Here is a 142708-nt window from a genome sequence, read left to right as displayed (position 1 = left end):
GGGTGAGATTGTTCTCATCTGATAGGGAACAGACTGGTAATGTTGGAAGGTGGGTGAGATTGTTCTCATCTGATAGGGAACAGACTAGTAGTGTTGGAAGGTGGGTGAGATTGTTCTCATCTGATAGGGAACAGACTAGTAGTGTGGGAAGGTGGGTGAGATTGTTCTCATCTGATAGGGAACAGACTAGTAGTGTGGGAAGGTGGGTGAGATTGTTCTCATCTGATAGGGAACAGACTAGTAGTGTGGGAAGGTGGGTGAGATTGTTCTCATCTGATAGGGAACAGACTAGTAGTGTTGGAAGGTGGGTGAGACTAGTAGCGTGGGAAGGTGGGTGAGATTGTTCTCATCTGATAGGGAACAGACTAGTAGCGTGGGAAGGTGGGTGAGATTGTTCTCATCTGATAGGGAACAGACTAGTAGTGTTGGAAGGAAGGTGGGTGAGATTGTTCTCATCTGATAGGGAACAGACTGGTAATGTTGGAAGGTGGGTGAGATTGTTCTCATCTGATAGGGAACAGACTAGTAGTGTTGGAAGGTGGGTGAGATTGTTCTCATCTGATAGGGAACAGACTAGTAGTGTGGGAAGGGGGTGAGATTGTTCTCATCTGATAGGGAACAGACTAGTAGTGTGGGAAGGTGGGTGAGATTGTTCTCATCTGATAGGGAACAGACTAGTAGTGTGGGAAGGTGGGTGAGATTGTTCTCATCTGATAGGGAACAGACTAGTAGTGTTGGAAGGTGGGTGAGACTAGTAGCGTGGGAAGGTGGGTGAGATTGTTCTCATCTGATAGGGAACAGACTAGTAGCGTGGGAAGGTGGGTGAGATTGTTCTCTTCTGATAGGGAACAGACTAGTAGTGTTGGAAGGAAGGTGGGTGAGATTGTTCTCATCTGATAGGGAACAGACTGGTAATGTTGGAAGGTGGGTGAGATTGTTCTCATCTGATAGGGAACAGACTAGTAGTGTTGGAAGGTGGGTGAGATTGTTCTCATCTGATAGGGAACAGACTAGTAGTGTTGGAAGATGGGTGAGATTGTTCTCATCTGATAGGGAACAGACTAGTAGTGTAGGAAGGTGGGTGAGATTGTTCTCATCTGATAGGGAACAGACTAGTAGTGTGGGAAGGTGGGTGAGGTTGTTCTCATCTGATAGGGAACAGACTAGTAGTGTGGGAAGGTGGGTGAGATTGTTCTCATCTGATAGGGAACAGACTAGTAGTGTGGGAAGGTGGGTGAGATTGTTCTCATCTGATAGGGAACAGACTAGTAGGGTGGGAAGGTGGGTGAGATTGTTCTCATCTGATAGGGAACAGACTAGTAGTGTTGGAAGGTGGGTGAGATTGTTCTCATCTGATAGGGAACAGACTAGTAGTGTAGGAAGGTGGGTGAGATTGTTCTCATCTGATAGGGAACAGACTAGTAGTGTAGGAAGGTGGGTGAGATTGTTCTCATCTGATAGGGAACAGACTAGTAGTGTTGGAAGGTGGGTGAGACTAGTAGCGTGGGAAGGTGGGTGAGATTGTTCTCATCTGATAGGGAACAGACTAGTAGTGTAGGAAGGTGGGTGAGATTGTTCTCATCTGATAGGGAACAGATTAGTAGTGTGGGAAGGTGGGTGACATTGTTCTCATCTGATACGGAACAGACTAGTAGTGTGGGAAGGTGGGTGAGATTGTTCTCATCTGATAGGGAACAGGCTAGTAGTGTGGGAAGGTGGGTGAGATTGTTCTCATCTGATAGGGAACAGACTAGTAGTGTAGGAAGGTGGGTGAGATTGTTCTCATCTGATAGGGAACAGACTAGTAGTGTGGGAAGGTGGGTGAGATTGTTCTCATCTGATAGGGTACAGACTAGTAGTGTGGGAAGGTGGGTGAGATTGTTCTCATCTGATAGGGAACTGACTAGTAGTGTGGGAAGGTGGGTGAGATTGTTCTCATCTGATAGGGAACAGACTAGTAGCGTGGGAAGGTGGGTGAGATTGTTCTCATCTGATAGGGAACAGACTAGTAGTGTTGGAAGGAAGGTGGGTGAGATTGTTCTCATCTGATAGGGAACAGACTGGTAATGTTGGAAGGTGGGTGAGATTGTTCTCATCTGATAGGGAACAGACTAGTAGTGTTGGAAGGTGGGTGAGATTGTTCTCATCTGATAGGGAACAGACTAGTAGTGTTGGAAGATGGGTGAGATTGTTCTCATCTGATAGGGAACAGACTAGTAGTGTGGGAAGGTGGGTGAGATTGTTCTCATCTGATAGGGAACAGACTAGTAGTGTTGGAAGGTGGGTGAGACTAGTAGCGTGGGAAGGTGGGTGAGATTGTTCTCATCTGATAGGGAACAGACTAGTAGTGTGGGAAGGTGGTTGAGATTGTTCTCATCTGATAGGGAACAGACTAGTAGTGTAGGAAGGTGGGTGAGATTGTTCTCATCTGATAGGGAACAGACTAGTAGTGTGGGAAGGTGGGTGAGATTGTTCTCATCTGATAGGGAACAGACTAGTAGTGTGGGAAGGTGGGTGAGATTGTTCTCATCTGATAGGGAACAGACTAGTAGTGTGGGAAGGTGGGTGAGATTGTTCTCATCTGATAGGGAACAGACTAGTAGGGTGGGAAGGTGGGTGAGATTGTTCTCATCTGATAGGGAACAGACTAGTAGTGTTGGAAGGTGGGTGAGATTGTTCTCATCTGATAGGGAACAGACTAGTAGTGTAGGAAGGTGGGTGAGATTGTTCTCATCTGATAGGGAACAGACTAGTAGTGTAGGAAGGTGGGTGAGATTGTTCTCATCTGATAGGGAACAGACTAGTAGTGTTGGAAGGTGGGTGAGACTAGTAGCGTGGGAAGGTGGGTGAGATTGTTCTCATCTGATAGGGAACAGACTAGTAGAGTAGGAAGGTGGGTGAGATTGTTCTCATCTGATAGGGAACAGATTAGTAGTGTGGGAAGGTGGGTGACATTGTTCTCATCTGATACGGAACAGACTAGTAGTGTGGGAAGGTGGGTGAGATTGTTCTCATCTGACAGGGAACAGACTAGTAGTGTTGGAAGGTGGGTGAGATTGTTCTCATCTGATAGGGAACAGGCTAGTAGTGTGGGAAGGTGGGTGAGATTGTTCTCATCTGATAGGGAACAGACTAGTAGTGTAGGAAGGTGGGTGAGATTGTTCTCATCTGATAGGGAACAGACTAGTAGTGTGGGAAGGTGGGTGAGATTGTTCTCATCTGATAGGGAACAGACTAGTAGTGTGGGAAGGTGGGTGAGATTGTTCTCATCTGATAGGGAACAGACTAGTAGTGTGGGAAGGTGGGTGAGATTGTTCTCATCTGATAGGGAACAGACTAGTAAGGTGGGAAGGTGGGTGAGATTGTTCTCATCTGATAGGGAACAGACTAGTAGGGTGGGAAGGTGGGTGAGATTGTTCTCATCTGATAGGGAACAGACTAGTAGTGTTGGAAGGTGGGTGAGATTGTTCTCATCTGATAGGGAACAGACTAGTAGTGTAGGAAGGTGGGTGAGATTGTTCTCATCTGATAGGGAACAGACTAGTAGTGTAGGAAGGTGGGTGAGATTGTTCTCATCTGATAGGGAACAGACTAGTAGTGTTGGAAGGTGGGTGAGACTAGTAGCGTGGGAAGGTGGGTGAGATTGTTCTCATCTGATAGGGAACAGACTAGTAGTGTAGGAAGGTGGGTGAGATTGTTCTCATCTGATAGGGAACAGACTAGTAGTGTTGGAAGGTGGGTGAGACTAGTAGCGTGGGAAGGTGGGTGAGATTGTTCTCATCTGATAGGGAACAGACTAGTAGTGTGGGAAGGTGGGTGAGATTGTTCTCATCTGATAGGGAACAGACTAGTAGTGTAGGAAGGTGGGTGAGATTGTTCTCATCTGATAGGGAACAGACTAGTAGTGTGGGAAGGTGGGTGAGATTGTTCTCATCTGATAGGGAACAGACTAGTAGTGTGGGAAGGTGGGTGAGATTGTTCTCATCTGATAGGGAACAGACTAGTAGTGTGGGAAGGTGGCTGAGATTGTTCTCATCTGATAGGGAACAGACTAGTAGGGTGGGAAGGTGGGTGAGATTGTTCTCATCTGATAGGGAACATACTAGTAGTGTTGGAAGGTGGGTGAGATTGTTCTCATCTGATAGGGAACAGACTAGTAGTGTAGGAAGGTGGGTGAGATTGTTCTCATCTGATAGGGAACAGACTAGTAGTGTAGGAAGGTGGGTGAGATTGTTCTCATCTGATAGGGAACAGACTAGTAGTGTTGGAAGGTGGGTGAGACTAGTAGCGTGGGAAGGTGGGTGAGATTGTTCTCATCTGATAGGGAACAGACTAGTAGTGTAGGAAGGTGGGTGAGATTGTTCTCATCTGATAGGGAACAGACTAGTAGTGTGGGAAGGTGGGTGAGATTGTTCTCATCTGATAGGGAACAGACTAGTAGTGTGGGAAGGTGGGTGAGATTGTTCTCATCTGATAGGGAACAGACTAGTAGGGTGGGAAGGTGGGTGAGATTGTTCTCATCTGATAGGGAACAGACTAGTAGTGTTGGAAGGTGGGTGAGATTGTTCTCATCTGATAGGGAACAGACTAGTAGTGTAGGAAGGTGGGTGAGATTGTTCTCATCTGATAGGGAACAGACTAGTAGTGTAGGAAGGTGGGTGAGATTGTTCTCATCTGATAGGGAACAGACTAGTAGTGTTGGAAGGTGGGTGAGACTAGTAGCGTGGGAAGGTGGGTGAGATTGTTCTCATCTGATAGGGAACAGACTAGTAGCGTGGGAAGGTGGGTGAGATTGTTCTCTTCTGATAGGGAACAGACTAGTAGTGTTGGAAGGAAGGTGGGTGAGATTGTTCTCATCTGATAGGGAACAGACTGGTAATGTTGGAAGGTGGGTGAGATTGTTCTCATCTGATAGGGAACAGACTAGTAGTGTTGGAAGGTGGGTGAGATTGTTCTCATCTGATAGGGAACAGACTAGTAGTGTTGGAAGATGGGTGAGATTGTTCTCATCTGATAGGGAACAGACTAGTAGTGTGGGAAGGTGGGTGAGATTGTTCTTATCTGATAGGGAACAGACTAGTTGTGTTGGAAGGTGGGTGAGACTAGTAGCGTGGGAAGGTGGGTGAGATTGTTCTCATCTGATAGGGAACAGACTAGTAGTGTGGGAAGGTGGGTGAGATTGTTCTCATCTGATAGGGAACAGACTAGTAGTGTAGGAAGGTGGGTGAGATTGTTCTCATCTGATAGGGAACAGACTAGTAGTGTGGGAAGGTGGGTGAGATTGTTCTCATCTGATAGGGAACAGACTAGTAGTGTGGGAAGGTGGGTGAGATTGTTCTCATCTGATAGGGAACAGACTAGTAGTGTGGGAAGGTGGGTGAGATTGTTCTCATCTGATAGGGAACAGACTAGTAGGGTGGGAAGGTGGGTGAGATTGTTCTCATCTGATAGGGAACAGACTAGTAGTGTTGGAAGGTGGGTGAGATTGTTCTCATCTGATAGGGAACAGACTAGTAGTGTAGGAAGGTGGGTGAGATTGTTCTCATCTGATAGGGAACAGACTAGTAGTGTAGGAAGGTGGGTGAGATTGTTCTCATCTGATAGGGAACAGACTAGTAGTGTTGGAAGGTGGGTGAGACTAGTAGCGTGGGAAGGTGGGTGAGATTGTTCTCATCTGATAGGGAACAGACTAGTAGTGTAGGAAGGTGGGTGAGATTGTTCTCATCTGATAGGGAACAGATTAGTAGTGTGGGAAGGTGGGTGACATTGTTCTCATCTGATACGGAACAGACTAGTAGTGTGGGAAGGTGGGTGAGATTGTTCTCATCTGATAGGGAACAGGCTAGTAGTGTGGGAAGGTGGGTGAGATTGTTCTCATCTGATAGGGAACAGACTAGTAGTGTAGGAAGGTGGGTGAGATTGTTCTCATCTGATAGGGAACAGACTAGTAGTGTGGGAAGGTGGGTGAGATTGTTCTCATCTGATAGGGTACAGACTAGTAGTGTGGGAAGGTGGGTGAGATTGTTCTCATCTGATAGGGAACTGACTAGTAGTGTGGGAAGGTGGGTGAGATTGTTCTCATCTGATAGGGAACAGACTAGTAGCGTGGGAAGGTGGGTGAGACTAGTAGCGTGGGAAGGTGGGTGAGATTGTTCTCATCTGATAGGGAACAGACTAGTAGCGTGGGAAGGTGGGTGAGATTGTTCTCATCTGATAGGGAACAGACTAGTAGTGTTGGAAGGAAGGTGGGTGAGATTGTTCTCATCTGATAGGGAACAGACTGGTAATGTTGGAAGGTGGGTGAGATTGTTCTCATCTGATAGGGAACAGACTAGTAGTGTTGGAAGGTGGGTGAGATTGTTCTCATCTGATAGGGAACAGACTAGTAGTGTTGGAAGATGGGTGAGATTGTTCTCATCTGATAGGGAACAGACTAGTAGTGTGGGAAGGTGGGTGAGATTGTTCTCATCTGATAGGGAACAGACTAGTAGTGTTGGAAGGTGGGTGAGACTAGTAGCGTGGGAAGGTGGGTGAGATTGTTCTCATCTGATAGGGAACAGACTAGTAGTGTGGGAAGGTGGTTGAGATTGTTCTCATCTGATAGGGAACAGACTAGTAGTGTAGGAAGGTGGGTGAGATTGTTCTCATCTGATAGGGAACAGACTAGTAGTGTGGGAAGGTGGGTGAGATTGTTCTCATCTGATAGGGAACAGACTAGTAGTGTGGGAAGGTGGGTGAGATTGTTCTCATCTGATAGGGAACAGACTAGTAGTGTGGGAAGGTGGGTGAGATTGTTCTCATCTGATAGGGAACAGACTAGTAGTGTTGGAAGGTGGGTGAGATTGTTCTCATCTGATAGGGAACAGACTAGTAGTGTAGGAAGGTGGGTGAGATTGTTCTCATCTGATAGGGAACAGACTAGTAGTGTAGGAAGGTGGGTGAGATTGTTCTCATCTGATAGGGAACAGACTAGTAGTGTTGGAAGGTGGGTGAGACTAGTAGCGTGGGAAGGTGGGTGAGATTGTTCTCATCTGATAGGGAACAGACTAGTAGAGTAGGAAGGTGGGTGAGATTGTTCTCATCCGATAGGGAACAGATTAGTAGTGTGGGAAGGTGGGTGACATTGTTCTCATCTGATACGGAACAGACTAGTAGTGTGGGAAGGTGGGTGAGATTGTTCTCATCTGACAGGGAACAGACTAGTAGTGTTGGAAGGTGGGTGAGATTGTTCTCATCTGATAGGGAACAGGCTAGTAGTGTGGGAAGGTGGGTGAGATTGTTCTCATCTGATAGGGAACAGACTAGTAGTGTAGGAAGGTGGGTGAGATTGTTCTCATCTGATAGGGAACAGACTAGTAGTGTGGGAAGGTGGGTGAGATTGTTCTCATCTGATAGGGAACAGACTAGTAGTGTGGGAAGGTGGGTGAGATTGTTCTCATCTGATAGGGAACAGACTAGTAGTGTGGGAAGGTGGGTGAGATTGTTCTCATCTGATAGGGAACAGACTAGTAGGGTGGGAAGGTGGGTGAGATTGTTCTCATCTGATAGGGAACAGACTAGTAGGGTGGGAAGGTGGGTGAGATTGTTCTCATCTGATAGGGAACAGACTAGTAGTGTTGGAAGGTGGGTGAGATTGTTCTCATCTGATAGGGAACAGACTAGTAGTGTAGGAAGGTGGGTGAGATTGTTCTCATCTGATAGGGAACAGACTAGTAGTGTAGGAAGGTGGGTGAGATTGTTCTCATCTGATAGGGAACAGACTAGTAGTGTTGGAAGGTGGGTGAGACTAGTAGCGTGGGAAGGTGGGTGAGATTGTTCTCATCTGATAGGGAACAGACTAGTAGTGTAGGAAGGTGGGTGAGATTGTTCTCATCTGATAGGGAACAGACTAGTAGTGTTGGAAGGTGGGTGAGACTAGTAGCGTGGGAAGGTGGGTGAGATTGTTCTCATCTGATAGGGAACAGACTAGTAGTGTGGGAAGGTGGGTGAGATTGTTCTCATCTGATAGGGAACAGACTAGTAGTGTAGGAAGGTGGGTGAGATTGTTCTCATCTGATAGGGAACAGACTAGTAGTGTGGGAAGGTGGGTGAGATTGTTCTCATCTGATAGGGAACAGACTAGTAGTGTGGGAAGGTGGGTGAGATTGTTCTCATCTGATAGGGAACAGACTAGTAGTGTGGGAAGGTGGCTGAGATTGTTCTCATCTGATAGGGAACAGACTAGTAGGGTGGGAAGGTAGGTGAGATTGTTCTCATCTGATAGGGAACATACTAGTAGTGTTGGAAGGTGGGTGAGATTGTTCTCATCTGATAGGGAACAGACTAGTAGTGTAGGAAGGTGGGTGAGATTGTTCTCATCTGATAGGGAACAGACTAGTAGTGTAGGAAGGTGGGTGAGATTGTTCTCATCTGATAGGGAACAGACTAGTAGTGTTGGAAGGTGGGTGAGACTAGTAGCGTGGGAAGGTGGGTGAGATTGTTCTCATCTGATAGGGAACAGACTAGTAGTGTAGGAAGGTGGGTGAGATTGTTCTCATCTGATAGGGAACAGACTAGTAGTGTGGGAAGGTGGGTGAGATTGTTCTCATCTGATAGGGAACAGACTAGTAGTGTGGGAAGGTGGGTGAGATTGTTCTCATCTGATAGGGAACAGACTAGTAGGGTGGGAAGGTGGGTGAGATTGTTCTCATCTGATAGGGAACAGACTAGTAGTGTTGGAAGGTGGGTGAGATTGTTCTCATCTGATAGGGAACAGACTAGTAGTGTAGGAAGGTGGGTGAGATTGTTCTCATCTGATAGGGAACAGACTAGTAGTGTAGGAAGGTGGGTGAGATTGTTCTCATCTGATAGGGAACAGACTAGTAGTGTTGGAAGGTGGGTGAGACTAGTAGCGTGGGAAGGTGGGTGAGATTGTTCTCATCTGATAGGGAACAGACTAGTAGTGTAGGAAGGTGGGTGAGATTGTTCTCATCTGATAGGGAACAGATTAGTAGTGTGGGAAGGTGGGTGACATTGTTCTCATCTGATACGGAACAGACTAGTAGTGTGGGAAGGTGGGTGAGATTGTTCTCATCTGACAGGGAACAGACTAGTAGTGTTGGAAGGTGGGTGAGATTGTTCTCATCTGATAGGGAACAGGCTATTAGTGTGGGAAGGTGGGTGAGATTGTTCTCATCTGATAGGGAACAGACTAGTAGTGTAGGAAGGTGGGTGAGATTGTTCTCATCTGATAGGGAACAGACTAGTAGTGTGGGAAGGTGGGTGAGATTGTTCTCATCTGATAGGGAACAGACTAGTAGTGTGGGAAGGTGGGTGAGATTGTTCTCATCTTATAGGGAACAGACTAGTAGTGTGGGAAGGTGGGTGAGATTGTTCTCATCTGATAGGGAACAGACTAGTAGGGTGGGAAGGTGGGTGAGATTGTTCTCATCTGATAGGGAACAGACTAGTAGGGTGGGAAGGTGGGTGAGATTGTTCTCATCTGATAGGGAACAGACTAGTAGTGTTGGAAGGTGGGTGAGATTGTTCTCATCTGATAGGGAACAGACTAGTAGTGTAGGAAGGTGGGTGAGATTGTTCTCATCTGATAGGGAACAGACTAGTAGTGTAGGAAGGTGGGTGAGATTGTTCTCATCTGATAGGGAACAGACTAGTAGTGTTGGAAGGTGGGTGAGACTAGTAGCGTGGGAAGGTGGGTGAGATTGTTCTCATCTGATAGGGAACAGACTAGTAGTGTAGGAAGGTGGGTGAGATTGTTCTCATCTGATAGGGAACAGACTAGTAGTGTTGGAAGGTGGGTGAGACTAGTAGCGTGGGAAGGTGGGTGAGATTGTTCTCATCTGATAGGGAACAGACTAGTAGTGTGGGAAGGTGGGTGAGATTGTTCTCATCTGATAGGGAACAGACTAGTAGTGTAGGAAGGTGGGTGAGATTGTTCTCATCTGATAGGGAACAGACTAGTAGTGTGGGAAGGTGGGTGAGATTGTTCTCATCTGATAGGGAACAGACTAGTAGTGTGGGAAGGTGGGTGAGATTGTTCTCATCTGATAGGGAACAGACTAGTAGTGTTGGAAGGTGGGTGAGATTGTTCTCATCTGATAGGGAACAGACTAGTAGTGTAGGAAGGTGGGTGAGATTGTTCTCATCTGATAGGGAACAGACTAGTAGTGTAGGAAGGTGGGTGAGATTGTTCTCATCTGATAGGGAACAGACTAGTAGTGTTGGAAGGTGGGTGAGACTAGTAGCGTGGGAAGGTGGGTGAGATTGTTCTCATCTGATAGGGAACAGACTAGTAGTGTAGGAAGGTGGGTGAGATTGTTCTCATCTGATAGGGAACAGACTAGTAGTGTTGGAAGAGTGGGTGAGATTGTTCTCATCTGATAGGGAACAGACTAGTAGTGTAGGAAGGTGGGTGAGATTGTTCTCATCTGATAGGGAACAGATTAGTAGTGTGGGAAGGTGGGTGAGATTGTTCTCATCTGATAGGGAACAGACTAGTAGTGTGGGAAGGTGGGTGAGATTGTTCTCATCTGATAGGGAACAGACTAGTAGTGTGGGAAGGTGGGTGAGATTGTTCTCATCTGATAGGGAACAGACTAGTAGTGTTGGAAGGTGGGTGAGACTAGTAGCGTGGGAAGGTGGGTGAGATTGTTCTCATCTGATAGGGAACAGACTAGTAGTGTGGGAAGGTGGGTGAGATTGTTCTCATCTGATAGGGAACAGACTAGTAGTGTTGGAAGGTGGGTGAGACTATTAGCGTGGGAAGGTGGGTGAGATTGTTCTCATCTGATAGGGAACAGACTAGTAGTGTGGGAAGGTGGGTGAGATTGTTCTCATCTGATAGGGAACAGACTAGTAGTGTAGGAAGGTGGGTGAGATTGTTCTCATCTGATAGGGAACAGACTAGTAGGGTGGGAAGGTGGGTGAGATTGTTCTCATCTGATAGGGAACAGACTAGTAGTGTTGGAAGGTGGGTGAGATTGTTCTCATCTGATAGGGAACAGACTAGTAGTGTAGGAAGGTGGGTGAGATTGTTCTCATCTGATAGGGAACAGACTAGTAGTGTAGGAAGGTGGGTGAGATTGTTCTCATCTGATAGGGAACAGACTAGTAGTGTTGGAAGGTGGGTGAGACTAGTAGCGTGGGAAGGTGGGTGAGATTGTTCTCATCTGATAGGGAACAGACTAGTAGTGTAGGAAGGTGGGTGAGATTGTTCTCATCTGATAGGGAACAGACTAGTAGTGTTGGAAGATGGGTGAGATTGTTCTCATCTGATAGGGAACAGACTAGTAGTGTGGGAAGGTGGGTGAGATTGTTCTCATCTGATAGGGAACAGACTAGTAGTGTTGGAAGGTGGGTGAGACTAGTAGCGTGGGAAGGTGGGTGAGATTGTTCTCATCTGATAGGGAACAGACTAGTAGTGTGGGAAGGTGGGTGAGATTGTTCTCATCTGATAGGGAACAGACTAGTAGTGTAGGAAGGTGGGTGAGATTGTTCTCATCTGATAGGGAACAGACTAGTAGTGTGGGAAGGTGGGTGAGATTGTTCTCATCTGATAGGGAACAGACTAGTAGTGTGGGAAGGTGGGTGAGATTGTTCTCATCTGATAGGGAACAGACTAGTAGTGTGGGAAGGTGGGTGAGATTGTTCTCATCTGATAGGGAACAGACTAGTAGGGTGGGAAGGTGGGTGAGATTGTTCTCACCTGATAGGGAACAGACTAGTAGTGTTGGAAGGTGGGTGAGATTGTTCTCATCTGATAGGGAACAGACTAGTAGTGTAGGAAGGTGGGTGAGATTGTTCTCATCTGATAGGGAACAGACTAGTAGTGTAGGAAGGTGGGTGAGATTGTTCTCATCTGATAGGGAACAGACTAGTAGTGTTGGAAGGTGGGTGAGACTAGTAGCGTGGGAAGGTGGGTGAGATTGTTCTCATCTGATAGGGAACAGACTAGTAGTGTAGGAAGGTGGGTGAGATTGTTCTCATCTGATAGGGAACAGATTAGTAGTGTGGGAAGGTGGGTGAGATTGTTCTCATCTGATAGGGAACAGACTAGTAGTGTGGGAAGGTGGGTGAGATTGTTCTCATCTGATAGGGAACAGACTAGTAGTGTGGGAAGGTGGGTGAGATTGTTCTCATCTGATAGGGAACAGACTAGTAGTGTTGGAAGGTGGGTGAGACTAGTAGCGTGGGAAGGTGGGTGAGATTGTTCTCATCTGATAGGGAACAGATTAGTAGTGTAGGAAGGTGGGTGAGATTGTTCTCATCTGATAGGGAACAGACTAGTAGTGTTGGAAGATGGGTGAGATTGTTCTCATCTGATAGGGAACAGACTAGTAGTGTGGGAAGGTGGGTGAGATTGTTCTCATCTGATAGGGAACAGACTAGTAGTGTTGGAAGGTGGGTGAGACTAGTAGCGTGGGAAGGTGGGTGAGATTGTTCTCATCTGATAGGGAACAGACTAGTAGTGTGGGAAGGTGGGTGAGATTGTTCTCATCTGATAGGGAACAGACTAGTAGTGTAGGAAGGTGGGTGAGATTGTTCTCATCTGATAGGGAACAGACTAGTAGTGTGGGAAGGTGGGTGAGATTGTTCTCATCTGATAGGGAACAGACTAGTAGTGTGGGAAGGTGGGTGAGATTGTTCTCATCTGATAGGGAACAGACTAGTAGTGTGGGAAGGTGGGTGAGATTGTTCTCATCTGATAGGGAACAGACTAGTAGGGTGGGAAGGTGGGTGAGATTGTTCTCATCTGATAGGGAACAGACTAGTACTGTTGGAAGGTGGGTGAGATTGTTCTCATCTGATAGGGAACAGACTAGTAGTGTAGGAAGGTGGGTGAGATTGTTCTCATCTGATAGGGAACAGACTAGTAGTGTAGGAAGGTGGGTGAGATTGTTCTCATCTGATAGGGAACAGACTAGTAGTGTTGGAAGGTGGGTGAGACTAGTAGCGTGGGAAGGTGGGTGAGATTGTTCTAATCTGATAGGGAACAGACTAGTAGTGTAGGAAGGTGGGTGAGATTGTTCTCATCTGATAGGGAACAGATTAGTAGTGTGGGAAGGTGGGTGAGATTGTTCTCATCTGATAGGGAACAGACTAGTAGTGTGGGAAGGTGGGTGAGATTGTTCTCATCTGATAGGGAACAGACTAGTAGTGTGGGAAGGTGGGTGAGATTGTTCTCATCTGATAGGGAACAGACTAGTAGTGTTGGAAGGTGGGTGAGACTAGTAGCGTGGGAAGGTGGGTGAGATTGTTCTCATCTGATAGGGAACAGATTAGTAGTGTAGGAAGGTGGGTGAGATTGTTCTCATCTGATAGGGAACAGACTAGTAGTGTTGGAAGATGGGTGAGATTGTTCTCATCTGATAGGGAACAGACTAGTAGTGTGGGAAGGTGGGTGAGATTGTTCTCATCTGATAGGGAACAGACTAGTAGTGTTGGAAGGTGGGTGAGACTAGTAGCGTGGGAAGGTGGGTGAGATTGTTCTCATCTGATAGGGAACAGACTAGTAGTGTGGGAAGGTGGGTGAGATTGTTCTCATCTGATAGGGAACAGACTAGTAGTGTAGGAAGGTGGGTGAGATTGTTCTCATCTGATAGGGAACAGACTAGTAGTGTGGGAAGGTGGGTGAGATTGTTCTCATCTGATAGGGAACAGACTAGTAGTGTGGGAAGGTGGGTGAGATTGTTCTCATCTGATAGGGAACAGACTAGTAGTGTGGGAAGGTGGGTGAGATTGTTCTCATCTGATAGGGAACAGACTAGTAGGGTGGGAAGGTGGGTGAGATTGTTCTCATCTGATAGGGAACAGACTAGTAGTGTTGGAAGGTGGGTGAGATTGTTCTCATCTGATAGGGAACAGACTAGTAGTGTAGGAAGGTGGGTGAGATTGTTCTCATCTGATAGGGAACAGACTAGTAGTGTAGGAAGGTGGGTGAGATTGTTCTCATCTGATAGGGAACAGACTAGTAGTGTTGGAAGGTGGGTGAGACTAGTAGCGTGGGAAGGTGGGTGAGATTGTTCTCATCTGATAGGGAACAGACTAGTAGCGTGGGAAGGTGGGTGAGATTGTTCTCATTTGATAGGGAACAGACTAGTAGTGTTTGAAGGAAGGTGGGTGAGATTGTTCTCATCTGATAGGGAACAGACTGGTAATGTTGGAAGGTGGGTGAGATTGTTCTCATCTGATAGGGAACAGACTAGTAGTGTTGGAAGGTGGGTGAGATTGTTCTTATCTGATAGGGAACAGACTAGTAGTGTGGGAAGGGGGTGAGATTGTTCTAATCTGATAGGGAACAGACTAGTAGTGTGGGAAGGTGGGTGAGATTGTTCTCATCTGATAGGGAACAGACTAGTAGTGTGGGAAGGTGGGTGAGATTGTTCTCATCTGATAGGGAACAGACTAGTAGTGTTGGAAGGTGGGTGAGATTGTTCTCATCTGATAGGGAACAGACTAGTAGTGTAGGAAGGTGGGTGAGATTGTTCTCTTCTGATAGGGAACAGACTAGTAGTGTAGGAAGGTGGGTGAGATTGTTCTCATCTGATAGGGAACAGACTAGTAGTGTTGGAAGGTGGGTGAGATTGTTCTCATCTGATAGGGAACAGACTAGTAGTGTTGGAAGGTGGGTGAGACTAGTAGCGTGGGAAGGTGGGTGAGATTGTTCTCATCTGATAGGGAACAGACTAGTAGTGTAGGAAGGTGGGTGAGATTGTTCTCATCTGATAGGGAACAGACTAGTAGTGTTGGAAGATGGGTGAGATTGTTCTCATCTGATAGGCAACAGACTAGTAGTGTGGGAAGGTGGGTGAGATTGTTCTCATCTGATAGGGAACAGACTAGTAGTGTTGGAAGGTGGGTGAGACTAGTAGCGTGGGAAGGTGGGTGAGATTGTTCTCATCTGATAGGGAACAGACTAGTAGTGTGGGAAGTTGGGTGAGATTGTTCTCATCTGATAGGGAACAGACTAGTAGTGTAGGAAGGTGGGTGAGATTGTTCTCATCTGATAGGGAACAGACTAGTAGTGTGGGAAGGTGGGTGAGATTGTTCTCATCTGATAGGGAACAGACTAGTAGTGTGGGAAGGTGGGTGAGATTGTTCTCATCTGATAGGGAACAGACTAGTAGTGTAGGAAGGTGGGTGAGATTGTTCTCATCTGATAGGGAACAGACTAGTAGTGTAGGAAGGTGGGTGAGATTGTTCTCATCTGATAGGGAACAGACTAGTAGTGTTGGAAGGTGGGTGAGATTGTTCTCATCTGATAGGGAACAGACTAGTAGTGTAGGAAGGTGGGTGAGATTGTTCTCTTCTGATAGGGAACAGACTAGTAGTGTAGGAAGGTGGGTGAGATTGTTCTCATCTGATAGGGAACAGACTAGTAGTGTTGGAAGGTGGGTGAGATTGTTCTCATCTGATAGGGAACAGACTAGTAGTGTTGGAAGGTGGGTGAGACTAGTAGCGTGGGAAGGTGGGTGAGATTGTTCTCATCTGATAGGGAACAGACTAGTAGTGTAGGAAGGTGGGTGAGATTGTTCTCATCTGATAGGGAACAGACTAGTAGTGTTGGAAGATGGGTGAGATTGTTCTCATCTGATAGGCAACAGACTAGTAGTGTGGGAAGGTGGGTGAGATTGTTCTCATCTGATAGGGAACAGACTAGTAGTGTTGGAAGGTGGGTGAGACTAGTAGCGTGGGAAGGTGGGTGAGATTGTTCTCATCTGATAGGGAACAGACTAGTAGTGTGGGAAGTTGGGTGAGATTGTTCTCATCTGATAGGGAACAGACTAGTAGTGTAGGAAGGTGGGTGAGATTGTTCTCATCTGATAGGGAACAGACTAGTAGTGTGGGAAGGTGGGTGAGATTGTTCTCATCTGATAGGGAACAGACTAGTAGTGTGGGAAGGTGGGTGAGATTGTTCTCATCTGATAGGGAACAGACTAGTAGTGTAGGAAGGTGGGTGAGATTGTTCTCATCTGATAGGGAACAGACTAGTAGTGTAGGAAGGTGGGTGAGATTGTTCTCATCTGATAGGGAACAGACTAGTAGTGTTGGAAGGTGGGTGAGACTAGTAGCGTGGGAAGGTGGGTGAGATTGTTCTCATCTGATAGGGAACAGACTAGTAGCGTGGGAAGGTGGGTGAGATTGTTCTCATTTGATAGGGAACAGACTAGTAGTGTTTGAAGGAAGGTGGGTGAGATTGTTCTCATCTGATAGGGAACAGACTGGTAATGTTGGAAGGTGGGTGAGATTGTTCTCATCTGATAGGGAACAGACTAGTAGTGTTGGAAGGTGGGTGAGATTGTTCTTATCTGATAGGGAACAGACTAGTAGTGTGGGAAGGGGGTGAGATTGTTCTAATCTGATAGGGAACAGACTAGTAGTGTGGGAAGGTGGGTGAGATTGTTCTCATCTGATAGGGAACAGACTAGTAGTGTGGGAAGGTGGGTGAGATTGTTCTCATCTGATAGGGAACAGACTAGTAGTGTTGGAAGGTGGGTGAGATTGTTCTCATCTGATAGGGAACAGACTAGTAGTGTAGGAAGGTGGGTGAGATTGTTCTCTTCTGATAGGGAACAGACTAGTAGTGTAGGAAGGTGGGTGAGATTGTTCTCATCTGATAGGGAACAGACTAGTAGTGTTGGAAGGTGGGTGAGATTGTTCTCATCTGATAGGGAACAGACTAGTAGTGTTGGAAGGTGGGTGAGACTAGTAGCGTGGGAAGGTGGGTGAGATTGTTCTCATCTGATAGGGAACAGACTAGTAGTGTAGGAAGGTGGGTGAGATTGTTCTCATCTGATAGGGAACAGACTAGTAGTGTTGGAAGATGGGTGAGATTGTTCTCATCTGATAGGCAACAGACTAGTAGTGTGGGAAGGTGGGTGAGATTGTTCTCATCTGATAGGGAACAGACTAGTAGTGTTGGAAGGTGGGTGAGACTAGTAGCGTGGGAAGGTGGGTGAGATTGTTCTCATCTGATAGGGAACAGACTAGTAGTGTGGGAAGTTGGGTGAGATTGTTCTCATCTGATAGGGAACAGACTAGTAGTGTAGGAAGGTGGGTGAGATTGTTCTCATCTGATAGGGAACAGACTAGTAGTGTGGGAAGGTGGGTGAGATTGTTCTCATCTGATAGGGAACAGACTAGTAGTGTGGGAAGGTGGGTGAGATTGTTCTCATCTGATAGGGAACAGACTAGTAGTGTGGGAAGGTGGGTGAGATTGTTCTCATCTGATAGGGAACAGACTAGTAGGGTGGGAAGGTGGGTGAGATTGTTCTCATCTGATAGGGAACAGACTAGTAGTGTTGGAAGGTGGGTGAGATTGTTCTCATCTGATAGGGAACAGACTAGTGGTGTAGGAAGGTGGGTGAGATTGTTCTCATCTGATAGGGAACAGACTAGTAGTGTAGGAAGGTGGGTGAGATTGTTCTCATCTGATAGGGAACAGACTAGTAGTGTTGGAAGGTGGGTGAGACTAGTAGCGTGGGAAGGTGGGTGAGATTGTTCTCATCTGATAGGGAACAGACTAGTAGTGTAGGAAGGTGGGTGAGATTGTTCTCATCTGATAGGGAACAGATTAGTAGTGTGGGAAGGTGGGTGAGATTGTTCTCATCTGATAGGCAACAGACTAGTAGTGTGGGAAGGTGGGTGAGATTGTTCTCATCTGATAGGGAACAGACTAGTTGTGTTGGAAGGTGGGTGAGACTAGTAGCGTGGGAAGGTGGGTGAGATTGTTCTCATCTGATAGGGAACAGACTAGTAGTGTGGGAAGTTGGGTGAGATTGTTCTCATCTGATAGGGAACAGACTAGTAGTGTAGGAAGGTGGGTGAGATTGTTCTCATCTGATAGGGAACAGACTAGTAGTGTGGGAAGGTGGGTGAGATTGTTCTCATCTGATAGGGAACAGACTAGTAGTGTGGGAAGGTGGGTGAGATTGTTCTCATCTGATAGGGAACAGACTAGTAGTGTGGGAAGGTGGGTGAGATTGTTCTCATCTGATAGGGAACAGACTAGTAGGGTGGGAAGGTGGGTGAGATTGTTCTCATCTGATAGGGAACAGACTAGTAGTGTTGGAAGGTGGGTGAGATTGTTCTCATCTGATAGGGAACAGACTAGTGGTGTAGGAAGGTGGGTGAGATTGTTCTCATCTGATAGGGAACAGACTAGTAGTGTAGGAAGGTGGGTGAGATTGTTCTCATCTGATAGGGAACAGACTAGTAGTGTTGGAAGGTGGGTGAGACTAGTAGCGTGGGAAGGTGGGTGAGATTGTTCTCATCTGATAGGGAACAGACTAGTAGTGTAGGAAGGTGGGTGAGATTGTTCTCATCTGATAGGGAACAGATTAGTAGTGTGGGAAGGTGGGTGAGATTGTTCTCATCTGATAGGGAACAGACTAGTAGTGTGGGAAGGTAGTGAGATTGTTCTCATCTGATAGGGAACAGACTAGTAGTGTGGGAAGGTGGGTGAGATTGTTCTCATCTGATAGGGAACAGACTAGTAGTGTTGGAAGGTGGGTGAGACTAGTAGCGTGTGAAGGTGGGTGAGATTGTTCTCATCTGATAGGGAACAGACTAGTAGTGTAGGAAGGTGGGTGAGATTGTTCTCATCTGATAGGGAACAGACTAGTAGTGTTGGAAGATGGGTGAGATTGTTCTCATCTGATAGGGAACAGACTAGTAGTGTGGGAAGGTGGGTGAGATTGTTCTCATCTGATAGGGAACAGACTAGTAGTGTTGGAAGGTGGGTGAGACTAGTAGCGTGGGAAGGTGGGTGAGATTGTTCTCATCTGATAGGGAACAGACTAGTAGTGTGGGAAGGTGGGTGAGATTGTTCTCATCTGATAGGGAACAGACTAGTAGTGTAGGAAGGTGGGTGAGATTGTTCTCATCTGATAGGGAACAGACTAGTAGTGTGGGAAGGTGGGTGAGATTGTTCTCATCTTATAGGGAACAGACTAGTAGTGTGGGAAGGTGGGTGAGATTGTTCTCATCTGATAGGGAACAGACTAGTAGTGTGGGAAGGTGGGTGAGATTGTTCTCATCTGATAGGGAACAGACTAGTAGGGTGGGAAGGTGGGTGAGATTGTTCTCATCTGATAGGGAACAGACTAGTAGTGTTGGAAGGTGGGTGAGATTGTTCTCATCTGATAGGGAACAGACTAGTAGTGTAGGAAGGTGGGTGAGATTGTTCTCATCTGATAGGGAACAGACTAGTAGTGTAGGAAGGTGGGTGAGATTGTTCTCATCTGATAGGGAACAGACTAGTAGTGTTGGAAGGTGGGTGAGACTAGTAGCGTGGGAAGGTGGGTGAGATTGTTCTCATCTGATAGGGAACAGACTAGTAGTGTTGGAAGGTGGGTGAGATTGTTCTCATTTGATAGGGAACAGACTAGTAGTGTTGGAAGGTGGGTGAGACTAGTAGCGTGGGAAGGTGGGTGAGATTGTTCTCATCTGATAGGGAACAGACTAGTAGTGTGGGAAGGTGGGTGAGATTGTTCTCATCTGATAGGGAATTGACTAGTAGTGTAGGAAGGTGGGTGAGATTGTTCTCATCTGATAGGGAACAGATTAGTAGTGTGGGAAGGTGGGTGAGATTGTTCTCATCTGATAGGGAACAGACTAGTAGTGTGGGAAGGTGGGTGAGATTGTTCTCATCTGATAGGGAACAGACTAGTAGTGTGGGAAGGTGGGTGAGATTGTTCTCATCTGATAGGGAACAGACTAGTAGTGTTGGAAGGTGGGTGAGACTAGTAGCGTGGGAAGGTGGGTGAGATTGTTCTCATCTGATAGGGAACAGACTAGTAGTGTGGGAAGGTGGGTGAGATTGTTCTCATCTGATAGGGAACAGACTAGTAGTGTAGGAAGGTGGGTGAGATTGTTCTCATCTGATAGGGAACAGACTAGTAGTGTGGGAAGGTGGGTGAGATTGTTCTCATCTGATAGGGAACAGACTAGTAGTGTGGGAAGGTGGGTGAGATTGTTCTCATCTGATAGGGAACAGACTAGTAGTGTGGGAAGGTGGCTGAGATTGTTCTCATCTGATAGGGAACAGACTAGTAGGGTGGGAAGGTGGGTGAGATTGTTCTCATCTGATAGGGAACAGACTAGTAGCGTGGGAAGGTGGGTGAGACTAGTAGCGTGGGAAGGTGGGTGAGATTGTTCTCATCTGATAGGGAACAGACTAGTAGCGTGGGAAGGTGGGTGAGATTGTTCTCATCTGATAGGGAACAGACTAGTAGTGTTGGAAGGAAGGTGGGTGAGTTATTTCTCATCTGATAGGGAACAGACTAGTAGTTTAGGAAGGTGGGTGAGATTGTTCTCATCTGATAGGGAACAGACTAGTAGTGTTGGAAGGTGGGTGAGATTGTTCTCATCTGATAGGGAACAGACTAGTAGTGTGGGAAGGTGGGTGAGATTGTTCTCATCTGATAGGGAACAGACTAGTAGGGTGGGAAGGTGGGTGAGATTGTTCTCATCTGATAGGGAACAGACTAGTAGTGTTGGAAGGTGGGTGAGATTGTTCTCATCTGATAGGGAACAGACTAGTAGTGTAGGAAGGTGGGTGAGATTGTTCTCATCTGATAGGGAACAGACTAGTAGTGTAGGAAGGTGGGTGAGATTGTTCTCATCTGATAGGGAACAGACTAGTAGTGTTGGAAGGTGGGTGAGACTAGTAGCGTGGGAAAGTGGGTGAGATTGTTCTCATCTGATAGGGAACAGACTAGTAGCGTGGGAAGGTGGGTGAGATTGTTCTCATTTGATAGGGAACAGACTAGTAGTGTTTGAAGGAAGGTGGGTGAGATTGTTCTCATCTGATAGGGAACAGACTGGTAATGTTGGAAGGTGGGTGAGATTGTTCTCATCTGATAGGGAACAGACTAGTAGTGTGGGAAGGTGGGTGAGATTGTTCTCATCTTATAGGGAACAGACTAGTAGTGTGGGAAGGTGGGTGAGATTGTTCTCATCTGATAGGGAACAGACTAGTAGTGTGGGAAGGTGGGTGAGATTGTTCTCATCTGATAGGGAACAGACTAGTAGGGTGGGAAGGTGGGTGAGATTGTTCTCATCTGATAGGGAACAGACTAGTAGTGTTGGAAGGTGGGTGAGATTGTTCTCATCTGATAGGGAACAGACTAGTAGTGTAGGAAGGTGGGTGAGATTGTTCTCATCTGATAGGGAACAGACTAGTAGTGTAGGAAGGTGGGTGAGATTGTTCTCATCTGATAGGGAACAGACTAGTAGTGTTGGAAGGTGGGTGAGACTAGTAGCGTGGGAAGGTGGGTGAGATTGTTCTCATCTGATAGGGAACAGACTAGTAGTGTTGGAAGGTGGGTGAGATTGTTCTCATTTGATAGGGAACAGACTAGTAGTGTTGGAAGGTGGGTGAGACTAGTAGCGTGGGAAGGTGGGTGAGATTGTTCTCATCTGATAGGGAACAGACTAGTAGTGTGGGAAGGTGGGTGAGATTGTTCTCATCTGATAGGGAATTGACTAGTAGTGTAGGAAGGTGGGTGAGATTGTTCTCATCTGATAGGGAACAGATTAGTAGTGTGGGAAGGTGGGTGAGATTGTTCTCATCTGATAGGGAACAGACTAGTAGTGTGGGAAGGTGGGTGAGATTGTTCTCATCTGATAGGGAACAGACTAGTAGTGTGGGAAGGTGGGTGAGATTGTTCTCATCTGATAGGGAACAGACTAGTAGTGTTGGAAGGTGGGTGAGACTAGTAGTGTGGGAAGGTGGGTGAGATTGTTCTCATCTGATAGGGAACAGACTAGTAGTGTGGGAAGGTGGGTGAGATTGTTCTCATCTGATAGGGAACAGACTAGTAGTGTAGGAAGGTGGGTGAGATTGTTCTCATCTGATAGGGAACAGACTAGTAGTGTGGGAAGGTGGGTGAGATTGTTCTCATCTGATAGGGAACAGACTAGTAGTGTGGGAAGGTGGGTGAGATTGTTCTCATCTGATAGGGAACAGACTAGTAGTGTGGGAAGGTGGCTGAGATTGTTCTCATCTGATAGGGAACAGACTAGTAGGGTGGGAAGGTGGGTGAGATTGTTCTCATCTGATAGGGAACAGACTAGTAGCGTGGGAAGGTGGGTGAGACTAGTAGCGTGGGAAGGTGGGTGAGATTGTTCTCATCTGATAGGGAACAGACTAGTAGCGTGGGAAGGTGGGTGAGATTGTTCTCATCTGATAGGGAACAGACTAGTAGTGTTGGAAGGAAGGTGGGTGAGATTGTTCTCATCTGATAGGGAACAGACTAGTAGTGTAGGAAGGTGGGTGAGATTGTTCTCATCTGATAGGGAACAGACTAGTAGTGTTGGAAGGTGGGTGAGATTGTTCTCATCTGATAGGGAACAGACTAGTAGTGTGGGAAGGTGGGTGAGATTGTTCTCATCTGATAGGGAACAGACTAGTAGGGTGGGAAGGTGGGTGAGATTGTTCTCATCTGATAGGGAACAGACTAGTAGTGTTGGAAGGTGGGTGAGATTGTTCTCATCTGATAGGGAACAGACTAGTAGTGTAGGAAGGTGGGTGAGATTGTTCTCATCTGATAGGGAACAGACTAGTAGTGTAGGAAGGTGGGTGAGATTGTTCTCATCTGATAGGGAACAGACTAGTAGTGTTGGAAGGTGGGTGAGACTAGTAGCGTGGGAAGGTGGGTGAGATTGTTCTCATCTGATAGGGAACAGACTAGTAGCGTGGGAAGGTGGGTGAGATTGTTCTCATTTGATAGGGAACAGACTAGTAGTGTTTGAAGGAAGGTGGGTGAGATTGTTCTCATCTGATAGGGAACAGACTGGTAATGTTGGAAGGTGGGTGAGATTGTTCTCATCTGATAGGGAACAGACTAGTAGTGTTGGAAGGTGGGTGAGATTGTTCTTATCTGATAGGGAACAGACTAGTAGTGTGGGAAGGGGGTGAGATTGTTCTAATCTGATAGGGAACAGACTAGTAGTGTGGGAAGGTGGGTGAGATTGTTCTCATCTGATAGGGAACAGACTAGTAGTGTGGGAAGGTGGGTGAGATTGTTCTCATCTGATAGGGAACAGACTAGTAGTGTTGGAAGGTGGGTGAGATTGTTCTCATCTGATAGGGAACAGACTAGTAGTGTAGGAAGGTGGGTGAGATTGTTCTCTTCTGATAGGGAACAGACTAGTAGTGTAGGAAGGTGGGTGAGATTGTTCTCATCTGATAGGGAACAGACTAGTAGTGTTGGAAGGTGGGTGAGATTGTTCTCATCTGATAGGGAACAGACTAGTAGTGTTGGAAGGTGGGTGAGACTAGTAGCGTGGGAAGGTGGGTGAGATTGTTCTCATCTGATAGGGAACAGACTAGTAGTGTAGGAAGGTGGGTGAGATTGTTCTCATCTGATAGGGAACAGACTAGTAGTGTTGGAAGATGGGTGAGATTGTTCTCATCTGATAGGGAACAGACTAGTAGTGTGGGAAGGTGGGTGAGATTGTTCTCATCTGATAGGGAACAGACTAGTAGTGTTGGAAGGTGGGTGAGACTAGTAGCGTGGGAAGGTGGGTGAGATTGTTCTCATCTGATAGGGAACAGACTAGTAGTGTGGGAAGGTGGGTGAGATTGTTCTCATCTGATAGGGAACAGACTAGTAGTGTAGGAAGGTGGGTGAGATTGTTCTCATCTGATAGGGAACAGACTAGTAGTGTGGGAAGGTGGGTGAGATTGTTCTCATCTGATAGGGAACAGACTAGTAGTGTGGGAAGGTGGGTGAGATTGTTCTCATCTGATAGGGAACAGACTAGTAGTGTGGGAAGGTGGGTGAGATTGTTCTCATCTGATAGGGAACAGACTAGTAGTGTTGGAAGGAAGGTGGGTGAGATTGTTCTCATCTGATAGGGAACAGACTAGTAGTGTAGGAAGGTGGGTGAGATTGTTCTCATCTGATAGGGAACAGACTAGTAGTGTTGGAAGGTGGGTGAGATTGTTCTCATCTGATAGGGAACAGACTAGTAGTGTGGGAAGGTGGGTGAGATTGTTCTCATCTGATAGGGAACAGACTAGTAGGGTGGGAAGGTGGGTGAGATTGTTCTCATCTGATAGGGAACAGACTAGTAGTGTTGGAAGGTGGGTGAGATTGTTCTCATCTGATAGGGAACAGACTAGTAGTGTAGGAAGGTGGGTGAGATTGTTCTCATCTGATAGGGAACAGACTAGTAGTGTAGGAAGGTGGGTGAGATTGTTCTCATCTGATAGGGAACAGACTAGTAGTGTTGGAAGGTGGGTGAGACTAGTAGCGTGGGAAGGTGGGTGAGATTGTTCTCATCTGATAGGGAACAGACTAGTAGCGTGGGAAGGTGGGTGAGATTGTTCTCATTTGATAGGGAACAGACTAGTAGTGTTTGAAGGAAGGTGGGTGAGATTGTTCTCATCTGATAGGGAACAGACTGGTAATGTTGGAAGGTGGGTGAGATTGTTCTCATCTGATAGGGAACAGACTAGTAGTGTTGGAAGGTGGGTGAGATTGTTCTTATCTGATAGGGAACAGACTAGTAGTGTGGGAAGGGGGTGAGATTGTTCTAATCTGATAGGGAACAGACTAGTAGTGTGGGAAGGTGGGTGAGATTGTTCTCATCTGATAGGGAACAGACTAGTAGTGTGGGAAGGTGGGTGAGATTGTTCTCATCTGATAGGGAACAGACTAGTAGTGTTGGAAGGTGGGTGAGATTGTTCTCATCTGATAGGGAACAGACTAGTAGTGTAGGAAGGTGGGTGAGATTGTTCTCTTCTGATAGGGAACAGACTAGTAGTGTAGGAAGGTGGGTGAGATTGTTCTCATCTGATAGGGAACAGACTAGTAGTGTTGGAAGGTGGGTGAGATTGTTCTCATCTGATAGGGAACAGACTAGTAGTGTTGGAAGGTGGGTGAGACTAGTAGCGTGGGAAGGTGGGTGAGATTGTTCTCATCTGATAGGGAACAGACTAGTAGTGTAGGAAGGTGGGTGAGATTGTTCTCATCTGATAGGGAACAGACTAGTAGTGTTGGAAGATGGGTGAGATTGTTCTCATCTGATAGGGAACAGACTAGTAGTGTGGGAAGGTGGGTGAGATTGTTCTCATCTGATAGGGAACAGACTAGTAGTGTTGGAAGGTGGGTGAGACTAGTAGCGTGGGAAGGTGGGTGAGATTGTTCTCATCTGATAGGGAACAGACTAGTAGTGTGGGAAGGTGGGTGAGATTGTTCTCATCTGATAGGGAACAGACTAGTAGTGTAGGAAGGTGGGTGAGATTGTTCTCATCTGATAGGGAACAGACTAGTAGTGTGGGAAGGTGGGTGAGATTGTTCTCATCTGATAGGGAACAGACTAGTAGTGTGGGAAGGTGGGTGAGATTGTTCTCATCTGATAGGGAACAGACTAGTAGTGTGGGAAGGTGGGTGAGATTGTTCTCATCTGATAGGGAACAGACTAGTAGGGTGGGAAGGTGGGTGAGATTGTTCTCATCTGATAGGGAACAGACTAGTAGTGTTGGAAGGTGGGTGAGATTGTTCTCATCTGATAGGGAACAGACTAGTGGTGTAGGAAGGTGGGTGAGATTGTTCTCATCTGATAGGGAACAGACTAGTAGTGTAGGAAGGTGGGTGAGATTCTTCTCATCTGATAGGGAACAGACTAGTAGTGTTGGAAGGTGGGTGAGACTAGTAGCGTGGGAAGGTGGGTGAGATTGTTCTCATCTGATAGGGAACAGACTAGTAGTGTAGGAAGGTGGGTGAGATTGTTCTCATCTGATAGGGAACAGATTAGTAGTGTGGGAAGGTGGGTGAGATTGTTCTCATCTGATAGGGAACAGACTAGTAGTGTGGGAAGGTAGTGAGATTGTTCTCATCTGATAGGGAACAGACTAGTAGTGTGGGAAGGTGGGTGAGATTGTTCTCATCTGATAGGGAACAGACTAGTAGTGTTGGAAGGTGGGTGAGACTAGTAGCGTGTGAAGGTGGGTGAGATTGTTCTCATCTGATAGGGAACAGACTAGTAGTGTAGGAAGGTAGTGAGATTGTTCTCATCTGATAGGGAACAGACTAGTAGTGTGGGAAGGTGGGTGAGATTGTTCTCATCTGATAGGGAACAGACTAGTAGTGTGGGAAGGTGGGTGAGATTGTTCTCATCTGATAGGGAACAGACTAGTAGTGTTGGAAGGTGGGTGAGACTAGTAGCGTGGGAAGGTGGGTGAGATTGTTCTCATCTGATAGGGAACAGACTAGTAGTGTGGGAAGGTGGGTGAGATTGTTCTCATCTGATAGGGAACAGACTAGTAGTGTAGGAAGGTGGGTGAGATTGTTCTCATCTGATAGGGAACAGACTAGTAGTGTGGGAAGGTGGGTGAGATTGTTCTCATCTGATAGGGAACAGACTAGTAGTGTTGGAAGATGGGTGAGATTGTTCTCATCTGATAGGGAACAGACTAGTAGTGTGGGAAGGTGGGTGAGATTGTTCTCATCTGATAGGGAACAGACTAGTAGTGTTGGAAGGTGGGTGAGACTAGTAGCGTGGGAAGGTGGGTGAGATTGTTCTCATCTGATAGGGAACAGACTAGTAGTGTGGGAAGGTGGGTGAGATTGTTCTCATCTGATAGGGAACAGACTAGTAGTGTAGGAAGGTGGTTGAGATTGTTCTCATCTGATAGGGAACAGACTAGTAGTGTGGGAAGGTGGGTGAGATTGTTCTCATCTGATAGGGAACAGACTAGTAGTGTGGGAAGGTGGGTGAGATTGTTCTCATCTGATAGGGAACAGACTAGTAGTGTGGGAAGGTGGGTGAGATTGTTCTCATCTGATAGGGAACAGACTAGTAGGGTGGGAAGGTGGGTGAGATTGTTCTCATCTGATAGGGAACAGACTAGTAGTGTTGGAAGGTGGGTGAGATTGTTCTCATCTGATAGGGAACAGACTAGTGGTGTAGGAAGGTGGGTGAGATTGTTCTCATCTGATAGGGAACAGACTAGTAGTGTAGGAAGGTGGGTGAGATTCTTCTCATCTGATAGGGAACAGACTAGTAGTGTTGGAAGGTGGGTGAGACTAGTAGCGTGTGAAGGTGGGTGAGATTGTTCTCATCTGATAGGGAACAGACTAGTAGTGTAGGAAGGTAGTGAGATTGTTCTCATCTGATAGGGAACAGACTAGTAGTGTGGGATGGTGGGTGAGATTGTTCTCATCTGATAGGGAACAGACTAGTAGTGTGGGAAGGTGGGTGAGATTGTTCTCATCTGATAGGGAACAGACTAGTAGTGTTGGAAGGTGGGTGAGACTAGTAGCGTGGGAAGGTGGGTGAGATTGTTCTCATCTGATAGGGAACAGACTAGTAGTGTGGGAAGGTGGGTGAGATTGTTCTCATCTGATAGGGAACAGACTAGTAGTGTAGGAAGGTGGGTGAGATTGTTCTCATCTGATAGGGAACAGACTAGTAGTGTGGGAAGGTGGGTGAGATTGTTCTCATCTGATAGGGAACAGACTAGTAGTGTTGGAAGGTGGGTGAGACTAGTAGCGTGGGAAGGTGGGTGAGATTGTTCTCATCTGATAGGGAACAGACTAGTAGTGTGGGAAGGTGGGTGAGATTGTTCTCATCTGATAGGGAACAGACTAGTAGTGTAGGAAGGTGGGTGAGATTGTTCTCATCTGATAGGGAACAGACTAGTAGTGTGGGAAGGTGGGTGAGATTGTTCTCATCTGATAGGGAACAGACTAGTAGTGTTGGAAGATGGGTGAGATTGTTCTCATCTGATAGGGAACAGACTAGTAGTGTGGGAAGGTGGGTGAGATTGTTCTCATCTGATAGGGAACAGACTAGTAGTGTTGGAAGGTGGGTGAGACTAGTAGCGTGGGAAGGTGGGTGAGATTGTTCTCATCTGATAGGGAACAGACTAGTAGTGTGGGAAGGTGGGTGAGATTGTTCTCATCTGATAGGGAACAGACTAGTAGTGTAGGAAGGTGGTTGAGATTGTTCTCATCTGATAGGGAACAGACTAGTAGTGTGGGAAGGTGGGTGAGATTGTTCTCATCTGATAGGGAACAGACTAGTAGTGTGGGAAGGTGGGTGAGATTGTTCTCATCTGATAGGGAACAGACTAGTAGTGTGGGAAGGTGGGTGAGATTGTTCTCATCTGATAGGGAACAGACTAGTAGGGTGGGAAGGTGGGTGAGATTGTTCTCATCTGATAGGGAACAGACTAGTAGTGTTGGAAGGTGGGTGAGATTGTTCTCATCTGATAGGGAACAGACTAGTGGTGTAGGAAGGTGGGTGAGATTGTTCTCATCTGATAGGGAACAGACTAGTAGTGTTGGAAGGTGGGTGAGATTGTTCTCATCTGATAGGGAACAGACTAGTGGTGTAGGAAGGTGGGTGAGATTGTTCTCATCTGATAGGGAACAGACTAGTAGTGTAGGAAGGTGGGTGAGATTCTTCTCATCTGATAGGGAACAGACTAGTAGTGTTGGAAGGTGGGTGAGACTAGTAGCGTGGGAAGGTGGGTGAGATTGTTCTCATCTGATAGGGAACAGACTAGTAGTGTAGGAAGGTGGGTGAGATTGTTCTCATCTGATAGGGAACAGATTAGTAGTGTGGGAAGGTGGGTGAGATTGTTCTCATCTGATAGGGAACAGACTAGTAGTGTGGGAAGGTAGGTGAGATTGTTCTCATCTGATAGGGAACAGACTAGTAGTGTGGGAAGGTGGGTGAGATTGTTCTCATCTGATAGGGAACAGACTAGTAGTGTTGGAAGGTGGGTGAGACTAGTAGCGTGTGAAGGTGGGTGAGATTGTTCTCATCTGATAGGGAACAGACTAGTAGTGTAGGAAGGTAGTGAGATTGTTCTCATCTGATAGGGAACAGACTAGTAGTGTGGGAAGGTGGGTGAGATTGTTCTCATCTGATAGGGAACAGACTAGTAGTGTGGGAAGGTGGGTGAGATTGTTCTCATCTGATAGGGAACAGACTAGTAGTGTTGGAAGGTGGGTGAGACTAGTAGCGTGGGAAGGTGGGTGAGATTGTTCTCATCTGATAGGGAACAGACTAGTAGTGTGGGAAGGTGGGTGAGATTGTTCTCATCTGATAGGGAACAGACTAGTAGTGTAGGAAGGTGGGTGAGATTGTTCTCATCTGATAGGGAACAGACTAGTAGTGTGGGAAGGTGGGTGAGATTGTTCTCATCTGATAGGGAACAGACTAGTAGTGTTGGAAGATGGGTGAGATTGTTCTCATCTGATAGGGAACAGACTAGTAGTGTGGGAAGGTGGGTGAGATTGTTCTCATCTGATAGGGAACAGACTAGTAGTGTTGGAAGGTGGGTGAGACTAGTAGCGTGGGAAGGTGGGTGAGATTGTTCTCATCTGATAGGGAACAGACTAGTAGTGTGGGAAGGTGGGTGAGATTGTTCTCATCTGATAGGGAACAGACTAGTAGTGTAGGAAGGTGGTTGAGATTGTTCTCATCTGATAGGGAACAGACTAGTAGTGTGGGAAGGTGGGTGAGATTGTTCTCATCTGATAGGGAACAGACTAGTAGTGTGGGAAGGTGGGTGAGATTGTTCTCATCTGATAGGGAACAGACTAGTAGTGTGGGAAGGTGGGTGAGATTGTTCTCATCTGATAGGGAACAGACTAGTAGGGTGGGAAGGTGGGTGAGATTGTTCTCATCTGATAGGGAACAGACTAGTAGTGTTGGAAGGTGGGTGAGATTGTTCTCATCTGATAGGGAACAGACTAGTGGTGTAGGAAGGTGGGTGAGATTGTTCTCATCTGATAGGGAACAGACTAGTAGTGTAGGAAGGTGGGTGAGATTCTTCTCATCTGATAGGGAACAGACTAGTAGTGTTGGAAGGTGGGTGAGACTAGTAGCGTGTGAAGGTGGGTGAGATTGTTCTCATCTGATAGGGAACAGACTAGTAGTGTAGGAAGGTAGTGAGATTGTTCTCATCTGATAGGGAACAGACTAGTAGTGTGGGATGGTGGGTGAGATTGTTCTCATCTGATAGGGAACAGACTAGTAGTGTGGGAAGGTGGGTGAGATTGTTCTCATCTGATAGGGAACAGACTAGTAGTGTTGGAAGGTGGGTGAGACTAGTAGCGTGGGAAGGTGGGTGAGATTGTTCTCATCTGATAGGGAACAGACTAGTAGTGTGGGAAGGTGGGTGAGATTGTTCTCATCTGATAGGGAACAGACTAGTAGTGTAGGAAGGTGGGTGAGATTGTTCTCATCTGATAGGGAACAGACTAGTAGTGTGGGAAGGTGGGTGAGATTGTTCTCATCTGATAGGGAACAGACTAGTAGTGTTGGAAGGTGGGTGAGACTAGTAGCGTGGGAAGGTGGGTGAGATTGTTCTCATCTGATAGGGAACAGACTAGTAGTGTGGGAAGGTGGGTGAGATTGTTCTCATCTGATAGGGAACAGACTAGTAGTGTAGGAAGGTGGGTGAGATTGTTCTCATCTGATAGGGAACAGACTAGTAGTGTGGGAAGGTGGGTGAGATTGTTCTCATCTGATAGGGAACAGACTAGTAGTGTTGGAAGATGGGTGAGATTGTTCTCATCTGATAGGGAACAGACTAGTAGTGTGGGAAGGTGGGTGAGATTGTTCTCATCTGATAGGGAACAGACTAGTAGTGTTGGAAGGTGGGTGAGACTAGTAGCGTGGGAAGGTGGGTGAGATTGTTCTCATCTGATAGGGAACAGACTAGTAGTGTGGGAAGGTGGGTGAGATTGTTCTCATCTGATAGGGAACAGACTAGTAGTGTAGGAAGGTGGTTGAGATTGTTCTCATCTGATAGGGAACAGACTAGTAGTGTGGGAAGGTGGGTGAGATTGTTCTCATCTGATAGGGAACAGACTAGTAGTGTGGGAAGGTGGGTGAGATTGTTCTCATCTGATAGGGAACAGACTAGTAGTGTGGGAAGGTGGGTGAGATTGTTCTCATCTGATAGGGAACAGACTAGTAGGGTGGGAAGGTGGGTGAGATTGTTCTCATCTGATAGGGAACAGACTAGTAGTGTTGGAAGGTGGGTGAGATTGTTCTCATCTGATAGGGAACAGACTAGTGGTGTAGGAAGGTGGGTGAGATTGTTCTCATCTGATAGGGAACAGACTAGTAGTGTAGGAAGGTGGGTGAGATTCTTCTCATCTGATAAGGAACAGACTAGTAGTGTTGGAAGGTGGGTGAGACTAGTAGCGTGTGAAGGTGGGTGAGATTGTTCTCATCTGATAGGGAACAGACTAGTAGTGTAGGAAGGTAGTGAGATTGTTCTCATCTGATAGGGAACAGACTAGTAGTGTGGGATGGTGGGTGAGATTGTTCTCATCTGATAGGGAACAGACTAGTAGTGTGGGAAGGTGGGTGAGATTGTTCTCATCTGATAGGGAACAGACTAGTAGTGTTGGAAGGTGGGTGAGACTAGTAGCGTGGGAAGGTGGGTGAGATTGTTCTCATCTGATAGGGAACAGACTAGTAGTGTGGGAAGGTGGGTGAGATTGTTCTCATCTGATAGGGAACAGACTAGTAGTGTAGGAAGGTGGGTGAGATTGTTCTCATCTGATAGGGAACAGACTAGTAGTGTGGGAAGGTGGGTGAGATTGTTCTCATCTGATAGGGAACAGACTAGTAGTGTTGGAAGGTGGGTGAGACTAGTAGCGTGGGAAGGTGGGTGAGATTGTTCTCATCTGATAGGGAACAGACTAGTAGTGTGGGAAGGTGGGTGAGATTGTTCTCATCTGATAGGGAACAGACTAGTAGTGTAGGAAGGTGGGTGAGATTGTTCTCATCTGATAGGGAACAGACTAGTAGTGTGGGAAGGTGGGTGAGATTGTTCTCATCTGATAGGGAACAGACTAGTAGTGTGGGAAGGTGGGTGAGATTGTTCTCATCTGATAGGGAACAGACTAGTAGTGTGGGAAGGTGGGTGAGATTGTTCTCATCTGATAGGGAACAGACTAGTAGGGTGGGAAGGTGGGTGAGATTGTTCTCATCTGATAGGGAACAGACTAGTAGTGTTGGAAGGTGGGTGAGATTGTTCTCATCTGATAGGGAACAGACTAGTGGTGTAGGAAGGTGGGTGAGATTGTTCTCATCTGATAGGGAACAGACTAGTAGTGTAGGAAGGTGGGTGAGATTCTTCTCATCTGATAGGGAACAGACTAGTAGTGTTGGAAGGTGGGTGAGACTAGTAGCGTGGGAAGGTGGGTGAGATTGTTCTCATCTGATAGGGAACAGACTAGTAGTGTAGGAAGGTGGGTGAGATTGTTCTCATCTGATAGGGAACAGATTAGTAGTGTGGGAAGGTGGGTGAGATTGTTCTCATCTGATAGGGAACAGACTAGTAGTGTGGGAAGGTAGTGAGATTGTTCTCATCTGATAGGGAACAGACTAGTAGTGTGGGAAGGTGGGTGAGATTGTTCTCATCTGATAGGGAACAGACTAGTAGTGTTGGAAGGTGGGTGAGACTAGTAGCGTGTGAAGGTGGGTGAGATTGTTCTCATCTGATAGGGAACAGACTAGTAGTGTAGGAAGGTAGTGAGATTGTTCTCATCTGATAGGGAACAGACTAGTAGTGTGGGAAGGTGGGTGAGATTGTTCTCATCTGATAGGGAACAGACTAGTAGTGTGGGAAGGTGGGTGAGATTGTTCTCATCTGATAGGGAACAGACTAGTAGTGTTGGAAGGTGGGTGAGACTAGTAGCGTGGGAAGGTGGGTGAGATTGTTCTCATCTGATAGGGAACAGACTAGTAGTGTGGGAAGGTGGGTGAGATTGTTCTCATCTGATAGGGAACAGACTAGTAGTGTAGGAAGGTGGGTGAGATTGTTCTCATCTGATAGGGAACAGACTAGTAGTGTGGGAAGGTGGGTGAGATTGTTCTCATCTGATAGGGAACAGACTAGTAGTGTTGGAAGATGGGTGAGATTGTTCTCATCTGATAGGGAACAGACTAGTAGTGTGGGAAGGTGGGTGAGATTGTTCTCATCTGATAGGGAACAGACTAGTAGTGTTGGAAGGTGGGTGAGACTAGTAGCGTGGGAAGGTGGGTGAGATTGTTCTCATCTGATAGGGAACAGACTAGTAGTGTGGGAAGGTGGGTGAGATTGTTCTCATCTGATAGGGAACAGACTAGTAGTGTAGGAAGGTGGTTGAGATTGTTCTCATCTGATAGGGAACAGACTAGTAGTGTGGGAAGGTGGGTGAGATTGTTCTCATCTGATAGGGAACAGACTAGTAGTGTGGGAAGGTGGGTGAGATTGTTCTCATCTGATAGGGAACAGACTAGTAGTGTGGGAAGGTGGGTGAGATTGTTCTCATCTGATAGGGAACAGACTAGTAGGGTGGGAAGGTGGGTGAGATTGTTCTCATCTGATAGGGAACAGACTAGTAGTGTTGGAAGGTGGGTGAGATTGTTCTCATCTGATAGGGAACAGACTAGTGGTGTAGGAAGGTGGGTGAGATTGTTCTCATCTGATAGGGAACAGACTAGTAGTGTAGGAAGGTGGGTGAGATTCTTCTCATCTGATAGGGAACAGACTAGTAGTGTTGGAAGGTGGGTGAGACTAGTAGCGTGTGAAGGTGGGTGAGATTGTTCTCATCTGATAGGGAACAGACTAGTAGTGTAGGAAGGTAGTGAGATTGTTCTCATCTGATAGGGAACAGACTAGTAGTGTGGGATGGTGGGTGAGATTGTTCTCATCTGATAGGGAACAGACTAGTAGTGTGGGAAGGTGGGTGAGATTGTTCTCATCTGATAGGGAACAGACTAGTAGTGTTGGAAGGTGGGTGAGACTAGTAGCGTGGGAAGGTGGGTGAGATTGTTCTCATCTGATAGGGAACAGACTAGTAGTGTGGGAAGGTGGGTGAGATTGTTCTCATCTGATAGGGAACAGACTAGTAGTGTAGGAAGGTGGGTGAGATTGTTCTCATCTGATAGGGAACAGACTAGTAGTGTGGGAAGGTGGGTGAGATTGTTCTCATCTGATAGGGAACAGACTAGTAGTGTTGGAAGATGGGTGAGATTGTTCTCATCTGATAGGGAACAGACTAGTAGTGTGGGAAGGTGGGTGAGATTGTTCTCATCTGATAGGGAACAGACTAGTAGTGTTGGAAGGTGGGTGAGACTAGTAGCGTGGGAAGGTGGGTGAGATTGTTCTCATCTGATAGGGAACAGACTAGTAGTGTGGGAAGGTGGGTGAGATTGTTCTCATCTGATAGGGAACAGACTAGTAGTGTAGGAAGGTGGTTGAGATTGTTCTCATCTGATAGGGAACAGACTAGTAGTGTGGGAAGGTGGGTGAGATTGTTCTCATCTGATAGGGAACAGACTAGTAGTGTGGGAAGGTGGGTGAGATTGTTCTCATCTGATAGGGAACAGACTAGTAGTGTGGGAAGGTGGGTGAGATTGTTCTCATCTGATAGGGAACAGACTAGTAGGGTGGGAAGGTGGGTGAGATTGTTCTCATCTGATAGGGAACAGACTAGTAGTGTTGGAAGGTGGGTGAGATTGTTCTCATCTGATAGGGAACAGACTAGTGGTGTAGGAAGGTGGGTGAGATTGTTCTCATCTGATAGGGAACAGACTAGTAGTGTAGGAAGGTGGGTGAGATTCTTCTCATCTGATAGGGAACAGACTAGTAGTGTTGGAAGGTGGGTGAGACTAGTAGCGTGGGAAGGTGGGTGAGATTGTTCTCATCTGATAGGGAACAGACTAGTAGTGTAGGAAGGTGGGTGAGATTGTTCTCATCTGATAGGGAACAGATTAGTAGTGTGGGAAGGTGGGTGAGATTGTTCTCATCTGATAGGGAACAGACTAGTAGTGTGGGAAGGTAGTGAGATTGTTCTCATCTGATAGGGAACAGACTAGTAGTGTGGGAAGGTGGGTGAGATTGTTCTCATCTGATAGGGAACAGACTAGTAGTGTTGGAAGGTGGGTGAGACTAGTAGCGTGTGAAGGTGGGTGAGATTGTTCTCATCTGATAGGGAACAGACTAGTAGTGTAGGAAGGTAGTGAGATTGTTCTCATCTGATAGGGAACAGACTAGTAGTGTGGGAAGGTGGGTGAGATTGTTCTCATCTGATAGGGAACAGACTAGTAGTGTGGGAAGGTGGGTGAGATTGTTCTCATCTGATAGGGAACAGACTAGTAGTGTTGGAAGGTGGGTGAGACTAGTAGCGTGGGAAGGTGGGTGAGATTGTTCTCATCTGATAGGGAACAGACTAGTAGTGTGGGAAGGTGGGTGAGATTGTTCTCATCTGATAGGGAACAGACTAGTAGTGTAGGAAGGTGGGTGAGATTGTTCTCATCTGATAGGGAACAGACTAGTAGTGTGGGAAGGTGGGTGAGATTGTTCTCATCTGATAGGGAACAGACTAGTAGTGTGGGAAGGTGGGTGAGATTGTTCTCATCTGATAGGGAACAGACTAGTAGTGTGGGAAGGTGGCTGAGATTGTTCTCATCTGATAGGGAACAGACTAGTAGGGTGGGAAGGTGGGTGAGATTGTTCTCATCTGATAGGGAACAGACTAGTAGCGTGGGAAGGTGGGTGAGACTAGTAGCGTGGGAAGGTGGGTGAGATTGTTCTCATCTGATAGGGAACAGACTAGTAGCGTGGGAAGGTGGGTGAGATTGTTCTCATCTGATAGGGAACAGACTAGTAGTGTTGGAAGGAAGGTGGGTGAGATTGTTCTCATCTGATAGGGAACAGACTAGTAGTGTAGGAAGGTGGGTGAGATTGTTCTCATCTGATAGGGAACAGACTAGTAGTGTTGGAAGGTGGGTGAGATTGTTCTCATCTGATAGGGAACAGACTAGTAGTGTTGGAAGATGGGTGAGATTGTTCTCATCTGATAGGGAACAGACTAGTAGTGTGGGAAGGTGGGTGAGATTGTTCTCATCTGATAGGGAACAGACTAGTAGTGTGGGAAGGTGGGTGAGATTGTTCTCATCTGATAGGGAACAGACTAGTAGTGTGGGAAGGTGGGTGAGATTGTTCTCATCTGATAGGGAACAGACTAGTAGTGTGGGAAGGTGGGTGAGATTGTTCTCATCTGATAGGGAACAGACTAGTAGGGTGGGAAGGTGGGTGAGATTGTTCTCATCTGATAGGGAACAGACTAGTAGTGTTGGAAGGTGGGTGAGATTGTTCTCATCTGATAGGGAACAGACTAGTGGTGTAGGAAGGTGGGTGAGATTGTTCTCATCTGATAGGGAACAGACTAGTAGTGTAGGAAGGTGGGTGAGATTCTTCTCATCTGATAGGGAACAGACTAGTAGTGTTGGAAGGTGGGTGAGACTAGTAGCGTGTGAAGGTGGGTGAGATTGTTCTCATCTGATAGGGAACAGACTAGTAGTGTAGGAAGGTAGTGAGATTGTTCTCATCTGATAGGGAACAGACTAGTAGTGTGGGATGGTGGGTGAGATTGTTCTCATCTGATAGGGAACAGACTAGTAGTGTGGGAAGGTGGGTGAGATTGTTCTCATCTGATAGGGAACAGACTAGTAGTGTTGGAAGGTGGGTGAGACTAGTAGCGTGGGAAGGTGGGTGAGATTGTTCTCATCTGATAGGGAACAGACTAGTAGTGTGGGAAGGTGGGTGAGATTGTTCTCATCTGATAGGGAACAGACTAGTAGTGTAGGAAGGTGGGTGAGATTGTTCTCATCTGATAGGGAACAGACTAGTAGTGTGGGAAGGTGGGTGAGATTGTTCTCATCTGATAGGGAACAGACTAGTAGTGTTGGAAGATGGGTGAGATTGTTCTCATCTGATAGGGAACAGACTAGTAGTGTGGGAAGGTGGGTGAGATTGTTCTCATCTGATAGGGAACAGACTAGTAGTGTTGGAAGGTGGGTGAGACTAGTAGCGTGGGAAGGTGGGTGAGATTGTTCTCATCTGATAGGGAACAGACTAGTAGTGTGGGAAGGTGGGTGAGATTGTTCTCATCTGATAGGGAACAGACTAGTAGTGTAGGAAGGTGGTTGAGATTGTTCTCATCTGATAGGGAACAGACTAGTAGTGTGGGAAGGTGGGTGAGATTGTTCTCATCTGATAGGGAACAGACTAGTAGTGTGGGAAGGTGGGTGAGATTGTTCTCATCTGATAGGGAACAGACTAGTAGTGTGGGAAGGTGGGTGAGATTGTTCTCATCTGATAGGGAACAGACTAGTAGGGTGGGAAGGTGGGTGAGATTGTTCTCATCTGATAGGGAACAGACTAGTAGTGTTGGAAGGTGGGTGAGATTGTTCTCATCTGATAGGGAACAGACTAGTGGTGTAGGAAGGTGGGTGAGATTGTTCTCATCTGATAGGGAACAGACTAGTAGTGTAGGAAGGTGGGTGAGATTCTTCTCATCTGATAGGGAACAGACTAGTAGTGTTGGAAGGTGGGTGAGACTAGTAGCGTGGGAAGGTGGGTGAGATTGTTCTCATCTGATAGGGAACAGACTAGTAGTGTAGGAAGGTGGGTGAGATTGTTCTCATCTGATAGGGAACAGATTAGTAGTGTGGGAAGGTGGGTGAGATTGTTCTCATCTGATAGGGAACAGACTAGTAGTGTGGGAAGGTAGTGAGATTGTTCTCATCTGATAGGGAACAGACTAGTAGTGTGGGAAGGTGGGTGAGATTGTTCTCATCTGATAGGGAACAGACTAGTAGTGTTGGAAGGTGGGTGAGACTAGTAGCGTGTGAAGGTGGGTGAGATTGTTCTCATCTGATAGGGAACAGACTAGTAGTGTAGGAAGGTAGTGAGATTGTTCTCATCTGATAGGGAACAGACTAGTAGTGTGGGAAGGTGGGTGAGATTGTTCTCATCTGATAGGGAACAGACTAGTAGTGTGGGAAGGTGGGTGAGATTGTTCTCATCTGATAGGGAACAGACTAGTAGTGTTGGAAGGTGGGTGAGACTAGTAGCGTGGGAAGGTGGGTGAGATTGTTCTCATCTGATAGGGAACAGACTAGTAGTGTGGGAAGGTGGGTGAGATTGTTCTCATCTGATAGGGAACAGACTAGTAGTGTAGGAAGGTGGGTGAGATTGTTCTCATCTGATAGGGAACAGACTAGTAGTGTGGGAAGGTGGGTGAGATTGTTCTCATCTGATAGGGAACAGACTAGTAGTGTGGGAAGGTGGGTGAGATTGTTCTCATCTGATAGGGAACAGACTAGTAGTGTGGGAAGGTGGCTGAGATTGTTCTCATCTGATAGGGAACAGACTAGTAGGGTGGGAAGGTGGGTGAGATTGTTCTCATCTGATAGGGAACAGACTAGTAGCGTGGGAAGGTGGGTGAGACTAGTAGCGTGGGAAGGTGGGTGAGATTGTTCTCATCTGATAGGGAACAGACTAGTAGCGTGGGAAGGTGGGTGAGATTGTTCTCATCTGATAGGGAACAGACTAGTAGTGTTGGAAGGAAGGTGGGTGAGATTGTTCTCATCTGATAGGGAACAGACTAGTAGTGTAGGAAGGTGGGTGAGATTGTTCTCATCTGATAGGGAACAGACTAGTAGTGTTGGAAGGTGGGTGAGATTGTTCTCATCTGATAGGGAACAGACTAGTAGTGTTGGAAGATGGGTGAGATTGTTCTCATCTGATAGGGAACAGACTAGTAGTGTGGGAAGGTGGGTGAGATTGTTCTCATCTGATAGGGAACAGACTAGTAGTGTTGGAAGGTGGGTGAGACTAGTAGCGTGGGAAGGTGGGTGAGATTGTTCTCATCTGATAGGGAACAGACTAGTAGTGTGGGAAGGTGGGTGAGATTGTTCTCATCTGATAGGGAACAGACTAGTAGTGTATGAAGGTGGTTGAGATTGTTCTCATCTGATAGGGAACAGACTAGTAGTGTGGGAAGGTGGGTGAGATTGTTCTCATCTGATAGGGAACAGACTAGTAGTGTGGGAAGGTGGGTGAGATTGTTCTCATCTGATAGGGAACAGACTAGTAGTGTGGGAAGGTGGGTGAGATTGTTCTCATCTGATAGGGAACAGACTAGTAGGGTGGGAAGGTGGGTGAGATTGTTCTCATCTGATAGGGAACAGACTAGTAGTGTTGGAAGGTGGGTGAGATTGTTCTCATCTGATAGGGAACAGACTAGTGGTGTAGGAAGGTGGGTGAGATTGTTCTCATCTGATAGGGAACAGACTAGTAGTGTAGGAAGGTGGGTGAGATTCTTCTCATCTGATAGGGAACAGACTAGTAGTGTTGGAAGGTGGGTGAGACTAGTAGCGTGGGAAGGTGGGTGAGATTGTTCTCATCTGATAGGGAACAGACTAGTAGTGTAGGAAGGTGGGTGAGATTGTTCTCATCTGATAGGGAACAGATTAGTAGTGTGGGAAGGTGGGTGAGATTGTTCTCATCTGATAGGGAACAGACTAGTAGTGTGGGAAGGTAGTGAGATTGTTCTCATCTGATAGGGAACAGACTAGTAGTGTGGGAAGGTGGGTGAGATTGTTCTCATCTGATAGGGAACAGACTAGTAGTGTTGGAAGGTGGGTGAGACTAGTAGCGTGTGAAGGTGGGTGAGATTGTTCTCATCTGATAGGGAACAGACTAGTAGTGTAGGAAGGTAGTGAGATTGTTCTCATCTGATAGGGAACAGACTAGTAGTGTGGGAAGGTGGGTGAGATTGTTCTCATCTGATAGGGAACAGACTAGTAGTGTGGGAAGGTGGGTGAGATTGTTCTCATCTGATAGGGAACAGACTAGTAGTGTTGGAAGGTGGGTGAGACTAGTAGCGTGGGAAGGTGGGTGAGATTGTTCTCATCTGATAGGGAACAGACTAGTAGTGTGGGAAGGTGGGTGAGATTGTTCTCATCTGATAGGGAACAGACTAGTAGTGTAGGAAGGTGGGTGAGATTGTTCTCATCTGATAGGGAACAGACTAGTAGTGTGGGAAGGTGGGTGAGATTGTTCTCATCTGATAGGGAACAGACTAGTAGTGTGGGAAGGTGGGTGAGATTGTTCTCATCTGATAGGGAACAGACTAGTAGTGTGGGAAGGTGGCTGAGATTGTTCTCATCTGATAGGGAACAGACTAGTAGGGTGGGAAGGTGGGTGAGATTGTTCTCATCTGATAGGGAACAGACTAGTAGCGTGGGAAGGTGGGTGAGACTAGTAGCGTGGGAAGGTGGGTGAGATTGTTCTCATCTGATAGGGAACAGACTAGTAGCGTGGGAAGGTGGGTGAGATTGTTCTCATCTGATAGGGAACAGACTAGTAGTGTTGGAAGGAAGGTGGGTGAGATTGTTCTCATCTGATAGGGAACAGACTAGTAGTGTAGGAAGGTGGGTGAGATTGTTCTCATCTGATAGGGAACAGACTAGTAGTGTTGGAAGGTGGGTGAGATTGTTCTCATCTGATAGGGAACAGACTAGTAGTGTTGGAAGATGGGTGAGATTGTTCTCATCTGATAGGGAACAGACTAGTAGTGTGGGAAGGTGGGTGAGATTGTTCTCATCTGATAGGGAACAGACTAGTAGTGTTGGAAGGTGGGTGAGACTAGTAGCGTGGGAAGGTGGGTGAGATTGTTCTCATCTGATAGGGAACAGACTAGTAGTGTGGGAAGGTGGGTGAGATTGTTCTCATCTGATAGGGAACAGACTAGTAGTGTAGGAAGGTGGGTGAGATTGTTCTCATCTGATAGGGAACAGACTTGTAGTGTGGGAAGGTGGGTGAGATTGTTCTCATCTGATAGGGAACAGACTAGTAGTGTGGGAAGGTGGGTGAGATTGTTCTCATCTGATAGGGAACAGACTAGTAGGGTGGGAAGGTGGGTGAGATTGTTCTCATCTGATAGGGAACAGACTAGTAGTGTTGGAAGGTGGGTGAGATTGTTCTCATCTGATAGGGAACAGACTAGTAGTGTAGGAAGGTGGGTGAGATTGTTCTCATCTGATAGGGAACAGACTAGTAGTGTAGGAAGGTGGGTGAGATTGTTCTCATCTGATAGGGAACAGACTAGTAGTGTTGGAAGGTGGGTGAGACTAGTAGCGTGGGAAGGTGGGTGAGATTGTTCTCATCTGATAGGGAACAGACTAGTAGTGTAGGAAGGTGGGTGAGATTGTTCTCATCTGATAGGGAACAGATTAGTAGTGTGGGAAGGTGGGTGACATTATTCTCATCTGATACGGAACAGAATAGTAGTGTGGGAAGGTGGGTGAGATTGTTCTCATCTGACAGGGAACAGACTAGTAGTGTAGGAAGGTGGGTGAGATTGTTCTCATCTGATAGGGAACAGACTAGTAGTGTTGGAAGGTGGGTGAGACTAGTAGCGTGGGAAGGTGGGTGAGATTGTTCTCATCTGATAGGGAACAGACTAGTAGTGTGGGAAGGTGGGTGAGATTGTTCTCATCTGATAGGGAACAGACTAGTAGTGTGGGAAGGTGGGTGAGATTGTTCTCATCTGATAGGGAACAGACTAGTAGTGTTGGAAGGTGGGTGAGACTAGTAGCGTGGGAAGGTGGGTGAGATTGTTCTCATCTGATAGGGAACAGACTAGTAGTGTGGGAAGGTGGGTGAGATTGTTCTCATCTGATAGGGAACAGACTAGTAGTGTAGGAAGGTGGGTGAGATTGTTCTCATCTGATAGGGAACAGACTAGTAGTGTGGGAAGGTGGGTGAGATTGTTCTCATCTGATAGGGAACAGACTAGTAGTGTGGGAAGGTGGGTGAGATTGTTCTCATCTGATAGGGAACAGACTAGTAGTGTGGGAAGGTGGGTGAGATTGTTCTCATCTGATAGGGAACAGACTAGTAGGGTGGGAAGGTGGGTGAGATTGTTCTCATCTGATAGGGAACAGACTAGTAGTGTTGGAAGGTGGGTGAGATTGTTCTCATCTGATAGGGAACAGACTAGTGGTGTAGGAAGGTGGGTGAGATTGTTCTCATCTGATAGGGAACAGACTAGTAGTGTAGGAAGGTGGGTGAGATTCTTCTCATCTGATAGGGAACAGACTAGTAGTGTTGGAAGGTGGGTGAGACTAGTAGCGTGGGAAGGTGGGTGAGATTGTTCTCATCTGATAGGGAACAGACTAGTAGTGTAGGAAGGTGGGTGAGATTGTTCTCATCTGATAGGGAACAGATTAGTAGTGTGGGAAGGTGGGTGAGATTGTTCTCATCTGATAGGGAACAGACTAGTAGTGTGGGAAGGTAGTGAGATTGTTCTCATCTGATAGGGAACAGACTAGTAGTGTGGGAAGGTGGGTGAGATTGTTCTCATCTGATAGGGAACAGACTAGTAGTGTTGGAAGGTGGGTGAGACTAGTAGCGTGTGAAGGTGGGTGAGATTGTTCTCATCTGATAGGGAACAGACTAGTAGTGTAGGAAGGTAGTGAGATTGTTCTCATCTGATAGGGAACAGACTAGTAGTGTGGGAAGGTGGGTGAGATTGTTCTCATCTGATAGGGAACAGACTAGTAGTGTGGGAAGGTGGGTGAGATTGTTCTCATCTGATAGGGAACAGACTAGTAGTGTTGGAAGGTGGGTGAGACTAGTAGCGTGGGAAGGTGGGTGAGATTGTTCTCATCTGATAGGGAACAGACTAGTAGTGTGGGAAGGTGGGTGAGATTGTTCTCATCTGATAGGGAACAGACTAGTAGTGTAGGAAGGTGGGTGAGATTGTTCTCATCTGATAGGGAACAGACTAGTAGTGTGGGAAGGTGGGTGAGATTGTTCTCATCTGATAGGGAACAGACTAGTAGTGTTGGAAGATGGGTGAGATTGTTCTCATCTGATAGGGAACAGACTAGTAGTGTGGGAAGGTGGGTGAGATTGTTCTCATCTGATAGGGAACAGACTAGTAGTGTTGGAAGGTGGGTGAGACTAGTAGCGTGGGAAGGTGGGTGAGATTGTTCTCATCTGATAGGGAACAGACTAGTAGTGTGGGAAGGTGGGTGAGATTGTTCTCATCTGATAGGGAACAGACTAGTAGTGTAGGAAGGTGGTTGAGATTGTTCTCATCTGATAGGGAACAGACTAGTAGTGTGGGAAGGTGGGTGAGATTGTTCTCATCTGATAGGGAACAGACTAGTAGTGTGGGAAGGTGGGTGAGATTGTTCTCATCTGATAGGGAACAGACTAGTAGTGTGGGAAGGTGGGTGAGATTGTTCTCATCTGATAGGGAACAGACTAGTAGGGTGGGAAGGTGGGTGAGATTGTTCTCATCTGATAGGGAACAGACTAGTAGTGTTGGAAGGTGGGTGAGATTGTTCTCATCTGATAGGGAACAGACTAGTGGTGTAGGAAGGTGGGTGAGATTGTTCTCATCTGATAGGGAACAGACTAGTAGTGTAGGAAGGTGGGTGAGATTCTTCTCATCTGATAGGGAACAGACTAGTAGTGTTGGAAGGTGGGTGAGACTAGTAGCGTGTGAAGGTGGGTGAGATTGTTCTCATCTGATAGGGAACAGACTAGTAGTGTAGGAAGGTAGTGAGATTGTTCTCATCTGATAGGGAACAGACTAGTAGTGTGGGATGGTGGGTGAGATTGTTCTCATCTGATAGGGAACAGACTAGTAGTGTGGGAAGGTGGGTGAGATTGTTCTCATCTGATAGGGAACAGACTAGTAGTGTTGGAAGGTGGGTGAGACTAGTAGCGTGGGAAGGTGGGTGAGATTGTTCTCATCTGATAGGGAACAGACTAGTAGTGTGGGAAGGTGGGTGAGATTGTTCTCATCTGATAGGGAACAGACTAGTAGTGTAGGAAGGTGGGTGAGATTGTTCTCATCTGATAGGGAACAGACTAGTAGTGTGGGAAGGTGGGTGAGATTGTTCTCATCTGATAGGGAACAGACTAGTAGTGTTGGAAGATGGGTGAGATTGTTCTCATCTGATAGGGAACAGACTAGTAGTGTGGGAAGGTGGGTGAGATTGTTCTCATCTGATAGGGAACAGACTAGTAGTGTTGGAAGGTGGGTGAGACTAGTAGCGTGGGAAGGTGGGTGAGATTGTTCTCATCTGATAGGGAACAGACTAGTAGTGTGGGAAGGTGGGTGAGATTGTTCTCATCTGATAGGGAACAGACTAGTAGTGTAGGAAGGTGGTTGAGATTGTTCTCATCTGATAGGGAACAGACTAGTAGTGTGGGAAGGTGGGTGAGATTGTTCTCATCTGATAGGGAACAGACTAGTAGTGTGGGAAGGTGGGTGAGATTGTTCTCATCTGATAGGGAACAGACTAGTAGTGTGGGAAGGTGGGTGAGATTGTTCTCATCTGATAGGGAACAGACTAGTAGGGTGGGAAGGTGGGTGAGATTGTTCTCATCTGATAGGGAACAGACTAGTAGTGTTGGAAGGTGGGTGAGATTGTTCTCATCTGATAGGGAACAGACTAGTGGTGTAGGAAGGTGGGTGAGATTGTTCTCATCTGATAGGGAACAGACTAGTAGTGTAGGAAGGTGGGTGAGATTCTTCTCATCTGATAGGGAACAGACTAGTAGTGTTGGAAGGTGGGTGAGACTAGTAGCGTGGGAAGGTGGGTGAGATTGTTCTCATCTGATAGGGAACAGACTAGTAGTGTAGGAAGGTGGGTGAGATTGTTCTCATCTGATAGGGAACAGATTAGTAGTGTGGGAAGGTGGGTGAGATTGTTCTCATCTGATAGGGAACAGACTAGTAGTGTGGGAAGGTAGTGAGATTGTTCTCATCTGATAGGGAACAGACTAGTAGTGTGGGAAGGTGGGTGAGATTGTTCTCATCTGATAGGGAACAGACTAGTAGTGTTGGAAGGTGGGTGAGACTAGTAGCGTGTGAAGGTGGGTGAGATTGTTCTCATCTGATAGGGAACAGACTAGTAGTGTAGGAAGGTAGTGAGATTGTTCTCATCTGATAGGGAACAGACTAGTAGTGTGGGAAGGTGGGTGAGATTGTTCTCATCTGATAGGGAACAGACTAGTAGTGTGGGAAGGTGGGTGAGATTGTTCTCATCTGATAGGGAACAGACTAGTAGTGTTGGAAGGTGGGTGAGACTAGTAGCGTGGGAAGGTGGGTGAGATTGTTCTCATCTGATAGGGAACAGACTAGTAGTGTGGGAAGGTGGGTGAGATTGTTCTCATCTGATAGGGAACAGACTAGTAGTGTAGGAAGGTGGGTGAGATTGTTCTCATCTGATAGGGAACAGACTAGTAGTGTGGGAAGGTGGGTGAGATTGTTCTCATCTGATAGGGAACAGACTAGTAGTGTGGGAAGGTGGGTGAGATTGTTCTCATCTGATAGGGAACAGACTAGTAGTGTGGGAAGGTGGCTGAGATTGTTCTCATCTGATAGGGAACAGACTAGTAGGGTGGGAAGGTGGGTGAGATTGTTCTCATCTGATAGGGAACAGACTAGTAGCGTGGGAAGGTGGGTGAGACTAGTAGCGTGGGAAGGTGGGTGAGATTGTTCTCATCTTATAGGGAACAGACTAGTAGCGTGGGAAGGTGGGTGAGATTGTTCTCATCTGATAGGGAACAGACTAGTAGTGTTGGAAGGAAGGTGGGTGAGATTGTTCTCATCTGATAGGGAACAGACTAGTAGTGTAGGAAGGTGGGTGAGATTGTTCTCATCTGATAGGGAACAGACTAGTAGTGTTGGAAGGTGGGTGAGATTGTTCTCATCTGATAGGGAACAGACTAGTAGTGTTGGAAGATGGGTGAGATTGTTCTCATCTGATAGGGAACAGACTAGTAGTGTGGGAAGGTGGGTGAGATTGTTCTCATCTGATAGGGAACAGACTAGTAGTGTTGGAAGGTGGGTGAGACTAGTAGCGTGGGAAGGTGGGTGAGATTGTTCTCATCTGATAGGGAACAGACTAGTAGTGTGGGAAGGTGGGTGAGATTGTTCTCATCTGATAGGGAACAGACTAGTAGTGTATGAAGGTGGTTGAGATTGTTCTCATCTGATAGGGAACAGACTAGTAGTGTGGGAAGGTGGGTGAGATTGTTCTCATCTGATAGGGAACAGACTAGTAGTGTGGGAAGGTGGGTGAGATTGTTCTCATCTGATAGGGAACAGACTAGTAGTGTGGGAAGGTGGGTGAGATTGTTCTCATCTGATAGGGAACAGACTAGTAGGGTGGGAAGGTGGGTGAGATTGTTCTCATCTGATAGGGAACAGACTAGTAGTGTTGGAAGGTGGGTGAGATTGTTCTCATCTGATAGGGAACAGACTAGTGGTGTAGGAAGGTGGGTGAGATTGTTCTCATCTGATAGGGAACAGACTAGTAGTGTAGGAAGGTGGGTGAGATTCTTCTCATCTGATAGGGAACAGACTAGTAGTGTTGGAAGGTGGGTGAGACTAGTAGCGTGGGAAGGTGGGTGAGATTGTTCTCATCTGATAGGGAACAGACTAGTAGTGTAGGAAGGTGGGTGAGATTGTTCTCATCTGATAGGGAACAGATTAGTAGTGTGGGAAGGTGGGTGAGATTGTTCTCATCTGATAGGGAACAGACTAGTAGTGTGGGAAGGTAGTGAGATTGTTCTCATCTGATAGGGAACAGACTAGTAGTGTGGGAAGGTGGGTGAGATTGTTCTCATCTGATAGGGAACAGACTAGTAGTGTTGGAAGGTGGGTGAGACTAGTAGCGTGTGAAGGTGGGTGAGATTGTTCTCATCTGATAGGGAACAGACTAGTAGTGTAGGAAGGTAGTGAGATTGTTCTCATCTGATAGGGAACAGACTAGTAGTGTGGGAAGGTGGGTGAGATTGTTCTCATCTGATAGGGAACAGACTAGTAGTGTGGGAAGGTGGGTGAGATTGTTCTCATCTGATAGGGAACAGACTAGTAGTGTTGGAAGGTGGGTGAGACTAGTAGCGTGGGAAGGTGGGTGAGATTGTTCTCATCTGATAGGGAACAGACTAGTAGTGTGGGAAGGTGGGTGAGATTGTTCTCATCTGATAGGGAACAGACTAGTAGTGTAGGAAGGTGGGTGAGATTGTTCTCATCTGATAGGGAACAGACTAGTAGTGTGGGAAGGTGGGTGAGATTGTTCTCATCTGATAGGGAACAGACTAGTAGTGTGGGAAGGTGGGTGAGATTGTTCTCATCTGATAGGGAACAGACTAGTAGTGTGGGAAGGTGGCTGAGATTGTTCTCATCTGATAGGGAACAGACTAGTAGGGTGGGAAGGTGGGTGAGATTGTTCTCATCTGATAGGGAACAGACTAGTAGCGTGGGAAGGTGGGTGAGACTAGTAGCGTGGGAAGGTGGGTGAGATTGTTCTCATCTGATAGGGAACAGACTAGTAGCGTGGGAAGGTGGGTGAGATTGTTCTCATCTGATAGGGAACAGACTAGTAGTGTTGGAAGGAAGGTGGGTGAGATTGTTCTCATCTGATAGGGAACAGACTAGTAGTGTAGGAAGGTGGGTGAGATTGTTCTCATCTGATAGGGAACAGACTAGTAGTGTTGGAAGGTGGGTGAGATTGTTCTCATCTGATAGGGAACAGACTAGTAGTGTTGGAAGATGGGTGAGATTGTTCTCATCTGATAGGGAACAGACTAGTAGTGTGGGAAGGTGGGTGAGATTGTTCTCATCTGATAGGGAACAGACTAGTAGTGTTGGAAGGTGGGTGAGACTAGTAGCGTGGGAAGGTGGGTGAGATTGTTCTCATCTGATAGGGAACAGACTAGTAGTGTGGGAAGGTGGGTGAGATTGTTCTCATCTGATAGGGAACAGACTAGTAGTGTAGGAAGGTGGGTGAGATTGTTCTCATCTGATAGGGAACAGACTTGTAGTGTGGGAAGGTGGGTGAGATTGTTCTCATCTGATAGGGAACAGACTAGTAGTGTGGGAAGGTGGGTGAGATTGTTCTCATCTGATAGGGAACAGACTAGTAGGGTGGGAAGGTGGGTGAGATTGTTCTCATCTGATAGGGAACAGACTAGTAGTGTTGGAAGGTGGGTGAGATTGTTCTCATCTGATAGGGAACAGACTAGTAGTGTAGGAAGGTGGGTGAGATTGTTCTCATCTGATAGGGAACAGACTAGTAGTGTAGGAAGGTGGGTGAGATTGTTCTCATCTGATAGGGAACAGACTAGTAGTGTTGGAAGGTGGGTGAGACTAGTAGCGTGGGAAGGTGGGTGAGATTGTTCTCATCTGATAGGGAACAGACTAGTAGTGTAGGAAGGTGGGTGAGATTGTTCTCATCTGATAGGGAACAGATTAGTAGTGTGGGAAGGTGGGTGACATTATTCTCATCTGATACGGAACAGAATAGTAGTGTGGGAAGGTGGGTGAGATTGTTCTCATCTGACAGGGAACAGACTAGTAGTGTTGGAAGGTGGGTGAGATTGTTCTCATCTGATAGGGAACAGGCTAGTAGTGTGGGAAGGTGGGTGAGATTGTTCTCATCTGATAGGGAACAGACTAGTAGTGTAGGAAGGTGGGTGAGATTGTTCTCATCTGATAGGGAACAGACTAGTAGTGTGGGAAGGTGGGTGAGATTGTTCTCATCTGATAGGGAACAGACTAGTAGTGTGGGAAGGTGGGTGAGATTGTTCTCATCTGATAGGGAACAGACTAGTAGTGTGGGAAGGTGGGTGAGATTGTTCTCATCTGATAGGGAACAGACTAGTAGGGTGGGAAGGTGGGTGAGATTGTTCTCATCTGATAGGGAACAGACTAGTAGGGTGGGAAGGTGGGTGAGATTGTTCTCATCTGATAGGGAACAGACTAGTAGTGTTGGAAGGTGGGTGAGATTGTTCTCATCTGATAGGGAACAGACTAGTAGTGTAGGAAGGTGGGTGAGATTGTTCTCATCTGATAGGGAACAGACTAGTAGTGTAGGAAGGTGGGTGAGATTGTTCTCATCTGATAGGGAACAGACTAGTAGTGTTGGAAGGTGGGTGAGACTAGTAGCGTGGGAAGGTGGGTGAGATTGTTCTCATCTGATAGGGAACAGACTAGTAGTGTAGGAAGGTGGGTGAGATTGTTCTCATCTGATAGGGAACAGACTAGTAGTGTTGGAAGGTGGGTGAGACTAGTAGCGTGGGAAGGTGGGTGAGATTGTTCTCATCTGATAGGGAACAGACTAGTAGTGTGGGAAGGTGGGTGAGATTGTTCTCATCTGATAGGGAAGAGACTAGTAGTGTAGGAAGGTGGGTGAGATTGTTCTCATCTGATAGGGAACAGACTAGTAGTGTGGGAAGGTGGGTGAGATTGTTCTCATCTGATAGGGAACAGACTAGTAGTGTGGGAAGGTGGGTGAGATTGTTCTCATCTGATAGGGAACAGACTAGTAGTGTGGGAAGGTGGCTGAGATTGTTCTCATCTGATAGGGAACAGACTAGTAGGGTGGGAAGGTGGGTGAGATTGTTCTCATCTGATAGGGAACAGACTAGTAGTGTTGGAAGGTGGCTGAGATTGTTCTCATCTGATAGGGAACAGACTAGTAGTGTAGGAAGGTGGGTGAGATTGTTCTCATCTGATAGGGAACAGACTAGTAGTGTAGGAAGGTGGGTGAGATTGTTCTCATCTGATAGGGAACAGACTAGTAGTGTTGGAAGATGGGTGAGATTGTTCTCATCTGATAGGGAACAGACTAGTAGTGTGGGAAGGTGGGTGAGATTGTTCTCATCTGATAGGGAACAGACTAGTAGTGTTGGAAGGTGGGTGAGACTAGTAGCGTCGGAAGGTGGGTGAGATTGTTCTCATCTGATAGGGAACAGACTAGTAGTGTGGGAAGGTGGGTGAGATTGTTCTCATCTGATAGGGAACAGACTAGTAGTGTAGGAAGGTGGGTGAGATTGTTCTCATCTGATAGGGAACAGACTAGTAGTGTGGGAAGGTGGGTGAGATTGTTCTCATCTGATAGGGAACAGACTAGTAGTGTGGGAAGGTGGGTGAGATTGTTCTCATCTGATAGGGAACAGACTAGTAGTGTGGGAAGGTGGGTGAGATTGTTCTCATCTGATAGGGAACAGACTAGTAGGGTGGGAAGGTGGGTGAGATTGTTCTCATCTGATAGGGAACAGACTAGTAGTGTTGGAAGGTGGGTGAGATTGTTCTCATCTGATAGGGAACAGACTAGTAGTGTAGGAAGGTGGGTGAGATTGTTCTCATCTGATAGGGAACAGACTAGTAGTGTAGGAAGGTGGGTGAGATTGTTCTCATCTGATAGGGAACAGACTAGTAGTGTTGGAAGGTGGGTGAGACTAGTAGCGTGGGAAGGTGGGTGAGATTGTTCTCATCTGATAGGGAACAGACTAGTAGTGTAGGAAGGTGGGTGAGATTGTTCTCATCTGATAGGGAACAGATTAGTAGTGTGGGAAGGTGGGTGAGATTGTTCTCATCTGATAGGGAACAGACTAGTAGTGTGGGAAGGTGGGTGAGATTGTTCTCATCTGATAGGGAACAGACTAGTAGTGTGGGAAGGTGGGTGAGATTGTTCTCATCTGATAGGGAACAGACTAGTAGTGTTGGAAGGTGGGTGAGACTAGTAGCGTGGGAAGGTGGGTGAGATTGTTCTCATCTGATAGGGAACAGATTAGTAGTGTAGGAAGGTGGGTGAGATTGTTCTCATCTGATAGGGAACAGACTAGTAGTGTTGGAAGATGGGTGAGATTGTTCTCATCTGATAGGGAACAGACTAGTAGTGTGGGAAGGTGGGTGAGATTGTTCTCATCTGATAGGGAACAGACTAGTAGTGTTGGAAGGTGGGTGAGACTAGTAGCGTGGGAAGGTGGGTGAGATTGTTCTCATCTGATAGGGAACAGACTAGTAGTGTGGGAAGGTGGGTGAGATTGTTCTCATCTGATAGGGAACAGACTAGTAGTGTAGGAAGGTGGGTGAGATTGTTCTCATCTGATAGGGAACAGACTAGTAGTGTGGGAAGGTGGGTGAGATTGTTCTCATCTGATAGGGAAAAGACTAGTAGTGTGGGAAGGTGGGTGAGATTGTTCTCATCTGATAGGGAACAGACTAGTAGTGTGGGAAGGTGGGTGAGATTGTTCTCATCTGATAGGGAACAGACTAGTAGGGTGGGAAGGTGGGTGAGATTGTTCTAATCTGATAGGGAACAGACTAGTAGTGTTGGAAGGTGGGTGAGATTGTTCTCATCTGATAGGGAACAGACTAGTAGTGTAGGAAGGTGGGTGAGATTGTTCTCATCTGATAGGGAATAGACTAGTAGTGCAGGAAGGTGGGTGAGATTGTTCTCATCTGATAGGGAACAGACTAGTAGTGTTGGAAGGTGGGTGAGACTAGTAGCGTGGGAAGGTGGGTGAGATTGTTCTCATCTGATAGGGAACAGACTAGTAGCATGGGAAGGTGGGTGAGATTGTTCTCATCTGATAGGGAACAGACTAGTAGTGTTTGAAGGAAGGTGGCTGAGATTGTACTCATCTGATAGGGAACAGACTGGTAATGTTGGAAGGTGGGTGAGATTGTTCTCATCTGATAGGGAACAGACTAGTAGTGTTGGAAGGTGGGTGAGATTGTTCTTATCTGATAGGGAACAGACTAGTAGTGTGGGAAGGGGGTGAGATTGTTCTAATCTGATAGGGAACAGACTAGTAGTGTGGGAAGGTGGGTGAGATTGTTCTCATCTGATAGGGAACAGACTAGTAGTGTGGGAAGGTGGGTGAGATTGTTCTCATCTGATAGGGAACAGACTAGTAGTGTTGGAAGGTGGGTGAGACTAGTAGCGTGGGAAGGTGGGTGAGATTGTTCTCATCTGATAGGGAACAGACTAGTAGTGTAGGAAGGTGGGTGAGATTGTTCTCATCTGATAGGGAACAGATTAGTAGTGTGGGAAGGTGGGTGAGATTGTTCTCATCTGATAGGGAACAGACTAGTAGTGTGGGAAGGTGGGTGAGATTGTTCTCATCTGATAGGGAACAGACTAGTAGTGTGGGAAGGTGGGTGAGATTGTTCTCATCTGATAGGGAACAGACTAGTAGTGTTGGAAGGTGGGTGAGACTAGTAGCGTGGGAAGGTGGGTGAGATTGTTCTCATCTGATAGGGAACAGACTAGTAGTGTAGGAAGGTGGGTGAGATTGTTCTCATCTGATAGGGAACAGACTAGTAGTGTTGGAAGATGGGTGAGATTGTTCTCATCTGATAGGGAACAGACTAGTAGTGTGGGAAGGTGGGTGAGATTGTTCTCATCTGATAGGGAACAGACTAGTAGTGTTGGAAGGTGGGTGAGACTAGTAGCGTGGGAAGGTGGGTGAGATTGTTCTCATCTGATAGGGAACAGACTAGTAGTGTTGGAAGGTGGGTGAGACTAGTAGCGTGGGAAGGTGGGTGAGATTGTTCTCATCTGATAGGGAACAGACTAGTAGTGTGGGAAGGTGGGTGAGATTGTTCTCATCTGATAGGGAACAGACTAGTAGTGTAGGAAGGTGGGTGAGATTGTTCTCATCTGATAGGGAACAGACTAGTAGTGTTGGAAGGTGGGTGAGACTAGTAGCGTGGGAAGGTGGGTGAGATTGTTCTCATCTGATAGGGAACAGACTAGTAGTGTGGGAAGGTGGGTGAGATTGTTCTCATCTGATAGGGAACAGACTAGTAGTGTAGGAAGGTGGGTGAGATTGTTCTCATCTGATAGGGAACAGACTAGTAGTGTGGGAAGGTGGGTGAGATTGTTCTCATCTGATAGGGAACAGACTAGTAGTGTGGGAAGGTGGGTGAGATTGTTCTCATCTGATAGGGAACAGACTAGTAGTGTGGGAAGGTGGGTGAGATTGTTCTCATCTGATAGGGAACAGACTAGTAGGGTGGGAAGGTGGGTGAGATTGTTCTCATCTGATAGGGAACAGACTAGTAGTGTTGGAAGGTGGGTGAGATTGTTCTCATCTGATAGGGAACAGACTAGTAGTGTAGGAAGGTGGGTGAGATTGTTCTCATCTGATAGGGAACAGACTAGTAGTGTAGGAAGGTGGGTGAGATTGTTCTCATCTGATAGGGAACAGACTAGTAGTGTTGGAAGGTGGGTGAGACTAGTAGCGTGGGAAGGTGGGTGAGATTGTTCTCATCTGATAGGGAACAGACTAGTAGTGTAGGAAGGTGGGTGAGATTGTTCTCATCTGATAGGGAACAGATTAGTAGTGTGGGAAGGTGGGTGAGATTGTTCTCATCTGATAGGGAACAGACTAGTAGTGTGGGAAGGTGGGTGAGATTGTTCTCATCTGATAGGGAACAGACTAGTAGTGTGGGAAGGTGGGTGAGATTGTTCTCATCTGATAGGGAACAGACTAGTAGTGTTGGAAGGTGGGTGAGACTAGTAGCGTGGGAAGGTGGGTGAGATTGTTCTCATCTGATAGGGAACAGATTAGTAGTGTAGGAAGGTGGGTGAGATTGTTCTCATCTGATAGGGAACAGACTAGTAGTGTGGGAAGGTGGCTGAGATTGTTCTCATCTGATAGGGAACAGACTAGTAGGGTGGGAAGGTGGGTGAGATTGTTCTCATCTGATAGGGAACAGACTAGTAGCGTGGGAAGGTGGGTGAGACTAGTAGCGTGGGAAGGTGGGTGAGATTGTTCTCATCTGATAGGGAACAGACTAGTAGCGTGGGAAGGTGGGTGAGATTGTTCTCATCTGATAGGGAACAGACTAGTAGTGTTGGAAGGAAGGTGGGTGAGATTGTTCTCATCTGATAGGGAACAGACTAGTAGTGTAGGAAGGTGGGTGAGATTGTTCTCATCTGATAGGGAACAGACTAGTAGTGTTGGAAGGTGGGTGAGATTGTTCTCATCTGATAGGGAACAGACTAGTAGTGTTGGAAGATGGGTGAGATTGTTCTCATCTGATAGGGAACAGACTAGTAGTGTGGGAAGGTGGGTGAGATTGTTCTCATCTGATAGGGAACAGACTAGTAGTGTGGGAAGGTGGGTGAGATTGTTCTCATCTGATAGGGAACAGACTAGTAGTGTTGGAAGGTGGGTGAGACTAGTAGCGTGGGAAGGTGGGTGAGATTGTTCTCATCTGATAGGGAACAGACTAGTAGTGTGGGAAGGTGGGTGAGATTGTTCTCATCTGATAGGGAACAGACTAGTAGTGTAGGAAGGTGGGTGAGATTGTTCTCATCTGATAGGGAACAGACTTGTAGTGTGGGAAGGTGGGTGAGATTGTTCTCATCTGATAGGGAACAGACTAGTAGTGTGGGAAGGTGGGTGAGATTGTTCTCATCTGATAGGGAACAGACTAGTAGGGTGGGAAGGTGGGTGAGATTGTTCTCATCTGATAGGGAACAGACTAGTAGTGTTGGAAGGTGGGTGAGATTGTTCTCATCTGATAGGGAACAGACTAGTAGTGTAGGAAGGTGGGTGAGATTGTTCTCATCTGATAGGGAACAGACTAGTAGTGTAGGAAGGTGGGTGAGATTGTTCTCATCTGATAGGGAACAGACTAGTAGTGTTGGAAGGTGGGTGAGACTAGTAGCGTGGGAAGGTGGGTGAGATTGTTCTCATCTGATAGGGAACAGACTAGTAGTGTAGGAAGGTGGGTGAGATTGTTCTCATCTGATAGGGAACAGATTAGTAGTGTGGGAAGGTGGGTGACATTGTTCTCATCTGATACGGAACAGACTAGTAGTGTGGGAAGGTGGGTGAGATTGTTCTCATCTGACAGGGAACAGACTAGTAGTGTTGGAAGGTGGGTGAGATTGTTCTCATCTGATAGGGAACAGGCTAGTAGTGTGGGAAGGTGGGTGAGATTGTTCTCATCTGATAGGGAACAGACTAGTAGTGTAGGAAGGTGGGTGAGATTGTTCTCATCTGATAGGGAACAGACTAGTAGTGTAGGAAGGTGGGTGAGATTGTTCTCATCTGATAGGGAACAGACTTGTAGTGTGGGAAGGTGGGTGAGATTGTTCTCATCTGATAGGGAACAGACTAGTAGTGTGGGAAGGTGGGTGAGATTGTTCTCATCTGATAGGGAACAGACTAGTAGGGTGGGAAGGTGGGTGAGATTGTTCTCATCTGATAGGGAACAGACTAGTAGTGTTGGAAGGTGGGTGAGATTGTTCTCATCTGATAGGGAACAGACTAGTAGTGTAGGAAGGTGGGTGAGATTGTTCTCATCTGATAGGGAACAGACTAGTAGTGTAGGAAGGTGGGTGAGATTGTTCTCATCTGATAGGGAACAGACTAGTAGTGTTGGAAGGTGGGTGAGACTAGTAGCGTGGGAAGGTGGGTGAGATTGTTCTCATCTGATAGGGAACAGACTAGTAGTGTAGGAAGGTGGGTGAGATTGTTCTCATCTGATAGGGAACAGATTAGTAGTGTGGGAAGGTGGGTGACATTGTTCTCATCTGATACGGAACAGACTAGTAGTGTGGGAAGGTGGGTGAGATTGTTCTCATCTGACAGGGAACAGACTAGTAGTGTTGGAAGGTGGGTGAGATTGTTCTCATCTGATAGGGAACAGGCTAGTAGTGTGGGAAGGTGGGTGAGATTGTTCTCATCTGATAGGGAACAGACTAGTAGTGTAGGAAGGTGGGTGAGATTGTTCTCATCTGATAGGGAACAGACTAGTAGTGTGGGAAGGTGGGTGAGATTGTTCTCATCTGATAGGGAACAGACTAGTAGTGTGGGAAGGTGGGTGAGATTGTTCTCATCTGATAGGGAACAGACTAGTAGTGTGGGAAGGTGGGTGAGATTGTTCTCATCTGATAGGGAACAGACTAGTAGGGTGGGAAGGTGGGTGAGATTGTTCTCATCTGATAGGGAACAGACTAGTAGGGTGGGAAGGTGGGTGAGATTGTTCTCATCTGATAGGGAACAGACTAGTAGTGTTGGAAGGTGGGTGAGATTGTTCTCATCTGATAGGGAACAGACTAGTAGTGTAGGAAGGTGGGTGAGATTGTTCTCATCTGATAGGGAACAGACTAGTAGTGTAGGAAGGTGGGTGAGATTGTTCTCATCTGATAGGGAACAGACTAGTAGTGTTGGAAGGTGGGTGAGACTAGTAGCGTGGGAAGGTGGGTGAGATTGTTCTCATCTGATAGGGAACAGACTAGTAGTGTAGGAAGGTGGGTGAGATTGTTCTCATCTGATAGGGAACAGACTAGTAGTGTTGGAAGGTGGGTGAGACTAGTAGCGTGGGAAGGTGGGTGAGATTGTTCTCATCTGATAGGGAACAGACTAGTAGTGTGGGAAGGTGGGTGAGATTGTTCTCATCTGATAGGGAACAGACTAGTAGTGTGGGAAGGTGGGTGAGATTGTTCTCATCTGATAGGGAACAGCCTAGTAGTGTGGGAAGGTGGCTGAGATTGTTCTCATCTGATAGGGAACAGACTAGTAGGGTGGGAAGGTGGGTGAGATTGTTCTCATCTGATAGGGAACAGACTAGTAGTGTTGGAAGGTGGCTGAGATTGTTCTCATCTGATAGGGAACAGACTAGTAGTGTAGGAAGGTGGGTGAGATTGTTCTCATCTGATAGGGAACAGACTAGTAGTGTAGGAAGGTGGGTGAGATTGTTCTCATCTGATAGGGAACAGACTAGTAGTGTTGGAAGATGGGTGAGCTTGTTCTCATCTGATAGGGAACAGACTAGTAGTGTGGGAAGGTGGGTGAGATTGTTCTCATCTGATAGGGAACAGACTAGTAGTGTTGGAAGGTGGGTGAGACTAGTAGCGTGGGAAGGTGGGTGAGATTGTTCTCATCTGATAGGGAACAGACTAGTAGTGTGGGAAGGTGGGTGAGATTGTTCTCATCTGATAGGGAACAGACTAGTAGTGTAGGAAGGTGGGTGAGATTGTTCTCATCTGATAGGGAACAGACTAGTAGTGTGGGAAGGTGGGTGAGATTGTTCTCATCTGATAGGGAACAGACTAGTAGTGTGGGAAGGTGGGTGAGATTGTTCTCATCTGATAGGGAACAGACTAGTAGTGTGGGAAGGTGGGTGAGATTGTTCTCATCTGATAGGGAACAGACTAGTAGGGTGGGAAGGTGGGTGAGATTGTTCTCATCTGATAGGGAACAGACTAGTAGTGTTGGAAGGTGGGTGAGATTGTTCTCATCTGATAGGGAACAGACTAGTAGTGTAGGAAGGTGGGTGAGATTGTTCTCATCTGATAGGGAACAGACTAGTAGTGTAGGAAGGTGGGTGAGATTGTTCTCATCTGATAGGGAACAGACTAGTAGTGTTGGAAGGTGGGTGAGACTAGTAGCGTGGGAAGGTGGGTGAGATTGTTCTCATCTGATAGGGAACAGACTAGTAGTGTAGGAAGGTGGGTGAGATTGTTCTCATCTGATAGGGAACAGATTAGTAGTGTGGGAAGGTGGGTGAGATTGTTCTCATCTGATAGGGAACAGACTAGTAGTGTGGGAAGGTGGGTGAGATTGTTCTCATCTGATAGGGAACAGACTAGTAGTGTGGGAAGGTGGGTGAGATTGTTCTCATCTGATAGGGAACAGACTAGTAGTGTTGGAAGGTGGGTGAGACTAGTAGCGTGGGAAGGTGGGTGAGATTGTTCTCATCTGATAGGGAACAGATTAGTAGTGTAGGAAGGTGGGTGAGATTGTTCTCATCTGATAGGGAACAGACTAGTAGTGTTGGAAGATGGGTGAGATTGTTCTCATCTGATAGGGAACAGACTAGTAGTGTGGGAAGGTGGGTGAGATTGTTCTCATCTGATAGGGAACAGACTAGTAGTGTTGGAAGGTGGGTGAGACTAGTAGCGTGGGAAGGTGGGTGAGATTGTTCTCATCTGATAGGGAACAGACTAGTAGTGTGGGAAGGTGGGTGAGATTGTTCTCATCTGATAGGGAACAGACTAGTACTGTAGGAAGGTGGGTGAGATTGTTCTCATCTGATAGGGAACAGACTAGTAGTGTGGGAAGGTGGGTGAGATTGTTCTCATCTGATAGGGAAAAGACTAGTAGTGTGGGAAGGTGGGTGAGATTGTTCTCATCTGATAGGGAACAGACTAGTAGTGTGGGAAGGTGGGTGAGATTGTTCTCATCTGATAGGGAACAGACTAGTAGGGTGGGAAGGTGGGTGAGATTGTTCTAATCTGATAGGGAACAGACTAGTAGTGTTGGAAGGTGGGTGAGATTGTTCTCATCTGATAGGGAACAGACTAGTAGCGTGGGAAGGTGGGTGAGATTGTTCTCATCTGATAGGGAACAGACTAGTAGTGTTTGAAGGAAGGTGGGTGAGATTGTACTCATCTGATAGGGAACAGACTGGTAATGTTGGAAGGTGGGTGAGATTGTTCTCATCTGATAGGGAACAGACTAGTAGTGTTGGAAGGTGGGTGAGATTGTTCTTATCTGATAGGGAACAGACTAGTAGTGTGGGAAGGGGGTGAGATTGTTCTAATCTGATAGGGAACAGACTAGTAGTGTGGGAAGGTGGGTGAGATTGTTCTCATCTGATAGGGAACAGACTAGTAGTGTGGGAAGGTGGGTGAGATTGTTCTCATCTGATAGGGAACAGACTAGTAGTGTTGGAAGGTGGGTGAGACTAGTAGCGTGGGAAGGTGGGTGAGATTGTTCTCATCTGATAGGGAACAGACTAGTAGTGTGGGAAGGTGGGTGAGATTGTTCTCATCTGATAGGGAACAGACTAGTAGTGTTGGAAGGTGGGTGAGACTAGTAGCGTGGGAAGGTGGGTGAGATTGTTCTCATCTGATAGGGAACAGACTAGTAGTGTAGGAAGGTGGGTGAGATTGTTCTCATCTGATAGGGAACAGACTAGTAGTGTTGGAAGGTGGGTGAGATTGTTCTCATCTGATAGGGAACAGACTAGTAGTGTTGGAAGATGGGTGAGATTGTTCTCATCTGATAGGGAACAGACTAGTAGTGTGGGAAGGTGGGTGAGATTGTTCTCATCTGATAGGGAACAGACTAGTAGTGTTGGAAGGTGGGTGAGACTAGTAGCGTGGGAAGGTGGGTGAGATTGTTCTCATCTGATAGGGAACAGACTAGTAGTGTGGGAAGGTGGGTGAGATTGTTCTCATCTGATAGGGAACAGACTAGTAGTGTAGGAAGGTGGGTGAGATTGTTCTCATCTGATAGGGAACAGACTTGTAGTGTGGGAAGGTGGGTGAGATTGTTCTCATCTGATAGGGAACAGACTAGTAGTGTGGGAAGGTGGGTGAGATTGTTCTCATCTGATAGGGAACAGACTAGTAGGGTGGGAAGGTGGGTGAGATTGTTCTCATCTGATAGGGAACAGACTAGTAGTGTTGGAAGGTGGGTGAGATTGTTCTCATCTGATAGGGAACAGACTAGTAGTGTAGGAAGGTGGGTGAGATTGTTCTCATCTGATAGGGAACAGACTAGTAGTGTAGGAAGGTGGGTGAGATTGTTCTCATCTGATAGGGAACAGACTAGTAGTGTTGGAAGGTGGGTGAGACTAGTAGCGTGGGAAGGTGGGTGAGATTGTTCTCATCTGATAGGGAACAGACTAGTAGTGTAGGAAGGTGGGTGAGATTGTTCTCATCTGATAGGGAACAGATTAGTAGTGTGGGAAGGTGGGTGACATTGTTCTCATCTGATACGGAACAGACTAGTAGTGTGGGAAGGTGGGTGAGATTGTTCTCATCTGACAGGGAACAGACTAGTAGTGTTGGAAGGTGGGTGAGATTGTTCTCATCTGATAGGGAACAGGCTAGTAGTGTGGGAAGGTGGGTGAGATTGTTCTCATCTGATAGGGAACAGACTAGTAGTGTAGGAAGGTGGGTGAGATTGTTCTCATCTGATAGGGAACAGACTAGTAGTGTGGGAAGGTGGGTGAGATTGTTCTCATCTGATAGGGAACAGACTAGTAGTGTGGGAAGGTGGGTGAGATTGTTCTCATCTGATAGGGAACAGACTAGTAGTGTGGGAAGGTGGGTGAGATTGTTCTCATCTGATAGGGAACAGACTAGTAGGGTGGGAAGGTGGGTGAGATTGTTCTCATCTGATAGGGAACAGACTAGTAGGGTGGGAAGGTGGGTGAGATTGTTCTCATCTGATAGGGAACAGACTAGTAGTGTTGGAAGGTGGGTGAGATTGTTCTCATCTGATAGGGAACAGACTAGTAGTGTAGGAAGGTGGGTGAGATTGTTCTCATCTGATAGGGAACAGACTAGTAGTGTAGGAAGGTGGGTGAGATTGTTCTCATCTGATAGGGAACAGACTAGTAGTGTTGGAAGGTGGGTGAGACTAGTAGCGTGGGAAGGTGGGTGAGATTGTTCTCATCTGATAGGGAACAGACTAGTAGTGTAGGAAGGTGGGTGAGATTGTTCTCATCTGATAGGGAACAGACTAGTAGTGTTGGAAGGTGGGTGAGACTAGTAGCGTGGGAAGGTGGGTGAGATTGTTCTCATCTGATAGGGAACAGACTAGTAGTGTAGGAAGGTGGGTGAGATTGTTCTCATCTGATAGGGAACAGATTAGTAGTGTGGGAAGGTGGGTGACATTGTTCTCATCTGATACGGAACAGACTAGTAGTGTGGGAAGGTGGGTGAGATTGTTCTCATCTGACAGGGAACAGACTAGTAGTGTTGGAAGGTGGGTGAGATTGTTCTCATCTGATAGGGAACAGGCTAGTAGTGTGGGAAGGTGGGTGAGATTGTTCTCATCTGATAGGGAACAGACTAGTAGTGTAGGAAGGTGGGTGAGATTGTTCTCATCTGATAGGGAACAGACTAGTAGTGTGGGAAGGTGGGTGAGATTGTTCTCATCTGATAGGGAACAGACTAGTAGTGTGGGAAGGTGGGTGAGATTGTTCTCATCTGATAGGGAACAGACTAGTAGTGTGGGAAGGTGGGTGAGATTGTTCTCATCTGATAGGGAACAGACTAGTAGGGTGGGAAGGTGGGTGAGATTGTTCTCATCTGATAGGGAACAGACTAGTAGGGTGGGAAGGTGGGTGAGATTGTTCTCATCTGATAGGGAACAGACTAGTAGTGTTGGAAGGTGGGTGAGATTGTTCTCATCTGATAGGGAACAGACTAGTAGTGTAGGAAGGTGGGTGAGATTGTTCTCATCTGATAGGGAACAGACTAGTAGTGTAGGAAGGTGGGTGAGATTGTTCTCATCTGATAGGGAACAGACTAGTAGTGTTGGAAGGTGGGTGAGACTAGTAGCGTGGGAAGGTGGGTGAGATTGTTCTCATCTGATAGGGAACAGACTAGTAGTGTAGGAAGGTGGGTGAGATTGTTCTCATCTGATAGGGAACAGACTAGTAGTGTTGGAAGGTGGGTGAGACTAGTAGCGTGGGAAGGTGGGTGAGATTGTTCTCATCTGATAGGGAACAGACTAGTAGTGTGGGAAGGTGGGTGAGATTGTTCTCATCTGATAGGGAACAGACTAGTAGTGTGGGAAGGTGGGTGAGATTGTTCTCATCTGATAGGGAACAGACTAGTAGTGTGGGAAGGTGGCTGAGATTGTTCTCATCTGATAGGGAACAGACTAGTAGGGTGGGAAGGTGGGTGAGATTGTTCTCATCTGATAGGGAACAGACTAGTAGTGTTGGAAGGTGGCTGAGATTGTTCTCATCTGATAGGGAACAGACTAGTAGTGTAGGAAGGTGGGTGAGATTGTTCTCATCTGATAGGGAACAGACTAGTAGTGTAGGAAGGTGGGTGAGATTGTTCTCATCTGATAGGGAACAGACTAGTAGTGTTGGAAGATGGGTGAGATTGTTCTCATCTGATAGGGAACAGACTAGTAGTGTGGGAAGGTGGGTGAGATTGTTCTCATCTGATAGGGAACAGACTAGTAGTGTTGGAAGGTGGGTGAGACTAGTAGCGTGGGAAGGTGGGTGAGATTGTTCTCATCTGATAGGGAACAGACTAGTAGTGTGGGAAGGTGGGTGAGATTGTTCTCATCTGATAGGGAACAGACTAGTAGTGTAGGAAGGTGGGTGAGATTGTTCTCATCTGATAGGGAACAGACTAGTAGTGTGGGAAGGTGGGTGAGATTGTTCTCATCTGATAGGGAACAGACTAGTAGTGTGGGAAGGTGGGTGAGATTGTTCTCATCTGATAGGGAACAGACTAGTAGTGTGGGAAGGTGGGTGAGATTGTTCTCATCTGATAGGGAACAGACTAGTAGGGTGGGAAGGTGGGTGAGATTGTTCTCATCTGATAGGGAACAGACTAGTAGTGTTGGAAGGTGGGTGAGATTGTTCTCATCTGATAGGGAACAGACTAGTAGTGTAGGAAGGTGGGTGAGATTGTTCTCATCTGATAGGGAACAGACTAGTAGTGTAGGAAGGTGGGTGAGATTGTTCTCATCTGATAGGGAACAGACTAGTAGTGTTGGAAGGTGGGTGAGACTAGTAGCGTGGGAAGGTGGGTGAGATTGTTCTCATCTGATAGGGAACAGACTAGTAGTGTAGGAAGGTGGGTGAGATTGTTCTCATCTGATAGGGAACAGATTAGTAGTGTGGGAAGGTGGGTGAGATTGTTCTCATCTGATAGGGAACAGACTAGTAGTGTGGGAAGGTGGGTGAGATTGTTCTCATCTGATAGGGAACAGACTAGTAGTGTGGGAAGGTGGGTGAGATTGTTCTCATCTGATAGGGAACAGACTAGTAGTGTTGGAAGGTGGGTGAGACTAGTAGCGTGGGAAGGTGGGTGAGATTGTTCTCATCTGATAGGGAACAGATTAGTAGTGTAGGAAGGTGGGTGAGATTGTTCTCATCTGATAGGGAACAGACTAGTAGTGTTGGAAGATGGGTGAGATTGTTCTCATCTGATAGGGAACAGACTAGTAGTGTGGGAAGGTGGGTGAGATTGTTCTCATCTGATAGGGAACAGACTAGTAGTGTTGGAAGGTGGGTGAGACTAGTAGCGTGGGAAGGTGGGTGAGATTGTTCTCATCTGATAGGGAACAGACTAGTAGTGTGGGAAGGTGGGTGAGATTGTTCTCATCTGATAGGGAACAGACTAGTACTGTAGGAAGGTGGGTGAGATTGTTCTCATCTGATAGGGAACAGACTAGTAGTGTGGGAAGGTGGGTGAGATTGTTCTCATCTGATAGGGAAAAGACTAGTAGTGTGGGAAGGTGGGTGAGATTGTTCTCATCTGATAGGGAACAGACTAGTAGTGTGGGAAGGTGGGTGAGATTGTTCTCATCTGATAGGGAACAGACTAGTAGGGTGGGAAGGTGGGTGAGATTGTTCTAATCTGATAGGGAACAGACTAGTAGTGTTGGAAGGTGGGTGAGATTGTTCTCATCTGATAGGGAACAGACTAGTAGTGTAGGAAGGTGGGTGAGATTGTTCTCATCTGATAGGGAACAGACTAGTAGTGTAGGAAGGTGGGTGAGATTGTTCTCATCTGATAGGGAACAGACTAGTAGTGTTGGAAGGTGGGTGAGACTAGTAGCGTGGGAAGGTGGGTGAGATTGTTCTCATCTGATAGGGAACAGACTAGTAGCGTGGGAAGGTGGGTGAGATTGTTCTCATCTGATAGGGAACAGACTAGTAGTGTTTGAAGGAAGGTGGGTGAGATTGTACTCATCTGATAGGGAACAGACTGGTAATGTTGGAAGGTGGGTGAGATTGTTCTCATCTGATAGGGAACATACTAGTAGTGTTGGAAGGTGGGTGAGATTGTTCTTATCTGATAGGGAACAGACTAGTAGTGTGGGAAGGGGGTGAGATTGTTCTAATCTGATAGGGAACAGACTAGTAGTGTGGGAAGGTGGGTGAGATTGTTCTCATCTGATAGGGAACAGACTAGTAGTGTGGGAAGGTGGGTGAGATTGTTCTCATCTGATAGGGAACAGACTAGTAGTGTTGGAAGGTGGGTGAGACTAGTAGCGTGGGAAGGTGGGTGAGATTGTTCTCATCTGATAGGGAACAGACTAGTAGTGTAGGAAGGTGGGTGAGATTGTTCTCATCTGATAGGGAACAGATTAGTAGTGTGGGAAGGTGGGTGAGATTGTTCTCATCTGATAGGGAACAGACTAGTAGTGTGGGAAGGTGGGTGAGATTGTTCTCATCTGATAGGGAACAGACTAGTAGTGTGGGAAGGTGGGTGAGATTGTTCTCATCTGATAGGGAACAGACTAGTAGTGTTGGAAGGTGGGTGAGACTAGTAGCGTGGGAAGGTGGGTGAGATTGTTCTCATCTGATAGGGAACAGACTAGTAGTGTTGGAAGGTGGGTGAGACTAGTAGCGTGGGAAGGTGGGTGAGATTGTTCTCATCTGATAGGGAACAGACTAGTAGTGTGGGAAGGTGGGTGAGATTGTTCTCATCTGATAGGGAACAGACTAGTAGTGTAGGAAGGTGGGTGAGATTGTTCTCATCTGATAGGGAACAGACTAGTAGTGTTGGAAGGTGGGTGAGACTAGTAGCGTGGGAAGGTGGGTGAGATTGTTCTCATCTGATAGGGAACAGACTAGTAGTGTGGGAAGGTGGGTGAGATTGTTCTCATCTGATAGGGAACAGACTAGTAGTGTAGGAAGGTGTGTGAGATTGTTCTCATCTGATAGGGAACAGACTAGTAGTGTGGGAAGGTGGGTGAGATTGTTCTCATCTGATAGGGAACAGACTAGTAGTGTGGGAAGGTGGGTGAGATTGTTCTCATCTGATAGGGAACAGACTAGTAGTGTGGGAAGGTGGGTGAGATTGTTCTCATCTGATAGGGAACAGACTAGTAGGGTGGGAAGGTGGGTGAGATTGTTCTCATCTGATAGGGAACAGACTAGTAGTGTTGGAAGGTGGGTGAGATTGTTCTCATCTGATAGGGAACAGACTAGTAGTGTAGGAAGGTGGGTGAGATTGTTCTCATCTGATAGGGAACAGACTAGTAGTGTAGGAAGGTGGGTGAGATTGTTCTCATCTGATAGGGAACAGACTAGTAGTGTTGGAAGGTGGGTGAGACTAGTAGCGTGGGAAGGTGGGTGAGATTGTTCTCATCTGATAGGGAACAGACTAGTAGTGTAGGAAGGTGGGTGAGATTGTTCTCATCTGATAGGGAACAGATTAGTAGTGTGGGAAGGTGGGTGAGATTGTTCTCATCTGATAGGGAACAGACTAGTAGTGTGGGAAGGTGGGTGAGATTGTTCTCATCTGATAGGGAACAGACTAGTAGTGTGGGAAGGTGGGTGAGATTGTTCTCATCTGATAGGGAACAGACTAGTAGTGTTGGAAGGTGGGTGAGACTAGTAGCGTGGGAAGGTGGGTGAGATTGTTCTCATCTGATAGGGAACAGATTAGTAGTGTAGGAAGGTGGGTGAGATTGTTCTCATCTGATAGGGAACAGACTAGTAGCGTGGGAAGGTGGGTGAGATTGTTCTCATCTGATAGGGAACAGACTAGTAGTGTAGGAAGGTGGGTGAGATTGTTCTCATCTGATAGGGAACAGATTAGTAGTGTGGGAAGGTGGGTGAGATTGTTCTCATCTGATAGGGAACAGACTAGTAGTGTGGGAAGGTGGGTGAGATTGTTCTCATCTGATAGGGAACAGACTAGTAGTGTGGGAAGGTGGGTGAGATTGTTCTCATCTGATAGGGAACAGACTAGTAGTGTTGGAAGGTGGGTGAGACTAGTAGCGTGGGAAGGTGGGTGAGATTGTTCTCATCTGATAGGGAACAGACTAGTAGTGTAGGAAGGTGGGTGAGATTGTTCTCATCTGATAGGGAACAGACTAGTAGTGTTGGAAGATGGGTGAGATTGTTCTCATCTGATAGGGAACAGACTAGTAGTGTGGGAAGGTGGGTGAGATTGTTCTCATCTGATAGGGAACAGACTAGTAGTGTTGGAAGGTGGGTGAGACTAGTAGCGTGGGAAGGTGGGTGAGATTGTTCTCATCTGATAGGGAACAGACTAGTAGTGTTGGAAGGTGGGTGAGACTAGTAGCGTGGGAAGGTGGGTGAGATTGTTCTCATCTGATAGGGAACAGACTAGTAGTGTGGGAAGGTGGGTGAGATTGTTCTCATCTGATAGGGAACAGACTAGTAGTGTAGGAAGGTGGGTGAGATTGTTCTCATCTGATAGGGAACAGACTAGTAGTGTTGGAAGGTGGGTGAGACTAGTAGCGTGGGAAGGTGGGTGAGATTGTTCTCATCTGATAGGGAACAGACTAGTAGTGTAGGAAGGTGGGTGAGATTGTTCTCATCTGATAGGGAACAGACTAGTAGTGTTGGAAGGTGGGTGAGACTAGTAGCGTGGGAAGGTGGGTGAGATTGTTCTCATCTGATAGGGAACAGACTAGTAGTGTGGGAAGGTGGGTGAGATTGTTCTCATCTGATAGGGAATTGACTAGTAGTGTAGGAAGGTGGGTGAGATTGTTCTCATCTGATAGGGAACAGATTAGTAGTGTGGGAAGGTGGGTGAGATTGTTCTCATCTGATAGGGAACAGACTAGTAGTGTGGGAAGGTGGGTGAGATTGTTCTCATCTGATAGGGAACAGACTAGTAGTGTGGGAAGGTGGGTGAGATTGTTCTCATCTGATAGGGAACAGACTAGTAGTGTTGGAAGGTGGGTGAGACTAGTAGCGTGGGAAGGTGGGTGAGATTGTTCTCATCTGATAGGGAACAGACTAGTAGTGTAGGAAGGTGGGTGAGATTGTTCTCATCTGATAGGGAACAGACTAGTAGTGTTGGAAGATGGGTGGGATTGTTCTCATCTTATAGGGAACAGACTAGTAGTGTGGGAAGGTGGGTGAGACTAGTAGCGTGGGAAGGTGGTTGAGATTGTTCTCATCTGATAGGGAACAGACTAGTAGTGTGGGAAGGTGGGTGAGACTAGTAGCGTGGGAAGGTGGTTGAGATTGTTCTCATCTGATAGGGAACAGACTAGTAGTGTGGGAAGGTGGGTGAGATTGTTCTCATCTGATAGGGAACAGACTAGTAGTGTAGGAAGGTGGGTGAGATTGTTCTCATCTGATAGGGAACAGACTAGTAGTGTGGGAAGGTGGGTGAGATTGTTCTCATCTGATAGGGAACAGACTAGTAGTGTGGGAAGGTGGGTGAGATTGTTCTCATCTGATAGGGAACAGACTAGTAGTGTGGGAAGGTGGGTGAGATTGTTCTCATCTGATAGGGAACAGACTAGTAGGGTGGGAAGGTGGGTGAGATTGTTCTCATCTGATAGGGAACAGACTAGTAGTGTTGGAAGGTGGGTGAGACTAGTAGCGTGGGAAGGTGGGTGAGATTGTTCTCATCTGATAGGGAACAGACTAGTAGTGTGGGAAGGTGGGTGAGATTGTTCTCATCTGATAGGGAACAGACTAGTAGTGTAGGAAGGTGGGTGAGATTGTTCTCATCTGATAGGGAAAAGACTAGTAGTGTGGGAAGGTGGGTGAGATTGTTCTCATCTGATAGGGAACAGACTAGTAGTGTGGGAAGGTGGGTGAGATTGTTCTCATCTGATAGGGAACAGACTAGTAGGGTGGGAAGGTGGGTGAGATTGTTCTAATCTGATAGGGAACAGACTAGTAGTGTTGGAAGGTGGGTGAGATTGTTCTCATCTGATAGGGAACAGACTAGTAGTGTAGGAAGGTGGGTGAGATTGTTCTCATCTGATAGGGAACAGACTAGTAGTGTAGGAAGGTGGGTGAGATTGTTCTCATCTGATAGGGAACAGACTAGTAGTGTTGGAAGGTGGGTGAGACTAGTAGCGTGGGAAGGTGGGTGAGATTGTTCTCATCTGATAGGGAACAGACTAGTAGCGTGGGAAGGTGGGTGAGATTGTTCTCATCTGATAGGGAACAGACTAGTAGTGTTTGAAGGAAGGTGGGTGAGATTGTACTCATCTGATAGGGAACAGACTGGTAATGTTGGAAGGTGGGTGAGATTGTTCTCATCTGATAGGGAACAGACTAGTAGTGTTGGAAGGTGGGTGAGATTGTTCTTATCTGATAGGGAACAGACTAGTAGTGTGGGAAGGGGGTGAGATTGTTCTAATCTGATAGGGAACAGACTAGTAGTGTGGGAAGGTGGGTGAGATTGTTCTCATCTGATAGGGAACAGACTAGTAGTGTGGGAAGGTGGGTGAGATTGTTCTCATCTGATAGGGAACAGACTAGTAGTGTTGGAAGGTGGGTGAGACTAGTAGCGTGGGAAGGTGGGTGAGATTGTTCTCATCTGATAGGGAACAGACTAGTAGTGTAGGAAGGTGGGTGAGATTGTTCTCATCTGATAGGGAACAGATTAGTAGTGTGGGAAGGTGGGTGAGATTGTTCTCATCTGATAGGGAACAGACTAGTAGTGTGGGAAGGTGGGTGAGATTGTTCTCATCTGATAGGGAACAGACTAGTAGTGTGGGAAGGTGGGTGAGATTGTTCTCATCTGATAGGGAACAGACTAGTAGTGTTGGAAGGTGGGTGAGACTAGTAGCGTGGGAAGGTGGGTGAGATTGTTCTCATCTGATAGGGAACAGACTAGTAGTGTAGGAAGGTGGGTGAGATTGTTCTCATCTGATAGGGAACAGACTAGTAGTGTTGGAAGATGGGTGAGATTGTTCTCATCTGATAGGGAACAGACTAGTAGTGTGGGAAGGTGGGTGAGATTGTTCTCATCTGATAGGGAACAGACTAGTAGTGTTGGAAGGTGGGTGAGACTAGTAGCGTGGGAAGGTGGGTGAGATTGTTCTCATCTGATAGGGAACAGACTAGTAGTGTTGGAAGGTGGGTGAGACTAGTAGCGTGGGAAGGTGGGTGAGATTGTTCTCATCTGATAGGGAACAGACTAGTAGTGTGGGAAGGTGGGTGAGATTGTTCTCATCTGATAGGGAACAGACTAGTAGTGTAGGAAGGTGGGTGAGATTGTTCTCATCTGATAGGGAACAGACTAGTAGTGTTGGAAGGTGGGTGAGACTAGTAGCGTGGGAAGGTGGGTGAGATTGTTCTCATCTGATAGGGAACAGACTAGTAGTGTAGGAAGGTGGGTGAGATTGTTCTCATCTGATAGGGAACAGACTAGTAGTGTTGGAAGGTGGGTGAGACTAGTAGCGTGGGAAGGTGGGTGAGATTGTTCTCATCTGATAGGGAACAGACTAGTAGTGTGGGAAGGTGGGTGAGATTGTTCTCATCTGATAGGGAATTGACTAGTAGTGTAGGAAGGTGGGTGAGATTGTTCTCATCTGATAGGGAACAGATTAGTAGTGTGGGAAGGTGGGTGAGATTGTTCTCATCTGATAGGGAACAGACTAGTAGTGTGGGAAGGTGGGTGAGATTGTTCTCATCTGATAGGGAACAGACTAGTAGTGTGGGAAGGTGGGTGAGATTGTTCTCATCTGATAGGGAACAGACTAGTAGTGTTGGAAGGTGGGTGAGACTAGTAGCGTGGGAAGGTGGGTGAGATTGTTCTCATCTGATAGGGAACAGACTAGTAGTGTAGGAAGGTGGGTGAGATTGTTCTCATCTGATAGGGAACAGACTAGTAGTGTTGGAAGATGGGTGGGATTGTTCTCATCTTATAGGGAACAGACTAGTAGTGTGGGAAGGTGGGTGAGACTAGTAGCGTGGGAAGGTGGTTGAGATTGTTCTCATCTGATAGGGAACAGACTAGTAGTGTGGGAAGGTGGGTGAGACTAGTAGCGTGGGAAGGTGGTTGAGATTGTTCTCATCTGATAGGGAACAGACTAGTAGTGTTGGAAGGTGGGTGAGATTGTTCTCATCTGATAGGGAACAGACTAGTAGTGTAGGAAGGTGGGTGAGATTGTTCTCATCTGATAGGGAACAGACTAGTAGTGTAGGAAGGTGGGTGAGATTGTTCTCATCTGATAGGGAACAGACTAGTAGTGTAGGAAGGTGGGTGAGATTGTTCTCATCTGATAGGGAACAGACTAGTAGTGTTGGAAGGTGGGTGAGACTAGTAGCGTGGGAAGGTGGGTGAGATTGTTCTCATCTGATAGGGAACAGACTAGTAGTGTAGGAAGGTGGGTGAGATTGTTCTCATCTGATAGGGAACAGATTAGTAGTGTGGGAAGGTGGGTGAGATTGTTCTCATCTGATAGGGAACAGACTAGTAGTGTGGGAAGGTGGGTGAGATTGTTCTCATCTGATAGGGAACAGACTAGTAGTGTGGGAAGGTGGGTGAGATTGTTCTCATCTGATAGGGAACAGACTAGTAGTGTTGGAAGGTGGGTGAGACTAGTAGCGTGGGAAGGTGGGTGAGATTGTTCTCATCTGATAGGGAACAGATTAGTAGTGTAGGAAGGTGGGTGAGATTGTTCTCATCTGATAGGGAACAGACTAGTAGTGTTGGAAGATGGGTGAGATTGTTCTCATCTGATAGGGAACAGACTAGTAGTGTGGGAAGGTGGGTGAGATTGTTCTCATCTGATAGGGAACAGACTAGTAGTGTTGGAAGGTGGGTGAGACTAGTAGCGTGGGAAGGTGGGTGAGATTGTTCTCATCTGATAGGGAACAGACTAGTAGTGTGGGAAGGTGGGTGAGATTGTTCTCATCTGATAGGGAACAGACTAGTAGTGTAGGAAGGTGGGTGAGATTGTTCTCATCTGATAGGGAACAGACTAGTAGTGTGGGAAGGTGGGTGAGATTGTTCTCATCTGATAGGGAAAAGACTAGTAGTGTGGGAAGGTGGGTGAGATTGTTCTCATCTGATAGGGAACAGACTAGTAGTGTGGGAAGGTGGGTGAGATTGTTCTCATCTGATAGGGAACAGACTAGTAGGGTGGGAAGGTGGGTGAGATTGTTCTAATCTGATAGGGAACAGACTAGTAGTGTTGGAAGGTGGGTGAGATTGTTCTCATCTGATAGGGAACAGACTAGTAGTGTAGGAAGGTGGGTGAGATTGTTCTCATCTGATAGGGAACAGACTAGTAGTGTAGGAAGGTGGGTGAGATTGTTCTCATCTGATAGGGAACAGACTAGTAGTGTTGGAAGGTGGGTGAGATTGTTCTCATCTGATAGGGAACAGACTAGTAGTGTAGGAAGGTGGGTGAGATTGTTCTCATCTGATAGGGAACAGACTAGTAGTGTAGGAAGGTGGGTGAGATTGTTCTCATCTGATAGGGAACAGACTAGTAGTGTTGGAAGGTGGGTGAGACTAGTAGCGTGGGAAGGTGGGTGAGATTGTTCTCATCTGATAGGGAACAGACTAGTAGTGTAGGAAGGTGGGTGAGATTGTTCTCATCTGATAGGGAACAGATTAGTAGTGTGGGAAGGTGGGTGAGATTGTTCTCATCTGATAGGGAACAGACTAGTAGTGTGGGAAGGTGGGTGAGATTGTTCTCATCTGATAGGGAACAGACTAGTAGTGTGGGAAGGTGGGTGAGATTGTTCTCATCTGATAGGGAACAGACTAGTAGTGTTGGAAGGTGGGTGAGACTAGTAGCGTGGGAAGGTGGGTGAGATTGTTCTCATCTGATAGGGAACAGACTAGTAGTGTAGGAAGGTGGGTGAGATTGTTCTCATCTGATAGGGAACAGACTAGTAGTGTTGGAAGATGGGTGAGATTGTTCTCATCTGATAGGGAACAGACTAGTAGTGTGGGAAGGTGGGTGAGATTGTTCTCATCTGATAGGGAACAGACTAGTAGTGTTGGAAGGTGGGTGAGACTAGTAGCGTGGGAAGGTGGGTGAGATTGTTCTCATCTGATAGGGAACAGACTAGTAGTGTTGGAAGGTGGGTGAGACTAGTAGCGTGGGAAGGTGGGTGAGATTGTTCTCATCTGATAGGGAACAGACTAGTAGTGTGGGAAGGTGGGTGAGATTGTTCTCATCTGATAGGGAACAGACTAGTAGTGTAGGAAGGTGGGTGAGATTGTTCTCATCTGATAGGGAACAGACTAGTAGTGTTGGAAGGTGGGTGAGACTAGTAGCGTGGGAAGGTGGGTGAGATTGTTCTCATCTGATAGGGAACAGACTAGTAGTGTAGGAAGGTGGGTGAGATTGTTCTCATCTGATAGGGAACAGACTAGTAGTGTTGGAAGGTGGGTGAGACTAGTAGCGTGGGAAGGTGGGTGAGATTGTTCTCATCTGATAGGGAACAGACTAGTAGTGTGGGAAGGTGGGTGAGATTGTTCTCATCTGATAGGGAATTGACTAGTAGTGTAGGAAGGTGGGTGAGATTGTTCTCATCTGATAGGGAACAGATTAGTAGTGTGGGAAGGTGGGTGAGATTGTTCTCATCTGATAGGGAACAGACTAGTAGTGTGGGAAGGTGGGTGAGATTGTTCTCATCTGATAGGGAACAGACTAGTAGTGTGGGAAGGTGGGTGAGATTGTTCTCATCTGATAGGGAACAGACTAGTAGTGTTGGAAGGTGGGTGAGACTAGTAGCGTGGGAAGGTGGGTGAGATTGTTCTCATCTGATAGGGAACAGACTAGTAGTGTAGGAAGGTGGGTGAGATTGTTCTCATCTGATAGGGAACAGACTAGTAGTGTTGGAAGATGGGTGGGATTGTTCTCATCTTATAGGGAACAGACTAGTAGTGTGGGAAGGTGGGTGAGACTAGTAGCGTGGGAAGGTGGTTGAGATTGTTCTCATCTGATAGGGAACAGACTAGTAGTGTGGGAAGGTGGTTGAGACTAGTAGCGTGGGAAGGTGGTTGAGATTGTTCTCATCTGATAGGGAACAGACTAGTAGTGTGGGAAGGTGGGTGAGATTGTTCTCATCTGATAGGGAACAGACTAGTAGTGTAGGAAGGTGGGTGAGATTGTTCTCATCTGATAGGGAACAGACTAGTAGTGTGGGAAGGTGGGTGAGATTGTTCTCATCTGATAGGGAACAGACTAGTAGTGTGGGAAGGTGGGTGAGATTGTTCTCATCTGATAGGGAACAGACTAGTAGTGTGGGAAGGTGGGTGAGATTGTTCTCATCTGATAGGGAACAGACTAGTAGGGTGGGAAGGTGGGTGAGATTGTTCTCATCTGATAGGGAACAGACTAGTAGTGTTGGAAGGTGGGTGAGACTAGTAGCGTGGGAAGGTGGGTGAGATTGTTCTCATCTGATAGGGAACAGACTAGTAGTGTGGGAAGGTGGGTGAGATTGTTCTCATCTGATAGGGAACAGACTAGTAGTGTAGGAAGGTGGGTGAGATTGTTCTCATCTGATAGGGAAAAGACTAGTAGTGTGGGAAGGTGGGTGAGATTGTTCTCATCTGATAGGGAACAGACTAGTAGTGTGGGAAGGTGGGTGAGATTGTTCTCATCTGATAGGGAACAGACTAGTAGGGTGGGAAGGTGGGTGAGATTGTTCTAATCTGATAGGGAACAGACTAGTAGTGTTGGAAGGTGGGTGAGATTGTTCTCATCTGATAGGGAACAGACTAGTAGTGTAGGAAGGTGGGTGAGATTGTTCTCATCTGATAGGGAACAGACTAGTAGTGTAGGAAGGTGGGTGAGATTGTTCTCATCTGATAGGGAACAGACTAGTAGTGTTGGAAGGTGGGTGAGACTAGTAGCGTGGGAAGGTGGGTGAGATTGTTCTCATCTGATAGGGAACAGACTAGTAGCGTGGGAAGGTGGGTGAGATTGTTCTCATCTGATAGGGAACAGACTAGTAGTGTTTGAAGGAAGGTGGGTGAGATTGTACTCATCTGATAGGGAACAGACTGGTAATGTTGGAAGGTGGGTGAGATTGTTCTCATCTGATAGGGAACAGACTAGTAGTGTTGGAAGGTGGGTGAGATTGTTCTTATCTGATAGGGAACAGACTAGTAGTGTGGGAAGGGGGTGAGATTGTTCTAATCTGATAGGGAACAGACTAGTAGTGTGGGAAGGTGGGTGAGATTGTTCTCATCTGATAGGGAACAGACTAGTAGTGTGGGAAGGTGGGTGAGATTGTTCTCATCTGATAGGGAACAGACTAGTAGTGTTGGAAGGTGGGTGAGACTAGTAGCGTGGGAAGGTGGGTGAGATTGTTCTCATCTGATAGGGAACAGACTAGTAGTGTAGGAAGGTGGGTGAGATTGTTCTCATCTGATAGGGAACAGACTAGTAGTGTTGGAAGATGGGTGAGATTGTTCTCATCTGATAGGGAACAGACTAGTAGTGTGGGAAGGTGGGTGAGATTGTTCTCATCTGATAGGGAACAGACTAGTAGTGTTGGAAGGTGGGTGAGACTAGTAGCGTGGGAAGGTGGGTGAGATTGTTCTCATCTGATAGGGAACAGACTAGTAGTGTTGGAAGGTGGGTGAGACTAGTAGCGTGGGAAGGTGGGTGAGATTGTTCTCATCTGATAGGGAACAGACTAGTAGTGTGGGAAGGTGGGTGAGATTGTTCTCATCTGATAGGGAACAGACTAGTAGTGTAGGAAGGTGGGTGAGATTGTTCTCATCTGATAGGGAACAGACTAGTAGTGTTGGAAGGTGGGTGAGACTAGTAGCGTGGGAAGGTGGGTGAGATTGTTCTCATCTGATAGGGAACAGACTAGTAGTGTAGGAAGGTGGGTGAGATTGTTCTCATCTGATAGGGAACAGACTAGTAGTGTTGGAAGGTGGGTGAGACTAGTAGCGTGGGAAGGTGGGTGAGATTGTTCTCATCTGATAGGGAACAGACTAGTAGTGTGGGAAGGTGGGTGAGATTGTTCTCATCTGATAGGGAATTGACTAGTAGTGTAGGAAGGTGGGTGAGATTGTTCTCATCTGATAGGGAACAGATTAGTAGTGTGGGAAGGTGGGTGAGATTGTTCTCATCTGATAGGGAACAGACTAGTAGTGTGGGAAGGTGGGTGAGATTGTTCTCATCTGATAGGGAACAGACTAGTAGTGTGGGAAGGTGGGTGAGATTGTTCTCATCTGATAGGGAACAGACTAGTAGTGTTGGAAGGTGGGTGAGACTAGTAGCGTGGGAAGGTGGGTGAGATTGTTCTCATCTGATAGGGAACAGACTAGTAGTGTAGGAAGGTGGGTGAGATTGTTCTCATCTGATAGGGAACAGACTAGTAGTGTTGGAAGATGGGTGGGATTGTTCTCATCTTATAGGGAACAGACTAGTAGTGTGGGAAGGTGGGTGAGACTAGTAGCGTGGGAAGGTGGTTGAGATTGTTCTCATCTGATAGGGAACAGACTAGTAGTGTGGGAAGGTGGGTGAGACTAGTAGCGTGGGAAGGTGGTTGAGATTGTTCTCATCTGATAGGGAACAGACTAGTAGTGTGGGAAGGTGGGTGAGATTGTTCTCATCTGATAGGGAACAGACTAGTAGTGTAGGAAGGTGGGTGAGATTGTTCTCATCTGATAGGGAACAGACTAGTAGTGTGGGAAGGTGGGTGAGATTGTTCTCATCTGATAGGGAACAGACTAGTAGTGTGGGAAGGTGGGTGAGATTGTTCTCATCTGATAGGGAACAGACTAGTAGTGTGGGAAGGTGGGTGAGATTGTTCTCATCTGATAGGGAACAGACTAGTAGGGTGGGAAGGTGGGTGAGATTGTTCTCATCTGATAGGGAACAGACTAGTAGTGTTGGAAGGTGGGTGAGATTGTTCTCATCTGATAGGGAACAGACTAGTAGTGTAGGAAGGTGGGTGAGATTGTTCTCATCTGATAGGGAACAGACTAGTAGTGTAGGAAGGTGGGTGAGATTGTTCTCATCTGATAGGGAACAGACTAGTAGTGTAGGAAGGTGGGTGAGATTGTTCTCATCTGATAGGGAACAGACTAGTAGTGTTGGAAGGTGGGTGAGACTAGTAGCGTGGGAAGGTGGGTGAGATTGTTCTCATCTGATAGGGAACAGACTAGTAGTGTAGGAAGGTGGGTGAGATTGTTCTCATCTGATAGGGAACAGATTAGTAGTGTGGGAAGGTGGGTGAGATTGTTCTCATCTGATAGGGAACAGACTAGTAGTGTGGGAAGGTGGGTGAGATTGTTCTCATCTGATAGGGAACAGACTAGTAGTGTGGGAAGGTGGGTGAGATTGTTCTCATCTGATAGGGAACAGACTAGTAGTGTTGGAAGGTGGGTGAGACTAGTAGCGTGGGAAGGTGGGTGAGATTGTTCTCATCTGATAGGGAACAGATTAGTAGTGTAGGAAGGTGGGTGAGATTGTTCTCATCTGATAGGGAACAGACTAGTAGTGTTGGAAGATGGGTGAGATTGTTCTCATCTGATAGGGAACAGACTAGTAGTGTGGGAAGGTGGGTGAGATTGTTCTCATCTGATAGGGAACAGACTAGTAGTGTTGGAAGGTGGGTGAGACTAGTAGCGTGGGAAGGTGGGTGAGATTGTTCTCATCTGATAGGGAACAGACTAGTAGTGTGGGAAGGTGGGTGAGATTGTTCTCATCTGATAGGGAACAGACTAGTAGTGTAGGAAGGTGGGTGAGATTGTTCTCATCTGATAGGGAACAGACTAGTAGTGTGGGAAGGTGGGTGAGATTGTTCTCATCTGATAGGGAAAAGACTAGTAGTGTGGGAAGGTGGGTGAGATTGTTCTCATCTGATAGGGAACAGACTAGTAGTGTGGGAAGGTGGGTGAGATTGTTCTCATCTGATAGGGAACAGACTAGTAGGGTGGGAAGGTGGGTGAGATTGTTCTAATCTGATAGGGAACAGACTAGTAGTGTTGGAAGGTGGGTGAGATTGTTCTCATCTGATAGGGAACAGACTAGTAGTGTAGGAAGGTGGGTGAGATTGTTCTCATCTGATAGGGAACAGACTAGTAGTGTAGGAAGGTGGGTGAGATTGTTCTCATCTGATAGGGAACAGACTAGTAGTGTTGGAAGGTGGGTGAGATTGTTCTCATCTGATAGGGAACAGACTAGTAGTGTAGGAAGGTGGGTGAGATTGTTCTCATCTGATAGGGAACAGACTAGTAGTGTAGGAAGGTGGGTGAGATTGTTCTCATCTGATAGGGAACAGACTAGTAGTGTTGGAAGGTGGGTGAGACTAGTAGCGTGGGAAGGTGGGTGAGATTGTTCTCATCTGATAGGGAACAGACTAGTAGTGTAGGAAGGTGGGTGAGATTGTTCTCATCTGATAGGGAACAGATTAGTAGTGTGGGAAGGTGGGTGAGATTGTTCTCATCTGATAGGGAACAGACTAGTAGTGTGGGAAGGTGGGTGAGATTGTTCTCATCTGATAGGGAACAGACTAGTAGTGTGGGAAGGTGGGTGAGATTGTTCTCATCTGATAGGGAACAGACTAGTAGTGTTGGAAGGTGGGTGAGACTAGTAGCGTGGGAAGGTGGGTGAGATTGTTCTCATCTGATAGGGAACAGATTAGTAGTGTAGGAAGGTGGGTGAGATTGTTCTCATCTGATAGGGAACAGACTAGTAGTGTTGGAAGATGGGTGAGATTGTTCTCATCTGATAGGGAACAGACTAGTAGTGTGGGAAGGTGGGTGAGATTGTTCTCATCTGATAGGGAACAGACTAGTAGTGTTGGAAGGTGGGTGAGACTAGTAGCGTGGGAAGGTGGGTGAGATTGTTCTCATCTGATAGGGAACAGACTAGTAGTGTGGGAAGGTGGGTGAGATTGTTCTCATCTGATAGGGAACAGACTAGTAGTGTAGGAAGGTGGGTGAGATTGTTCTCATCTGATAGGGAACAGACTTGTAGTGTGGGAAGGTGGGTGAGATTGTTCTCATCTGATAGGGAAAAGACTAGTAGTGTGGGAAGGTGGGTGAGATTGTTCTCATCTGATAGGGAACAGACTAGTAGTGTGGGAAGGTGGGTGAGATTGTTCTCATCTGATAGGGAACAGACTAGTAGGGTGGGAAGGTGGGTGAGATTGTTCTAATCTGATAGGGAACAGACTAGTAGTGTTGGAAGGTGGGTGAGATTGTTCTCATCTGATAGGGAACAGACTAGTAGTGTAGGAAGGTGGGTGAGATTGTTCTCATCTGATAGGGAACAGACTAGTAGTGTTGGAAGGTGGGTGAGACTAGTAGCGTGGGAAGGTGGGTGAGATTGTTCTCATCTGATAGGGAACAGACTAGTAGCGTGGGATGGTGGGTGAGATTGTTCTCATCTGATAGGGAACAGACTAGTAGTGTTTGAAGGAAGGTGGGTGAGATTGTACTCATCTGATAGGGAACAGACTGGTAATGTTGGAAGGTGGGTGAGATTGTTCTCATCTGATAGGGAACAGACTAGTAGTGTTGGAAGGTGGGTGAGATTGTTCTTATCTGATAGGGAACAGACTAGTAGTGTGGGAAGGGGGTGAGATTGTTCTAATCTGATAGGGAACAGACTAGTAGTGTGGGAAGGTGGGTGAGATTGTTCTCATCTGATAGGGAACAGACTAGTAGTGTGGGAAGGTGGGTGAGATTGTTCTCATCTGATAGGGAACAGACTAGTAGTGTTGGAAGGTGGGTGAGACTAGTAGCGTGGGAAGGTGGGTGAGATTGTTCTCATCTGATAGGGAACAGACTAGTAGTGTAGGAAGGTGGGTGAGATTGTTCTCATCTGATAGGGAACAGATTAGTAGTGTGGGAAGGTGGGTGAGATTGTTCTCATCTGATAGGGAACAGACTAGTAGTGTGGGAAGGTGGGTGAGATTGTTCTCATCTGATAGGGAACAGACTAGTAGTGTGGGAAGGTGGGTGAGATTGTTCTCATCTGATAGGGAACAGACTAGTAGTGTTGGAAGGTGGGTGAGACTAGTAGCGTGGGAAGGTGGGTGAGATTGTTCTCATCTGATAGGGAACAGACTAGTAGTGTAGGAAGGTGGGTGAGATTGTTCTCATCTGATAGGGAACAGATTAGTAGTGTGGGAAGGTGGGTGAGATTGTTCTCATCTGATAGGGAACAGACTAGTAGTGTGGGAAGGTGGGTGAGATTGTTCTCATCTGATAGGGAACAGACTAGTAGTGTGGGAAGGTGGGTGAGATTGTTCTCATCTGATAGGGAACAGACTAGTAGTGTTGGAAGGTGGGTGAGACTAGTAGCGTGGGAAGGTGGGTGAGATTGTTCTCATCTGATAGGGAACAGATTAGTAGTGTAGGAAGGTGGGTGAGATTGTTCTCATCTGATAGGGAACAGACTAGTAGTGTTGGAAGATGGGTGAGATTGTTCTCATCTGATAGGGAACAGACTAGTAGTGTGGGAAGGTGGGTGAGATTGTTCTCATCTGATAGGGAACAGACTAGTAGTGTTGGAAGGTGGGTGAGACTAGTAGCGTGGGAAGGTGGGTGAGATTGTTCTCATCTGATAGGGAACAGACTAGTAGTGTGGGAAGGTGGGTGAGATTGTTCTCATCTGATAGGGAACAGACTAGTAGTGTAGGAAGGTGGGTGAGATTGTTCTCATCTGATAGGGAACAGACTTGTAGTGTGGGAAGGTGGGTGAGATTGTTCTCATCTGATAGGGAAAAGACTAGTAGTGTGGGAAGGTGGGTGAGATTGTTCTCATCTGATAGGGAACAGACTAGTAGTGTGGGAAGGTGGGTGAGATTGTTCTCATCTGATAGGGAACAGACTAGTAGGGTGGGAAGGTGGGTGAGATTGTTCTAATCTGATAGGGAACAGACTAGTAGTGTTGGAAGGTGGGTGAGATTGTTCTCATCTGATAGGGAACAGACTAGTAGTGTAGGAAGGTGGGTGAGATTGTTCTCATCTGATAGGGAACAGACTAGTAGTGTAGGAAGGTGGGTGAGATTGTTCTCATCTGATAGGGAACAGACTAGTAGTGTTGGAAGGTGGGTGAGACTAGTAGCGTGGGAAGGTGGGTGAGATTGTTCTCATCTGATAGGGAACAGACTAGTAGCGTGGGAAGGTGGGTGAGATTGTTCTCATCTGATAGGGAACAGACTAGTAGTGTTTGAAGGAAGGTGGGTGAGATTGTACTCATCTGATAGGGAACAGACTGGTAATGTTGGAAGGTGGGTGAGATTGTTCTCATCTGATAGGGAACAGACTAGTAGTGTTGGAAGGTGGGTGAGATTGTTCTTATCTGATAGGGAACAGACTAGTAGTGTGGGAAGGGGGTGAGATTGTTCTAATCTGATAGGGAACAGACTAGTAGTGTGGGAAGGTGGGTGAGATTGTTCTCATCTGATAGGGAACAGACTAGTAGTGTGGGAAGGTGGGTGAGATTGTTCTCATCTGATAGGGAACAGACTAGTAGTGTTGGAAGGTGGGTGAGACTAGTAGCGTGGGAAGGTGGGTGAGATTGTTCTCATCTGATAGGGAACAGACTAGTAGTGTAGGAAGGTGGGTGAGATTGTTCTCATCTGATAGGGAACAGATTAGTAGTGTGGGAAGGTGGGTGAGATTGTTCTCATCTGATAGGGAACAGACTAGTAGTGTGGGAAGGTGGGTGAGATTGTTCTCATCTGATAGGGAACAGACTAGTAGTGTGGGAAGGTGGGTGAGATTGTTCTCATCTGATAGGGAACAGACTAGTAGTGTTGGAAGGTGGGTGAGACTAGTAGCGTGGGAAGGTGGGTGAGATTGTTCTCATCTGATAGGGAACAAACTAGTAGTGTAGGAAGGTGGGTGAGATTGTTCTCATCTGATAGGGAACAGACTAGTAGTGTTGGAAGATGGGTGAGATTGTTCTCATCTGATAGGGAACAGACTAGTAGTGTGGGAAGGTGGGTGAGATTGTTCTCATCTGATAGGGAACAGACTAGTAGTGTTGGAAGGTGGGTGAGACTAGTAGCGTGGGAAGGTGGGTGAGATTGTTCTCATCTGATAGGGAACAGACTAGTAGTGTTGGAAGGTGGGTGAGACTAGTAGCGTGGGAAGGTGGGTGAGATTGTTCTCATCTGATAGGGAACAGACTAGTAGTGTGGGAAGGTGGGTGAGATTGTTCTCATCTGATAGGGAACAGACTAGTAGTGTAGGAAGGTGGGTGAGATTGTTCTCATCTGATAGGGAACAGACTAGTAGTGTTGGAAGGTGGGTGAGACTAGTAGCGTGGGAAGGTGGGTGAGATTGTTCTCATCTGATAGGGAACAGACTAGTAGTGTAGGAAGGTGGGTGAGATTGTTCTCATCTGATAGGGAACAGACTAGTAGTGTTGGAAGGTGGGTGAGACTAGTAGCGTGGGAAGGTGGGTGAGATTGTTCTCATCTGATAGGGAACAGACTAGTAGTGTAGGAAGGTGGGTGAGATTGTTCTCATCTGATAGGGAACAGACTAGTAGTGTTGGAAGGTGGGTGAGACTAGTAGCGTGGGAAGGTGGGTGAGATTGTTCTCATCTGATAGGGAACAGACTAGTAGTGTGGGAAGGTGGGTGAGATTGTTCTCATCTGATAGGGAATTGACTAGTAGTGTAGGAAGGTGGGTGAGATTGTTCTCATCTGATAGGGAACAGATTAGTAGTGTGGGAAGGTGGGTGAGATTGTTCTCATCTGATAGGGAACAGACTAGTAGTGTGGGAAGGTGGGTGAGATTGTTCTCATCTGATAGGGAACAGACTAGTAGTGTGGGAAGGTGGGTGAGATTGTTCTCATCTGATAGGGAACAGACTAGTAGTGTTGGAAGGTGGGTGAGACTAGTAGCGTGGGAAGGTGGGTGAGATTGTTCTCATCTGATAGGGAACAGACTAGTAGTGTAGGAAGGTGGGTGAGATTGTTCTCATCTGATAGGGAACAGACTAGTAGTGTTGGAAGATGGGTGGGATTGTTCTTATCTTATAGGGAACAGACTAGTAGTGTGGGAAGGTGGGTGAGACTAGTAGCGTGGGAAGGTGGTTGAGATTGTTCTCATCTGATAGGGAACAGACTAGTAGTGTGGGAAGGTGGGTGAGACTAGTAGCGTGGGAAGGTGGTTGAGATTGTTCTCATCTGATAGGGAACAGACTAGTAGTGTGGGAAGGTGGGTGAGATTGTTCTCATCTGATAGGGAACAGACTAGTAGTGTAGGAAGGTGGGTGAGATTGTTCTCATCTGATAGGGAACAGACTAGTAGTGTGGGAAGGTGGGTGAGATTGTTCTCATCTGATAGGGAACAGACTAGTAGTGTGGGAAGGTGGGTGAGATTGTTCTCATCTGATAGGGAACAGACTAGTAGTGTGGGAAGGTGGGTGAGATTGTTCTCATCTGATAGGGAACAGACTAGTAGGGTGGGAAGGTGGGTGAGATTGTTCTCATCTGATAGGGAACAGACTAGTAGTGTTGGAAGGTGGGTGAGATTGTTCTCATCTGATAGGGAACAGACTAGTAGTGTAGGAAGGTGGGTGAGATTGTTCTCATCTGATAGGGAACAGACTAGTAGTGTAGGAAGGTGGGTGAGATTGTTCTCATCTGATAGGGAACAGACTAGTAGTGTAGGAAGGTGGGTGAGATTGTTCTCATCTGATAGGGAACAGACTAGTAGTGTTGGAAGGTGGGTGAGACTAGTAGCGTGGGAAGGTGGGTGAGATTGTTCTCATCTGATAGGGAACAGACTAGTAGTGTAGGAAGGTGGGTGAGATTGTTCTCATCTGATAGGGAACAGATTAGTAGTGTGGGAAGGTGGGTGAGATTGTTCTCATCTGATAGGGAACAGACTAGTAGTGTGGGAAGGTGGGTGAGATTGTTCTCATCTGATAGGGAACAGACTAGTAGTGTGGGAAGGTGGGTGAGATTGTTCTCATCTGATAGGGAACAGACTAGTAGTGTTGGAAGGTGGGTGAGACTAGTAGCGTGGGAAGGTGGGTGAGATTGTTCTCATCTGATAGGGAACAGATTAGTAGTGTAGGAAGGTGGGTGAGATTGTTCTCATCTGATAGGGAACAGACTAGTAGTGTTGGAAGATGGGTGAGATTGTTCTCATCTGATAGGGAACAGACTAGTAGTGTGGGAAGGTGGGTGAGATTGTTCTCATCTGATAGGGAACAGACTAGTAGTGTTGGAAGGTGGGTGAGACTAGTAGCGTGGGAAGGTGGGTGAGATTGTTCTCATCTGATAGGGAACAGACTAGTAGTGTGGGAAGGTGGGTGAGATTGTTCTCATCTGATAGGGAACAGACTAGTAGTGTAGGAAGGTGGGTGAGATTGTTCTCATCTGATAGGGAACAGACTAGTAGTGTGGGAAGGTGGGTGAGATTGTTCTCATCTGATAGGGAAAAGACTAGTAGTGTGGGAAGGTGGGTGAGATTGTTCTCATCTGATAGGGAACAGACTAGTAGTGTGGGAAGGTGGGTGAGATTGTTCTCATCTGATAGGGAACAGACTAGTAGGGTGGGAAGGTGGGTGAGATTGTTCTAATCTGATAGGGAACAGACTAGTAGTGTTGGAAGGTGGGTGAGATTGTTCTCATCTGATAGGGAACAGACTAGTAGTGTAGGAAGGTGGGTGAGATTGTTCTCATCTGATAGGGAACAGACTAGTAGTGTAGGAAGGTGGGTGAGATTGTTCTCATCTGATAGGGAACAGACTAGTAGTGTTGGAAGGTGGGTGAGACTAGTAGCGTGGGAAGGTGGGTGAGATTGTTCTCATCTGATAGGGAACAGACTAGTAGCGTGGGAAGGTGGGTGAGATTGTTCTCATCTGATAGGGAACAGACTAGTAGTGTTTGAAGGAAGGTGGGTGAGATTGTACTCATCTGATAGGGAACAGACTGGTAATGTTGGAAGGTGGGTGAGATTGTTCTCATCTGATAGGGAACAGACTAGTAGTGTTGGAAGGTGGGTGAGATTGTTCTTATCTGATAGGGAACAGACTAGTAGTGTGGGAAGGGGGTGAGATTGTTCTAATCTGATAGGGAACAGACTAGTAGTGTGGGAAGGTGGGTGAGATTGTTCTCATCTGATAGGGAACAGACTAGTAGTGTGGGAAGGTGGGTGAGATTGTTCTCATCTGATAGGGAACAGACTAGTAGTGTTGGAAGGTGGGTGAGACTAGTAGCGTGGGAAGGTGGGTGAGATTGTTCTCATCTGATAGGGAACAGACTAGTAGTGTAGGAAGGTGGGTGAGATTGTTCTCATCTGATAGGGAACAGATTAGTAGTGTGGGAAGGTGGGTGAGATTGTTCTCATCTGATAGGGAACAGACTAGTAGTGTGGGAAGGTGGGTGAGATTGTTCTCATCTGATAGGGAACAGACTAGTAGTGTGGGAAGGTGGGTGAGATTGTTCTCATCTGATAGGGAACAGACTAGTAGTGTTGGAAGGTGGGTGAGACTAGTAGCGTGGGAAGGTGGGTGAGATTGTTCTCATCTGATAGGGAACAGATTAGTAGTGTAGGAAGGTGGGTGAGATTGTTCTCATCTGATAGGGAACAGACTAGTAGTGTTGGAAGATGGGTGAGATTGTTCTCATCTGATAGGGAACAGACTAGTAGTGTGGGAAGGTGGGTGAGATTGTTCTCATCTGATAGGGAACAGACTAGTAGTGTTGGAAGGTGGGTGAGACTAGTAGCGTGGGAAGGTGGGTGAGATTGTTCTCATCTGATAGGGAACAGACTAGTAGTGTGGGAAGGTGGGTGAGATTGTTCTCATCTGATAGGGAACAGACTAGTAGTGTAGGAAGGTGGGTGAGATTGTTCTCATCTGATAGGGAACAGACTAGTAGTGTGGGAAGGTGGGTGAGATTGTTCTCATCTGATAGGGAAAAGACTAGTAGTGTGGGAAGGTGGGTGAGATTGTTCTCATCTGATAGGGAACAGACTAGTAGTGTGGGAAGGTGGGTGAGATTGTTCTCATCTGATAGGGAACAGACTAGTAGGGTGGGAAGGTGGGTGAGATTGTTCTAATCTGATAGGGAACAGACTAGTAGTGTTGGAAGGTGGGTGAGATTGTTCTCATCTGATAGGGAACAGACTAGTAGTGTAGGAAGGTGGGTGAGATTGTTCTCATCTGATAGGGAACAGACTAGTAGTGTAGGAAGGTAGGTGAGATTGTTCTCATCTGATAGGGAACAGACTAGTAGTGTTGGAAGGTGGGTGAGACTAGTAGCGTGGGAAGGTGGGTGAGATTGTTCTCATCTGATAGGGAACAGACTAGTAGCGTGGGAAGGTGGGTGAGATTGTTCTCATCTGATAGGGAACAGACTAGTAGTGTTTGAAGGAAGGTGGGTGAGATTGTACTCATCTGATAGGGAACAGACTGGTAATGTTGGAAGGTGGGTGAGATTGTTCTCATCTGATAGGGAACAGACTAGTAGTGTTGGAAGGTGGGTGAGATTGTTCTTATCTGATAGGGAACAGACTAGTAGTGTGGGAAGGGGGTGAGATTGTTCTAATCTGATAGGGAACAGACTAGTAGTGTGGGAAGGTGGGTGAGATTGTTCTCATCTGATAGGGAACAGACTAGTAGTGTGGGAAGGTGGGTGAGATTGTTCTCATCTGATAGGGAACAGACTAGTAGTGTTGGAAGGTGGGTGAGACTAGTAGCGTGGGAAGGTGGGTGAGATTGTTCTCATCTGATAGGGAACAGACTAGTAGTGTTGGAAGTTGGGTGAGACTAGTAGCGTGGGAAGGTGGGTGAGATTGTTCTCATCTGATAGGGAACAGACTAGTAGTGTAGGAAGGTGGGTGAGATTGTTCTCATCTGATAGGGAACAGACTAGTAGTGTTGGAAGATGGGTGAGATTGTTCTCATCTGATAGGGAACAGACTAGTAGTGTGGGAAGGTGGGTGAGATTGTTCTCATCTGATAGGGAACAGACTAGTAGTGTTGGAAGGTGGGTGAGACTAGTAGCGTGGGAAGGTGGGTGAGATTGTTCTCATCTGATAGGGAACAGACTAGTAGTGTTGGAAGTTGGGTGAGACTAGTAGCGTGGGAAGGTGGGTGAGATTGTTCTCATCTGATAGGGAACAGACTAGTAGTGTGGGAAGGTGGGTGAGATTGTTCTCATCTGATAGGGAACAGACTAGTAGTGTAGGAAGGTGGGTGAGATTGTTCTCATCTGATAGGGAACAGACTAGTAGTGTGGGAAGGTGGGTGAGATTGTTCTCATCTGATAGGGAACAGACTAGTAGTGTGGGAAGGTGGGTGAGATTGTTCTCATCTGATAGGGAACAGACTAGTAGTGTTGGAAGGTGGGTGAGACTAGTAGCGTGGGAAGGTGTGTGAGATTGTTCTCATCTGATAGGGAACAGACTAGTAGTGTAGGAAGGTGGGTGAGATTGTTCTCATCTGATAGGGAACAGACTAGTAGTGTTGGAAGATGGGTGGGATTGTTCTCATCTTATAGGGAACAGACTAGTAGTGTGGGAAGGTGGGTGAGACTAGTAGTGTAGGAAGGTGGGTGAGATTGTTCTCATCTGATAGGGAACAGACTAGTAGTGTTGGAAGGTGGGTGAGACTAGTAGCGTGGGAAGGTGGGTGAGATTGTTCTCATCTGATAGGGAACAGACTAGTAGTGTAGGAAGGTGGGTGAGATTGTTCTCATCTGATAGGGAACAGATTAGTAGTGTGGGAAGGTGGGTGAGATTGTTCTCATCTGATAGGGAACAGACTAGTAGTGTTGGAAGGTGGGTGAGACTAGTAGCGTGGGAAGGTGGCTGAGATTGTTCTCATCTGATAGGGAACAGACTAGTAGTGTAGGAAGGTGGGTGAGATTGTTCTCATCTGATAGGGAACAGATTAGTAGTGTGGGAAGGTGGGTGACATTGTTCTCATCTGATACGGAACAGACTAGTAGTGTGGGAAGGTGGGTGAGATTGTTCTCATCTGACAGGGAACAGACTAGTAGTGTTGGAAGGTGGGTGAGATTGTTCTCATCTGATAGGGAACAGGCTAGTAGTGTGGGAAGGTGGGTGAGATTGTTCTCATCTGATAGGGAACAGACTAGTAGTGTAGGAAGGTGGGTGATATTGTTCTCATCTGATAGGGAACAGACTAGTAGTGTGGGAAGGTGGGTGAGATTGTTCTCATCTGATAGGGAACAGACTAGTAGTGTGGGAAGGTGGGTGAGATTGTTCTCATCTGATAGGGAACAGACTAGTAGTGTGGGAAGGTGGGTGAGATTGTTCTCATCTGATAGGGAACAGACTAGTAGGGTGGGAAGGTGGGTGAGATTGTTCTCATCTGATAGGAAACAGACTAGTAGGGTGGGAAGGTGGGTGAGATTGTTCTCATCTGATAGGGAACAGACTAGTAGTGTTGGAAGGTGGGTGAGACTAGTAGCGTGGGAAGGTTGGTGAGATTGTTCTCATCTGATAGGGAACAGACTAGTAGTGTTGGAAGGTGGGTGAGACTAGTAGCGTGGGAAGGTGGGTGAGATTGTTCTCATCTGATAGGGAACAGACTAGTAGTGTAGGAAGGTGGGTGAGATTGTTCTCATCTGATAGGGAACAGACTAGTAGTGTTGGAAGGTGGGTGAGACTAGTAGCGTGGGAAGGTGGGTGAGATTGTTCTCATCTGATAGGGAACAGACTAGTAGTGTGGGAAGGTGGGTGAGATTGTTCTCATCTGATAGGGAACAGACTAGTAGTGTAGGAAGGTGGGTGAGATTGTTCTCATCTGATAGGGATCAGACTAGTAGTGTGGGAAGGTGGTTGAGATTGTTCTCATCTGATAGGGAACAGACTAGTAGTGTGGGAAGGTGGGTGAGATTGTTCTCATCTGATAGGGAACAGACTAGTAGTGTGGGAAGGTGGCTGAGATTGTTCTCATCTGATAGGGAACAGACTAGTAGGGTGGGAAGGTGGGTGAGATTGTTCTCATCTGATAGGGAACAGACTAGTAGTGTTGGAAGGTGGGTGAGATTGTTCTCATCTGATAGGGAACAGACTAGTAGTGTAGGAAGGTGGGTGAGATTGTTCTCATCTGATAGGGAACAGACTAGTAGTGTGGGAAGGTGGGTGAGATTGTTCTCATCTGATAGGGAACAGACTAGTAGTGTTGGAAGGTGGGTGAGACTAGTAGCGTGGGAAGGTGGGTGAGATTGTTCTCATCTGATAGGGAACAGACTAGTAGTGTGGGAAGGTGGGTGAGATTGTTCTCATCTGATAGGGAACAGACTAGTAGTGTGGGAAGGTGGGTGAGATTGTTCTCATCTGATAGGGAACAGACTAGTAGTATTGGAAGGTGGGTGAGATTGTTCTCATCTGATAGGGAACAGACTAGTAGTGTGGGAAGGTGGGTGAGATTGTTCTCATCAAATAGGGAACAGACTAGTAGGGTGGGAAGGTGGGTGAGATTGTTCTCATCTGATAGGGAACAGACTAGTAGTGTTGGAAGGTGGGTGAGATTGTTCTCATCTGATAGGGAACAGACTAGTAGTGTAGGAAGGTGGGTGAGATTGTTCTCATCTGATAGGGAACAGACTAGTAGTGTAGGAAGGTGGGTGAGATTGTTCTCATCTGATAGGGAACAGACTAGTAGTGTTGGAAGGTGGGTGAGACTAGTAGCGTGGGAAGGTGGGTGAGATTGTTCTCATCTGATAGGGAACAGACTAGTAGTGTAGGAAGGTGGGTGAGATTGTTCTCATCTGATAGGGAACAGATAAGTAGTGTGGGAAGGTGGGTGAGATTGTTCTCATCTGATAGGGAACAGACTAGTAGTGTGGGAAGGTGGGTGAGATTGTTCTCATCTGATAGGGAACAGACTAGTAGTGTGGGAAGGTGGGTGAGATTGTTCTCATCTGATAGGGAACAGACTAGTAGTGTTGGAAGGTGGGTGAGACTAGTAGCGTGGGAAGGTGGGTGAGATTGTTCTCATCTGATAGGGAACAGATTAGTAGTGTAGGAAGGTGGGTGAGATTGTTCTCATCTGATAGGGAACAGACTAGTAGTGTTGGAAGATGGGTTAGATTGTTCTCATCTGATAGGGAACAGACTAGTAGTGTGGGAAGGTGGGTGAGATTGTTCTCATCTGATAGGGAACAGACTAGTAGTGTTGGAAGGTGGGTGAGACTAGTAGCGTGGGAAGGTGGGTGAGATTGTTCTCATCTGATAGGGAACAGACTAGTAGTGTGGGAAGGTGGGTGAGATTGTTCTCATCTGATAGGGAACAGACTAGTAGTGTAGGAAGGTGGGTGAGATTGTTCTCATCTGATAGGGAACAGACTAGTAGTGTGGGAAGGTGGGTGAGATTGTTCTCATCTGATAGGGAACAGACTAGTAGTGTGGGAAGGTGGGTGAGATTGTTCTCATCTGATAGGGAACAGACTAGTAGTGTGGGAAGGTGGGTGAGATTGTTCTCATCTGATAGGGAACAGACTAGTAGGGTGGGAAGGTGGGTGAGATTGTTCTCATCTGATAGGGAACAGACTAGTAGTGTTGGAAGGTGGGTGAGATTGTTCTCATCTGATAGGGAACAGACTAGTAGTGTAGGAAGGTGGGTGAGATTGTTCTCATCTGATAGGGAACAGACTAGTAGTGTAGGAAGGTGGGTGAGATTGTTCTCATCTGATAGGGAACAGACTAGTAGTGTTGGAAGGTGGGTGAGACTAGTAGCGTGGGAAGGTGGGTGAGATTGTTCTCATCTGATAGGGAACAGACTAGTAGCGTGGGAAGGTGGGTGAGATTGTTCTCATCTGATAGGGAACAGACTAGTAGTGTTTGAAGGAAGGTGGGTGAGATTGTACTCATCTGATAGGGAACAGACTGGTAATGTTGGAAGGTGGGTGAGATTGTTCTCATCTGATAGGGAACAGACTAGTAGTGTTGGAAGGTGGGTGAGATTGTTCTTATCTGATAGGGAACAGACTAGTAGTGTGGGAAGGGGGTGAGATTGTTCTAATCTGATAGGGAACAGACTAGTAGTGTGGGAAGGTGGGTGAGATTGTTCTCATCTGATAGGGAACAGACTAGTAGTGTGGGAAGGTGGGTGAGATTGTTCTCATCTGATAGGGAACAGACTAGTAGTGTTGGAAGGTGGGTGAGACTAGTAGCGTGGGAAGGTGGGTGAGATTGTTCTCATCTGATAGGGAACAGACTAGTAGTGTAGGAAGGTGGGTGAGATTGTTCTCATCTGATAGGGAACAGATTAGTAGTGTGGGAAGGTGGGTGAGATTGTTCTCATCTGATAGGGAACAGACTAGTAGTGTGGGAAGGTGGGTGAGATTGTTCTCATCTGATAGGGAACAGACTAGTAGTGTGGGAAGGTGGGTGAGATTGTTCTCATCTGATAGGGAACAGACTAGTAGTGTTGGAAGGTGGGTGAGACTAGTAGCGTGGGAAGGTGGGTGAGATTGTTCTCATCTGATAGGGAACAGACTAGTAGTGTATGAAGGTGGGTGAGATTGTTCTCATCTTATAGGGAACAGACTAGTAGTGTTGGAAGGTGGGTGAGACTAGTAGCGTGGGAAGGTGGGTGAGATTGTTCTCATCTGATAGGGAACAGACTAGTAGTGTAGGAAGGTGGGTGAGATTGTTCTCATCTGATAGGGAACAGACTAGTAGTGTAGGAAGGTGGGTGAGATTGTTCTCATCTGATAGGGAACAGACTAGTAGTGTAGGAAGGTGGGTGAGATTGTTCTCATCTGATAGGGAACAGACTAGTAGTGTTGGAAGGTGGGTGAGACTAGTAGCGTGGGAAGGTGGGTGAGATTGTTCTCATCTGATAGGGAACAGACTAGTAGTGTAGGAAGGTGGGTGAGATTGTTCTCATCTGATAGGGAACAGACTAGTAGTGTTGGAAGATGGGTGAGATTGTTCTCATCTGATAGGGAACAGACTAGTAGTGTGGGAAGGTGGGTGAGATTGTTCTCATCTGATAGGGAACAGACTAGTAGTGTTGGAAGGTGGGTGAGACTAGTAGCGTGGGAAGGTGGGTGAGATTGTTCTCATCTGATAGGGAACAGACTAGTGCGTGGGAAGGTGGGTGAGATTGTTCTCATCTGATAGGGAACAGACTATTAGTGTTTGAAGGAAGGTGGGTGAGATTGTACTCATCTGATAGGGAACAGACTAGTAGTGTTGGAAGGTGGGTGAGATTGTTCTTATCTGATAGGGAACAGACTAGTAGTGTGGGAAGGGGGTGAGATTGTTCTAATCTGATAGGGAACAGACTAGTAGTGTGGGAAGGTGGGTGAGATTGTTCTCATCTGATAGGGAACAGACTAGTAGTGTGGGAAGGTGGGTGAGATTGTTCTCATCTGATAGGGAACAGACTAGTAGTTTTGGAAGGTGGGTGAGACTAGTAGCGTGGGAAGGTGGGTGAGATTGTTCTCATCTGATAGGGAACAGACTAGTAGTGTAGGAAGGTGGGTGAGATTGTTCTCATCTGATAGGGAACAGATTAGTAGTGTGGGAAGGTGGGTGAGATTGTTCTCATCTGATAGGGAACAGACTAGTAGTGTTGGAAGGTGGGTGAGACTAGTAGCGTGGGAAGGTGGGTGAGATTGTTCTCATCTGATAGGGAACAGACTAGTAGTGTTGGAAGGTGGGTGAGACTAGTAGCGTGGGAAGGTGGGTGAGATTGTTCTCATCTGATAGGGAACAGACTAGTAGTGTGGGAAGGTGGGTGAGATTGTTCTCATCTGATAGGGAACAGACTAGTAGTGTAGGAAGGTGGGTGAGATTGTTCTCATCTGATAGGGAACAGACTAGTAGTGTGGGAAGGTGGGTGAGATTGTTCTCATCTGATAGGGAACAGACTAGTAGTGTGGGAAGGTGGGTGAGATTGTTCTCATCTGATAGGGAACAGACTAGTAGTGTGGGAAGGTGGGTGAGATTGTTCTCATCTGATAGGGAACAGACTAGTAGGGTGGGAAGGTGGGTGAGATTGTTCTCATCTGATAGGGAACAGACTAGTAGTGTTGGAAGGTGGGTGAGATTGTTCTCATCTGATAGGGAACAGACTAGTAGTGTAGGAAGGTGGGTGAGATTGTTCTCATCTGATAGGGAACAGACTAGTAGTGTAGGAAGGTGGGTGAGATTGTTCTCATCTGATAGGGAGCAGACTAGTAGTGTTGGAAGGTGGGTGAGACTAGTAGCGTGGGAAGGTGGGTGAGATTGTTCTCATCTGATAGGGAACAGACTAGTAGTGTTGGAAGGTGGGTGAGATTGTTCTCATCTGATAGGGAACAGACTAGTAGTGTTGGAAGGTGGGTGAGACTAGTAGCGTGGGAAGGTGGGTGAGATTGTTCTCATCTGATAGGGAACAGACTAGTAGTGTGGGAAGGTGGGTGAGATTGTTCTCATCTGATAGGGAATTGACTAGTAGTGTAGGAAGGTGGGTGAGATTGTTCTCATCTGATAGGGAACAGATTAGTAGTGTGGGAAGGTGGGTGAGATTGTTCTCATCTGATAGGGAACAGACTAGTAGTGTGGGAAGGTGGGTGAGATTGTTCTCATCTGATAGGGAACAGACTAGTAGTGTGGGAAGGTGGGTGAGATTGTTCTCATCTGATAGGGAACAGACTAGTAGTGTTGGAAGGTGGGTGAGACTAGTAGCGTGGGAAGGTGGGTGAGATTGTTCTCATCTGATAGGGAACAGACTAGTAGTGTAGGAAGGTGGGTGAGATTGTTCTCATCTGATAGGGAACAGACTAGTAGTGTTGGAAGATGGGTGGGATTGTTCTCATCTTATAGGGAACAGACTAGTAGTGTGGGAAGGTGGGTGAGACTAGTAGTGTAGGAAGGTGGGTGAGATTGTTCTCATCTGATAGGGAACAGACTAGTAGTGTTGGAAGGTGGGTGAGACTAGTAGCGTGGGAAGGTGGGTGAGATTGTTCGCATCTGATAGGGAACAGACTAGTAGTGTAGGAAGGTGGGTGAGATTGTTCTCATCTGATAGGGAACAGATTAGTAGTGTGGGAAGGTGGGTGAGATTGTTCTCATCTGATAGGGAACAGACTAGTAGTGTTGGAAGGTGGGTGAGACTAGTAGCGTGGGAAGGTGGGTGAGATTGTTCTCATCTGATAGGGAACAGACTAGTAGTGTAGGAAGGTGGGTGAGATTGTTCTCATCTGATAGGGAACAGATTAGTAGTGTGGGAAGGTGGGTGACATTGTTCTCATCTGATACGGAACAGACTAGTAGTGTGGGAAGGTGGGTGAGATTGTTCTCATCTGACAGGGAACAGACTAGTAGTGTTGGAAGGTGGGTGAGATTGTTCTCATCTGATAGGGAACAGGCTAGTAGTGTGGGAAGGTGGGTGAGATTGTTCTCATCTGATAGGGAACAGACTAGTAGGGTGGGAAGGTGGGTGAGATTGTTCTCATCTGATAGGGAACAGACTAGTAGTGTTGGAAGGTGGGTGAGATTGTTCTCATCTGATAGGGAACAGACTAGTAGTGTAGGAAGGTGGGTGAGATTGTTCTCATCTGATAGGGAACAGACTAGTAGTGTAGGAAGGTGGGTGAGATTGTTCTCATCTGATAGGGAGCAGACTAGTAGTGTTGGAAGGTGGGTGATACTAGTAGCGTGGGAAGGTGGGTGAGATTGTTCTCATCTGATAGGGAACAGACTAGTAGTGTTGGAAGGTGGGTGAGATTGTTCTCATCTGATAGGGAACAGACTAGTAGTGTTGGAAGGTGGGTGAGACTAGTAGCGTGGGAAGGTGGGTGAGATTGTTCTCATCTGATAGGGAACAGACTAGTAGTGTGGGAAGGTGGGTGAGATTGTTCTCATCTGATAGGGAATTGACTAGTAGTGTAGGAAGGTGGGTGAGATTGTTCTCATCTGATAGGGAACAGATTAGTAGTGTGGGAAGGTGGGTGAGATTGTTCTCATCTGATAGGGAACAGACTAGTAGTGTGGGAAGGTGGGTGAGATTGTTCTCATCTGATAGGGAACAGACTAGTAGTGTGGGAAGGTGGGTGAGATTGTTCTCATCTGATAGGGAACAGACTAGTAGTGTTGGAAGGTGGGTGAGACTAGTAGCGTGGGAAGGTGGGTGAGATTGTTCTCATCTGATAGGGAACAGACTAGTAGTGTAGGAAGGTGGGTGAGATTGTTCTCATCTGATAGGGAACAGACTAGTAGTGTTGGAAGATGGGTGGGATTGTTCTCATCTTATAGGGAACAGACTAGTAGTGTGGGAAGGTGGGTGAGACTAGTAGTGTAGGAAGGTGGGTGAGATTGTTCTCATCTGATAGGGAACATACTAGTAGTGTTGGAAGGTGGGTGAGACTAGTAGCGTGGGAAGGTGGGTGAGATTGTTCTCATCTGATAGGGAACAGACTAGTAGTGTAGGAAGGTGGGTGAGATTGTTCTCATCTGATAGGGAACAGATTAGTAGTGTGGGAAGGTGGGTGAGATTGTTCTCATCTGATAGGGAACAGACTAGTAGTGTTGGAAGGTGGGTGAGACTAGTAGCGTGGGAAGGTGGGTGAGATTGTTCTCATCTGATAGGGAACAGATTAGTAGTGTGGGAAGGTGGGTGACATTGTTCTCATCTGATACGGAACAGACTAGTAGTGTGGGAAGGTGGGTGAGATTGTTCTCATCTGACAGGGAACAGACTAGTAGTGTTGGAAGGTGGGTGAGATTGTTCTCATCTGATAGGGAACAGGCTAGTAGTGTGGGAAGGTGGGTGAGATTGTTCTCATCTGATAGGGAACAGACTAGTAGTGTAGGAAGGTGGGTGAGATTGTTCTCATCTTATAGGGAACAGACTAGTAGTGTGGGAAGGTGGGTGAGACTAGTAGTGTAGGAAGGTGGGTGAGATTGTTCTCATCTGATAGGGAACAGACTAGTAGTGTTGGAAGGTGGGTGAGACTAGTAGCGTGGGAAGGTGGGTGAGATTGTTCTCATCTGATAGGGAACAGACTAGTAGTGTAGGAAGGTGGGTGAGATTGTTCTCATCTGATAGGGAACAGATTAGTAGTGTGGGAAGGTGGGTGAGATTGTTCTCATCTGATAGGGAACAGACTAGTAGTGTTGGAAGGTGGGTGAGACTAGTAGCGTGGGAAGGTGGGTGAGATTGTTCTCATCTGATAGGGAACAGATTAGTAGTGTGGGAAGGTGGGTGACATTGTTCTCATCTGATACGGAACAGACTAGTAGTGTGGGAAGGTGGGTGAGATTGTTCTCATCTGACAGGGAACAGACTAGTAGTGTTGGAAGGTGGGTGAGATTGTTCTCATCTGATAGGGAACAGGCTAGTAGTGTGGGAAGGTGGGTGAGATTGTTCTCATCTGATAGGGAACAGACTAGTAGTGTAGGAAGGTGGGTGAGATTGTTCTCATCTGATAGGGAACAGACTAGTAGTGTGGGAAGGTGGGTGAGATTGTTCTCATCTGATAGGGAACAGACTAGTAGTGTGGGAAGGTGGGTGAGATTGTTCTCATCTGATAGGGAACAGACTAGTAGTGTGGGAAGGTGGGTGAGATTGTTCTCATCTGATAGGGAACAGACTAGTAGGGTGGGAAGGTGGGTGAGATTGTTCTCATCTGATAGGAAACAGACTAGTAGGGTGGGAAGGTGGGTGAGATTGTTCTCATCTGATAGGGAACAGACTAGTAGTGTTGGAAGGTGGGTGAGACTAGTAGCGTGGGAAGGTGGGTGAGATTGTTCTCATCTGATAGGGAACAGACTAGTAGTGTTGGAAGGTGGGTGAGACTAGTAGCGTGGGAAGGTGGGTGAGATTGTTCTCATCTGATAGGGAACAGACTAGTAGTGTAGGAAGGTGGGTGAGATTGTTCTCATCTGATAGGGAACAGACTAGTAGTGTTGGAAGGTGGGTGAGACTAGTAGCGTGGGAAGGTGGGTGAGATTGTTCTCATCTGATAGGGAACAGACTAGTAGTGTGGGAAGGTGGGTGAGATTGTTCTCATCTGATAGGGAACAGACTAGTAGTGTAGGAAGGTGGGTGAGATTGTTCTCATCTGATAGGGATCAGACTAGTAGTGTGGGAAGGTGGTTGAGATTGTTCTCATCTGATAGGGAACAGACTAGTAGTGTGGGAAGGTGGGTGAGATTGTTCTCATCTGATAGGGAACAGACTAGTAGTGTGGGAAGGTGGCTGAGATTGTTCTCATCTGATAGGGAACAGACTAGTAGGGTGGGAAGGTGGGTGAGATTGTTCTCATCTGATAGGGAACAGACTAGTAGTGTTGGAAGGTGGGTGAGATTGTTCTCATCTGATAGGGAACAGACTAGTAGTGTAGGAAGGTGGGTGAGATTGTTCTCATCTGATAGGGAACAGACTAGTAGTGTGGGAAGGTGGGTGAGATTGTTCTCATCTGATAGGGAACAGACTAGTAGTGTTGGAAGGTGGGTGAGACTAGTAGCGTGGGAAGGTGGGTGAGATTGTTCTCATCTGATAGGGAACAGACTAGTAGTGTGGGAAGGTGGGTGAGATTGTTCTCATCTGATAGGGAACAGACTAGTAGTGTGGGAAGGTGGGTGAGATTGTTCTCATCTGATAGGGAACAGACTAGTAGTATTGGAAGGTGGGTGAGATTGTTCTCATCTGATAGGGAACAGACTAGTAGTGTGGGAAGGTGGGTGAGATTGTTCTCATCTGATAGGGAACAGACTAGTAGGGTGGGAAGGTGGGTGAGATTGTTCTCATCTGATAGGGAACAGACTAGTAGTGTTGGAAGGTGGGTGAGATTGTTCTCATCTGATAGGGAACAGACTAGTAGTGTAGGAAGGTGGGTGAGATTGTTCTCATCTGATAGGGAACAGACTAGTAGTGTAGGAAGGTGGGTGAGATTGTTCTCATCTGATAGGGAACAGACTAGTAGTGTTGGAAGGTGGGTGAGACTAGTAGCGTGGGAAGGTGGGTGAGATTGTTCTCATCTGATAGGGAACAGACTAGTAGTGTAGGAAGGTGGGTGAGATTGTTCTCATCTGATAGGGAACAGATTAGTAGTGTGGGAAGGTGGGTGAGATTGTTCTCATCTGATAGGGAACAGACTAGTAGTGTGGGAAGGTGGGTGAGATTGTTCTCATCTGATAGGGAACAGACTAGTAGTGTGGGAAGGTGGGTGAGATTGTTCTCATCTGATAGGGAACAGACTAGTAGTGTTGGAAGGTGGGTGAGACTAGTAGCGTGGGAAGGTGGGTGAGATTGTTCTCATCTGATAGGGAACAGATTAGTAGTGTAGGAAGGTGGGTGAGATTGTTCTCATCTGATAGGGAACAGACTAGTAGTGTTGGAAGATGGGTTAGATTGTTCTCATCTGATAGGGAACAGACTAGTAGTGTGGGAAGGTGGGTGAGATTGTTCTCATCTGATAGGGAACAGACTAGTAGTGTTGGAAGGTGGGTGAGACTAGTAGCGTGGGAAGGTGGGTGAGATTGTTCTCATCTGATAGGGAACAGACTAGTAGTGTGGGAAGGTGGGTGAGATTGTTCTCATCTGATAGGGAACAGACTAGTAGTGTAGGAAGGTGGGTGAGATTGTTCTCATCTGATAGGGAACAGACTAGTAGTGTGGGAAGGTGGGTGAGATTGTTCTCATCTGATAGGGAACAGACTAGTAGTGTGGGAAGGTGGGTGAGATTGTTCTCATCTGATAGGGAACAGACTAGTAGTGTGGGAAGGTGGGTGAGATTGTTCTCATCTGATAGGGAACAGACTAGTAGGGTGGGAAGGTGGGTGAGATTGTTCTCATCTGATAGGGAACAGACTAGTAGTGTTGGAAGGTGGGTGAGATTGTTCTCATCTGATAGGGAACAGACTAGTAGTGTAGGAAGGTGGGTGAGATTGTTCTCATCTGATAGGGAACAGACTAGTAGTGTAGGAAGGTGGGTGAGATTGTTCTCATCTGATAGGGAACAGACTAGTAGTGTTGGAAGGTGGGTGAGACTAGTAGCGTGGGAAGGTGGGTGAGATTGTTCTCATCTGATAGGGAACAGACTAGTAGCGTGGGAAGGTGGGTGAGATTGTTCTCATCTGATAGGGAACAGACTAGTAGTGTTTGAAGGAAGGTGGGTGAGATTGTACTCATCTGATAGGGAACAGACTGGTAATGTTGGAAGGTGGGTGAGATTGTTCTCATCTGATAGGGAACAGACTAGTAGTGTTGGAAGGTGGGTGAGATTGTTCTTATCTGATAGGGAACAGACTAGTAGTGTGGGAAGGGGGTGAGATTGTTCTAATCTGATAGGGAACAGACTAGTAGTGTGGGAAGGTGGGTGAGATTGTTCTCATCTGATAGGGAACAGACTAGTAGTGTGGGAAGGTGGGTGAGATTGTTCTCATCTGATAGGGAACAGACTAGTAGTGTTGGAAGGTGGGTGAGACTAGTAGCGTGGGAAGGTGGGTGAGATTGTTCTCATCTGATAGGGAACAGACTAGTAGTGTAGGAAGGTGGGTGAGATTGTTCTCATCTGATAGGGAACAGATTAGTAGTGTGGGAAGGTGGGTGAGATTGTTCTCATCTGATAGGGAACAGACTAGTAGTGTGGGAAGGTGGGTGAGATTGTTCTCATCTGATAGGGAACAGACTAGTAGTGTGGGAAGGTGGGTGAGATTGTTCTCATCTGATAGGGAACAGACTAGTAGTGTTGGAAGGTGGGTGAGACTAGTAGCGTGGGAAGGTGGGTGAGATTGTTCTCATCTGATAGGGAACAGACTAGTAGTGTAGGAAGGTGGGTGAGATTGTTCTCATCTGATAGGGAACAGACTAGTAGTGTTGGAAGGTGGGTGAGACTAGTAGCGTGGGAAGGTGGGTGAGATTGTTCTCATCTGATAGGGAACAGACTAGTAGTGTAGGAAGGTGGGTGAGATTGTTCTCATCTGATAGGGAACAGACTAGTAGTGTAGGAAGGTGGGTGAGATTGTTCTCATCTGATAGGGAACAGACTAGTAGCGTGGGAAGGTGGGTGAGATTGTTCTCATCTGATAGGGAACAGACTAGTAGTGTTTGAAGGAAGGTGGGTGAGATTGTACTCATCTGATAGGGAACAGACTGGTAATGTTGGAAGGTGGGTGAGATTGTTCTCATCTGATAGGGAACAGACTAGTAGTGTTGGAAGGTGGGTGAGATTGTTCTTATCTGATAGGGAACAGACTAGTAGTGTGGGAAGGGGGTGAGATTGTTCTAATCTGATAGGGAACAGACTAGTAGTGTGGGAAGGTGGGTGAGATTGTTCTCATCTGATAGGGAACAGACTAGTAGTGTGGGAAGGTGGGTGAGATTGTTCTCATCTGATAGGGAACAGACTAGTAGTGTTGGAAGGTGGGTGAGACTAGTAGCGTGGGAAGGTGGGTGAGATTGTTCTCATCTGATAGGGAACAGACTAGTAGTGTAGGAAGGTGGGTGAGATTGTTCTCATCTGATAGGGAACAGATTAGTAGTGTGGGAAGGTGGGTGAGATTGTTCTCATCTGATAGGGAACAGACTAGTAGTGTGGGAAGGTGGGTGAGATTGTTCTCATCTGATAGGGAACAGACTAGTAGTGTGGGAAGGTGGGTGAGATTGTTCTCATCTGATAGGGAACAGACTAGTAGTGTTGGAAGGTGGGTGAGACTAGTAGCGTGGGAAGGTGGGTGAGATTGTTCTCATCTGATAGGGAACAGACTAGTAGTGTAGGAAGGTGGGTGAGATTGTTCTCATCTGATAGGGAACAGACTAGTAGTGTTGGAAGATGGGTGAGATTGTTCTCATCTGATAGGGAACAGACTAGTAGTGTGGGAAGGTGGGTGAGATTGTTCTCATCTGATAGGGAACAGACTAGTAGTGTTGGAAGGTGGGTGAGACTAGTAGCGTGGGAAGGTGGGTGAGATTGTTCTCATCTGATAGGGAACAGACTAGTAGTGTTGGAAGGTGGGTGAGACTAGTAGCGTGGGAAGGTGGGTGAGATTGTTCTCATCTGATAGGGAACAGACTAGTAGTGTGGGAAGGTGGGTGAGATTGTTCTCATCTGATAGGGAACAGACTAGTAGTGTAGGAAGGTGGGTGAGATTGTTCTCATCTGATAGGGAACAGACTAGTAGTGTGGGAAGGTGGGTGAGATTGTTCTCATCTGATAGGGAACAGACTAGTAGTGTGGGAAGGTGGGTGAGATTGTTCTCATCTGATAGGGAACAGACTAGTAGTGTGGGAAGGTGGGTGAGATTGTTCTCATCTGATAGGGAACAGACTAGTAGGGTGGGAAGGTGGGTGAGATTGTTCTCATCTGATAGGGAACAGACTAGTAGTGTTGGAAGGTGGGTGAGATTGTTCTCATCTGATAGGGAACAGACTAGTAGTGTAGGAAGGTGGGTGAGATTGTTCTCATCTGATAGGGAACAGACTAGTAGTGTAGGAAGGTGGGTGAGATTGTTCTCATCTGATAGGGAGCAGACTAGTAGTGTTGGAAGGTGGGTGAGACTAGTAGCGTGGGAAGGTGGGTGAGATTGTTCTCATCTGATAGGGAACAGACTAGTAGTGTGGGAAGGTGGGTGAGATTGTTCTCATCTGATAGGGAACAGACTAGTAGTGTAGGAAGGTGGGTGAGATTGTTCTCATCTGATAGGGAACAGACTAGTAGTGTGGGAAGGTGGGTGAGATTGTTCTCATCTGATAGGGAACAGACTAGTAGTGTGGGAAGGTGGGTGAGATTGTTCTCATCTGATAGGGAACAGACTAGTAGTGTGGGAAGGTGGGTGAGATTGTTCTCATCTGATAGGGAACAGACTAGTAGGGTGGGAAAGTGGGTGAGATTGTTCTCATCTGATATGGAACAGACTAGTAGTGTTGGAAGGTGGGTGAGATTGTTCTCATCTGATAGGGAACAGACTAGTAGTGTAGGAAGGTGGGTGAGATTGTTCTCATCTGATAGGGAACAGACTAGTAGTGTAGGAAGGTGGGTGAGATTGTTCTCATCTGATAGGGAGCAGACTAGTAGTGTTGGAAGGTGGGTGAGACTAGTAGCGTGGGAAGGTGGGTGAGATTGTTCTCATCTGATAGGGAACAGACTAGTAGTGTTGGAAGGTGGGTGAGATTGTTCTCATCTGATAGGGAACAGACTAGTAGTGTTGGAAGGTGGGTGAGACTAGTAGCGTGGGAAGGTGGGTGAGATTGTTCTCATCTGATAGGGAACAGACTAGTAGTGTGGGAAGGTGGGTGAGATTGTTCTCATCTGATAGGGAATTGACTAGTAGTGTAGGAAGGTGGGTGAGATTGTTCTCATCTGATAGGGAACAGATTAGTAGTGTGGGAAGGTGGGTGAGATTGTTCTCATCTGATAGGGAACAGACTAGTAGTGTGGGAAGGTGGGTGAGATTGTTCTCATCTGATAGGGAACAGACTAGTAGTGTGGGAAGGTGGGTGAGATTGTTCTCATCTGATAGGGAACAGACTAGTAGTGTTGGAAGGTGGGTGAGACTAGTAGCGTGGGAAGGTGGGTGAGATTGTTCTCATCTGATAGGGAACAGACTAGTAGTGTAGGAAGGTGGGTGAGATTGTTCTCATCTGATAGGGAACAGACTAGTAGTGTTGGAAGATGGGTGGGATTGTTCTCATCTTATAGGGAACAGACTAGTAGTGTGGGAAGGTGGGTGAGACTAGTAGTGTAGGAAGGTGGGTGAGATTGTTCTCATCTGATAGGGAACAGACTAGTAGTGTTGGAAGGTGGGTGAGACTAGTAGCGTGGGAAGGTGGGTGAGATTGTTCTCATCTGATAGGGAACAGATTAGTAGTGTGGGAAGGTGGGTGAGATTGTTCTCATCTGATAGGGAACAGACTAGTAGTGTTGGAAGGTGGGTGAGACTAGTAGCGTGGGAAGGTGGGTGAGATTGTTCTCATCTGATAGGGAACAGACTAGTAGTGTAGGAAGGTGGGTGAGATTGTTCTCATCTGATAGGGAACAGATTAGTAGTGTGGGAAGGTGGGTGACATTGTTCTCATCTGATACGGAACAGACTAGTAGTGTGGGAAGGTGGGTGAGATTGTTCTCATCTGACAGGGAACAGACTAGTAGTGTTGGAAGGTGGGTGAGATTGTTCTCATCTGATAGGGAACAGGCTAGTAGTGTGGGAAGGTGGGTGAGATTGTTCTCATCTGATAGGGAACAGACTAGTAGTGTAGGAAGGTGGGTGAGATTGTTCTCATCTGATAGGGAACAGACTAGTAGTGTGGGAAGGTGGGTGAGATTGTTCTCATCTGATAGGGAACAGACTAGTAGTGTGGGAAGGTGGGTGAGATTGTTCTCATCTGATAGGGAACAGACTAGTAGTGTGGGAAGGTGGGTGAGATTGTTCTCATCTTATAGGGAACAGACTAGTAGGGTGGGAAGGTGGGTGAGATTGTTCTCATCTGATAGGAAACAGACTAGTAGGGTGGGAAGGTGGGTGAGATTGTTCTCATCTGATAGGGAACAGACTAGTAGTGTTGGAAGGTGGGTGAGACTAGTAGCGTGGGAAGGTGGGTGAGATTGTTCTCATCTGATAGGGAACAGACTAGTAGTGTTGGAAGGTGGGTGAGACTAGTAGCGTGGGAAGGTGGGTGAGATTGTTCTCATCTGATAGGGAACAGACTAGTAGTGTAGGAAGGTGGGTGAGATTGTTCTCATCTGATAGGGAACAGACTAGTAGTGTTGGAAGGTGGGTGAGACTAGTAGCGTGGGAAGGTGGGTGAGATTGTTCTCATCTGATAGGGAACAGACTAGTAGTGTGGGAAGGTGGGTGAGATTGTTCTCATCTGATAGGGAACAGACTAGTAGTGTAGGAAGGTGGGTGAGATTGTTCTCATCTGATAGGGATCAGACTAGTAGTGTGGGAAGGTGGTTGAGATTGTTCTCATCTGATAGGGAACAGACTAGTAGTGTGGGAAGGTGGGTGAGATTGTTCTCATCTGATAGGGAACAGACTAGTAGTGTTGGAAGGTGGGTGAGATTGTTCTTATCTGATAGGGAACAGACTAGTAGTGTGGGAAGGGGGTGAGATTGTTCTAATCTGATAGGGAACAGACTAGTAGTGTGGGAAGGTGGGTGAGATTGTTCTCATCTGATAGGGAACAGACTAGTAGTGTGGGAAGGTGGGTGAGATTGTTCTCATCTGATAGGGAACAGACTAGTAGTGTTGGAAGGTGGGTGAGACTAGTAGCGTGGGAAGGTGGGTGAGATTGTTCTCATCTGATAGGGAACAGACTAGTAGTGTAGGAAGGTGGGTGAGATTGTTCTCATCTGATAGGGAACAGATTAGTAGTGTGGGAAGGTGGGTGAGATTGTTCTCATCTGATAGGGAACAGACTAGTAGTGTGGGAAGGTGGGTGAGATTGTTCTCATCTGATAGGGAACAGACTAGTAGTGTGGGAAGGTGGGTGAGATTGTTCTCATCTGATAGGGAACAGACTAGTAGTGTTGGAAGGTGGGTGAGACTAGTAGCGTGGGAAGGTGGGTGAGATTGTTCTCATCTGATAGGGAACAGACTAGTAGTGTAGGAAGGTGGGTGAGATTGTTCTCATCTGATAGGGAACAGACTAGTAGTGTTGGAAGATGGGTGAGATTGTTCTCATCTGATAGGGAACAGACTAGTAGTGTGGGAAGGTGGGTGAGATTGTTCTCATCTGATAGGGAACAAACTAGTAGTGTTGGAAGGTGGGTGAGACTAGTAGCGTGGGAAGGTGGGTGAGATTGTTCTCATCTGATAGGGAACAGACTAGTAGTGTTGGAAGGTGGGTGAGACTAGTAGCGTGGGAAGGTGGGTGAGATTGTTCTCATCTGATAGGGAACAGACTAGTAGTGTGGGAAGGTGGGTGAGATTGTTCTCATCTGATAGGGAACAGACTAGTAGTGTAGGAAGGTGGGTGAGATTGTTCTCATCTGATAGGGAACAGACTAGTAGTGTGGGAAGGTGGGTGAGATTGTTCTCATCTGATAGGGAACAGACTAGTAGTGTGGGAAGGTGGGTGAGATTGTTCTCATCTGATAGGGAACAGACTAGTAGTGTGGGAAGGTGGGTGAGATTGTTCTCATCTGATAGGGAACAGACTAGTAGGGTGGGAAGGTGGGTGAGATTGTTCTCATCTGATAGGGAACAGACTAGTAGTGTTGGAAGGTGGGTGAGATTGTTCTCATCTGATAGGGAACAGACTAGTAGTGTAGGAAGGTGGGTGAGATTGTTCTCATCTGATAGGGAACAGACTAGTAGTGTAGGAAGGTGGGTGAGATTGTTCTCATCTGATAGGGAGCAGACTAGTAGTGTTGGAAGGTTGGTGAGACTAGTAGCGTGGGAAGGTGGGTGAGATTGTTCTCATCTGATAGGGAACAGACTAGTAGTGTGGGAAGGTGGGTGAGATTGTTCTCATCTGATAGGGAACAGACTAGTAGTGTAGGAAGGTGGGTGAGATTGTTCTCATCTGATAGGGAACAGACTAGTAGTGTGGGAAGGTGGGTGAGATTGTTCTCATCTGATAGGGAACAGACTAGTAGTGTGGGAAGGTGGGTGAGATTGTTCTCATCTGATAGGGAACAGACTAGTAGTGTGGGAAGGTGGGTGAGATTGTTCTCATCTGATAGGGAACAGACTAGTAGGGTGGGAAGGTGGGTGAGATTGTTCTCATCTGATAGGGAACAGACTAGTAGTGTTGGAAGGTGGGTGAGATTGTTCTCATCTGATAGGGAACAGACTAGTAGTGTAGGAAGGTGGGTGAGATTGTTCTCATCTGATAGGGAACAGACTAGTAGTGTAGGAAGGTGGGTGAGATTGTTCTCATCTGATAGGGAGCAGACTAGTAGTGTTGGAAGGTGGGTGAGACTAGTAGCGTGGGAAGGTGGGTGAGATTGTTCTCATCTGATAGGGAACAGACTAGTAGTGTTGGAAGGTGGGTGAGATTGTTCTCATCTGATAGGGAACAGACTAGTAGTGTTGGAAGGTGGGTGAGACTAGTAGCGTGGGAAGGTGGGTGAGATTGTTCTCATCTGATAGGGAACAGACTAGTAGTGTGGGAAGGTGGGTGAGATTGTTCTCATCTGATAGGGAATTGACTAGTAGTGTAGGAAGGTGGGTGAGATTGTTCTCATCTGATAGGGAACAGATTAGTAGTGTGGGAAGGTGGGTGAGATTGTTCTCATCTGATAGGGAACAGACTAGTAGTGTGGGAAGGTGGGTGAGATTGTTCTCATCTGATAGGGAACAGACTAGTAGTGTGGGAAGGTGGGTGAGATTGTTCTCATCTGATAGGGAACAGACTAGTAGTGTTGGAAGGTGGGTGAGACTAGTAGCGTGGGAAGGTGGGTGAGATTGTTCTCATCTGATAGGGAACAGACTAGTAGTGTAGGAAGGTGGGTGAGATTGTTCTCATCTGATAGGGAACAGACTAGTAGTGTTGGAAGATGGGTGGGATTGTTCTCATCTTATAGGGAACAGACTAGTAGTGTGGGAAGGTGGGTGAGACTAGTAGTGTAGGAAGGTGGGTGAGATTGTTCTCATCTGATAGGGAACAGACTAGTAGTGTTGGAAGGTGGGTGAGACTAGTAGCGTGGGAAGGTGGGTGAGATTGTTCTCATCTGATAGGGAACAGATTAGTAGTGTGGGAAGGTGGGTGAGATTGTTCTCATCTGATAGGGAACAGACTAGTAGTGTTGGAAGGTGGGTGAGACTAGTAGCGTGGGAAGGTGGGTGCGATTGTTCTCATCTGATAGGGAACAGACTAGTAGTGTAGGAAGGTGGGTGAGATTGTTCTCATCTGATAGGGAACAGATTAGTAGTGTGGGAAGGTGGGTGACATTGTTCTCATCTGATACGGAACAGACTAGTAGTGTGGGAAGGTGGGTGAGATTGTTCTCATCTGACAGGGAACAGACTAGTAGTGTTGGAAGGTGGGTGAGATTGTTCTCATCTGATAGGGAACAGGCTAGTAGTGTGGGAAGGTGGGTGAGATTGTTCTCATCTGATAGGGAACAGACTAGTAGTGTAGGAAGGTGGGTGAGATTGTTCTCATCTGATAGGGAACAGACTAGTAGTGTGGGAAGGTGGGTGAGATTGTTCTCATCTGATAGGGAACAGACTAGTAGTGTGGGAAGGTGGGTGAGATTGTTCTCATCTGATAGGGAACAGACTAGTAGTGTGGGAAGGTGGGTGAGATTGTTCTCATCTTATAGGGAACAGACTAGTAGGGTGGGAAGGTGGGTGAGATTGTTCTCATCTGATAGGAAACAGACTAGTAGGGTGGGAAGGTGGGTGAGATTGTTCTCATCTGATAGGGAACAGACTAGTAGTGTTGGAAGGTGGGTGAGACTAGTAGCGTGGGAAGGTGGGTGAGATTGTTCTCATCTGATAGGGAACAGACTAGTAGTGTTGGAAGGTGGGTGAGACTAGTAGCGTGGGAAGGTGGGTGAGATTGTTCTCATCTGATAGGGAACAGACTAGTAGTGTAGGAAGGTGGGTGAGATTGTTCTCATCTGATAGGGAACAGACTAGTAGTGTTGGAAGGTGGGTGAGACTAGTAGCGTGGGAAGGTGGGTGAGATTGTTCTCATCTGATAGGGAACAGACTAGTAGTGTGGGAAGGTGGGTGAGATTGTTCTCATCTGATAGGGAACAGACTAGTAGTGTAGGAAGGTGGGTGAGATTGTTCTCATCTGATAGGGATCAGACTAGTAGTGTGGGAAGGTGGTTGAGATTGTTCTCATCTGATAGGGAACAGACTAGTAGTGTGGGAAGGTGGGTGAGATTGTTCTCATCTGATAGGGAACAGACTAGTAGTGTGGGAAGGTGGCTGAGATTGTTCTCATCTGATAGGGAACAGACTAGTAGGGTGGGAAGGTGGGTGAGATTGTTCTCATCTGATAGGGAACAGACTAGTAGTGTTGGAAGGTGGGTGAGATTGTTCTCATCTGATAGGGAACAGACTAGTAGTGTAGGAAGGTGGGTGAGATTGTTCTCATCTGATAGGGAACAGACTAGTAGTGTGGGAAGGTGGGTGAGATTGTTCTCATCTGATAGGGAACAGACTAGTAGTGTTGGAAGGTGGGTGAGACTAGTAGCGTGGGAAGGTGGGTGAGATTGTTCTCATCTGATAGGGAACAGACTAGTAGTGTGGGAAGGTGGGTGAGATTGTTCTCATCTGATAGGGAACAGACTAGTAGTGTGGGAAGGTGGGTGAGATTGTTCTCATCTGATAGGGAACAGACTAGTAGTATTGGAAGGTGGGTGAGATTGTTCTCATCTGATAGGGAACAGACTAGTAGTGTGGGAAGGTGGGTGAGATTGTTCTCATCTGATAGGGAACAGACTAGTAGGGTGGGAAGGTGGGTGAGATTGTTCTCATCTGATAGGGAACAGACTAGTAGTGTTGGAAGGTGGGTGAGATTGTTCTCATCTGATAGGGAACAGACTAGTAGTGTAGGAAGGTGGGTGAGATTGTTCTCATCTGATAGGGAACAGACTAGTAGTGTAGGAAGGTGGGTGAGATTGTTCTCATCTGATAGGGAACAGACTAGTAGTGTTGGAAGGTGGGTGAGACTAGTAGCGTGGGAAGGTGGGTGAGATTGTTCTCATCTGATAGGGAACAGACTAGTAGTGTAGGAAGGTGGGTGAGATTGTTCTCATCTGATAGGGAACAGATTAGTAGTGTGGGAAGGTGGGTGAGATTGTTCTCATCTGATAGGGAACAGACTAGTAGTGTGGGAAGGTGGGTGAGATTGTTCTCATCTGATAGGGAACAGACTAGTAGTGTGGGAAGGTGGGTGAGATTGTTCTCATCTGATAGGGAACAGACTAGTAGTGTTGGAAGGTGGGTGAGACTAGTAGCGTGGGAAGGTGGGTGAGATTGTTCTCATCTGATAGGGAACAGATTAGTAGTGTAGGAAGGTGGGTGAGATTGTTCTCATCTGATAGGGAACAGACTAGTAGTGTTGGAAGATGGGTTAGATTGTTCTCATCTGATAGGGAACAGACTAGTAGTGTGGGAAGGTGGGTGAGATTGTTCTCATCTGATAGGGAACAGACTAGTAGTGTTGGAAGGTGGGTGAGACTAGTAGCGTGGGAAGGTGGGTGAGATTGTTCTCATCTGATAGGGAACAGACTAGTAGTGTGGGAAGGTGGGTGAGATTGTTCTCATCTGATAGGGAACAGACTAGTAGTGTAGGAAGGTGGGTGAGATTGTTCTCATCTGATAGGGAACAGACTAGTAGTGTGGGAAGGTGGGTGAGATTGTTCTCATCTGATAGGGAACAGACTAGTAGTGTGGGAAGGTGGGTGAGATTGTTCTCATCTGATAGGGAACAGACTAGTAGTGTGGGAAGGTGGGTGAGATTGTTCTCATCTGATAGGGAACAGACTAGTAGGGTGGGAAGGTGGGTGAGATTGTTCTCATCTGATAGGGAACAGACTAGTAGTGTTGGAAGGTGGGTGAGATTGTTCTCATCTGATAGGGAACAGACTAGTAGTGTAGGAAGGTGGGTGAGATTGTTCTCATCTGATAGGGAACAGACTAGTAGTGTAGGAAGGTGGGTGAGATTGTTCTCATCTGATAGGGAACAGACTAGTAGTGTTGGAAGGTGGGTGAGACTAGTAGCGTGGGAAGGTGGGTGAGATTGTTCTCATCTGATAGGGAACAGACTAGTAGCGTGCGAAGGTGGGTGAGATTGTTCTCATCTGATAGGGAACAGACTAGTAGTGTTTGAAGGAAGGTGGGTGAGATTGTACTCATCTGATAGGGAACAGACTGGTAATGTTGGAAGGTGGGTGAGATTGTTCTCATCTGATAGGGAACAGACTAGTAGTGTTGGAAGGTGGGTGAGATTGTTCTTATCTGATAGGGAACAGACTAGTAGTGTGGGAAGGGGGTGAGATTGTTCTAATCTGATAGGGAACAGACTAGTAGTGTGGGAAGGTGGGTGAGATTGTTCTCATCTGATAGGGAACAGACTAGTAGTGTGGGAAGGTGGGTGAGATTGTTCTCATCTGATAGGGAACAGACTAGTAGTGTTGGAAGGTGGGTGAGACTAGTAGCGTGGGAAGGTGGGTGAGATTGTTCTCATCTGATAGGGAACAGACTAGTAGTGTAGGAAGGTGGGTGAGATTGTTCTCATCTGATAGGGAACAGATTAGTAGTGTGGGAAGGTGGGTGAGATTGTTCTCATCTGATAGGGAACAGACTAGTAGTGTGGGAAGGTGGGTGAGATTGTTCTCATCTGATAGGGAACAGACTAGTAGTGTGGGAAGGTGGGTGAGATTGTTCTCATCTGATAGGGAACAGACTAGTAGTGTTGGAAGGTGGGTGAGACTAGTAGCGTGGGAAGGTGGGTGAGATTGTTCTCATCTGATAGGGAACAGACTAGTAGTGTAGGAAGGTGGGTGAGATTGTTCTCATCTGATAGGGAACAGACTAGTAGTGTTGGAAGGTGGGTGAGACTAGTAGCGTGGGAAGGTGGGTGAGATTGTTCTCATCTGATAGGGAACAGACTAGTAGTGTAGGAAGGTGGGTGAGATTGTTCTCATCTGATAGGGAACAGACTAGTAGTGTAGGAAGGTGGGTGAGATTGTTCTCATCTGATAGGGAACAGACTAGTAGTGTAGGAAGGTGGGTGAGATTGTTCTCATCTGATAGGGAACAGACTAGTAGTGTTGGAAGGTGGGTGAGACTAGTAGCGTGGGAAGGTGGGTGAGATTGTTCTCATCTGATAGGGAACAGACTAGTAGTGTAGGAAGGTGGGTGAGATTGTTCTCATCTGATAGGGAACAGACTAGTAGTGTTGGAAGATGGGTGAGATTGTTCTCATCTGATAGGGAACAGACTAGTAGTGTGGGAAGGTGGGTGAGATTGTTCTCATCTGATAGGGAACAGACTAGTAGTGTTGGAAGGTGGGTGAGACTAGTAGCGTGGGAAGGTGGGTGAGATTGTTCTCATCTGATAGGGAACAGACTAGTAGCGTGGGAAGGTGGGTGAGATTGTTCTCATCTGATAGGGAACAGACAAGTAGTGTTTGAAGGAAGGTGGGTGAGATTGTACTCATCTGATAGGGAACAGACTAGTAGTGTAGGAAGGTGGGTGAGATTGTTCTCATCTGATAGGGAACAGATTAGTAGTGTGGGAAGGTGGGTGAGATTGTTCTCATCTGATAGGGAACAGACTAGTAGTGTGGGAAGGTGGGTGAGATTGTTCTCATCTGATAGGGAACAGACTAGTAGTGTGGGAAGGTGGGTGAGATTGTTCTCATCTGATAGGGAACAGACTAGTAGTGTTGGAAGGTGGGTGAGACTAGTAGCGTGGGAAGGTGGGTGAGATTGTTCTCATCTGATAGGGAACAGACTAGTAGTGTAGGAAGGTGGGTGAGATTGTTCTCATCTGATAGGGAACAGACTAGTAGTGTTGGAAGATGGGTGAGATTGTTCTCATCTGATAGGGAACAGACTAGTAGCGTGGGAAGGTGGGTGAGATTGTTCTCATCTGATAGGGAACAGACTAGTAGTGTTTGAAGGAAGGTGGGTGAGATTGTACTCATCTGATAGGGAACAGACTGGTAATGTTGGAAGGTGGGTGAGATTGTTCTCATCTGATAGGGAACAGACTAGTAGTGTTGGAAGGTGGGTGAGACTAGTAGCGTGGGAAGGTGGGTGAGATTGTTCTCATCTGATAGGGAACAGACTAGTAGTGTAGGAAGGTGGGTGAGATTGTTCTCATCTGATAGGGAACAGATTAGTAGTGTGGGAAGGTGGGTGAGATTGTTCTCATCTGATAGGGAACAGACTAGTAGTGTGGGAAGGTGGGTGAGATTGTTCTCATCTGATAGGGAACAGACTAGTAGTGTGGGAAGGTGGGTGAGATTGTTCTCATCTGATAGGGAACAGACTAGTAGTGTTGGAAGGTGGGTGAGACTAGTAGCGTGGGAAGGTGGGTGAGATTGTTCTCATCTGATAGGGAACAGACTAGTAGTGTAGGAAGGTGGGTGAGATTGTTCTCATCTGATAGGGAACAGACTAGTAGTGTTGGAAGATGGGTGAGATTGTTCTCATCTGATAGGGAACAGACTAGTAGCGTGGGAAGGTGGGTGAGATTGTTCTCATCTGATAGGGAACAGACTAGTAGTGTTTGAAGGAAGGTGGGTGAGATTGTACTCATCTGATAGGGAACAGACTGGTAATGTTGGAAGGTGGGTGAGATTGTTCTCATCTGATAGGGAACAGACTAGTAGTGTTGGAAGGTGGGTGAGATTGTTCTTATCTGATAGGGAACAGACTAGTAGTGTGGGAAGGGGGTGAGATTGTTCTAATCTGATAGGGAACAGACTAGTAGTGTGGGAAGGTGGGTGAGATTGTTCTCATCTGATAGGGAACAGACTAGTAGTGTGGGAAGGTGGGTGAGATTGTTCTCATCTGATAGGGAACAGACTAGTAGTGTAGGAAGGTGGGTGAGATTGTTCTCATCTGATAGGGAACAGATTAGTAGTGTGGGAAGGTGGGTGAGATTGTTCTCATCTGATAGGGAACAGACTAGTAGTGTGGGAAGGTGGGTGAGATTGTTCTCATCTGATAGGGAACAGACTAGTAGTGTGGGAAGGTGGGTGAGATTGTTCTCATCTGATAGGGAACAGACTAGTAGTGTTGGAAGGTGGGTGAGACTAGTAGCGTGGGAAGGTGGGTGAGATTGTTCTCATCTGATAGGGAACAGACTAGTAGTGTAGGAAGGTGGGTGAGATTGTTCTCATCTGATAGGGAACAGACTAGTAGTGTTGGAAGATGGGTGAGATTGTTCTCATCTGATAGGGAACAGACTAGTAGTGTGGGAAGGTGGGTGAGATTGTTCTCATCTGATAGGGAACAGACTAGTAGTGTTGGAAGGTGGGTGAGACTAGTAGCGTGGGAAGGTGGGTGAGATTGTTCTCATCTGATAGGGAACAGACTAGTAGTGTTGGAAGGTGGGTGAGACTAGTAGCGTGGGAAGGTGGGTGAGATTGTTCTCATCTGATAGGGAACAGACTAGTAGTGTGGGAAGGTGGGTGAGATTGTTCTCATCTGATAGGGAACAGACTAGTAGTGTAGGAAGGTGGGTGAGATTGTTCTCATCTGATAGGGAACAGACTAGTAGTGTGGGAAGGTGGGTGAGATTGTTCTCATCTGATAGGGAACAGACTAGTAGTGTGGGAAGGTGGGTGAGATTGTTCTCATCTGATAGGGAACAGACTAGTAGTGTGGGAAGGTGGGTGAGATTGTTCTCATCTGATAGGGAACAGACTAGTAGGGTGGGAAGGTGGGTGAGATTGTTCTCATCTGATAGGGAACAGACTAGTAGTGTTGGAAGGTGGGTGAGATTGTTCTCATCTGATAGGGAACAGACTAGTAGTGTAGGAAGGTGGGTGAGATTGTTCTCATCTGATAGGGAACAGACTAGTAGTGTAGGAAGGTGGGTGAGATTGTTCTCATCTGATAGGGAGCAGACTAGTAGTGTTGGAAGGTGGGTGAGACTAGTAGCGTGGGAAGGTGGGTGAGATTGTTCTCATCTGATAGGGAACAGACTAGTAGTGTTGGAAGGTGGGTGAGATTGTTCTCATCTGATAGGGAACAGACTAGTAGTGTTGGAAGGTGGGTGAGACTAGTAGCGTGGGAAGGTGGGTGAGATTGTTCTCATCTGATAGGGAACAGACTAGTAGTGTGGGAAGGTGGGTGAGATTGTTCTCATCTGATAGGGAATTGACTAGTAGTGTAGGAAGGTGGGTGAGATTGTTCTCATCTGATATGGAACAGATTAGTAGTGTGGGAAGGTGGGTGAGATTGTTCTCATCTGATAGGGAACAGACTAGTAGTGTGGGAAGGTGGGTGAGATTGTTCTCATCTGATAGGGAACAGACTAGTAGTGTGGGAAGGTGGGTGAGATTGTTCTCATCTGATAGGGAACAGACTAGTAGTGTTGGAAGGTGGGTGAGACTAGTAGCGTGGGAAGGTGGGTGAGATTGTTCTCATCTGATAGGGAACAGACTAGTAGTGTAGGAAGGTGGGTGAGATTGTTCTCATCTGATAGGGAACAGACTAGTAGTGTTGGAAGATGGGTGGGATTGTTCTCATCTTATAGGGAACAGACTAGTAGTGTGGGAAGGTGGGTGAGACTAGTAGCGTGGGAAGGTGGTTGAGATTGTTCTCATCTGATAGGGAACAGACTAGTAGTGTGGGAAGGTGGGTGAGACTAGTAGCGTGGGAAGGTGGTTGAGATTGTTCTCATCTGATAGGGAACAGACTAGTAGTGTGGGAAGGTGGGTGAGATTGTTCTCATCTGATAGGGAACAGACTAGTAGTGTAGGAAGGTGGGTGAGATTGTTCTCATCTGATAGGGAACAGACTAGTAGTGTGGGAAGGTGGGTGAGATTGTTCTCATCTGATAGGGAACAGACTAGTAGTGTGGGAAGGTGGGTGAGATTGTTCTCATCTGATAGGGAACAGACTAGTAGTGTGGGAAGGTGGGTGAGATTGTTCTCATCTGATAGGGAACAGACTAGTAGGGTGGGAAGGTGGGTGAGATTGTTCTCATCTGATAGGGAACAGACTAGTAGTGTTGGAAGGTGGGTGAGATTGTTCTCATCTGATAGGGAACAGACTAGTAGTGTAGGAAGGTGGGTGAGATTGTTCTCATCTGATAGGGAACAGACTAGTAGTGTAGGAAGGTGGGTGAGATTGTTCTCATCTGATAGGGAACAGACTAGTAGTGTTGGAAGGTGGGTGAGACTAGTAGCGTGGGAAGGTGGGTGAGATTGTTCTCATCTGATAGGGAACAGACTAGTAGTGTAGGAAGGTGGGTGAGATTGTTCTCATCTGATAGGGAACAGATTAGTAGTGTGGGAAGGTGGGTGAGATTGTTCTCATCTGATAGGGAACAGACTAGTAGTGTTGGAAGGTGGGTGAGACTAGTAGCGTGGGAAGGTGGGTGAGATTGTTCTCATCTGATAGGGAACAGACTAGTAGTGTAGGAAGGTGGGTGAGATTGTTCTCATCTGATAGGGAAACGATTAGTAGTGTGGGAAGGTGGGTGACATTGTTCTCATCTGATACGGAACAGACTAGTAGTGTGGGAAGGTGGGTGAGATTGTTCTCATCTGACAGGGAACAGACTAGTAGTGTTGGAAGGTGGGTGAGATTGTTCTCATCTGATAGGGAACAGGCTAGTAGTGTGGGAAGGTGGGTGAGATTGTTCTCATCTGATAGGGAACAGACTAGTAGTGTAGGAAGGTGGGTGAGATTGTTCTCATCTGATAGGGAACAGACTAGTAGTGTGGGAAGGTGGGTGAGATTGTTCTCATCTGATAGGGAACAGACTAGTAGTGTGGGAAGGTGGGTGAGATTGTTCTCATCTGATAGGGAACAGACTAGTAGTGTGGGAAGGTGGGTGAGATTGTTCTCATCTGATAGGGAACAGACTAGTAGGGTGGGAAGGTGGGTGAGATTGTTCTCATCTGATAGGGAACAGACTAGTAGGGTGGGAAGGTGGGTGAGATTGTTCTCATCTGATAGGGAACAGACTAGTAGTGTTGGAAGGTGGGTGAGATTGTTCTCATCTGATAGGGAACAGACTAGTAGAGTAGGAAGGTGGGTGAGATTGTTCTCATCTGATAGGGAACAGACTAGTAGTGTTTGAAGGAAGGTGGGTGAGATTGTACTCATCTGATAGGGAACAGACTGGTAATGTTGGAAGGTGGGTGAGATTGTTCTCATCTGATAGGGAACAGACTAGTAGTGTTGGAAGGTGGGTGAGATTGTTCTTATCTGATAGGGAACAGACTAGTAGTGTGGGAAGGGGGTGAGATTGTTCTAATCTGATAGGGAACAGACTAGTAGTGTGGGAAGGTGGGTAAGATTGTTCTCATCTGATAGGGAACAGACTAGTAGTGTGGGAAGGTGGGTGAGATTGTTCTCATCTGATAGGGAACAGACTAGTAGTGTTGGAAGGTGGGTGAGACTAGTAGCGTGGGAAGGTGGGTGAGATTGTTCTCATCTGATAGGGAACAGACTAGTAGTGTAGGAAGGTGGGTGAGATTGTTCTCATCTGATAGGGAACAGATTAGTAGTGTGGGAAGGTGGGTGAGATTGTTCTCATCTGATAGGGAACAGACTAGTAGTGTGGGAAGGTGGGTGAGATTGTTCTCATCTGATAGGGAACAGACTAGTAGTGTGGGAAGGTGGGTGAGATTGTTCTCATCTGATAGGGAACAGACTAGTAGTGTTGGAAGGTGGGTGAGACTAGTAGCGTGGGAAGGTGGGTGAGATTGTTCTCATCTGATAGGGAACAGACTAGTAGTGTAGGAAGGTGGGTGAGATTGTTCTCATCTGATAGGGAACAGACTAGTAGTGTTGGAAGATGGGTGAGATTGTTCTCATCTGATAGGGAACAGACTAGTAGTGTGGGAAGGTGGGTGAGATTGTTCTCATCTGATAGGGAACAGACTAGTAGTGTTGGAAGGTGGGTGAGACTAGTAGCGTGGGAAGGTGGGTGAGATTGTTCTCATCTGATAGGGAACAGACTAGTAGTGTTGGAAGGTGGGTGAGACTAGTAGCGTGGGAAGGTGGGTGAGATTGTTCTCATCTGATAGGGAACAGACTAGTAGTGTGGGAAGGTGGGTGAGATTGTTCTCATCTGATAGGGAACAGACTAGTAGTGTAGGAAGGTGGGTGAGATTGTTCTCATCTGATAGGGAACAGACTAGTAGTGTGGGAAGGTGGGTGAGATTGTTCTCATCTGATAGGGAACAGACTAGTAGTGTGGGAAGGTGGGTGAGATTGTTCTCATCTGATAGGGAACAGACTAGTAGTGTGGGAAGGTGGGTGAGATTGTTCTCATCTGATAGGGAACAGACTAGTAGGGTGGGAAGGTGGGTGAGATTGTTCTCATCTGATAGGGAACAGACTAGTAGTGTTGGAAGGTGGGTGAGATTGTTCTCATCTGATAGGGAACAGACTAGTAGTGTAGGAAGGTGGGTGAGATTGTTCTCATCTGATAGGGAACAGACTAGTAGTGTAGGAAGGTGGGTGAGATTGTTCTCATCTGATAGGGAGCAGACTAGTAGTGTTGGAAGGTGGGTGAGACTAGTAGCGTGGGAAGGTGGGTGAGATTGTTCTCATCTGATAGGGAACAGACTAGTAGTGTTGGAAGGTGGGTGAGATTGTTCTCATCTGATAGGGAACAGACTAGTAGTGTTGGAAGGTGGGTGAGACTAGTAGCGTGGGAAGGTGGGTGAGATTGTTCTCATCTGATAGGGAACAGACTAGTAGTGTGGGAAGGTGGGTGAGATTGTTCTCATCTGATAGGGAATTGACTAGTAGTGTAGGAAGGTGGGTGAGATTGTTCTCATCTGATAGGGAACAGATTAGTAGTGTGGGAAGGTGGGTGAGATTGTTCTCATCTGATAGGGAACAGACTAGTAGTGTGGGAAGGTGGGTGAGATTGTTCTCATCTGATAGGGAACAGACTAGTAGTGTGGGAAGGTGGGTGAGATTGTTCTCATCTGATAGGGAACAGACTAGTAGTGTTGGAAGGTGGGTGAGACTAGTAGCGTGGGAAGGTGGGTGAGATTGTTCTCATCTGATAGGGAACAGACTAGTAGTGTAGGAAGGTGGGTGAGATTGTTCTCATCTGATAGGGAACAGACTAGTAGTGTTGGAAGATGGGTGGGATTGTTCTCATCTTATAGGGAACAGACTAGTAGTGTGGGAAGGTGGGTGAGACTAGTAGCGTGGGAAGGTGGTTGAGATTGTTCTCATCTGATAGGGAACAGACTAGTAGTGTGGGAAGGTGGGTGAGACTAGTAGCGTGGGAAGGTGGTTGAGATTGTTCTCATCTGATAGGGAACAGACTAGTAGTGTGGGAAGGTGGGTGAGATTGTTCTCATCTGATAGGGAACAGACTAGTAGTGTAGGAAGGTGGGTGAGATTGTTCTCATCTGATAGGGAACAGACTAGTAGTGTGGGAAGGTGGGTGAGATTGTTCTCATCTGATAGGGAACAGACTAGTAGTGTGGGAAGGTGGGTGAGACTAGTAGCGTGGGAAGGTGGGTGAGATTGTTCTCATCTGATAGGGAACAGACTAGTAGTGTAGGAAGGTGGGTGAGATTGTTCTCATCTGATAGGGAACAGATTAGTAGTGTGGGAAGGTGGGTGAGATTGTTCTCATCTGATAGGGAACAGACTAGTAGTGTTGGAAGGTGGGTGAGACTAGTAGCGTGGGAAGGTGGGTGAGATTGTTCTCATCTGATAGGGAACAGACTAGTAGTGTAGGAAGGTGGGTGAGATTGTTCTCATCTGATAGGGAAACGATTAGTAGTGTGGGAAGGTGGGTGACATTGTTCTCATCTGATACGGAACAGACTAGTAGTGTGGGAAGGTGGGTGAGATTGTTCTCATCTGACAGGGAACAGACTAGTAGTGTTGGAAGGTGGGTGAGATTGTTCTCATCTGATAGGGAACAGGCTAGTAGTGTGGGAAGGTGGGTGAGATTGTTCTCATCTGATAGGGAACAGACTAGTAGTGTAGGAAGGTGGGTGAGATTGTTCTCATCTGATAGGGAACAGACTAGTAGTGTGGGAAGGTGGGTGAGATTGTTCTCATCTGATAGGGAACAGACTAGTAGTGTGGGAAGGTGGGTGAGATTGTTCTCATCTGATAGGGAACAGACTAGTAGTGTGGGAAGGTGGGTGAGATTGTTCTCATCTGATAGGGAACAGACTAGTAGGGTGGGAAGGTGGGTGAGATTGTTCTCATCTGATAGGGAACAGACTAGTAGGGTGGGAAGGTGGGTGAGATTGTTCTCATCTGATAGGGAACAGACTAGTAGTGTTGGAAGGTGGGTGAGATTGTTCTCATCTGATAGGGAACAGACTAGTAGAGTAGGAAGGTGGGTGAGATTGTTCTCATCTGATAGGGAACAGACTAGTAGTGTTTGAAGGAAGGTGGGTGAGATTGTACTCATCTGATAGGGAACAGACTGGTAATGTTGGAAGGTGGGTGAGATTGTTCTCATCTGATAGGGAACAGACTAGTAGTGTTGGAAGGTGGGTGAGATTGTTCTTATCTGATAGGGAACAGACTAGTAGTGTGGGAAGGGGGTGAGATTGTTCTAATCTGATAGGGAACAGACTAGTAGTGTGGGAAGGTGGGTAAGATTGTTCTCATCTGATAGGGAACAGACTAGTAGTGTGGGAAGGTGGGTGAGATTGTTCTCATCTGATAGGGAACAGACTAGTAGTGTTGGAAGGTGGGTGAGACTAGTAGCGTGGGAAGGTGGGTGAGATTGTTCTCATCTGATAGGGAACAGACTAGTAGTGTAGGAAGGTGGGTGAGATTGTTCTCATCTGATAGGGAACAGATTAGTAGTGTGGGAAGGTGGGTGAGATTGTTCTCATCTGATAGGGAACAGACTAGTAGTGTGGGAAGGTGGGTGAGATTGTTCTCATCTGATAGGGAACAGACTAGTAGTGTGGGAAGGTGGGTGAGATTGTTCTCATCTGATAGGGAACAGACTAGTAGTGTTGGAAGGTGGGTGAGACTAGTAGCGTGGGAAGGTGGGTGAGATTGTTCTCATCTGATAGGGAACAGACTAGTAGTGTAGGAAGGTGGGTGAGATTGTTCTCATCTGATAGGGAACAGACTAGTAGTGTTGGAAGATGGGTGAGATTGTTCTCATCTGATAGGGAACAGACTAGTAGTGTGGGAAGGTGGGTGAGATTGTTCTCATCTGATAGGGAACAGACTAGTAGTGTTGGAAGGTGGGTGAGACTAGTAGCGTGGGAAGGTGGGTGAGATTGTTCTCATCTGATAGGGAACAGACTAGTAGTGTTGGAAGGTGGGTGAGACTAGTAGCGTGGGAAGGTGGGTGAGATTGTTCTCATCTGATAGGGAACAGACTAGTAGTGTGGGAAGGTGGGTGAGATTGTTCTCATCTGATAGGGAACAGACTAGTAGTGTAGGAAGGTGGGTGAGATTGTTCTCATCTGATAGGGAACAGACTAGTAGTGTGGGAAGGTGGGTGAGATTGTTCTCATCTGATAGGGAACAGACTAGTAGTGTGGGAAGGTGGGTGAGATTGTTCTCATCTGATAGGGAACAGACTAGTAGTGTGGGAAGGTGGGTGAGATTGTTCTCATCTGATAGGGAACAGACTAGTAGGGTGGGAAGGTGGGTGAGATTGTTCTCATCTGATAGGGAACAGACTAGTAGTGTTGGAAGGTGGGTGAGATTGTTCTCATCTGATAGGGAACAGACTAGTAGTGTAGGAAGGTGGGTGAGATTGTTCTCATCTGATAGGGAACAGACTAGTAGTGTAGGAAGGTGGGTGAGATTGTTCTCATCTGATAGGGAGCAGACTAGTAGTGTTGGAAGGTGGGTGAGACTAGTAGCGTGGGAAGGTGGGTGAGATTGTTCTCATCTGATAGGGAACAGACTAGTAGTGTTGGAAGGTGGGTGAGATTGTTCTCATCTGATAGGGAACAGACTAGTAGTGTTGGAAGGTGGGTGAGACTAGTAGCGTGGGAAGGTGGGTGAGATTGTTCTCATCTGATAGGGAACAGACTAGTAGTGTGGGAAGGTGGGTGAGATTGTTCTCATCTGATAGGGAATTGACTAGTAGTGTAGGAAGGTGGGTGAGATTGTTCTCATCTGATAGGGAACAGATTAGTAGTGTGGGAAGGTGGGTGAGATTGTTCTCATCTGATAGGGAACAGACTAGTAGTGTGGGAAGGTGGGTGAGATTGTTCTCATCTGATAGGGAACAGACTAGTAGTGTGGGAAGGTGGGTGAGATTGTTCTCATCTGATAGGGAACAGACTAGTAGTGTTGGAAGGTGGGTGAGACTAGTAGCGTGGGAAGGTGGGTGAGATTGTTCTCATCTGATAGGGAACAGACTAGTAGTGTAGGAAGGTGGGTGAGATTGTTCTCATCTGATAGGGAACAGACTAGTAGTGTTGGAAGATGGGTGAGATTGTTCTCATCTGATAGGGAACAGACTAGTAGTGTGGGAAGGTGGGTGAGATTGTTCTCATCTGATAGGGAACAGACTAGTAGTGTTGGAAGGTGGGTGAGACTAGTAGCGTGGGAAGGTGGGTGAGATTGTTCTCATCTGATAGGGAACAGACTAGTAGTGTTGGAAGGTGGGTGAGACTAGTAGCGTGGGAAGGTGGGTGAGATTGTTCTCATCTGATAGGGAACAGACTAGTAGTGTGGGAAGGTGGGTGAGATTGTTCTCATCTGATAGGGAACAGACTAGTAGTGTAGGAAGGTGGGTGAGATTGTTCTCATCTGATAGGGAACAGACTAGTAGTGTGGGAAGGTGGGTGAGATTGTTCTCATCTGATAGGGAACAGACTAGTAGTGTGGGAAGGTGGGTGAGATTGTTCTCATCTGATAGGGAACAGACTAGTAGTGTGGGAAGGTGGGTGAGATTGTTCTCATCTGATAGGGAACAGACTAGTAGGGTGGGAAGGTGGGTGAGATTGTTCTCATCTGATAGGGAACAGACTAGTAGTGTTGGAAGGTGGGTGAGATTGTTCTCATCTGATAGGGAACAGACTAGTAGTGTAGGAAGGTGGGTGAGATTGTTCTCATCTGATAGGGAACAGACTAGTAGTGTAGGAAGGTGGGTGAGATTGTTCTCATCTGATAGGGAGCAGACTAGTAGTGTTGGAAGGTGGGTGAGACTAGTAGCGTGGGAAGGTGGGTGAGATTGTTCTCATCTGATAGGGAACAGACTAGTAGTGTTGGAAGGTGGGTGAGATTGTTCTCATCTGATAGGGAACAGACTAGTAGTGTTGGAAGGTGGGTGAGACTAGTAGCGTGGGAAGGTGGGTGAGATTGTTCTCATCTGATAGGGAACAGACTAGTAGTGTGGGAAGGTGGGTGAGATTGTTCTCATCTGATAGGGAATTGACTAGTAGTGTAGGAAGGTGGGTGAGATTGTTCTCATCTGATAGGGAACAGATTAGTAGTGTGGGAAGGTGGGTGAGATTGTTCTCATCTGATAGGGAACAGACTAGTAGTGTGGGAAGGTGGGTGAGATTGTTCTCATCTGATAGGGAACAGACTAGTAGTGTGGGAAGGTGGGTGAGATTGTTCTCATCTGATAGGGAACAGACTAGTAGTGTTGGAAGGTGGGTGAGACTAGTAGCGTGGGAAGGTGGGTGAGATTGTTCTCATCTGATAGGGAACAGACTAGTAGTGTAGGAAGGTGGGTGAGATTGTTCTCATCTGATAGGGAACAGACTAGTAGTGTTGGAAGATGGGTGGGATTGTTCTCATCTTATAGGGAACAGACTAGTAGTGTGGGAAGGTGGGTGAGACTAGTAGCGTGGGAAGGTGGTTGAGATTGTTCTCATCTGATAGGGAACAGACTAGTAGTGTGGGAAGGTGGGTGAGACTAGTAGCGTTGGAAGGTGGTTGAGATTGTTCTCATCTGATAGGGAACAGACTAGTAGTGTGGGAAGGTGGGTGAGATTGTTCTCATCTGATAGGGAACAGACTAGTAGTGTAGGAAGGTGGGTGAGATTGTTCTCATCTGATAGGGAACAGACTAGTAGTGTGGGAAGGTGGGTGAGATTGTTCTCATCTGATAGGGAACAGACTAGTAGTGTGGGAAGGTGGGTGAGATTGTTCTCATCTGATAGGGAACAGACTAGTAGTGTGGGAAGGTGGGTGAGATTGTTCTCATCTGATAGGGAACAGACTAGTAGGGTGGGAAGGTGGGTGAGATTGTTCTCATCTGATAGGGAACAGACTAGTAGTGTTGGAAGGTGGGTGAGATTGTTCTCATCTGATAGGGAACAGACTAGTAGTGTAGGAAGGTGGGTGAGATTGTTCTCATCTGATAGGGAACAGACTAGTAGTGTTGGAAGGTGGGTGAGACTAGTAGCGTGGGAAGGTGGGTGAGATTGTTCTCATCTGATAGGGAACAGACTAGTAGTGTAGGAAGGTGGGTGAGATTGTTCTCATCTGATAGGGAACAGATTAGTAGTGTGGGAAGGTGGGTGAGATTGTTCTCATCTGATAGGGAACAGACTAGTAGTGTTGGAAGGTCGGTGAGACTAGTAGCGTGGGAAGGTGGGTGAGATTGTTCTCATCTGATAGGGAACAGACTAGTAGTGTAGGAAGGTGGGTGAGATTGTTCTCATCTGATAGGGAAACGATTAGTAGTGTGGGAAGGTGGGTGACATTGTTCTCATCTGATACGGAACAGACTAGTAGTGTGGGAAGGTGGGTGAGATTGTTCTCATCTGACAGGGAACAGACTAGTAGTGTTGGAAGGTGGGTGAGATTGTTCTCATCTGATAGGGAACAGGCTAGTAGTGTGGGAAGGTGGGTGAGATTGTTCTCATCTGATAGGGAACAGACTAGTAGTGTAGGAAGGTGGGTGAGATTGTTCTCATCTGATAGGGAACAGACTAGTAGTGTGGGAAGGTGGGTGAGATTGTTCTCATCTGATAGGGAACAGACTAGTAGTGTGGGAAGGTGGGTGAGATTGTTCTCATCTGATAGGGAACAGACTAGTAGTGTGGGAAGGTGGGTGAGATTGTTCTCATCTGATAGGGAACAGACTAGTAGGGTGGGAAGGTGGGTGAGATTGTTCTCATCTGATAGGGAACAGACTAGTAGTGTTGGAAGGTGGGTGAGATTGTTCTCATCTGATAGGGAACAGACTAGTAGAGTAGGAAGGTGGGTGAGATTGTTCTCATCTGATAGGGAACAGACTAGTAGTGTAGGAAGGTGGGTGAGATTGTTCTCATCTGATAGGGAACAGACTAGTAGTGTTGGAAGGTGGGTGAGACTAGTAGCGTGGGAAGGTGGGTGAGATTGTTCTCATCTGATAGGGAACAGACTAGTAGTGTAGGAAGGTGGGTGAGATTGTTCTCATCTGATAGGGAACAGACTAGTAGTGTTGGAAGGTGGGTGAGACTAGTAGCGTGGGAAGGTGGGTGAGATTGTTCTCATCTGATAGGGAACAGACTAGTAGTGTGGGAAGGTGGGTGAGATTGTTCTCATCTGATAGGGAACAGACTAGTAGTGTAGGAAGGTGGGTGAGATTGTTCTCATCTGATAGGGAACAGACTAGTAGTGTGGGAAGGTGGGTGAGATTGTTCTCATCTGATAGGGAACAGACTAGTAGTGTGGGAAGGTGGGTGAGATTGTTCTCATCTGATAGGGAACAGACTAGTAGTGTTGGAAGGTGGGTGAGATTGTTCTCATCTGATAGGGAACAGACTAGTAGTGTAGGAAGGTGGGTGAGATTGTTCTCATCTGATAGGGAACAGACTAGTAGTGTAGGAAGGTGGGTGAGATTGTTCTCATCTGATAGGGAACAGACTAGTAGTGTTGGAAGATGGGTGAGATTGTTCTCATCTGATAGGGAACAGACTAGTAGTGTGGGAAGGTGGGTGAGATTGTTCTCATCTGATAGGGAACAGACTAGTAGTGTTGGAAGGTGGGTGAGACTAGTAGCGTGGGAAGGTGGGTGAGATTGTTCTCATCTGATAGGGAACAGACTAGTAGTGTGGGAAGGTGGGTGAGATTGTTCTCATCTGATAGGGAACAGACTAGTAGTGTAGGAAGGTGGGTGAGATTGTTCTCATCTGATAGGGAACAGACTAGTAGTGTGGGAAGGTGGGTGAGATTGTTCTCATCTGATAGGGAACAGACTAGTAGTGTGGGAAGGTGGGTGAGATTGTTCTCATCTGATAGGGAACAGACTAGTAGTGTGGGAAGGTGGGTGAGATTGTTCTCATCTGATAGGGAACAGACTAGTAGGGTGGGAAGGTGGGTGAGATTGTTCTCATCTGATAGGGAACAGACTAGTAGTGTTGGAAGGTGGGTGAGATTGTTCTCATCTGATAGGGAACAGACTAGTAGTGTAGGAAGGTGGGTGAGATTTTTCTCATCTGATAGGGAACAGACTAGTAGTGTGGGAAGGTGGGTGAGATTGTTCTCATCTGATAGGGAACAGACTAGTAGGGTGGGAAGGTGGGTGAGATTGTTCTCATCTGATAGGGAACAGACTAGTAGTGTTGGAAGGTGGGTGAGATTGTTCTCATCTGATAGGGAACAGACTAGTAGAGTAGGAAGGTGGGTGAGATTGTTCTCATCTGATAGGGAACAGACTAGTAGTGTAGGAAGGTGGGTGAGATTGTTCTCATCTGATAGGGAACAGACTAGTAGTGTTGGAAGGTGGGTGAGACTAGTAGCGTGGGAAGGTGGGTGAGATTGTTCTCATCTGATAGGGAACAGACTAGTAGTGTAGGAAGGTGGGTGAGATTGTTCTCATCTGATAGGGAACAGACTAGTAGTGTTGGAAGGTGGGTGAGACTAGTAGCGTGGGAAGGTGGGTGAGATTGTTCTCATCTGATAGGGAACAGACTAGTAGTGTGGGAAGGTGGGTGAGATTGTTCTCATCTGATAGGGAACAGACTAGTAGTGTAGGAAGGTGGGTGAGATTGTTCTCATCTGATAGGGAACAGACTAGTAGTGTGGGAAGGTGGGTGAGATTGTTCTCATCTGATAGGGAACAGACTAGTAGTGTGGGAAGGTGGGTGAGATTGTTCTCATCTGATAGGGAACAGACTAGTAGTGTTGGAAGGTGGGTGAGATTGTTCTCATCTGATAGGGAACAGACTAGTAGTGTAGGAAGGTGGGTGAGATTGTTCTCATCTGATAGGGAACAGACTAGTAGTGTAGGAAGGTGGGTGAGATTGTTCTCATCTGATAGGGAACAGACTAGTAGTGTTGGAAGATGGGTGAGATTGTTCTCATCTGATAGGGAACAGACTAGTAGTGTGGGAAGGTGGGTGAGATTGTTCTCATCTGATAGGGAACAGACTAGTAGTGTTGGAAGGTGGGTGAGACTAGTAGCGTGGGAAGGTGGGTGAGATTGTTCTCATCTGATAGGGAACAGACTAGTAGTGTGGGAAGGTGGGTGAGATTGTTCTCATCTGATAGGGAACAGACTAGTAGTGTAGGAAGGTGGGTGAGATTGTTCTCATCTGATAGGGAACAGACTAGTAGTGTGGGAAGGTGGGTGAGATTGTTCTCATCTGATAGGGAACAGACTAGTAGTGTGGGAAGGTGGGTGAGATTGTTCTCATCTGATAGGGAACAGACTAGTAGTGTGGGAAGGTGGGTGAGATTGTTCTCATCTGATAGGGAACAGACTAGTAGGGTGGGAAGGTGGGTGAGATTGTTCTCATCTGATAGGGAACAGACTAGTAGTGTTGGAAGGTGGGTGAGATTGTTCTCATCTGATAGGGAACAGACTAGTAGTGTAGGAAGGTGGGTGAGATTTTTCTCATCTGATAGGGAACAGACTAGTAGTGTAGGAAGGTGGGTGAGATTGTTCTCATCTGATAGGGAACAGACTAGTAGTGTTGGAAGGTGGGTGAGACTAGTAGCGTTGGAAGGTGGGTGAGATTGTTCTCATCTGATAGGGAACAGACTAGTAGTGTAGGAAGGTGGGTGAGATTGTTCTCATCTGATAGGGAACAGATTAGTAGTGTGGGAAGGTGGGTGAGATTGTTCTCATCTGATAGGGAACAGACTAGTAGTGTGGGAAGGTGGGTGAGATTGTTCTCATCTGATAGGGAACAGACTAGTAGTGTGGGAAGGTGGGTGAGATTGTTCTCATCTGATAGGGAACAGACTAGTAGTGTTGGAAGGTGGGTGAGACTAGTAGCGTGGGAAGGTGGGTGAGATTGTTCTCATCTGATAGGGAACAGATTAGTAGTGTAGGAAGGTGGGTGAGATTGTTCTCATCTGATAGGGAACAGACTAGTAGTGTTGGAAGATGGGTGAGATTGTTCTCATCTGATAGGGAACAGACTAGTAGTGTGGGAAGGTGGGTGAGATTGTTCTCATCTGATAGGGAACAGACTAGTAGTGTTGGAAGGTGGGTGAGACTAGTAGCGTGGGAAGGTGGGTGAGATTGTTCTCATCTGATAGGGAACAGACTAGTAGTGTGGGAAGGTGGGTGAGATTGTTCTCATCTGATAGGGAACAGACTAGTAGTGTAGGAAGGTGGGTGAGATTGTTCTCATCTGATAGGGAACAGACTAGTAGTGTGGGAAGGTGGGTGAGATTGTTCTCATCTGATAGGGAACAGACTAGTAGTGTGGGAAGGTGGGTGAGATTGTTCTCATCTGATAGGGAACAGACTAGTAGTGTAGGAAGGTGGGTGAGATTGTTCTCATCTGATAGGGAACAGACTAGTAGTGTGGGAAGGTGGGTGAGATTGTTCTCATCTGATAGGGAACAGACTAGTAGTGTGGGAAGGTGGGTGAGATTGTTCTCATCTGATAGGGAACAGACTAGTAGTGTGGGAAGGTGGCTGAGATTGTTCTCATCTGATAGGGAACAGACTAGTAGGGTGGGAAGGTGGGTGAGATTGTTCTCATCTGATAGGGAACAGACTAGTAGTGTTGGAAGGTGGGTGAGATTGTTCTCATCTGATAGGGAACAGACTAGTAGTGTAGGAAGGTGGGTGAGATTGTTCTCATCTGATAGGGAACAGACTAGTAGTGTAGGAAGGTGGGTGAGATTGTTCTCATCTGATAGGGAACAGACTAGTAGTGTTGGAAGATGGGTGAGATTGTTCTCATCTGATAGGGAACAGACTAGTAGTGTGGGAAGGTGGGTGAGATTGTTCTCATCTGATAGGGAACAGACTAGTAGTGTTGGAAGGTGGGTGAGACTAGTAGCGTGGGAAGGTGGGTGAGATTGTTCTCATCTGATAGGGAACAGACTAGTAGTGTGGGAAGGTGGGTGAGATTGTTCTCATCTGATAGGGAACAGACTAGTAGTGTAGGAAGGTGGGTGAGATTGTTCTCATCTGATAGGGAACAGACTAGTAGTGTGGGAAGGTGGGTGAGATTGTTCTCATCTGATAGGGAACAGACTAGTAGTGTGGGAAGGTGGGTGAGATTGTTCTCATCTGATAGGGAACAGACTAGTAGTGTGGGAAGGTGGGTGAGATTGTTCTCATCTGATAGGGAACAGACTAGTAGTGTGGGAAGGTGGGTGAGATTGTTCTCATCTGATAGGGAACAGACTAGTAGGGTGGGAAGGTGGGTGAGATTGTTCTCATCTGATAGGGAACAGACTAGTAGTGTTGGAAGGTGGGTGAGATTGTTCTCATCTGATAGGGAACAGACTAGTAGTGTAGGAAGGTGGGTGAGATTGTTCTCATCTGATAGGGAACAGACTAGTAGTGTAGGAAGGTGGGTGAGATTGTTCTCATCTGATAGGGAACAGACTAGTAGTGTTGGAAGGTGGGTGAGACTAGTAGCGTGGGAAGGTGGGTGAGATTGTTCTCATCTGATAGGGAACAGACTAGTAGTGTAGGAAGGTGGGTGAGATTGTTCTCATCTGATAGGGAACAGATTAGTAGTGTGGGAAGGTGGGTGAGATTGTTCTCATCTGATAGGGAACAGACTAGTAGTGTGGGAAGGTGGGTGAGATTGTTCTCATCTGATAGGGAACAGACTAGTAGTGTGGGAAGGTGGGTGAGATTGTTCTCATCTGATAGGGAACAGACTAGTAGTGTTGGAAGGTGGGTGAGACTAGTAGCGTGGGAAGGTGGGTGAGATTGTTCTCATCTGATAGGGAACAGATTAGTAGTGTAGGAAGGTGGGTGAGATTGTTCTCATCTGATAGGGAACAGACTAGTAGTGTTGGAAGATGGGTGAGATTGTTCTCATCTGATAGGGAACAGACTAGTAGTGTGGGAAGGTGGGTGAGATTGTTCTCATCTGATAGGGAACAGACTAGTAGTGTTGGAAGGTGGGTGAGACTAGTAGCGTGGGAAGGTGGGTGAGATTGTTCTCATCTGATAGGGAACAGACTAGTAGTGTGGGAAGGTGGGTGAGATTGTTCTCATCTGATAGGGAACAGACTAGTAGTGTGGGAAGGTGGGTGAGATTGTTCTCATCTGATAGGGAACAGACTAGTAGTGTGGGAAGGTGGGTGAGATTGTTCTCATCTGATAGGGAACAGACTAGTAGGGTGGGAAGGTGGGTGAGATTGTTCTCATCTGATAGGGAACAGACTAGTAGTGTTGGAAGGTGGGTGAGATTGTTCTTATCTGATAGGGAACAGACTAGTAGTGTGGGAAGGGGGTGAGATTGTTCTAATCTGATAGGGAACAGACTAGTAGTGTGGGAAGGTGGGTGAGATTGTTCTCATCTGATAGGGAACAGACTAGTAGTGTGGGAAGGTGGGTGAGATTGTTCTCATCTGATAGGGAACAGACTAGTAGTGTTGGAAGGTGGGTGAGACTAGTAGCGTGGGAAGGTGGGTGAGATTGTTCTCATCTGATAGGGAACAGACTAGTAGTGTAGGAAGGTGGGTGAGATTGTTCTCATCTGATAGGGAACAGATTAGTAGTGTGGGAAGGTGGGTGAGATTGTTCTCATCTGATAGGGAACAGACTAGTAGTGTGGGAAGGTGGGTGAGATTGTTCTCATCTGATAGGGAACAGACTAGTAGTGTTGGAAGGTGGGTGAGACTAGTAGCGTGGGAAAGTGGGTGAGATTGTTCTCATCTGATAGGGAACAGACTAGTAGTGTAGGAAGGTGGGTGAGATTGTTCTCATCTGATAGGGAACAGACTAGTAGTGTTGGAAGATGGGTGAGATTGTTCTCATCTGATAGGGAACAGACTAGTAGTGTGGGAAGGTGGGTGAGATTGTTCTCATCTGATAGGGAACAGACTAGTAGTGTTGGAAGGTGGGTGAGACTAGTAGCGTTTGAAGGTGGGTGAGATTGTTCTCATCTGATAGGGAACAGACTAGTAGTGTTGGAAGGTGGGTGAGACTAGTAGCGTGGGAAGGTGGGTGAGATTGTTCTCATCTGATAGGGAACAGACTAGTAGTGTGGGAAGGTGGGTGAGATTGTTCTCATCTGATAGGGAACAGACTAGTAGTGTAGGAAGGTGGGTGAGATTGTTCTCATCTGATAGGGAACAGACTAGTAGTGTGGGAAGGTGGGTGAGATTGTTCTCATCTGATAGGGAACAGACTAGTAGTGTGGGAAGGTGGGTGAGATTGTTCTCATCTGATAGGGAACAGACTAGTAGTGTGGGAAGGTGGGTGAGATTGTTCTCATCTGATAGGGAACAGACTAGTAGGGTGGGAAGGTGGGTGAGATTGTTCTCATCTGATAGGGAACAGACTAGTAGTGTTGGAAGGTGGGTGAGATTGTTCTCATCTGATAGGGAACAGACTAGTAGTGTAGGAAGGTGGGTGAGATTGTTCTCATCTGATAGGGAACAGACTAGTAGTGTAGGAAGGTGGGTGAGATTGTTCTCATCTGATAGGGAGCAGACTAGTAGTGTTGGAAGGTGGGTGAGACTAGTAGCGTGGGAAGGTGGGTGAGATTGTTCTCATCTGATAGGGAACAGACTAGTAGTGTTGGAAGGTGGGTGAGATTGTTCTCATCTGATAGGGAACAGACTAGTAGTGTTGGAAGGTGGGTGAGACTAGTAGCGTGGGAAGGTGGGTGAGATTGTTCTCATCTGATAGGGAACAGACTAGTAGTGTGGGAAGGTGGGTGAGATTGTTCTCATCTGATAGGGAATTGACTAGTAGTGTAGGAAGGTGGGTGAGATTGTTCTCATCTGATAGGGAACAGACTAGTAGTTTAGGAAGGTGGGTGAGATTGTTCTCATCTGATAGGGAACAGACTAGTAGTGTTGGAAGATGGGTGGGATTGTTCTCATCTTATAGGGAACAGACTAGTAGTGTGGGAAGGTGGGTGAGACTAGTAGCGTGGGAAGGTGGTTGAGATTGTTCTCATCTGATAGGGAACAGACTAGTAGTGTGGGAAGGTGGGTGAGACTAGTAGCGTGGGAAGGTGGTTGAGATTGTTCTCATCTGATAGGGAACAGACTAGTAGTGTGGGAAGGTGGGTGAGATTGTTCTCATCTGATAGGGAACAGACTAGTAGTGTGGGAAGGTGGGTGAGATTGTTCTCATCTGATAGGGAACAGACTAGTAGTGTGGGAAGGTGGGTGAGATTGTTCTCATCTGATAGGGAACAGACTAGTAGTGTGGGAAGGTGGGTGAGATTGTTCTCATCTGATAGGGAACAGACTAGTAGTGTGGGAAGGTGGGTGAGATTGTTCTCATCTGATAGGGAACAGACTAGTAGGGTGGGAAGGTGGGTGAGATTGTTCTCATCTGATAGGGAACAGACTAGTAGTGTTGGAAGGTGGGTGAGATTGTTCTCATCTGATAGGGAACAGACTAGTAGTGTAGGAAGGTGGGTGAGATTGTTCTCATCTGATAGGGAACAGACTAGTAGTGTAGGAAGGTGGGTGAGATTGTTCTCATCTGATAGGGAACAGACTAGTAGTGTTGGAAGGTGGGTGAGACTAGTAGCGTGGGAAGGTGGGTGAGATTGTTCTCATCTGATAGGGAACAGACTAGTAGTGTAGGAAGGTGGGTGAGATTGTTCTCATCTGATAGGGAACAGATTAGTAGTGTGGGAAGGTGGGTGAGATTGTTCTCATCTGATAGGGAACAGACTAGTAGTGTGGGAAGGTGGGTGAGATTGTTCTCATCTGATAGGGAACAGACTAGTAGTGTGGGAAGGTGGGTGAGATTGTTCTCATCTGATAGGGAACAGACTAGTAGTGTTGGAAGGTGGGTGAGACTAGTAGCGTGGGAAGGTGGGTGAGATTGTTCTCATCTGATAGGGAACAGACTAGTAGCGTGGGAAGGTGGGTGAGATTGTTCTCATCTGATAGGGAACAGACTAGTAGTGTTGGAAGGAAGGTGGGTGAGATTGTTCTCATCTGATAGGGAACAGACTGGTAAGGTTGGAAGGTGGGTGAGATTGTTCTCATCTGATAGGGAACAGACTAGTAGTGTGGGAAGGGGGTGAGATTGTTCTCATCTGATAGGGAACAGACTAGTAGTGTGGGAAGGTGGGTGAGATTGTTCTCATCTGATAGGGAACAGACTATTAGTGTTCGGAATGTTGGTGAGACTAGTAGCGTGGGAAGGTGGGTGAGATTGCTCTCATCTGATAGGGAACAGACTAGTAGTGTGGGAAGGTGGGTGAGATTGTTCTCATCTGATAGGGAACAGACTAGTAGTGTGGGAAGGTGGGTGAGATTGTTCTCATCTGATAGGGAACAGACTAGTAGTGTGGGAAGGTGGGTGAGATTGTTCTCATCTGATAGGGAACAGACTAGTAGTGTGGGAAGGTGGGTGAGATTGTTCTCATCTGATAGGGAACAGACTAGTAGGGTGGGAAGGTGGGTGAGGTTGTTCTCATCTGATAGGGAACAGACTAGTAGTGTAGGAAGGTGGGTGAGATTGTTCTCATCTGATAGGGAACAGACTAGTAGTGTTGGAAGGTGAGTGAGACTAGTAGCGTGGGAAGGTGGGTGAGATTGTTCTCATCTGATAGGGAACAGACTAGTAGTGTGGGAAGGTGGGTGAGATTGTTCTCATCTGATAGGGAACAGACTAGTAGTGTGGGAAGGTGGGTGAGATTGTTCTCATCTGATAGGGAACAGACTAGTAGTGTGGGAAGGTGGGTGAGATTGTTCTCATCTGATAGGGAACAGACTAGTAGTGTGGGAAGGTGGGTGAGATTGTTCTCATCTGATAGGGAACAGACTAGTAGGGTGGGAAGGTGGGTGAGATTGTTCTCATCTGATAGGGAACAGACTAGTAGTGTAGGAAGGTGGGTGAGATTGTTCTCATCTGATAGGGAACAGACTAGTAGTGTTGGAAGGTGGGTGAGACTAGTAGCGTGGGAAGGTGGGTGAGATTGTTCTCATCTGATAGGGAACAGACTAGTAGTGTTGGAAGGTGGGTGAGACTAGTAGCGTGGGAAGGTGGGTGAGATTGTTCTCATCTGATAGGGAACAGACTAGTAGTGTAGGAAGGTGGGTGAGATTGTTCTCATCTGATAGGGAACAGACTAGTAGTGTTGGAAGATGGGTGAGATTGTTCTCATCTGATAGGGAACAGACTAGTAGTGTAGGAAGGTGGGTGAGATTGTTCTCATCTGATAGGGAACAGACTAGTAGTGTGGGAAGGTGGGTGAGATTGTTCTCATCTGATAGGGAACAGACTAGTAGTGTTGGAAGGTGGGTGAGACTAGTAGTGTGGGAAGGTGGGTGAGATTGTTCTCATCTGATAGGGAACAGACTAGTAGTGTAGGAAGGTAGGTGAGATTGTTCTCATCTGATAGGGAACAGACTAGTAGTGTGGGAAGGTGGGTGAGATTGTTCTCATCTGATAGGGAACAGACTAGTAGTGTGGGAAGGTGGGTGAGATTGTTCTCATCTGATAGGGAACAGACTAGTAGTGTGGGAAGGTGGGTGAGACTAGTAGCGTGGGAAGGTGGGTGAGATTGTTCTCATCTGATAGGGAACAGACTAGTAGTGTGGGAAGGTGGGTGAGATTGTTCTCATCTGATAGGGAACAGACTAGTAGTGTTGGAAGGTGGGTGAGACTAGTAGCTTGGGAAGGTGGGTGAGATTGTTCTCATCTGATAGGGAACAGACTAGTAGTGTTGGAAGGTGGGTGAGATTGTTCTCATCTGATAGGGAACAGACTAGTAGTGTAGGAAGGTGGGTGAGATTGTTCTCATCTGATAGGGAACAGACTAGTAGTGTTGGAAGATGGGTGAGATTGTTCTCATCTGATAGGGAACAGACTAGTAGTGTGGGAAGGTGGGTGAGATTGTTCTCATCTGATAGGGAACAGACTAGTAGTGTTGGAATGTGGGTGAGACTAGTAGCGTGGGAAGGTGGGTGAGATTGTTCTCATCTGATAGGGAACAGACTAGTAGTGTGGGAAGGTGGGTGAGATTGTTCTCATCTGATAGGGAACAGACTAGTAGTGTAGGAAGGTGGGTGAGATTGTTCTCATCTGATAGGGAACAGTCTAGTAGTGTGGGAAGGTGGGTGAGATTGTTCTCATCTGATAGGGAACAGACTAGTAGTGTGGGAAGGTGGGTGAGATTGTTCTCATCTGATAGGGAACAGACTAGTAGTGTGGGAAGGTGGGTGAGATTGTTCTCATCTGATAGGGAACAGACTAGTAGTGTGGGAAGGTGGGTGAGATTGTTCTCATCTGATAGGGAACAGACTAGTAGTGTGGGAAGGTGGGTGAGATTGTTCTCATCTGATAGGGAACAGACTAGTAGGGTGGGAAGGTGGGTGAGATTGTTCTCATCTGATAGGGAACAGACTAGTAGTGTTGGAAGGTGGGTGAGATTGTTCTCATCTGATAGGGAACAGACTAGTAGTGTAGGAAGGTGGGTGAGATTGTTCTCATCTGATAGGGAACAGACTAGTAGTGTTGGAAGGTGGGTGAGACTAGTAGCGTGGGAAGGTGGGTGAGATTGTTCTCATCTGATAGGGAACAGACTAGTAGTGTTGGAAGGTGGGTGAGACTAGTAGCGTGGGAAGGTGGGTGAGATTGTTATCATCTGATAGGGAACAGACTAGTAGTGTGGGAAGTTGGGTGAGATTGTTCTCATCTGATAGGGAACAGACTAGTAGTGTTGGAAGGTGGGTGAGACTAGTAGCGTGGGAAGGTGGGTGAGATTGTTCTCATCTGATAGGGAACAGACTAGTAGTGTAGGAAGGTGGGTGAGATTGTTCTCATCTGATAGGGAACAGACTAGTAGTGTGGGAAGGTGGATGAGATTGTTCTCATCTGATAGGGAACAGACTAGTAGTGTGGGAAGGTGGGTGAGATTGTTCTCATCTGATAGGGAACAGACTAGTAGTGTGGGAAGGTGGGTGAGATTGTTCTCATCTGATAGGGAACAGACTAGTAGTGTGGGAAGGTGGGTGAGATTGTTCTCATCTGATAGGGAACAGACTAGTAGGGTGGGAAGGTGGGTGAGATTGTTCTCATCTGATAGGGAACAGACTAGTAGTGTTGGAAGGTGGGTGAGATTGTTCTCATCTGATAGGGAACAGACTAGTAGTGTAGGAAGGTGGGTGAGATTGTTCTCATCTGATAGGGAACAGACTAGTAGTGTTGGAAGGTGGGTGAGACTAGTAGCGTGGGAAGGTGGGTGAGATTGTTCTCATCTGATAGGGAACAGACTAGTAGTGTTGGAAGGTGGGTGAGACTAGTAGCGTGGGAAGGTGGGTGAGATTGTTCTCATCTGATAGGGAACAGACTAGTAGTGTAGGAAGGTGGGTGAGATTGTTCTCATCTGATAGGGAACAGACTAGTAGTGTTGGAAGATGGGTGAGATTGTTCTCATCTGATAGGGAACAGACTGGTAGTGTAGGAAGGTGGGTGAGATTGTTCTCATCTGATAGGGAACAGACTAGTAGTGTGGGAAGGTGGGTGAGATTGTTCTCATCTGATAGGGAACAGACTAGTAGTGTTGGAAGGTGGGTGAGACTAGTAGTGTGGGAAGGTGGGTGAGATTGTTCTCATCTGATAGGGAACAGACTAGTAGTGTAGGACGGTAGGTGAGATTGTTCTCATCTGATAGGGAACAGACTAGTAGTGTGGGAAGGTGGATGAGATTGTTCTCATCTGATAGGGAACAGACTAGTAGTGTGGGAAGGTGGGTGAGATTGTTCTCATCTGATAGGGAACAGACTAGTAGGGTGGGAAGGTGGGTGAGATTGTTCTCATCTGATAGGGAACAGACTAGTAGTGTTGGAAGGTGGGTGAGATTGTTCTCATCTGATAGGGAACAGACTAGTAGTGTAGGAAGGTGGGTGAGATTGTTCTCATCTGATAGGGAACAGACTAGTAGTGTTGGAAGGTGGGTGAGACTAGTAGCGTGGGAAGGTGGGTGAGATTGTTCTCATCTGATAGGGAACAGACTAGTAGTGTTGGAAGGTGGGTGAGACTAGTAGCGTGGGAAGGTGGGTGAGATTGTTCTCATCTGATAGGGAACAGACTAGTAGTGTAGGAAGGTGGGTGAGATTGTTCTCATCTGATAGGGAACAGACTAGTAGTGTTGGAAGATGGGTGAGATTGTTCTCATCTGATAGGGAACAGACTGGTAGTGTAGGAAGGTGGGTGAGATTGTTCTCATCTGATAGGGAACAGACTAGTAGTGTGGGAAGGTGGGTGAGATTGTTCTCATCTGATAGGGAACAGACTAGTAGTGTTGGAAGGTGGGTGAGACTAGTAGTGTGGGAAGGTGGGTGAGATTGTTCTCATCTGATAGGGAACAGACTAGTAGTGTAGGACGGTAGGTGAGATTGTTCTCATCTGATAGGGAACAGACTAGTAGTGTGGGAAGGTGGATGAGATTGTTCTCATCTGATAGGGAACAGACTAGTAGTGTGGGAAGGTGGGTGAGATTGTTCTCATCTGATAGGGAACAGACTAGTAGTGTGGGAAGGTGGGTGAGACTAGTAGCGTGGGAAGGTGGGTGAGATTGTTCTCATCTGATAGGGAACAGACTAGTAGTGTAGGAAGGTGGGTGAGACTAGTAGCTTGGGAAGGTGGGTGAGATTGTTCTCATCTGATAGGGAACAGACTAGTAGTGTTGGAAGGTGGGTGAGATTGTTCTCTTCTGATAGGGAACAGACTAGTAGTGTAGGAAGGTGGGTGAGATTGTTCTCATCTGATAGGGAACAGACTAGTACTGTTGGAAGATGGGTGAGATTGTTCTCATCTGATAGGGAACAGACTAGTAGTGTGGGAAGGTGGGTGAGATTGTTCTCATCTGATAGGGAACAGACTAGTAGTGTTGGAAGGTGGGTGAGACTAGTAGCGTGGGAAGGTGGGTGAGATTGTTCTCATCTGATAGGGAACAGACTAGTAGTGTGGGAAGGTGGGTGAGATTGTTCTCATCTGATAGGGAACAGACTGGTAGTGTAGGAAGGTGGGTGAGATTGTTCTCATCTGATAGGGAACAGACTAGTAGTGTTGGAAGATGGGTGAGATTGTTCTCATCTGATAGGGAACAGACTGGTAGTGTAGGAAGGTGGGTGAGATTGTTCTCATCTGATAGGGAACAGACTAGTAGTGTGGGAAGGTGGGTGAGATTGTTCTCATCTGATAGGGAACAGACTAGTAGTGTTGGAAGATGGGTGAGATTGTTCTCATCTGATAGGGAACAGACTGGTAGTGTAGGAAGGTGGGTGAGATTGTTCTCATCTGATAGGGAACAGACTAGTAGTGTGGGAAGGTGGGTGAGATTGTTCTCATCTGATAGGGAACAGACTAGTAGTGTGGGAAGGTGGGTGAGACTAGTAGCGTGGGAAGGTGGGTGAGATTGTTCTCATCTGATAGGGAACAGACTAGTAGTGTGGGAAGGTGGGTGAGATTGTTCTCATCTGATAGGGAACAGACTAGTAGTGTTGGAAGGTGGGTGAGACTAGTAGCTTGGGAAGGTGGGTGAGATTGTTCTCATCTGATAGGGAACAGACTAGTAGTGTTGGAAGGTGGGTGAGATTGTTCTCATCTGATAGGGAACAGACTAGTAGTGTAGGAAGGTGGGTGAGATTGTTCTCATCTGATAGGGAACAGACTAGTAGTGTTGGAAGATGGGTGAGATTGTTCTCATCTGATAGGGAACAGACTAGTAGTGTGGGAAGGTGGGTGAGATTGTTCTCATCTGATAGGGAACAGACTAGTAGTGTTGGAAGGTGGGTGAGACTAGTAGCGTGGGAAGGTGGGTGAGATTGTTCTCATCTGATAGGGAACAGACTAGTAGTGTGGGAAGGTGGGTGAGATTGATCTCATCTGATAGGGAACAGACTAGTAGTGTAGGAAGGTGGGTGAGATTGTTCTCATCTGATAGGGAACAGTCTAGTAGTGTGGGAAGGTGGGTGAGATTGTTCTCATCTGATAGGGAACAGACTAGTAGTGTGGGAAGGTGGGTGAGATTGTTCTCATCTGATAGGGAACAGACTAGTAGTGTGGGAAGGTGGGTGAGATTGTTCTCATCTGATAGGGAACAGACTAGTAGTGTGGGAAGGTGGGTGAGATTGTTCTCATCTGATAGGGAACAGACTAGTAGGGTGGGAAGGTGGGTGAGATTGTTCTCATCTGATAGGGAACAGACTAGTAGTGTTGGAAGGTGGGTGAGATTGTTCTCATCTGATAGGGAACAGACTAGTAGTGTAGGAAGGTGGGTGAGATTGTTCTCATCTGATAGGGAACAGACTAGTAGTGTTGGAAGGTGGGTGAGACTAGTAGCGTGGGAAGGTGGGTGAGATTGTTCTCATCTGATAGGGAACAGACTAGTAGTGTTGGAAGGTGGGTGAGACTAGTAGCGTGGGAAGGTGGGTGAGATTGTTCTCATCTGATAGGGAACAGACTAGTAGTGTGGGAAGGTGGGTGAGATTGTTCTCATCTGATAGGGAACAGACTAGTAGTGTTGGAAGGTGGGTGAGACTAGTAGCGTGGGAAGGTGGGTGAGATTGTTCTCATCTGATAGGGAACAGACTAGTAGTGTGGGAAGGTGGGTGATATTGTTCTCATCTGATAGGGAACAGACTAGTAGTGTAGGAAGGTGGGTGAGATTGTTCTCATCTGATAGGGAACAGACTAGTAGTGTGGGAAGGTGGATGAGATTGTTCTCATCTGATAGGGAACAGACTAGTAGTGTGGGAAGGTGGGTGAGATTGTTCTCATCTGATAGGGAACAGACTAGTAGTGTGGGAAGGTGGGTGAGATTGTTCTCATCTGATAGGGAACAGACTAGTAGTGTGGGAAGGTGGGTGAGATTGTTCTCATCTGATAGGGAACAGACTAGTAGGGTGGGAAGGTGGGTGAGATTGTTCTCATCTGATAGGGAACAGACTAGTAGTGTTGGAAGGTGGGTGAGATTGTTCTCATCTGATAGGGAACAGACTAGTAGTGTAGGAAGGTGGGTGAGATTGTTCTCATCTGATAGGGAACAGACTAGTAGTGTTGGAAGGTGGGTGAGACTAGTAGCGTGGGAAGGTGGGTGAGATTGTTCTCATCTGATAGGGAACAGACTAGTAGTGTTGGAAGGTGGGTGAGACTAGTAGCGTGGGAAGGTGGGTGAGATTGTTCTCATCTGATAGGGAACAGACTAGTAGTGTAGGAAGGTGGGTGAGATTGTTCTCATCTGATAGGGAACAGACTAGTAGTGTTGGAAGATGGGTGAGATTGTTCTCATCTGATAGGGAACAGACTAGTAGTGTTGGAAGGTGGGTGAGATTGTTCTCATCTGATAGGGAACAGACTAGTAGTGTAGGAAGGTGGGTGAGATTGTTCTCATCTGATAGGGAACAGACTAGTAGTGTTGGAAGATGGGTGAGATTGTTCTCATCTGATAGGGAACAGACTAGTAGTGTGGGAAGGTGGGTGAGATTGTTCTCATCTGATAGGGAACAGACTAGTAGTGTTGGAATGTGGGTGAGACTAGTAGCGTGGGAAGGTGGGTGAGATTGTTCTCATCTGATAGGGAACAGACTAGTAGTGTGGGAAGGTGGATGAGATTGTTCTCATCTGATAGGGAACAGACTAGTAGTGTAGGAAGGTGGGTGAGATTGTTCTCATCTGATAGGGAACAGTCTAGTAGTGTGGGAAGGTGGGTGAGATTGTTCTCATCTGATAGGGAACAGACTAGTAGTGTGGGAAGGTGGGTGAGATTGTTCTCATCTGATAGGGAACAGACTAGTAGTGTGGGAAGGTGGGTGAGATTGTTCTCATCTGATAGGGAACAGACTAGTAGTGTGGGAAGGTGGGTGAGATTGTTCTCATCTGATAGGGAACAGACTAGTAGGGTGGGAAGGTGGGTGAGATTGTTCTCATCTGATAGGGAACAGACTAGTAGTGTTGGAAGGTGGGTGAGATTGTTCTCATCTGATAGGGAACAGACTAGTAGTGTAGGAAGGTGGGTGAGATTGTTCTCATCTGATAGGGAACAGACTAGTAGTGTTGGAAGGTGGGTGAGACTAGTAGCGTGGGAAGGTGGGTGAGATTGTTCTCATCTGATAGGGAACAGACTAGTAGTGTTGGAAGGTGGGTGAGACTAGTAGCGTGGGAAGGTGGGTGAGATTGTTCTCATCTGATAGGGAACAGACTAGTAGTGTGGGAAGTTGGGTGAGATTGTTCTCATCTGATAGGGAACAGACTAGTAGTGTTGGAAGGTGGGTGAGACTAGTAGCGTGGGAAGGTGGGTGAGATTGTTCTCATCTGATAGGGAACAGACTAGTAGTGTAGGAAGGTGGGTGAGATTGTTCTCATCTGATAGGGAACAGACTAGTAGTGTGGGAAGGTGGATGAGATTGTTTTCATCTGATAGGGAACAGACTAGTAGTGTGGGAAGGTGGGTGAGATTGTTCTCATCTGATAGGGAACAGACTAGTAGTGTGGGAAGGTGGGTGAGATTGTTCTCATCTGATAGGGAACAGACTAGTAGTGTGGGAAGGTGGGTGAGATTGTTCTCATCTGATAGGGAACAGACTAGTAGGGTGGGAAGGTGGGTGAGATTGTTCTCATCTGATAGGGAACAGACTAGTAGTGTTGGAAGGTGGGTGAGATTGTTCTCATCTGATAGGGAACAGACTAGTAGTGTAGGAAGGTGGGTGAGATTGTTCTCATCTGATAGGGAACAGACTAGTAGTGTTGGAAGGTGGGTGAGACTAGTACCGTGGGAAGGTGGGTGAGATTGTTCTCATCTGATAGGGAACAGACTAGTAGTGTTGGAAGGTGGGTGAGACTAGTAGCGTGGGAAGGTGGGTGAGATTGTTCTCATCTGATAGGGAACAGACTAGTAGTGTAGGAAGGTGGGTGAGATTGTTCTCATCTGATAGGGAACAGACTAGTAGTGTTGGAAGATGGGTGAGATTGTTCTCATCTGATAGGGAACAGACTGGTAGTGTAGGAAGGTGGGTGAGATTGTTCTCATCTGATAGGGAACAGACTAGTAGTGTGGGAAGGTGGGTGAGATTGTTCTCATCTGATAGGGAACAGACTAGTAGTGTTGGAAGGTGGGTGAGACTAGTAGTGTGGGAAGGTGGGTGAGATTGTTCTCATCTGATAGGGAACAGACTAGTAGTGTAGGAAGGTAGGTGAGATTGTTCTCATCTGATAGGGAACAGACTAGTAGTGTGGGAAGGTGGGTGAGATTGTTCTCATCTGATAGGGAACAGACTAGTAGTGTGGGAAGGTGGGTGAGATTGTTCTCATCTGATAGGGAACAGACTAGTAGTGTGGGAAGGTGGGTGAGACTAGTAGTGTGGGAAGGTGGGTGAGATTGTTCTCATCTGATAGGGAACAGACTAGTAGTGTAGGAAGGTGGGTGAGACTAGTAGCTTGGGAAGGTGGGTGAGATTGTTCTCATCTGATAGGGAACAGACTAGTAGTGTTGGAAGGTGGGTGAGATTGTTCTCATCTGATAGGGAACAGACTAGTAGTGTAGGAAGGTGGGTGAGATTGTTCTCATCTGATAGGGAACAGACTAGTACTGTTGGAAGATGGGTGAGATTGTTCTCATCTGATAGGGAACAGACTAGTAGTGTGGGAAGGTGGGTGAGATTGTTCTCATCTGATAGGGAACAGACTAGTAGTGTTGGAAGGTGGGTGAGACTAGTAGCGTGGGAAGGTGGGTGAGATTGTTCTCATCTGATAGGGAACAGACTAGTAGTGTGGGAAGGTGGGTGAGATTGTTCTCATCTGATAGGGAACAGACTGGTAGTGTAGGAAGGTGGGTGAGATTGTTCTCATCTGATAGGGAACAGACTGGTAGTGTAGGAAGGTGGGTGAGATTGTTCTCATCTGATAGGGAACAGACTAGTAGTGTGGGAAGGTGGGTGAGATTGTTCTCATCTGATAGGGAACAGACTAGTAGTGTTGGAAGATGGGTGAGATTGTTCTCATCTGATAGGGAACAGACTGGTAGTGTAGGAAGTTGGGTGAGATTGTTCTCATCTGATAGGGAACAGACTAGTAGTGTGGGAAGGTGGGTGAGATTGTTCTCATCTGATAGGGAACAGACTAGTAGTGTGGGAAGGTGGGTGAGACTAGTAGCGTGGGAAGGTGGGTGAGATTGTTCTCATCTGATAGGGAACAGACTAGTAGTGTGGGAAGGTGGGTGAGATTGTTCTCATCTGATAGGGAACAGACTAGTAGTGTTGGAAGGTGGGTGAGACTAGTAGCTTGGGAAGGTGGGTGAGATTGTTCTCATCTGATAGGGAACAGACTAGTAGTGTTGGAAGGTGGGTGAGATTGTTCTCATCTGATAGGGAACAGACTAGTAGTGTAGGAAGGTGGGTGAGATTGTTCTCATCTGATAGGGAACAGACTAGTAGTGTTGGAAGATGGGTGAGATTGTTCTCATCTGATAGGGAACAGACTAGTAGTGTGGGAAGGTGGGTGAGATTGTTCTCATCTGATAGGGAACAGACTAGTAGTGTTGGAAGGTGGGTGAGACTAGTAGCGTGGGAAGGTGGGTGAGATTGTTCTCATCTGATAGGGAACAGACTAGTAGTGTGGGAAGGTGGGTGAGATTGTTCTCATCTGATAGGGAACAGACTAGTAGTGTAGGAAGGTGGGTGAGATTGTTCTCATCTGATAGGGAACAGTCTAGTAGTGTGGGAAGGTGGGTGAGATTGTTCTCATCTGATAGGGAACAGACTAGTAGTGTGGGAAGGTGGGTGAGATTGTTCTCATCTGATAGGGAACAGACTAGTAGTGTGGGAAGGTGGGTGAGATTGTTCTCATCTGATAGGGAACAGACTAGTAGTGTGGGAAGGTGGGTGAGATTGTTCTCATCTGATAGGGAACAGACTAGTAGGGTGGGAAGGTGGGTGAGATTGTTCTCATCTGATAGGGAACAGACTAGTAGTGTTGGAAGGTGGGTGAGATTGTTCTCATCTGATAGGGAACAGACTAGTAGTGTAGGAAGGTGGGTGAGATTGTTCTCATCTGATAGGGAACAGACTAGTAGTGTTGGAAGGTGGGTGAGACTAGTAGCGTGGGAAGGTGGGTGAGATTGTTCTCATCTGATAGGGAACAGACTAGTAGTGTTGGAAGGTGGGTGAGACTAGTAGCGTGGGAAGGTGGGTGAGATTGTTCTCATCTGATAGGGAACAGACTAGTAGTGTGGGAAGGTGGGTGAGATTGTTCTCATCTGATAGGGAACAGACTAGTAGTGTTGGAAGGTGGGTGAGACTAGTAGCGTGGGAAGGTGGGTGAGATTGTTCTCATCTGATAGGGAACAGACTAGTAGTGTGGGAAGGTGGGTGATATTGTTCTCATCTGATAGGGAACAGACTAGTAGTGTAGGAAGGTGGGTGAGATTGTTCTCATCTGATAGGGAACAGACTAGTAGTGTGGGAAGGTGGATGAGATTGTTCTCATCTGATAGGGAACAGACTAGTAGTGTGGGAAGGTGGGTGAGATTGTTCTCATCTGATAGGGAACAGACTAGTAGTGTGGGAAGGTGGGTGAGATTGTTCTCATCTGATAGGGAACAGACTAGTAGTGTGGGAAGGTGGGTGAGATTGTTCTCATCTGATAGGGAACAGACTAGTAGGGTGGGAAGGTGGGTGAGATTGTTCTCATCTGATAGGGAACAGACTAGTAGTGTTGGAAGGTGGGTGAGATTGTTCTCATCTGATAGGGAACAGACTAGTAGTGTGGGAAGGTGGATGAGATTGTTCTCATCTGATAGGGAACAGACTAGTAGTGTGGGAAGGTGGGTGAGATTGTTCTCATCTGATAGGGAACAGACTAGTAGTGTGGGAAGGTGGGTGAGATTGTTCTCATCTGATAGGGAACAGACTAGTAGTGTGGGAAGGTGGGTGAGATTGTTCTCATCTGATAGGGAACAGACTAGTAGGGTGGGAAGGTGGGTGAGATTGTTCTCATCTGATAGGGAACAGACTAGTAGTGTTGGAAGGTGGGTGAGATTGTTCTCATCTGATAGGGAACAGACTAGTAGTGTAGGAAGGTGGGTGAGATTGTTCTCATCTGATAGGGAACAGACTAGTAGTGTTGGAAGGTGGGTGAGACTAGTAGCGTGGGAAGGTGGGTGAGATTGTTCTCATCTGATAGGGAACAGACTAGTAGTGTTGGAAGGTGGGTGAGACTAGTAGCGTGGGAAGGTGGGTGAGATTGTTCTCATCTTATAGGGAACAGACTAGTAGTGTAGGAAGGTGGGTGAGATTGTTCTCATCTGATAGGGAACAGACTAGTAGTGTTGGAAGATGGGTGAGATTGTTCTCATCTGATAGGGAACAGACTAGTAGTGTGGGAAGGTGGGTGAGATTGTTCTCATCTGATAGGGAACAGACTAGTAGTGTGGGAAGGTGGGTGAGACTAGTAGCGTGGGAAGGTGGGTGAGATTGTTCTCATCTGATAGGGAACAGACTAGTAGTGTGGGAAGGTGGGTGAGATTGTTCTCATCTGATAGGGAACAGACTAGTAGTGTTGGAAGGTGGGTGAGACTAGTAGC

This window comes from Salmo salar, chromosome 14, assembly GCF_965601325.2.
Source record: "Salmo salar chromosome 14, fSalSal1, whole genome shotgun sequence".
In the NCBI taxonomy this organism is placed as follows: Eukaryota; Metazoa; Chordata; class Actinopteri; order Salmoniformes; family Salmonidae; genus Salmo; species Salmo salar.
This window is presented reverse-complemented; position numbering follows the sequence as displayed.